Genomic DNA, 144,179 nt, shown 5'->3' on the forward strand with positions numbered 1-144,179 from the left:
ATTATAAAGGATTATTACTTTCAAGAAAGTGTGATCTAATAATGTGCTCATTTCTTTTTCTGGAAGGGCCAATCTTCCAAACCTCCAACCTCAAAAAATTACGTTATTTTTTTTGGAAACTGACAAAATTTAACAAGAGACTATTACTCTATTTCCATGTTTAAGCTATTGTTTTGCTCTTTTATTCTACTGTGAAACTTGCTATGGTCCATCATCTCTATTTCTACAATATTACAAGTCTCTTGACACATAATGCCTCATGCAGGCACCAAACAAAGATTTTTTTTTTTTTTTTTAGCTCTACTTGGAAAACTATTCCATATAAACTATCCAATAAGCTAAAGGCCAGGGGAAAAATCAAGGTTGAATATACAGGAATAATGACTAAGTCTGTTACGTGAAGATCATATTTAATTAGGTGAAACAGTACATGTAATCTGATTTGCATAATATCCTCCGTATGTTGTTGTCGCTGTTTAGTCACACGTCGTGTCTGACCCATTTCCGACCCCTTGGACTGTAGCCCGCCAGACTCCTTTGTCCATGGGGTTATCCAGGCAGGAATACTGGAGTGGGTTGCCATTTCCTTCTCCACGGGATCTTCCAGATCCAGGGACTGAACCTGCGTCTCCTGTATTGGCGGGCGGATTCTTTATCACTGAACCATGATTATTATTCTTAAAGAATCTCTGAGCTGATAAAAATCTCGAGACTTCACCCTGGTATATCTCTGGCTCTTCTATCAAACATTTAAAAAGAAAAGTCTCATTTTCCAAATCCAATAAAGATTATTGGCCACACAACTGTGCAAAACGCAACTCAGTGTGGCTACAAATAAAGTTCAACAAAGCGCAAGTCTTAACCAGTCTGCTCCACTGTCTCCTCGGGTGCAGCACGTGGGAGCAAATACCTGTCCTTCCTCCGCCACCTTCCCGCAGCCAGCGGCACTTTGACACCTGTGCGTCTCTCCCTGGCTCCCGCCATCTTTAGCGCTTTCCCTGTCAGTTCAGTTTAGTCCCTCAGTCATATCCGACTCCCCGCGACCCCATGGACTGCAGCACGGCCAGGCCTCCCTGTCCATCACCAACTCCCGGAGCTTACTCAAACTTAAGTCCATTGAGTCGGTGACGCCATCCAAGAGTACAGCTTTCCCTTTATTTCAGCTGAATTGCAGCCTAGCTAGGTCTGCCCGAGGTCTCGCGAGGGTGACCCCGTTGCCCTGGTAACGAGTGCGGCGCGCGGCGAGGTGAAGGGCGTGGCGGGGGCTGCTCAACTGCAGTAGCGTTTTATCCTCTGTCGGGGCTGTTGGCGCCTGGGGCAGAGCTGCAGCTCCCGGCAACGAAAAGGCGCCTGGCCGGGCCGCGGGACGACTGACCTGGCCGGGAGACTCGGGGCGAGGGGGAGGCGGCCGAGACGGGACAGGGAAGTGCCGAGGGGGACGGTCCCTAAGGGGAAAGAGCGCGCCAGAGAAAATGTGCCCTTCCCGCCACTGCTGGGTCGCGAAGTGAGTGTGGGAGGAACACTTGCCCCTCTCCCCCTTCCCCCCCACCCCGGGAATTGTGGCTTCACTGTCCTTCCCGCCTAGGAAGTTGTTCCTGCCCGCGGACGGCCCCCGCACGACTGGGCGGGGCGGTGCCGGCTGTGTCGCTTCTGAGGTAGAAGACGCGCGCGGAGAGCGCGCCCCTTAGAGCCGCCTGTGTCTGTGACGTCCCTGCCGCTTAGGTTTTACCCCGCAGCAGGTTGGTGCGCCTCATATTTTCACGTAAAAAGACAGAACCAAGGTTTATACCAGTCTGGTTTTCCAAAATTGGAGTTGTGGTCCCCAAACGGAACCTTTAGTTTCTTACCACTGAAGATATCACCCATAAGACAGACTTCTCTGTTGTATTCGTAGTTTTTCGCTATGGAGCTTGGGCTTTATATAGTCCACGCTCTAAAACACTTTGTAGAAAAGAAAGTCTTTATGTAGTCCACGCACTAAAACCCTTTTTGTAGAAAACAGCGTAAATCAGTAGTTTCAAAATTAGTAAATTCCTTTAGTCTCTCAAAAATAGTAGACTCTTGACAAGCGATTTCTATTATTTCATTGTCTTTACCATTTAAGAGGATACTCGCATAGGGAGGATTATGGTCGTTGTCCGCACAGCCTCTGATAACGATTGAAATTCCAGTAAGACTTACGACCGAATATTTAGAACAGACAGTATCTACAGAATATCAATCAAAATACAGAGAATAAAAGCCTAATTTCATTTGAACCGTTGGTCAAATGAAAATTACGCAGAAAAAATATTAACTATATTGTTGAAACTCAATGCCTGAATCAGTAACTGTAAATTTTCTTTGATTCATGATTTTTTTTTAATGCCGCAGGCTCATTCTGAACTTTCTATCGCTGTATGGTATTTAATTGTAGATAGAGGATGTAAATGGTTTGGCTGTGTACCCTGGAAATTCCTTTTTCAATTAAATTATTTACTTGTTTTTTCTTTTGTGATTTTTGTCTCTAATAAAAATAGAAAATGTCTTTAAATCTTTGAAATTAAATGTTTAATTAGCTGTGTCCTAATTTATTTTATAGAGAAACCTTTTGTCACTATTAATTAAATTGAATATATTTGGGGGCAAACATTTGATGTGTGCTTAAAAAGAAAACTACCAAACAAGTTCCTTACAAATTGTTTTACAGCCGACCTACATAATAAAAGAAATTTCGAGCCAAATATTGGAAGAGATGTCAGAAGATTCAGAAAAGGAAGACTATTCAGACAGAACAATCAGTGATGAAGATGAATCAGTATGTTTTTCTCAACTTTATCCTACTTAAAACTTATTATAAAATACAAATTCCCAGTAAAAATGTTATACATTCAATTGACTAACAATCAATTGGATACTTTAATCACTTGTCACTGAAGTTGGGAAATTGATTGAAAGCAAAGCTGTTACTGTGTGCAGTATGCCCTATGTAAAAAGAGAGTCTAATTGGGGTTTTTTTGAGAAAGTATTTTAGATAAAACTTCTCTGAGTTATCTTAATAGTGGGACCTCCTATTTCTAAACCTATTGTGTGTCACCATAATAGATTTCATGTGGCAGTGTTGTAGCAAAAGTACATGGAGGAAGAAATTGGGGAGGGGAGAAACAGTAGTTTCTCTTTCTAAACAAAATAGTTTAGCAGTAGTTAAAATATTCTTCTGGTCCCAGCACATATTTCTAAGAAATTCCCTTCACATTTTAGTAAAGTATAAATTATCTATGCAAGTTAAGGTCCCAAAATAAACTCCCCAAATGAGGTATAACCCATTAAGTTAGCGACTTTCTGGGTTTCTTGTCTTTCTTCCATTTTCCAGTTAATTTTATATTGAATTTAAGTTGTTTTGCCAGGTTTACCAAGAATCTTTAAACTCTTTGTTCTCTACAGTCATTAATATGGCCTTGCCTTGTGGAAGAAGAGAAATAAAAGCTGAAAACTTTGTTTCAGGATATTCAAAGTGTTGGGTGCTTTGAGACCAACAGCTGATAATAATCCTTTAATTTTTTCATTTATTAAAGATTAAAGACACACTCAGTTCTAAGCATTAAGATGTAAAAAATTTCTGGATTGGCAAGCTGTTTTTAAAATAGGAATATTTTAAAATTCTCATTTTAGGATGAGGATACCTTTATGAAGTTTGTAAATGAAGACATCCATCAGTGTGCACTTTTAACAGGTTTGAAATTATTCATATATTCTCCCTCCTCTTTTTGATAAGACCTTAAGTAGATGAAAAATGAGAGAAAGCTACAAAAAAAAGTCAGAGTGAATAACACAGGAATTATTATTCTGTTATTGGTAAGGAGAGATGTATTTTTATGAGTATTTTGGAGTTTGAACATTTTTTTAAATTGCAGTACAGGAGATTTACAATATTCTGTTAGTTTCAGGTACACAGAAAAGTGACTCAGTTATATATATAATATATATAGTTTTTCACATTATTTTCCATTATAGGTTATGAGACGATAATGTAATTGCCTGTGTTATTCAGTAAAGCCTGTTTTTATCTATTTTATGTATAGTACGTTGTTAATCCCATACTCCTAATTTATCCCTCCCCCTTCCTTTCCCCTGTGATAACCATAAATTTGTTTTCTGTGTCTATAAATCTGTTTCTGTTTTGTATATAGATTCATTTGTATTGTTTTTTAGATTCCACATATAAACCATATTGAAGTTTGTCTTCCTCTGTCTAACTTACTTCACAGGTATTTTTTAAAATGACACAAATGAGCTTATTTACAAAACAGAAATAGATTGACAGATTTTTGAAAACAAACATGTTTACCACAGGAGAAATGTTGTGGGAGAAGGATAAATAAGGAACTTGGGCTTACATACATACAGGTATAATGTTCTCAAGGTCCATCCATGTATTTTCAAGGTCCATATTGTTGCAAATGGCCATATCCCATTCATTTTTATGGCTGAGTAATATTTTATTATATATATGTATCTATATACAATACATCTTAAATCAGTCATCTGTTGATGGGGACTTGGGTAGCTTCCAAGTCTAGGCTATTGTAAATAGTGCTGCTATGAACACTGGGATGCATGTCTCTTTTTGAATTAGAGTTTTAGTTATTTCTGGATATAAATCCCAGGAATGGGATTGCTGGATCATATGGTAGTTCTATTTTTAGCTTTTTAAGAAACTTCCATACTGTTTTCCATAGTGGCTGTACCAATTTACATCCCTACCAACAGTGTATAAGTGTTCCCTTTTCTCCACACACTCTCCAGCTTTATTCTTTGCAGATTTTTTGATAGTTATTCTGACCTGTGTTAGGTGATAACCTCATTGTGCTTTTGATTTACATTTCTCTAACATTACCAGTGGTGACCATCTTTTCCTGTGCCTGTTGGTCATCTCTGTGTCTTCTTTGGAAAAATATCTATTTAAGTCTTCTGTTCATTTTTTGCCTGGATTGTTTGGGGTTCTTTTTGTTTGTTTTTAAGTTTTATTGGAATATAGTTGATTTACAGTGTTGTGTTAGTATCAGGTGTGCAACAAAGTGATTCAGTAATACATATACATATATTCATTTCTTTTTCAGATCCTTTTCTCATAAAGTTTATTACAGAATACTGAGTAGAATTCCTTGTGTTGTACAGTAGGTCCTTGCTGGTTACCTATCTTTTTTTTGTGTGTGTGTGCAATAAAGTTTTATTAAAGTATAAAGGAGATAGAGAAAGCTTCTGACATAGACATCAGAAGGGGATAGAAAGAGTACCCCTTGGTTACCTATCTTATATATGGTGCTGTCTGTATGTAACCGCAAGTTTCTTATTTATCCCTCCCCCAGAACATTTCCCCTATGATTACCATGTTTGTTTTCAAAGTCTATCAGTCTATTTCTGTTTCATAAATACATTTGTATCATTTTTTTAAATTAAATTCCACATATTGGTGATACATATGATATTTGTCTGTCTGACTTACTTCACTTAGTATAATAATATCTAGGCCCATCCATGTTGCTACAAATTACATTATTTTGTTCTTTTTTATTGCTGACTGATACTCCATTGTATGTATGTACGACATCTTATCCATTCCTCTGTCTATGGACGTTTAGGTTGCTTCCATGTCTTGGCTATTGTAAATAGTACTGAAATGAACATTGAGGTGCATTATCTTTTCAAATTATGGTCTTCTCTGCATATATGCCCAGGAGTGAGATTGCCAGATCATGATGTTGTTGTTGTTCAGTTACTAAGTCCAACTATTTGTGACCCCATCAACTAAAGCCCACCAGGCTTCCTTGTCCTTCACTACCTCCCAGAGTTTGCTCAAATTCATGTCCATTGAGTTGATGATGCTATCTAACCATGTCATCCTCTGCCACCCACTTCTTTTGCATTCAGTCTTTCCCAGCATCAAAGTCTTTTCCAGTGGGTTGACTCTGCATCAGGTAGCCAAAGTATTGGCACTTCAGCTTCAGCTTCAGTCCTTCCAATGAATATGCAGGGTTGATTTCCTTTAGGATTGACTGGCTTGATCTCCTTGCAGTTGAATGGATTCTCAAAACTCTTCTCTAATACAGTTTAAAAGCATCAGTTCTTTGACGCTCAGCTTTGTTTATGGTCCAACTCTCACATCCATATTGACTACTGCAAAAACCATAGCTTTGACTAGATGGACCTTTGACGGCAAAGTAATGTCTTTGCTTTTTAATATGCTGTCTAGTTTTGTCATAGCTTTCCTTCCAAGGAGCAAGTCTTAATTTCATGGCTATAGTCACTATCTGCAGTGACCTTGGAGCCCAAGAAAATAAAATCTGTCACTGTTTCCATTTTTCCCCTTCAATTTGCCATGAAGTGATAAGACTGGATGCCATGATCTTAGTTTTCTGAATGTTGAGTTTTAAGCCAGCTTTTTCACTCTCTCTTTCACCCTTATCAAGAGGCTCTTTAGTTCCTCTGCCCTTTCTGCTATTAAAGTATCATCTGCATATCTGAGGTTGTTAATATTTCTTCTGTCATTCTTGATTCCAGCTTGTGATTCATCCAGCCTGGCATTTTGCATGATGTACTCTGCATGTGTGCATGCTAAATCATGTGTGCTAAGTCACTTCAGTCATGTCTAACTCTTTGCAACCTTGTGGACTGTAGCCCACCAGGTTCTTCTGTCCATGGGATCCTCCGTGAAAGAATGCTGGAATGGGTTGCCATGCTCTTCTCCAGAATATCTTCTTGACCCAGGGATGAAAGTCACATCTCTTACAGTCTTCTGCATTGGCAGGCAGGTTCTGTACCACTGGCACATATAAGTCAAATAAACAGGGTGATAATATACAGCCTTATCATACTCCTTTCCCAATTTTGAACCAATCAGTCATTCTTTGTAAGGTTCTAGCTGTTGCTTCTTGACCCTCATACAGATTTCTCAGGAGACAGGTAAGGTGATCTGGTATTCCCATCTCTTTAAGAGTTTTCCAGTTTGTTGTTATCTACACAGTCAATGGCTTTAGTGTAGTCAATGAAGTGGAAGTAGATGTTTTTATGGAATTCCCTTGCTTTCTTTATGATCCAGTGAATGTTGGCAGTTTGATCTCTGGTTCCTCTGCCTCTTCGAAACCCAACTTATACATCTGGAAGTTCTCAGTTCGTGTACTGCTGAAGCCTTGAGCATGTGAAATGAGCACTATTGTGCGGTAGTTTGAACATTCTTTGAAACTGCCCTTCTTTGGAATTGGAATGAAAACTGACCCTTTCCAGCCCTTTGGCCACTGGTAAGTTTTCTAAAAATGCTGACACATTGAATGCAGCTCTTTAACAGCATCATCTTTTAGGATTTTAAATAGCTTACCTGGAATTCCATCACCTCCACTAGCTTTGTTCATGGTAATGCTTCCTAAGGCCCACTAGACTTCACATTCCAGGATGTCTGGCTCTAGGTGAGTGAGTGACCACACCATCATGGTTATCTGTGTATTCTTGCCACCTCTTCTTAATACCCTCTGCTTCTGTTAGGTGCTTGCCATTTCTGTCATTTATTGTGCTGTCCTTGCATGAAATGTTCCCTTGATATCTCGTTTTGAAGAGCTCTCTAAGTCTTTCCCATTCTATTGTTTTCCTTTACTTTCTTGCAGTGTTTATTTAAGGCTGCCTTATCTCTCCTTACTATTCTCCATTTCTTCTAAGGGATTCTTGCCCACAGTAGTAGACATAATGGTCACCTGAATTAAGTTCGCTCATTCCCATCCATTTTAGTTTACTGATTCCTAAGATGTTGATGTTCACTCTTGCCATCTCCTTCACCATGTTCAATTTACCTTGATTTGTGGACCTAATATTCCAGATTCCCATGCAATATTGTTCTTTACAGCATAGGACTTTACTTTCACCATCAGACACATCCACAGCTGAGTGTTGTTTCTGCTTTGGCCTGCTGCTTCATTCTTTCTGGAGCTATTAGTAATTGCCCTCTGCTCTTCCCCAGTAGTATATTGGACACCTCTCAACCTGACAGGCTCACCTTCCAGGGCTGTATCTTTTTGCCTTTTCATATTGTCTGTGGGTTTCTCCAGGCAAGAATAGTGGATGGAATGGTTTGTCATTCTGTCCTCTAGTGGACCACATTTTTGTCAGAACTCTCCACTATGACGCATCTGTATTGGGTGACCCTGCACGGCATGGCTTATAGCTTCTTTGAGTTATTCAAGCTCCTCGTCAGGACAAGGCTGTGATCCGTGAAGGGATACTTGATCATATGGTAGTTCTATTTTTAGTTTTTTATCTCGTCAAGAAAATTAGTGATACCAAGCGAACATTTCATGCAAAGATGGTCACAGTAAAGGACAGAAATGGTATGGACCTAACAGAAGCAGAAGATATTAAGAACAGCTGGCAAAAATACACAGAAGAAATATACAAAAAAGATCTTCATGACCCAGATAACCATGATGGTGTGATCACTCACCTAGAGCCAGACATCCTGGAATGTGAAGTCAAGTGGGCCTTAGGAAGCATCACCACAAACAAAGCTAGTGGAGGTGAGGGAATTCCAGTTGAGCTAATTCAAATGCTAAAAGATGATGCTGTAAAAGTGCTCCACTCAATATGCCAGCAAATTTGGAAAACTCAACAGTGGCCAAAGGGCTGGAAAAGGTCAGTTTTCATTCCAATCCCAAAGAATGTTCAAACTACCGCACAATTGCACTCATCTCACACGCTAGCAAAGTAATGCTTAAAATTCTCCAAGTGAGGCTCCAACAGTATGTGAACCATGAACTTCCAGATAGTCAAGCTGGATTTAGAAAAAGCAGAGGAACCAGAGATCAAATTTCCAACATCCACTGGATCATAGAAAAAGCAAGAGAGTTCCAGAAAAACATCTACTTCTGCTTTATTGACTACACCAAAGCCTTTGACTGTGTGGATAACAACAAACTATGGAAAGATTCTTAAAGAGATGGAAATACCAGACCACCTGACCTGCCTCCTGAGGAGCCTGTATGCAGGTCAAGAAGCAACAGTTAGAACTGGACATGGAACAACAGACTGGTTCCCAATTGGGAAAGGAGTACTTCAAGGCTATATATTGTCACCTTGTTTATTTAACTTATATGCAGAGTACATCATGCGAAATGCTGGGCTGGATAAAGCACAAGATGGAGTCAAGATTGCTGGGAGAAATATCAATAACCTCAGATATGCAGATGGCACCACACTTATGGCAGAAAGTGAAGAAGAACTAAAGAGCCTCTTGATGAAAGTGAAAGACGAGAGTGACAAAGTTGGCTTAAAACTCAACATTCAGAAAACTAAGATCATGGCATCTGGTCCCATCACTTCATGGCAAATAGATGGAAACAGTGGCTGACTTTATTTTTTTGGGCTCCAAAATCACTGCAGATAGTAACTGTAGCCATGAAATTAAAAGACGCTTGCTCCTTGGAAGGAAAGTTATGATCAATCTAGACAGCATATTAAAAAGCAGAGATATTACTTTGCCAACAAAGGTCCATCTAGTCAAAGCTATGGTTTTTCCAGTAGTCATGTATGGATGTGAGTGTTGGACTGTAAAGAAAGCTGAGTGCCGAAGAATTGATGCTGTTGAACTGTGGTGTTGGAGAAGACTCTTGAGTCTGTTGGCCTGCAAGGAGATCCAACCAGTCAATCCTAAAGGAAATCGGTCCTGAATATTCATTGGAAGGACTGATGCTGAAGCTGAAACTCCAATACTTTGGCCACCTGATGCAAAGAGCTGACTCACTGGAAAAAGACTGATGCTGGGAAAGATTGAAGGCAGGAGGAGAAGGGGATGACAGAGGATGAGGTGGTTGGATGGCATCACCGACTCAATGGACATGAGTTTGAGCAAGCTCTTTGAGTTGGTAAAGGACAGGGAAACCTGGTGTGCTGTAGTCCATGGGGTCACAAAGAGTCGGACACAACTGATCAGCTGAACTGAGGCTGGAGGCTGAAGCTCTCCATTACCAGAATGCAAGATGCTGAGCAGGCCTTTCTGATAGAAACCTCAGGATACCCCTAGAAATATGGGTATCCCTCCACCTCCTGGGGAAGACTGGCCCAGACTCAAGAGACACTGTCCGCAAAGAGATTGATGTGTTTTAATTTATGGGGACTTGTTTGTGATGTAGAATAAAGGCTCGAAGCTTAAGCCGAAGCCATGTCTGAGTGATTAGGGCACAGGAAAGAGGAAGTAAATGCCTCCATCATGCCCTCTGCAGCCCACCAACCCTGCTCCTTGGATCAGGGTAGGCCCAGTCTCAGAGGCCTGAACATAGTTTCCTATGATCCAAAAACTGACAGAGATTAACAGAAAAGAGACAAGAAATGAAAACAGTCTCATGTTTACTACAGAATAAAGAAGCACCTCATCCCTGCTGTCTTAGACGAGTAAGCAAATAATCAATGAAGGGAGTTTCTGTAATTCTGATACCTCTCTTTAGCATATAATCACATAAATTATGGGCTTCCTTGGTAGCCCAGACCATAAAGAATCTGACTGCATTGCAGGAGACCCAGGTTCAATCCCTGGGTCAGGAAGATCCATTTTGAATTTATTTTTGTGTATGGTGTTAGAGAACTTTCTAATTTCATTCTTTTACATGTAACTGTCTGGTTTTCCCAGCACCATTTATTGAAGAGATTGTCTTTTCTCTATTGTATATTCTTGCCTCCTTTGTCATAGATTAATTGACCATAAGGGTAGGGGCTTATTTCTGGGTTTTCTGTCTTTTTCCATTGATGTACATGTTTACTTTTGTGCCAGTTGTTGTTCAGTCGCTAAGTCATGTCTGAAGCTTTGTGACCTCATAGACTGTAGCATGCCAGGCTCCTCTGTCCTCCACTATCTCCCCAAGTTTGCTCAAATTTCATGTCCATTGAGTCAGTGATGCTATCTAACCATCTCATCCTCTGTTGTCCCCTTCTCGTATTGCCTTCAGTCTTTCCCAGCATCAGCGTTTTGTGCCAGTACCATACTGATTTGTAGTATAGTCTGAAGTCAGGGAGCCTGATTCCTCTACTTCCATTTTTCTTTCTCAGGATTGCTGTGGCTATTTGGGGTTTTTTGCGTTTTCATACAAACTGAAAAAAGTTTTTTTCTAGTTCTGTGAAAAACTCCATTGGTAATTTGATAGGGATTGCACTGAATCTGTAGATTGCCTTGGGCAGTATAGTCATTTTGACAATATTGATCCTTCTGATCCAAAAACATCACATATCTTTCCATCTGCTTGTGTCATCTTCTATTTCTTTCATAAGTGTCTTATATTAATAATTTCAGAGTACAGGTCTTTTGTCTCCTTTGGTAGGTTATTATTTTTGATGTGATGGTAAATGGGATTGTTTTGTTAATTTTTCTTTCTGATCTCTCATTATATAGGAATTTCCACAAGATATTTCTGTGTGTTGATTTTGTATACTGAAACTTTACCAAATTCATTGAGTTCTAGTACTTTTCTGGTAGCATCTTTAGGATTTCCTATGTATAGCATCATGTTATCTGCAAACAGTGATGGTCTTACTACTTCTTTCCCAATTTGGACTCCTTTTTATTTATTTATTTATTTTCTTCTTAGATTGCCATGACTAGGACTCCCAAAACTATGTTGAATAAAAGTGGCAGCACTGAACATCCTTGCCTTGTGCCTAATCTTAGAGGGGATGCCTTTAGCTTTTCACCCTTGAGAATGATATTAGCTGTGGGTTTGTTACAGAGGCCTTTATTATGTTGAGATAAATTCAGTCTATGCCCACTTTCTAGAGAGTTTTTTTTTAATCATAAATGGCTGTTAAATTTTGTCATACACTTTTTCTGCTTCTATTGAGATATGATAATCTTTATTGTTCAATTTGTTGAATAATGTGTGATGTATCACACATTGATGTATCACACACAGTGTGATGTATCACACTGTATTATTGCAGTGTGAAGAATTGCAGATATTGAAGAATTTTTGCATCCCTGGCATAAATCATGGTGTATGATCCTTTTACTATATTGTTGGATTTGGATTGCTAGTATTTTGTTGAAGATTTTTGCACCTGTGTTCATCACTAATATTGGCCTGTAATTTTGTGTGTGAGGGGTGTGTGTGGGTGTGTGTGTGTGTGGTATCTATGTCTGGTCTTGGTATCAGAGTGATGGTGGCCTCATTGGATGAGCTTGGGAGTGTTCCTTCCTCTGGAATTTTTTGGAAGAGTTTCAGAAGGATAGGTGTTAACTTTTCTAAATGTTTGATAGAATTTGCCTAAAGATAATGGAAGTCATCTGCTCCTGGACTTTTGTTTATTGGAAGTTTTTTAATCACTATTTCAATTTCAGTACTTGCTATTGGTCTATTTATATTTTCTGTTTCTTCCCAGTTCAGTCTTGGAAGATTATACCTTTCTAAGAATTTTGTCCCTTTCTTCTAGGTTGTCTGTTGTATTGGCATATAGTTGTTTGTGGTAGTCTCTTATGTACCTTTGTATTTCTGTAGTGTCTGTTGTAACATCTCCTTTTTCATTTCTAATTTTATTGATCTGAACCCTCCTTTTTTTATTGATTAGTCTGGCTAAAGATTTATCAATTTTGTTTATCTTTTCAAAGATCTAGCTTTTAGTTTCATTGACCTTTTCTGTTGTTTTCTGTGTCTCTGATCCATTTATTTCTGCCCTGATCTTTATGATTTCTTCTACTGACATCGGGTTTTGTTTGTTCTTGTTTCTCTAGTTGCTTTAGGTGTGAGGTTAGGTTCTTTGAGATTTTTATTATTTTCTGAAGTAAGACTGTATTGCTGTAAACTTCCCTCTTAGAACAGCTTTTGCTGCACCCCATAGGTTTTAGAATGTCATGTTAAGCTGATAGTCATCCAAGTTTAAAGAAAGAAAGAAGAAAGCAAGTTGCTTCAGTCATGTCCGACTCTGCAATCCTATGGACTATAGCCCGCCAGGCTCCTCTGTTCATGGGATTTTCCAGGCAGGTTGCCATTTACTTCTCCAGGGGATCTTCCTGACCCAGGGATGGAACTTGAGTCTCCCACATTGTAGGCAGACTCTACCATCTGAGCCACCAGGGAATCCCCATACAAGTTTAAACACAGTCTAAAGGAGCTAAATTTTTATACTCTCCTGCCAGCATTTTATGATTTTGATGTTATATTTTATATCCTCATGCTTATCCTTTTAGCATTAATTATAGTTATAATAGATTTTACAGGATTTTTTGGATTGTTTTTAGTTTAGGTACTGGCTTATTTTAGTAATCTTCAGTCCTTTTGTATATTTGCCTTTCCTGTTGTGATTTTCCCTGTCCTATAGATAATTGCTTTTTTCTATCAGAGAAGGCCTTTCAGTATTCCTTTTAGTTTAGACTTAGTGTTGCTGTACTCTTAGTTTTTGCTTGTCTGAGAAATTCTCTCCCTCTCCATCTATTCTAAATGATAATCTTTCGGGGTGGAGTATCCCAGGTTACGGGATTTTCTCTTTCAGGACTTTGGCTGTATCATGCCACTCCCTTCTGACCTGCACAGTTTCTGCAGAGAAATTAAGCTTATGGGGGTTCCCTTGTAACTGACTGTTTTTCCCTTCCCGCCTGTAGAACCTTCTCTTTGTCTTTAACTTTTGCTGCTTTAATGATAATATGTCTTGATATGGATCTGTTTGTGTTCATCTTGTTTGGGACCCTTGGTGCTTCCTGTACTTGAATATCTGTTTCCTCCTTTAGATTTCAGGAAGTCTCAGCCATAATTTCTTCAAATACATTTCTGATCCCCTTTCTTCTCTCTCCTCTTTCTGGAGCCCCTTTTATGCATAAACAGGTTGGCACTGTTTATATTATCCCATTAAGTCTCATATATTGCTTTTTTTTTTTTTTTGTCTTTCTCTCTGCCATTCTAGCCCAGATGGTAAAGAATCTGCCTGCAATGCAGGAGAGCTGCAGTGTGGGGTGGACGGAGCCTGAGCGCAGTCATTGGGAAACAGATTGTGGCATATTCTTGACCATGGCCTGTGTACCCAAGGTTTAGAACTTAGCTGCTTCACACATTGTAGTGGCACTGCCTGGTGTGAACACTAACAGTGGTCTTCACAGCTCTGCCTGCATCACACCCAGGTACCCTGGTCTGATTCTGTGTAGTTAGACGAAATCTTTGCCCTTATCTGATGCCAGGATGTAGTATGGAGTGAGTGGGGACAGGGTGCTCACCCCTTTGGTCTGGAAAGTGCAGCAAGGCAGCTGCTGTCAGTGCAAGGCTCTCTCCACCCTGTCAACCAACTCATGTGCACCCCTCACAGGTAGAGTCTAGGTTCATCCAGCCCTTTTCTCTGTCTCAGTGGATTTCCCAGCAGGCAAGGGGGTTTGTCTCCTTGTGCAGGACCCAGGACTGGGATGCCCTGATTGTGAGTCTGTCTGCTCCCTCCCCAGGGTAAGGTTCTGCCCATGCAACCTTCTCTTCCTTACAGATCACTCTCAGAGGCACAAGTCCTACCTGACTTGGTACCCTTTTTATCTGTCTTACCAGGTTACATGAAGGTCTTTCTTGCTGCTTTAGTTGTATAGGAGACCTTCTGCCAGTTTGCAGTTAGTTTTCTCTGAGAATTGTGCCACGTGGAGGTTTTTTTAAGTGTATTTGTTGGGAGGGGTGAGTACCTCATGGTCCTACTTTGTCATCTTGATCTTCCCCTGAAGTTCAAACTTTTAAGGTTTGTTTGATTTTTATATAAATTAAATGAAAGTGGTCATTATAGAGGACGTTACTTAACATAAGAATTTACCTTGACATTGCTTTTTTTTTTGGCCATGCTTTGTGGTAGCATGCAGGATCTTAGTTCCCTGACCAGGGATCCAAACCATGCCCCCTGCATTAGGAGCATAGTCTTAACCACTGGAATGCCAGGAAAGTCCACCTTGACATTTCTTTAAATAATCAGTTCTTTAAATGCAACTACAGTATGATTCAAATTTTAATTTTCCTAAACATTATGTTTTGGAAATACATCCTTTTGTAAAATGAAATATCCCTGTGTGAAGAGTTTCTATAATAAAGTCATTCATTTGCAAATGTACATGTATATGACTATCTTGATATATACTTGATTTTTAAAATTTTTATACTGTTTTAGAGTACTTTCAAATATACATTAAAATATTTCTTCTAAATATTCACATATCAGAGATATTCTGAAATTGAAGATAAGGTTTTTATCTCTCTTTTTTTTTTTTTATCATTTTCACCACCATCCTAAAACAGATCTTCCTTTTTGAGATAACCATTGTTCTCAGTTTGGTATGTACCCTTCTAGACCTTTTTCTTTTCATTTGTATACATACCTATACCCATACTCATAGAAAGTTTATAGTACTATTTTGCAGACTTCTTCCCCCACATTTTCCTCTTTAAAATTTTGCCTGACTGTTGGAAGAAAGATGGTAACTCACTATTTTAGCTAAGATTTTCTTGATTGCTACAGAAATTGAGAATTGTTTCCTATGCTTGACTATTTATATTCTACCTTATTATGAATTGCCCATTCATAATGATGCTTTGTTAACTTTGTTTATGTTGTTTCTGTAACTTAGAATTATTATGATGTTAAGTTTATTGTTACTTATTTATGGCTCTTTACTTTTATATCTGTTTAAGCTACAAAGACCTTCTCTATCTCTACACCAAGATCATGAATATAATCTAAATTTCCTCTAAGTCCTTTTACCTACTTGTTTGGATTTTTGTATTTAACTTCTATATGAATTTACAAAATAGTAAGAGGTACAAATCTAATTTTATTTTCTAACTCATAAATAGCTACCTTGTCATTTTTGAGTCATACTATAAATTAGACAAAATGTTGTCTATTCACACAATGGAATGCTAGATGATTAATAGCTGTTGGATAAATGGATCCAAGTAAAAGTCCTGAGACGTAGCAAGGGAAGGTAATATTATCCCTTATTTGCATATAGTAAGATTTATGTTCAAAGAGGCTGCATTGACCAACCAAAATCATATAAAAACAGAGTGGTAGAATAGAACTCAGTTTGTGTGACTCCTAGTCCAATTGTTAAATCTGTTGCTGCTGCTGCTAAGTCGCTTCAGTTGTGTCTGACTCTGTGCAACCCCATAGATGGCAGCCCACCAGGCTCCTCTGTCCCTGGGATTCTCCAGGCAAGAATACTGGAGTGGGTTGCCATTGGTATATCTGCTATCGTACAAAAAATAGCCAAGAATTAAATCTAAAAACCCACATTTCAGAGGTGAAAGAGCAAAGGAGTCAGTGAGATAAAATGGAGAACCAAGTATGTGGAAAATAGAAAGAAAACTAGGAAGTATAGCATCATAAAAAAAAAAACAAACAAGGGAACAGAGCTTAAAGAGGGATGGCTATCAACATCAAATTGATGGTCCATAATTATCCCATAAAAAGATGGCCACTGCATTACCTACTTGGAACAACAAAATTGTACTTTATGCAAATATGTTCCTGGGGTTATATCACATAGTGACCCTGGAATGAGAATTGAGAAGTTGTATCTCAGAGTTCACTAGCAAGCTCTGAGAATATAGTTCCAGTAGGTGGTCAGGAATTAAGGTCAGTGTGTGTCTTCTAATGCATTAGACAAATGTTGCAGCCTCAGTTTGATTAAGTTTAAGAAGGCTTAGCCATAGACAGTTTGCTAAAAAAATCATAAGAAACAAGTATCTTTGGAGTAGCAGTGAGAATTTAGCATAAATTAATAGTATATAAGGTCAACAGCTATTTTCTAGCTATTCTGAAAATTATTTTAAAATTTCATTAATCTTTATTTTTTAAATGCCATGAAATACAACATTTTATAACAATATCCACAAGTATTCTTAAATTAATGTTATTAGAAAAAAATAGACTATGTAAAATAATCATAGGAATTGGGGTTTTCCTTCTTATCACTTATAATTGTGTTTGAATCCTTTTTCAGCTGACTCTATTAGTGACCCATTTTTCCCCGGAACTACACAGATACTATTGGAATATCAGCTAGGGAGATGGGTGCCACGTCTTCGTGAACCACGAGATTTATATGGTGTCTCTTCTTCTGGTCCGCTGAGCCCAACACGGTGGCCATACCACTGTGAGGTCATTGATGAAAAAATCGAACATATTGGTATGTTCTTAGCAAGTTTTGGGGATTCAAACATTGGCAGACTTGCTGTGCCAAACTTGACTTCAGTAAAAACACTCTTGGTATTAAATAGAATGTTCCAGCAGAAATATAACACAAACCATGTATATAATTTTTAATTTTTCAATAGTTACATTTAAAAAGATAAAGTGAAATCGACTTCAAAATATATTTTATTTATTCCAAATATATTTAAAATATTTTACATTTTTTGATGTGAAGTCTTTGAAATCTAGTCTATATTTATACTTACTTTTCAATTCAATTCCATTTTTTCTACATCCTTGTCAACACTATCTTTTGGTTTTTGAATAATAGCCATTGTCAACTTAAAAAAGTAGTCACAACCTAGAAGGTGAGAGTTATGTTTTATTTGGTGGGAATTTTTTAGAACTTCAAGCTCGGGAGACAGCATCTCTAGTAACCTTGAGACAGCTGTTCCAAGGAGGCAGAGGGAGGAGTCTAGTTATATAGAAGTTTGCAGCAAGGGGCAGGTAGTCTGAATGTCAAAAGATTATTGTTAATTAAGGAAAACTAGATTATCTCAAGAAATTTAGCACTTTTCTATGTATGGGCTTAATGAAATTATTTTTTTATTGAAATCATTTTCTAACTCTGGGCTTATTGAAATCATTCCTTTCATATGCATCTCAGCTCTCTAGGGCCAGCATCCTGCAATTTGATTACTCACATCCTTAGTTCCTCGCTGTGACATCCTTGTGTATTGATATGTCAGAAAATACTTCATTTCTCCATACATGTATAAGATGATGTCTCACTGTGGCTTTGATTTACAATTCTCTAAAGATTTTTGATGTTGACAATGCAATCTTTATCAAAAATTTTACAATGGTATTTTTTTAATAGAAATAATAAACAACTCTAAATTCAGATGGAACCACAAAAGGCCACAAATAGTCATATCAGTATTGAGGAAGAAGAACAAAGCTGGAGACATCACACATTCTGATTTCAAAATATATTACCAAAAAACTACAGTAACCAAAACAGTATTCACTGGCATAAGGACACAAACATAGGCCTATGGAACAGAATTGTTGTTTAGTCACTAGGTCATGTCCAACTCTTTGTGACCCCATGGACTGTAGCCTGTCAGGCTCATCTGTCCATTGGATTTCCCAGGCAAGATTACTGGAGTGGGTTGCCATTTCCTTCCTCCAGGGGATCTTCCCCACCTAGGGATCAAACTCGCGTCTCCTGCATTGGCAGGCGGATTCAGACTCCAGAAATAAATCCATGCATATGTGCCAACTGATATTTGACAAGAGTGCCAAGAATCCACAATGGGGGAGAGATAGTCTGTTTAAAAATGTTGAGAAAATTGGATGTCAACATGCAAAGGAATGAAATTGGGACTTTATCTTATAAAAAAAATCAACTTAAAGCAGACTAAAGACAAACTTAAGGTCTGAAACTGTATAACTGCTAGAAAAAAACAAGGGGGAAGCTTCATGACATTGTTCCTGGCAGTGATATCATGGGTATGACAGGAAAAACACAGGCAACAAAAGTGAAAAAAGACAAATGGAAATATACTTCAAACTGAAAAGGTTATGCACACAAAGGAAATAATCAAAATAGTGAAAAGGCAGCTTGTGGAATGAAGAAAAGCATTTGCAAAACATATTTGATAAGGGTTAATCCCTTGTGGCTCAACTGGTAAAGAATCTGCCTGCAATGCAGGAGACCTGGGTTCGATCCCTGGGTTGGGAAGGAGGCTACCCACTCCAATATTCTGGCCTGGAGAATTCCATGCAAAGATTCGGACACAACTGAGTGACTTTCACGTCACAAAATCTCTAAAATATAAAAGAATTTCTGTAGCCCAATAAGAAAAAAACTAATAACCAGAATAAAGGATGGGCTAAAAATTTAAATAGACAAACAAATGAACAATAAGTATATTTACTGACTTTTTATGTGAACTGTTTGATAAAAATACTTTGCCCATTTTGTTATTGGTTGTACTTTTCCTTTTCTTCTTGGTCTGTAAATGTTGCTTACATATTCAGGAGGTTGGCTTGCTCCTGCTTATGTTAAGTCACTTCAGTCATGTCCGACCGACTCTGGGCGACCCCATAGAGGGCAGCCCGCCAGGCTCCTACGTCCAGGCAAGAATACTGGAGTGGGTTGGCTTACTATGTCATAGACCTGACATTCTTTTCTTCTTAGTTTGTCACTTTATCATTCAGAAATTTTTAATTTTTATATAATCAGTATGTCTACTGTTTTTCTATGACTTCTGGGTTTTGAAATTCTCGTGTTTCTCTTAACACTTTTTTTGGTTGTTTTTTCACAGAGTGCCAGGCTAGGCTCACTGTGTTATACTGCAACTTCTTACCAACTATCTGGGAAAGATTGAAGGCAGGAGAAGGGGATGACAGAGGATGAGATGGTTGGATGGCATCACTGACTCAATGCACATGAGTTTGAATAAGGTCCAGGAGTTGGTGATGGACAGGGGAGCCTGGCTTGCTGCGATCCATGGGGTCACAAAGAGTCAGACACAACTGAGCAACTGAACTGAACTGAACTGAATGGCTAATATATTTCAAAAGCAATTCAGATTAATAGTCCATAGGATCTGGTTGTTGTGGTTCCTGAGGTAATGGGTTTAAGATGATGATAATGTGATGGGATTTATTAGTACAGGAAGGGTATAAACCAGCATTTTAGGGGTGGGCCTAATGGCTCATTTAGCTGACTTTCCTATAGAATATGGTATTATATGGTAGCAGAAAGAATTTTGAATTCTTAAGGGTAGGTTCAATTCCTATGATTCTAAAGGTAAGAGAATTTAAACCTCTGTTTACTCTATCAAAATGACTTTTATTGGACATATTTCTTATGTTTATGGAGGGATGCTTGGTACTGTAGAAGCCTGATATTATAATGGGTAATGAGACATGTCATATGCTTTGGACTAGCGTTAGATGGCATCACGAACTCAGTGGACATGAATTAAGAGCAAATTCTGGGAGATATTAAAGGACAAGGAAGCCTGTTGTGCTGCAGTTCACGGGTTTGCAAAGAATTGGACACGACTTAGCAACTGAACAACAACAGCAAGCGTTAGTAGTATGAATTTTTTCTTCCAAATTCATAGGAAAAGATTGTTAGTGATAGTGTTTTGATAATGAAGTTGGTTGTGTATAGATCTGGTATATAGGGCTATGGAGTGCTCCTAGCAACAGGATTATTGTGAAAATGTTTATTCTGATAGTGTCTGCTTAAGAAAAATACAACAAATGGACCTGCTGCATATTCTACGTTGAAACCTGATACAAGTTCAGAGTTTTCTGTTAAGTCAAAAAAGGCTAAGTTAGTTTCTGCTAGAGTGGAAATAAATCATATAGCTAGGGTTCATGATGGGAAGATTATTTGTAAATGTTCTTGTGATGAGGGTTTTAAGGATGAAAGATCTATTTATTAAGAGAACCTATAAAAGAATAATTACTAGTGTTACTTCATATGAAATTGTGCTGCTGCTCATCAGGCTCCAATTAGTAAGTATTTTGAGTTGGAATCCCATCCAGCTCATAAGGTGGAATTTACAGCTCAGCTTGATATATAACTATAAATAATACTCCTAGACGTATATTAATGAGTGGGTAGGGTATAGCTAGGGGGATTCACATGATTAGGGTTAGAGTTAGGGCTAGGATTGGTATAGATGATGAATATGGAAATGGAGGGTGCAGCTGGTCATAGTGGTTCCTTAATGAATAAAATGACTATTCAGCAGTGGGTTGTAATAGACCATATGGTCCTGTGATATTTGACCCTTTTCAGTTGCACATAACCTAAAATTTTTCATTCAATTAATGTTAGGAATGCTATGACTGAAAGAAGAGGATAATAACAAGTGTTAAGATATTAATTATAAACATTTTGTTAGGGAGAAGATTTGAATCTCTCTCTATAAAGTTTTAAGTTTTATGCGATTTCTGGGTTTTGCCACCTTAACAAACCCTGGTCTTGGGTAGATGTTTTGTATCTGTTAAGTTGAGACTGTATCATTAACCAGTTTTAACATAGTTTTTAAAATGGAGCTTATTTCTCTTGTTCTTTCATACTGGAAGAAGTATATAATAGATAGAAACCAACCTGGATTACTTCAGTCTGAACTCAGAGATGACAGAGGATGAGATGGTTGGATGGCATCACTGACTCAGTGGACATGAGTTTGAGCAAGCTCTGGGAGTTGGTGATGGACAGGGAAGCCTGGCGTGCTGCACTCCATGGGGTCGCAGAGTCGGACATGACTGAGCGACTGAACTAAACTCAGATCATGTAGGATTTTAGTTGTTGAACAAATGAACCTTTAATGGTGGTTACACCATTGGGGTGTCCTGATCCAACATCAAGGTTGTGAACCCTAGTATAGTTTATACTAGTTATATCAAGCCTGGCTGTAAACATCAAGGTCGATATGAACTCTGGAATAGGATTATGCTGTTATCCCTACACTAACTTGTTCTGATGGTGAGTTTTTTGCATCAGTAAGTGATAATGTGTTTTGACTGGTAAGTCTAGACTTTAAACCCTGAGAGGCTATTTTGTTCTCCAGGGTCACCCCAACGAAAATTGTCCACCCATATAAATTTTTGTTATCTCTTGGTGGTTTAGTTATTTTTGTTGTTGTTGATAAAGCTCCATAAGACCTTCTCATCTTGTTTTGTTATTCCTGTTTCTTCACAGGAAGGTGAGTTTCACTGATTGAAACTAAGAGACAGTAAAACCCTCTTGTGGCCATTCATACAAGTCCTTATTTAGAGAACAAATGATTATGCTACCTTGGCCTGGTCAGGATGTTAATGGTTGTCACTGGGCAGGCAGTGCCTCTAATACTGGTTATGCTAGAGGTGATGTTTGGTCAACAGGCAGGGTTTGTGTTTGCCAAGTTCCTTTTACTTTTTTAAAATCTTACCTTGGGTGCCTGCCTGTATTGGATTAACAGTGTGTGTTTGATAAGTAGTTTAATGTTGAGGTGTATTAATATTTATTTACTGTTAATTATCAGTATATTTTTAGTTACTGATGAAAACTTGTGCAAGGAAAAATACTTCCTGTTACTCATATTAACATTGTTGCCTCTATTAGTTCATAGATTAGTCCAATATAAATCTAGGAGTTGATTCACTTGTTACTGATATTAATGTAAAATTATTTTTGAGCTTTAATACTTTCTTAATTGCTGGCTGTTTTTGAACCAGCTATGGTGTTGCTTATTTTTACTGTCTAGCTAAGATTGTACTCATTTCTAAAAATCTATACCTTTTTTAGACTAACATTTAAAAATACATTAAAACTTATAAAAAATTTTTAGTAATTTTTAAAGTTGAACTAAAATTCTTTTCCTGGACAACCAGCTATCACCAGGCTCGTTAGCATCTTCTCACCACTTTGCTACATAGATGAGTTTGTTCTAATAAACTGTTCATAAGTAGCTCATCTGGTTTTGGGATATTTAATTTAAGTTCTCTTTTTTAAATGTTTGTTAAATCATTATGTGAAAGGTACAAGGGGTAAACTTTGTTTTTTGTTACTTTTTAGGCTTCTTTCATCACTCCCTAACAATATTTTCTCTATAGTGCCAGAAATTAAGTTTCTATCTCCTATACTTTGAATGTTGAATGAATATTTTAGTTTGCTTATACTAGTAGAATAGAGAAGGGTATTGGGCTAGATTTATTCAAAGTATTCATAAATTATGAAATGGCCTAGGTGTAAACTGGTGCATTATTTAAGCTATGCTTTGATTTATCCAAGCACACTTTCCAATAAGCTTTCTTTGTTACAACTTGTCTCCTCTCATATGATCAGTATTTGCTGTTAGATTATAGGGAATTATTACAGTGCTTGAGGAGGGTGATCGTTGGTGTGTGCATGCTTCGTGGCCTTATTCACTCTAAGCACTCTATTCTTAATTTACTAATTAAATCCTCCTTTGGTTTTTTGCTTTCATAAAAAAATGTTCATTTGGTGAACATAAATTCTTGAAGTAGAAAATGTAGCCCATTTCTTCCAATTCCGTAAGTTACACATTGGCCTGATGTTTTTTATGTATAACAATTATGGTTACTTTTCCTCCTTTTTAGGGTTTGCTGAAGATAGGGGTATGTAGTCTGCATTAGCAAGGGTTGGTGAGGTTTATCGGGCTTTATCGATTATAGAACAGGCTCTTCTAGAAGAGTGAGAAGCGCCACCTAGTCATTTGAGTTTTGAGTTGCTGCTAGTAGTACTCTAGCATATAATTTTGTTCCTGTAATTATTTGGGTTTAGGACTAAGCATAGTGGGGTATCTAATCCCAATTTGGGTCTTAGCTGTTGTGTAATCAGGAAATAATAAAGTCACATTTGTAGTCTCTTTTTATTTTAGTTACAACTTTTTATGGCTTAATTAAAACTGTATTTTATGTTACTCTTTAATATGCTTTACACCATATTTCTGTTAATTTGGGTTAATGATTATGACCACAGTGGTTGGCATGAGATTTACCAACCCTGTTAGTATAACTTAGTTGAACTTTTGTTTCTAGCTTAATTTTTATCACTGCTGCTTCCTGTAGGGGTGTGGTTAAGCAAGCTGTTATGAGCTACTAATGTTAGTGTGCTTGATGTCTGCATTGTGTAATTTTATTAAAATTAATAGAAAGACTGGGACCAAACCTATATGTTTATGAGTTAGTGAACTCATCTAGGCAATTTCAGCGCCTCGCTTTCAGGCTTTAAGCTACATTAACATGTTGTAATATACTGAAATAACATGTATGTTGTTGTTTTGTGTGATTTATGTTAGATTTAGTGTTAAAATTTTGACTAAAATGGTTGTCAAGGGATCTAGGAGATGTCTGTCTATATAAATGGTTAATATCTAAGTAGTTTATTGATATATGATTGGGGTTTATTTTCTTGGTCTGTCTAATCTCAGTGGACATGAGTTTGAGCAAATTCCAGGAGATAGTGAAGGACAGGGAAACCTGGTATGCTACAGTCCACGGGGTTGCAAAGAGTTGGACACGACTAAGTGAACAACAGCAACAATCTTGGGTATTAAGTTGTCTTTGTTATTGGGTAGATGGCCAAGTTCTATGTATTTATATACTTTTGCCTTGTTTGGGGGGTTTGGCAGGTCATTATGGGCATAGAGCATGGGATTTAGTAGGGTGTAAGGCGGGTTTGTTAAACATATTCATTACCTATTCACATCTTCATATGTATGTATGTGCATATACATGTATGTTTGTCTGCAATTATCTTTATGTCCTGTAACCATTGACTGAATAAACCTAATACCTTATGGTTGATGATGGTGGTAAATAATATTCAATTAAAGTCCAGCTACAGTTTTTTTTTGACTGTGTCAAGGCCTCAGAAAGCCATAGCTGAGTCATACTGTCCCTTAAAAGTTAAAAAATACCAAATACATGAAATAACAGATATGTGTGAAACATGGGCTGATTAGTCCTTCGTCCACTGAGATATCTTATTTAAGAGGAAAGAGTGGGTGATTTTAGGTGAGATGGTCCTGAAATAAGACCCAGGTGCCTAATAAAGTTAATAGAAACCCATAAGTTATGGGCCTGGAGCAAGAAGAGGGACATCTCATTCCATTTATTTCAGAGTAAGTTGTAGCCATTCTTACATTTCACCTCTAAAGTTCAGTCTTTGTGATTCTTTTTTTATTTTGAGCTAAATTCTACATTCAATGAAATGTACAAATCTAAGTATATCTGTCTGTGAATTTCAACAAATGCATACACCTGTGTAATCCAAATCCCTACCACAGTATACAACAATGTCATTGCAATCACTTGGAAATTTTAAATACTTAGGTGTGAATTTAACAAAACACCTTTAAGACTTGTATACTTAAAACTACACAATGCTAATGAAAGGCATCAAAGAAGATGTCAATAAATCTCCATGAACATTGATTGGAAAACCCAATCTAGTAAAGGTGTCAGTTCTTCCCAAATTAATATACAGTTTCCAGGAAGTTCCTGTCAAGACTTTTTGAAGATAAAGACATATTTATATGGAAAGGTAAAATAACTAGAATAGTTAAAATAATTTGAAAGGAAGCATAAAGTGGGAGCAATCAGCTTAACCGATTTCAGGACCTTTTATGTAGCTACAGCGGTCACAGCCTTGTGGTATTAGTGAACGGGTATATATATAGATAGATTAGTGAAACAGAACAGAGACTGGATGCTTTTCCCTATAAGATCAAAGACAAGACAAGGATATCTGCTTTTGCCATTCATATACACACATTTGCAGTGTGAATAAGTTTGATCCTTACCTCACACCATATAAAAAAAATTAATTCCAAATGGATGAAGACCTAAATGTAAGAGCCAAAACTATAAAGCTTTTAGAAAAAAAATATAGAGCTAAATCTTTATGATCTTGGATTTGGCAATGGATTCTTAGTTAGAAGACCAAAAGTATAAGCAACAGAAACAAGAAAAATGAATAAACTGGATTTTATCAAAACTTAAAACTTTCATTCTACAAAGGAAACTATCAAAAACAAGAAAATACAACCTAAAGAATGAAAGAGAATATTTGCAAACAGTTATATCTTATAAAGGACTTGTAAAGAACATACAGAACTCTTATAACACAGTAAAAGACAACCCAGTTTAAAAGTGGCAAGGGATCTGAATAGACATTTCTCTAAAGAAGAACATATGGCCAGTAAACGCATGAAAAGATGTTCATCATCTTTAGTCACTAGGGCAGTGCAAATTAATATTACAATGAGATACCATTTTATACTCACTAGGCTGACTAGAATAAAAAATCAGATGACAAAGTTGATGGGAAATCAGAACCCTCAAATCTTACAGCTACTTTGGGAAAGTTGGGCACTTCTCTCCAAAGTGTATCAGGGTTCCCATTTGACCCAACAGTTCCATTCCTGTTACATACCTAAGAGAAATGAAAACATGTCCAAAAAAAAGTACATGAGTGTTAATATGCCAACATGACTCGTAATAGCCCAAGGTGGAAACAACCCAGATGTCCATCAGTGGATGAAAGGCTAAACTAAGTGTGGTATACCCACATGGACTATTAATTGTACATAAAAAGGAATGAAGTGCTCATACATGCTGCAACAGGGATTCACCTTGAAAACATTAAGAAGCCAGACACAAAAGGACAAACATTGTATGATTCCATTTAACTGAAATGTCCAGAATAGGCAAATATATAAAAAAATAGATTAATGGTTGCTTAGAGGTTTGAAGACTAGGAGATTGGAGAGTGATAGCTGAAGTGTACAGTGTTTTTTGGAAAGTGATCAAATGGACACCTGATTTATAATAAAAGTGAAACCTCAGAAGAATAATTGAAAGGTAGTCTTTTCATTGAATAGTGCTAGAATAACTGGATTTCAGTATTTAAAAAATGAAAACCCACTTCACTCCTACAGGTTGGTTGTAGATGTAAATGTACATCTACATTTAAAAACAACAAAACTTCCAGAAAACAATACAGGATAATATCTTCATGATACTGAAATTGGGAAACAACAAAATGGAACACATTTTATTAATGGAACATATTAATAAAAAGGAATAAAACATGGTAACCATAAGGGAAAGTTTTGAAAATTTTGACTATAGCAAAGTCAAGAACTTCAGTACATTATTAAAAAAAATCAAGGCAAGTTATAGATTGGGATTATATATTTGCAGTCTGCAATTATATACCTGTCAAAGAGGTCACATCTAGAATATACAAAAGCCCTTCTACAAATAATAAGGAAAAGACAGCCCAGTTGGAAAACAGGCAAGAAATTTGAACAGGCACATTATTAAAAAGGATATCCAAATGACCAGTAAACATATTTCTGAACCTTACTATGAAGTGGTGTCTCATTGTGGTTTTAATGTGCATTTCCAATGACTGAGTATACTGTTTCTTAAAAATCATAAGAGACCAGGTTTTAACTTGTACTAGATATTGGTGAGAATGTGGAGCAGCTACAGCCTTCATAACCTGCTAGTGGGTATGTAAGGTGGTATAACTACTTTGGATTACAGCTTTGTATGATCTACTAAAATTGAAGCTACACATGCCTTACGATCTAGAATCCTTACAAATACCCAAGAGAAATGTGGGCATATATGCTCGCTGTTTGTAGCACTGTTGTTCGTAATACCCCCAAACCAACAGAGCCGCAATGTCCATTACAAGTAGAAGCTGATAAATAAATTATAACATTTTTATAGTTACATATTATATAGCAATTAAAATGAACAAATTACAGTCACATACCATGACTGATTTCACAAATATATGTTTAAAAGCACAGAATATATACTAAGTAGTTCAGTTTATGTAAAGTTCAAAAGTAGGCAAAATAAAACTATAGTTTCATGTGTATATTTGTGTAAATATAAACTATATATTATATATAGGTATATATGCGAATACTTAAGTTGAAAATTATAAAGGAAAATAGGAAGTGATTATACTGGAAGGCTAATGGTTACCTTTAAAGGTAGTGATTAGAAGGGGACATGAGTGGGGCACCTGTGATACCTGCAATATAGTATTTCTTGACCTGAGTGGTATCTGCTTTGTGATAAATCACTGAGCTATATTTCTTTGTTTCTGTACTTTTCATAAGTATAATTCCTAATAAACAATTTGTTTAAACATTTGGTTTGTTTCTGGTCATGTGAGCTTAGATAGTAGTATGTTTTGGTAGATTTGAAAAGTGAGCACAAATAATTGGCAAAAAAAGAAGTACATCAGTGCAACAGAATAGAATCCAGAAAGAGACCGAGTGATTGTTGACAGAGAACCAAAACCATCCAGTGGGAATAAAGAAAAATTCTTTTCAATAATTTGTGCTGGAATGACTTGGGATCCATGTAGAAAACAATAAACCTTGACCTCTATCTCACTTAATACACTAAAATTTATTTCAAAATAGATTGTAGACCTAAACATGAAAGTTAACATTTTAAAGTCCTAAAAGAAAACCAGACAGTATCTTCATAACCAGAGAATAAGGCAACAATACTGTAGGGAGACTCCAGAAAGAAAAAGGAAACAATGAAAATATTAATAAACTTGACTTCATTGATAATAAAAATTCTCATCAAAAGACACAGTGAATAAAATTAAAAGGCAGGCCACAGTCTGTAAGAAAACATTCCCAATGTATATCTGACAAAGGACTTGTATGCAGAATATATGAAGAATTATTACAAATAAATATTAAAAAGAAAAAAACTTAATTAAAAATGGGGAGAAGACTTGAGCAAACTTTTCTTAAAGCACGACATATAATGGCTAAGGAACATATGGGAAAATGTTCAACATAGGAAATGAAAATTAAAATCACAGTGAGATAACAACTTTACGTCTGGAATGGCAACAGTTTGTTTTTTTTTTTTTAATAAGGCTGACAACTCCAAATAATAGAATGTAGAACTGGAATTCTAATACAAAAGGTTTGGTGGTAGGTTTTTTTTAACAAAAACAACAAAAAATATATATGTATCTACTCTGTGACCAACAGTTCTACTCCTAGGTATTTAGAGAAATTAAAATATATGTCTTCAAAAATAGTTGCATATAATTTTAATTTTCATATTTATTCACAAAAGTAAAAAATGGAGCCAGTTCAGAAGTAGAAGAATGGATATCCAAACTATGGTATAGCCATACAATGGCATACATATCAACAATAAAAAGGAAAATAAAACCTGGTAAACATAACATAGATGAATTCCAAAAACATACTGAGTTAAAGAGGCCAGAAACAGATGACTATATATGATTCCAATTATATGAAGTTGTAGAATAGGCAGACTGGTTTACACTCACAGAAACCAGTGGTAGGGGTTGACTTGAAAGGGCAAGAGGAAACTTTCTAAGATGATAAAAAAAGAAATGTTCTATATTTTGATAGGTATGTTGTTTACATGATTATATACTTTTAAAACTCATTAAACTGTACTGTTTTATGAGTATATCATATTATATATAATATGTAAGTTTTTCTCAATTTAAAAGGTAGCCATAATTCTCCATGTGGATCCAAGTATCCTCACCCTTTGAAATACCACTTTGCGTCTCCTTTTATGAAGAGGTATACTCTTGCCCTATCCCTTGAATCTGAGATGGCCTTGTGACTTGCTTTAGCCAGAATGAGTGTGGCAGAAAAGAAAGCATGCCAGTGTTGACCTAGGCTTCAAGAGCCTGTACACTTTTGGTTTCTCTTAAACCCTGTTCAGCCACCATGGAACGATTCCTTGCTAGCTTTCTGGATAATGAGAGTGAAGCAGAGATGAGTTGAGGTTATCCTAGATCAGCCAGCCTCCAGCTAAACCTGCAGCTGATCAAGATACATGACTGGACCTAACCCATACCAAAAGAATCACCAAGCTGAGATAACTAAGATTTGGGGAGATTTCTTATGTAGGAAAAGCTAAGGCTTAGAGTCCAGGCTCTGTAGTAATAAACTATAGCCCATGGGACAGATATAGCCCATCACTTATTCTGAACCTTTTATTCAGCATTGGAAAGTGGAACATAAATTAATCTTGGGAGAGGAACATCTTTTATAATCAACAGCCAAAGAATTTCTGTTAATAAAATACCACAGTTATAGGAATACAGCCTGTCAATAGGTTTTCTAAAGTAGTCTCGAAGTTTACAGGGATGGCAAGTCATATTCCATTTGTACACAGACATCAGGTTAATTCCTCTGAACCTTTTAAGAAGAGGTAGAAGGAAATGAAACAACTTTGTAACCTAAGTGAGAAAAGGTATCCTCAAATTGCATGAAGATATAAAATGAGATTACTGTACTATTTAAAGGCCAGACTGTACAGCTTTTTGTATCAAGATGGTGAAAAAAAAAAAAAAAGCAAAGAGCTAAAATTCCCCAGAATTTCAAAACAGGTGCTGTATTATCAGTTCATTGTTAATTTTGGTTTGAGTTGATTGTTTTCAACTAATGAGAGTCTTATATATATGTCTGAATATATGATTTCTGTAATCTGTAATATATGATTGCTTACTATATAGGAAGCAATCCCTGTGAATTCCTCTATTTTGCCAACTCTTTAAATAAACTACATGTTCCCTGGAAGTTATCTTTAATATATACTCTAAGATATACAAATGTGATGGTGAAACTGTACAGGAGTCCCATACTTCCTGACATTAGGGTTTCAGGAGCAGCAGTTTAGAATACAGGTTGAGACTTCTATGTTTGATTATTACTACACCTGACCATAAAGCAGAGATTTTTACATTACTGGAACTCTCAAAGTGCCGATTATTAATCCTGAGTGTTAAGAACACTTTCCTGAGATATAATCTTGGATAGTATTTGTGATGTGGGATGTTTTTTTGGCAGTCCCAAGCCATGCATCAAACTGGCATGAAATGAAAATGAACCATTTGAAAGACTACATGAATGTGACCTATAGACATACAGGTGCAGAGCACTCTGCTGGATATATCTTTGAAAACTGGTGTAAAGTTTAATTAAATTTTAATTTGTTTTATTGTTTGTTATCAGTTGTGTTGTGTGTTGTTGTTAACCCTACAACGTACACTGTTGAATATTTGCATTGATATTCTGCTCTGTGCTTTTTCTGTAGCTAGACTTGACCCTTATGCATCATGTCAAATACACTTCTGCTGCGAAAGCAGTTGTACATATAACACCAAAAACGTATTTGTCCAGCAGCACTTGTTTCTCATCACCAAGTTCTTTTTGTTTCAGCAAATGTATTTGGGATCATAGAGGCTGGCTCCCTCTACTGGAGCATTTCTATTCCAAGAGCGAAGCACAGTCTGACACACAGCAGCCAATAATAAGTAGTATAAGTAGAATGAGTCATCACCAAATTCTTGTCCACTAAAAAGTGGGAACAACAGGAGTGGTTGGACCGTGAAGTCATTTTTTCCCAACCAGGTAGATCATGGTCAAAAATCTGGCCCTAGAAATAATGAAGAGCAGGAAAACTGGTATAGGTAAAGGAAAAGATGTGGCTCCAAGGACTGCCTTCCAATGGGGAGACAAAAGAAACTTGAACCATGCGTGCAAGCTTAGGAGGCAACCATGAGGAAGCAAGAGACTGAAGATGCAGGGGAAGGGAGAATAAAAAGGTGAGTAAGTTTCCCAAAGATAGGTTAGAGAGGCATCAAGCACCCAGGAGTAATAGAATCTTTAGCGTTAAATCTGTGGTGACACAAAATAATCGTGAACTATATAATGACTTAGAACCAAGGTGCAAATTGGAGTAGGAAATGGCCACCCACTCCAGTATTCTTGCCTGGAAAACCCCATGGACAGAGGAGACTGGTCCATGGGTTTCACAAAAAGTCAGACATGACTGAGTGACTGAGCACAAGGTGTGAATAAGATGTTATGGGTTTTGTTAAAGTGTGACCATGCTCATTATTACTTTCAATGAGAAATCCAGCTTTGCTGGATTTGAGCCTAGATCTACCAATGAATAATTTGAAAATATACAATAAAATCTTACTGCTTTATTTTGAAGTCATATTCAAATAATGGTTTTTCTCCAGATTGGACCCCTTCGAATCCTGAGCCAATGTACATCCCCACAGGCCTGGAGATGGAACCCCTTTATGCAAACTCCAAGGAAGAAACTGTGGTTTATCTAGCCGAAGATGGTGGGTACATAATGAGACATGTTGCGATAAAATATAATAATTTGGTGTCTGGGCTAATCTATTAGCTGTATTTGTTCTGCTGTGTATAGTGGAAATTGTCAATTACCAGGAAATCCCTGACTCCATAACCACGTTTGGTTAATATTGACCCAGATGTTGATTCAGTGCTAATTGTATTCTTGAAGGTGCATACTGCAGTTTATGTACAGTTATTTTAAAATGAAGCATCATGTTGACCATGAGAATGAAGAGTTTTATTGAGATGGAATTAAACTTTACACCAGTTTTCAAAGATATATCCAGCAGAGTGCTCTGCACCTGTATGTCTATAGGTCACATTCATGTAGTCTTTCAAATGGTTCATTTTCATTTCATGCCAGTTTGATGCATGGCTTGGGACTGCCAAAAAAACATCCCACATCACAAATACTATCCAAGATTATATCTCAGGAAAGTGTTCTTAACACTCAGGATTAATAATCGGCACTTTGAGAGTTCCAGTAATGTAAAAATCTCTGCTTTATGGTCAGGTGTAGTAATAATCAAACATAGAAGTCTCAACCTGTATTCTAAACTGCTGCTCCTGAAACCCTAATGTCAGGAAGTATGGGACTCCTGTACAGTTTCACCATCACATTTGTATATCTTAGAGTATATATTAAAGATAACTTCCAGGGAACATGTAGTTTATTTAAAGAGTTGGCAAAATAGAGGAATTCACAGGGATTGCTTCCTATATAGTAAGCAATCATATATTACAGATTACAGAAATCATATATTCATGCATTTTTAAACTGAGGTGAGAAAAGCACCTCTGATTTTTTTCAATTTGATTTCAAATATTTACCCAGCTAACCCACCTTATAACTTCCACACATAACTTAAATGAGATATAATATAAAATTAAAGTAGCTGAGGTGAGTCAGTCAAGGTCTTGTCAGAAATTGGATGGCAAACATAATTTAAGAAATTTTAATGAAAAGATATCCTATAAAAGGGTGGACAGAATCAAGGGAGACTAATAAGGGATGGTGAGACAAAACTGAGTTGTCAGCAGAACAGAATCACTGTTTCTCCTCGACACGAAAGGGTGAGAGCAGACTGGTGTTGAGACCTATAGCTGTAGGACAAGGAAGTCCCCAAACAACTGGACATAAAGAATTTGGATAAGGAAGCTGTGGTACATATACACCATGGAATATTACTCAGCCATTAAAAAGAATTCATTTGAATCAGTTCTAATGAGATGGATGAAACTGGAGCCCATTATGCAGAGTGAAGTAAGCCAGAAAGATAAAGAACATTACAGTATACTAACACATATATATGGAATTTAGAAAGATGGTAACGATGGCCCCATATGCAGGGCAGAAGAAGAGAAGCAGAAGTACAGAACAGACTTTTGAACTCTGTGGGAGAAGGTGAGGGTGGGATGTTTCAAAAGAACAGCATGTATATTATCTGTGGTGAAACAGACCACCAGCCCAGGTGGGATGCACGAGTCAAGTGCTCGGGCCTGGTGGGCTGGGAAGACCCAGAGGAATCGGGTGGAGAGGGAGGTGGGATGGGGGACCGGGATGGGGAATACGTGTAACTCTATGGCTGATTCATATCAATGTATGACAAAACCCCCTGAAAAATTAAAAAAAAAAAAAAAAAAGAATTTGGGGTTCACATTTTTTCTTTTAAATATTTCTATTTCTTTAAAGATAATGTTCCATTATCTCATGACATCTGTTCTCTTTAAGAAAAAGACATAATTTATATCATTGTTCCACATTATATATGCTGTGTCTTCTGTCTGTGATCTGCCTAGATTTGGTTATCGTTGCATTTATCATGCTTGGAGTTTGCTGAACATCTTGGATCCATAGTTTATTAGTTCTGTCTATCCAAATTTGAGAAATTTTCAACCATTATTTCTTCACATAATTTCTCCATGATATTTTCTTTTCTGTCCTTTGGAATTTCAAGTATAAATGTGGTAGATTTCTAGTTATGTCCCACATTCACTGGATCTTTGTTCTTTTTTTTATCTCTGGTCTTGAGTTTGGATAATTGTATTCATTTGTTTGTAAGTTCACTGAGTCTTTTTTTCTTTTTTTTTTTTTTTTTTTTGCAATATTCAATTTCTCTAAAACCCGCCTGGTAAATCTTTCATTTCTGTTATTATACTTTTTATTTTTAGAATTTTCATTTCATTCTTTTTATAGTTTCCTTTTTTAATCAGTTGATCTGTTTATTCATTATCTTTTCCTTTTAACATAAATTCAGAGTCTTTCTCTGTTAATTGTACCATCTGAGTTATCTTGGGGTCTGTTAAATATATAAATATTTATTGGATCACATTTCCTCATTCTCTATATGCTTCGTAATTTTTTTTAATCACATGTGGGAAATTGTGAAAGACATGTTTTGGAGTTTTCTTTTTTTAAATTGCATTGAATTTTTTTTCTGGTAGGCAGCTAAATTGCTGACAAATCATTTTGCTTCTCTTAGAATTGGTTTACTTTCTTTATAAAAACAGGTCTGTTTTTATTTTGTCCTTCATTCTAGGTCATGACCCTTCTCCTAAATGTGGTTTTTATGCCTAATGTTCAACATTTCTAGAGTCACAGTTAAATGCCTGCAGTGCTCAGGGAAGCCTTTCTATTCTGGATAAGTTGGAATTTCAGTATATGCCAGGATGTTTATCCTCTGCTATCTCAGGAGCACTCTGTCCTGTCTCCTCAACCTACCCTCTGCTTGTAGCTCCAAGTCTGCAGCCAGGCAGCCACCATGTGGACTACCAAAGCCCTCCCTCTGTGTAGCTGCTTCTAGTACTAGGGTGCTGACTTCAGCAGCCCTAGGCAACAGTTGTGCCTCCTCAGCTCAACAAGACTGTTATGCTATCCATAAGTGTCATCTTTCTAAGAGGTAAAAAGTACTCCCAAGAAATCTAATGTAGTTCTAATGTTTGTGTTGTCTGAATGCGTGGAAATAGTTCATATTTTTTTTTGGTCCAGTTTTATAGTCATTTACAGTGAAAAGACAGTTTCAGGAACAATTACTTCATTATAACCAGAAGTAGAATTCATGTATTTCTACTGTGAGAAATACATGAACTTATTTTAGGCATTGCTTCTCTAATCTAAATACTCAGACTTTCTTATTTCAACATAAACCTATATGTTAGTAAAATGTATAACCCTTAGTGACACTTCAGTTATACTGTAGCTTCAAACTCTATGCAGAATAGCCTGTAGACTTTAGATATGGCTTGAACATCTTTATGGTCTCTCATCAGCCTACAAAGAGCCGTGTTTTGTATATTCCCGAGTTGGGGGCAACCGGACACCCTTGAAGCAGCCTGTGGATAACTGTGACGATACTTTGATGTTTGAAGCAAGGTTTGAGAGTGGTAATCTACAGAAGGTAGTCAAAGTGTAGGTTTTAATTATTTTTATTTGAGGAATTAGACTATCAACTATTTCCTGTATTAGGTACAATAGTTTTAGTATCCATTGCTGAGCTATAATTCCTTGAAGTGTAGATGCTAATTAGAGATTATCGTAAGAGGGTAGGTATGGAAGGTTCTGTATTCAAACAATTTTGAGAGCTATGAATTAAAGTTCAGCAGGTTTCTGTAGTGTACATTTTTAGTATGCCAGTATGAACTGTTAAACACACATGAACACTGCTTCTCCAACTTTTTAATGGAATAGGTCTTCAGATGAGTGTTCTATAAAACATGCTTGGGAATATGCATACAATTCAGGGATATTCTTTTTTTTTTTTAATTTATGAAAAATTTTAAACATAAAGTACAGAGCATAAAAAAAAGTACAGAGCATAATACAGTTCTACATATACTCATCACCTAGATTCAATAGCTCTTCAGGTTTTGCAACATTCATTTCACCAATTAACACACATATACACACATAATAAGTGTGTAATGCTCATAGAATAGGAAGTTACTTGGTAAAGAAAAAAGTCACAACTAACCAGGTAAAACTGTTGTATATATAAGTAATGTACTAATGAAGTTATATTTGCTTTTATTTAAGTATCTTCAATGATTAAGTATGGGGAATGCAAATAGTTATCAAATATAGTTCCTGTCCTCTCAAAGAGTTTAAAATTTTATAATTCATATGCTCATAGTAATTTATATATGTTTTTAACCTTTGTTAGTGATATGTTTCAGATCTCTAGAGTTAGAATCTAATATAAAACAAATGTGTCTGAAGTAAAAAGACACTGGACTTTAATTCTTAAAAACTTAAGAACTCTTTAATCACTTCTTTTATAGGAAGCATAACTGGGTTGAAATACATAAATTTTTGTCAAATGCCCATTTTTTTAGTGTGCTCTCTTGAATTACAGAGGGATAAAAAGGCTTCAGAATTAGCATAGAATCAGTTTCACATCCAGTTAAAAGAGAAAATTTCAAAACATTGATCTTTTGCAATAACTTGGTATTAGATACTACTTAATAAACACTGTTTCCCAAATAAAAAGCTTTGCATGAATAGGTAGGTTATTATTTGTATATTTATTATTACTTTTATTATTTAAAGTTGAATGTCATTTTTACATTTTTATGTCTTCCCCCCCCTTCCTTTTTCTGTGTATTAGGGCAGAATATGAATACCAGCTGACTGTGCGACCTGACCTGTTCACAAATAAACACACCCAGTGGTACTATTTCCAAGTCACTAATACTCAAGCAGGAATAGTCTACAGATTCACTATTATCAATTTCACCAAGCCTGCTAGTCTTTATAATCGGGGTATGCGCCCACTGTTTTATTCTGAGAAAGAGGCCAGCGCTCATAATATTGGCTGGCAGAGAATAGGAGACCAGATCAAGTATTATAGAAACAACCAGGGGCAAGACAGGCACCATCATTTCTCACTTACATGGACGTTTCAATTTCCACACAGTAAAGATACCTGCTATTTTGCTCACTGCTATCCGTACACTTACACAAACCTGCAAGAATACCTGTCTGGCATCAATAATGACCCAGTACGGTCAAAGTTTTGTAAAATACGTGTCTTGTGCCACACAATTGCTAGGAACATGGTGTATATTTTAACTATTACTACCCCCTTGAAAAACAGTGAGTCAAGAAAGCGGAAGGCCGTGATTCTGACTGCAAGGGTACATCCAGGAGAAACCAACAGCTCTTGGATCATCAAAGGCTTCCTAGATTATATTTTAGGAAACTCAAGTGATGCAAAGTTGCTTCGGGACACGTTCGTCTTCAAGGTGGTACCCATGCTGAATCCAGATGGTGTGATTGTAGGAAATTATCGTTGTTCCTTAGCTGGACGGGATTTAAACCGTAACTATACATCTCTCCTGAAGGAATCATTTCCTTCTGTCTGGTATACCCGGAACATGATCCGGAGGTAAAATAAGCCTCAAATTACCCTCTGCTTATTTAGTAAACTTGATAGTAAGAATTTTGCTCCCACAATCCCACTTACTTTACTCTTTAACTTTCCTTAAGACAGTTTAACTTTAGCTAGTTAATTTTTTCCCTCATTCTTCCCAACTCTGCTTCTATACCTTTCTGGCATTATGCCACTACATTCACTAGCTTTCTCTAAATAACAGCTTTTTAATAGCTTAGTGAAACTTAAATTTGCCTGTCCTAAATTTCGTTTCTTCCTAAAGCTAATGATGTATCTTTTGGAATCCTTGAGAATCCCTCATTAATTACATCTAGAAAATTAATTACATCTAGAGTCTTTGAGTACTGCATTGACCACACATTGCTCTGTGATGAGTCTCTTAGGATGATAATAAGTTGCATACTTATTTAAGCTTTCATGAATAGTCTTTTTTGCCCCTAGAAAAAAATGAACAGCTTTAAATTGTCTAAAGAATCAGAACAGTAAAATGCATGTAATATTTAAAGACTTGTTGGATTACTGGGTGAATTCTTTAATAGATTCAAGTAATAAAAATCAGAAACAGACGTTGCTAGAGTAGAAAGATTTATTGGAATGAAACAATACCCATTCCAAGTCCAAAGCCTCTTAACTTTGTTGGTTAAGAATGTGGAGACTGAAATGAAAACACATCAAATGGGAATCCCTCCTCTGTCATTTGGTAACTGTGTGATCTTGAGCAGTTTAAAAACAAACCCAAACCTCCATTTCCTCATCTGTTTGTAAAGTGGGAATAGTAATACTTACCTCACAAACAGGAGGATTAAATGAGATTATTACTAAAGTGCTCAGAATAAAGTGTCCAGTATTACTGGAATATTGTTAAGTTCTAAATGTATTCATTGTTTCCTCAAATGTAAAAAGAAAAGGAGTTAATGAATTAGATATAGATGTAAAAACTCTTTGTGAACTTTTTAGGGTTGTCCAAATGTTACACTGATAAGTACTGTTACAGTGTTTGTATCCTCACCCAGCTCTGTCCCCAGGGCTACTAGTGCAAGTGTCAGAGCCCTGTTTCCAGAAGGACCATCTCAGTCCTTTGAGTCCCTTAGAGGAGCTGACAGACTTCCGAAGCTCCCAGCATGGCTCTAGTTGTCTGAGTTCAGCTTCAACTTTCAGTTAATCCTTTCATCTTAGACACATGGAGAGTGAAATGCAGATTCCCACAAAAAGGAGTGAAAACCCTGGTTTTATACCCCTCACAGATGTGGACTTCAGGATTCTCTGAAGTTACTTGGGAAATATTTAAGTGATAAAGAATAACCGATGATTGACTTAGTTTCCTGGGGATGACAGATAAAAGAGCTGAGTAAATGCAATGTGGTAGCTTATATTGGATCCTGGGACAGAAAAAGGACATTATTGGGGAAATTCATGAAATCCAAATGTTGGTTCCCTAGTTTTTGACAGTATTTCATGGTTATGTGGTTATGTTAACTTTGGGGGAAAATGGACCAAGGGGTAGCCATATGGACACTCGCAACTATTTTTGGCAATTTTATGTAAATCTGAATTTATTCCAGAATTTAAAGTTTATTTTTAATAGAAAGGGAACTTTTGGAGCCCATTTGAGTATTTATAATGTCTCCTTAATGCTCTTTGACATTAAGGGTGCCTGGCCCAACACAAGATGGATTACAGCCAAAGCCCCTTGGCTTGTCTCTGTGAAAGATGTTTATCTTAGTTCTTCTTAAATTGTCTCATAAGAAGCTTAAGGCAGGAATCCATTCAGTAAATTTTGGAAAGACTTGCAAGAAAAAGAACTACCTTAATGCAATTAATCATAGGCAGTAAATGGAATAGACAGTCACATATGTGTGGATAGGTGAGCAGCTGAAAGTATGCCTAAGATTAGATATATTTAAAGTATTTGAAAATAATAGATTTTAGTATAGGATACTTAGTGTAAGATACTTAGTATATCTTAACTGTGGTAAGAAAAAAATCCGAACTGTTTCTAAAGGGATTCAGTGTAAGATGAGAGACCCTGTTACCTTGTTTCACTTCAAAAGTAGTAATTAATATTTCTTTGGGATTTAATTACTTAGAGTTTCTTTTGACTCACTTAAAAGAAACCAGATGTTCATTAAAACTAGGGAAATGATTTTAAAATGTATAGTTTTATAATCTAGTACTAAAAACTTGCAATGATCATTTGAAGGCTTTATGTCAATCTTATGTTATCAGTTAGAATTTATTGGTCATCAAATAAAAAAGGGCAATGAACTAATATATATAACAGATTTCAGCATGGAATTTCGCTGTAGTTTAAAAAAGTACTGTTTTGAATAAAAGCTACACTTTGACTATTTTGATTTTAAGATTTAATATTATAAAAGTAGTACATTTCATATTAGTACAAATTGTTAACATTTATATTTATCCTTCCAGATATAACAAACTGTATGTAATTTCAGTTATTTAAGTAGCTTTATGAAGTTTGGAAATATGAAAATCAAGGCAAAAATGCCCATAATCCTACCACTTTAATACCACCACTTTTTCACCTTTTGAAAGCCTACTAGTTATTTTCATCAACCAGTTTTGAGGGGCTTATTTTTTATTACTTTAATATTCACTGAATGCCTAAATTATACAGGCTAAAAGAACTGTGCTCTTGAGAAGTGATTTCTCTAAGTTATTTATTAGAAATACAATCAAAAAAAAAAAAGAAATACAATCAATTCAAACTTTGGTACCATTTTTCTCAAAATGGTATTTATTCACCACATTACTCAAAGGGTAAATGTTAACTGGCTTCAGCATTGAGTCATCAGGCACAAATTTTAATACATATTTGGGTACTGTTTTATGCATTGCACTGTTTTAGAAATTTTGAAGCATTCCCTTTCTATAACGAGATTAACTATGGAAAATCTAAAAATCTATTTAGGTAAGTGTCAAGTAAATGGTACCAATATTAAATACTACAGGAGTTCAAAGAAAGAAAAATTTGGTGGGCAGCCTCACTAGTTAGAGAGGAAGTGTGACCTGAGGTCAGTGTTGATGGATAAGGGGTAGTATTTGCATTTACAAAGATGAAGAAGGAAGGTATTTCAGTCTGAAAGAATCTAAGAGCTAATGGGCAAAGATAGGAGTGAGTTGTTTTCCAGTGTACAACAAAAAAACAACCAAAAAGCAGAGAAATCCTGTTAGAGAAATTCTTGGAAATAAGGTAAATTTTGTCTTTATAGTAGAAGGCTAAAGCATTCACATTTTTTATACAATTAATAGGAGCTTATTGTAGGTGTTTAAAAAATTATATATTAATATGCAGAAGAAAAGAAATTGAAAACTAGGATATAAGAAATGCTGTTTATTTGGATGTTAAACTTGTTAATTCATAATTACAACCACAGAAGAAAAATGTAGAGATAAAATGCAATAACTTGTTCTTTTTCTTCTTGGTAGATTGATGGAGAAACGAGAGGTTATTTTGTATTGTGACCTTCATGGCCATAGCAAGAAAGAGAACATATTCATGTATGGCTGTGATGGTAGTGATAGATGTAAAGCATTATACTTACAGCAACGAATCTTTCCACTTATGCTGAGCAAAAATTGTCCAGATAAAGTAAGTACCTTTAAGATTTTGACTTTTCCTTTACTACATATTGTCCATGCAGGACAGCTGAATGGATAGACTTATTCAGTAAACTGCTTTTTTATTTAGTTTTTTTGACTGGTTTATACAGTTGACCATAGAAAGCAATGATGTGAAATGTTTAATAACCACTAATTTGAAATATGAAGGGAAAAACGCTCACTAGCCTACCACCACACTTGATGATAAAAAACTTGATTGTTTTTCTCTTAAGATCAGGAACAAGGCAAGGATATCCACTCTTACCCCTTCAATTCATCCTTATACTGGAGGTGCTAACAAGTGCAGTAAGGGAAGAAAAAGAAATAAAAGGCAGACTAAGAAAGGAAAGGCAGATGTGATTGTCTTCACAGAAAATCCATGCAATCCACAAAAACTATAACTGAGTGAGTTTAGCAATGTCATAGGATACAGGGTCCATCCACAGAAGCCAGTTGCAGTTCTCTATACTCACAGTGAACAACTGGAAACCAAAATTTAAAACAAAACCATTTACCATAGCTCCAAAATAAGCAGAAGACTTGTGACTGCAAATGGATGGCACAAGGGAGTTTTTAAGAGGTGATGGAATTGTTCTATATTCTGATTTGTGGTAGTGTTTTTATCAACTGAAAAAAAATGCACAACGTGAAAGTTGCAAGTAAGTTTTATTTGGGGCAATATGAGGACTGTAGCCTGGGAGACAGCACATCAGATAGCTCTAAGAAATTGTTCCAAAGAGGTAGGGGGAAAGGATACATATATATGTGATTTTGGTAAACAGGAAGTGCATGCAGTCAAGCACATATTTGTACAGAGTTTCTGCTGGTCTTGTGAAGCTTCTGCTAGTCTCGAGAAACAGTCGTCACCATGAAGGATCTTAGTGCTTTTCTAGATATGAGGAGATGTAAGAACTGGGCTCATAAAATCAGCTCCTGACAGTTTTCTAACTATCTAAAGACCTGTCCTGCCAGTTTCCCATAGTACAGAGTGTCTCATTCTTGCTTTCCACCCTGAACTCCTTCAGGGGGAGTATTGGAGGTCAGAAGCTGCTGTAGCACATGACTTAATCCTTACAGAGGTAGATGGCAGGCACCCATGGCAAGTGCCAATTTGTTGACAGTTTTCACAAACCTTTACATGTATTAGGGCTTTCTTAGTGGCTCAGTGGTAAAGAACCCACCTGCCAATGCAGGAGATGCAAGTTTGATCCCTGGGTTGGGAAGATTCCCTGGAGAAAGAAATGGCAACCCACTGGTAAATCCCATGGACAGAGGAACCCGGTGGGCTACAATCTGTGGGGTCACAAAAGAGTCAGACCTAATGACTAAACAACAACATACATGTGTTAACAGTCACATGATGGAACACAAAGTAAGTTTTTTCAATCGTATGGTAATTACAAAAACTCATTGTAGATACTGATGTTATAACAATCTTCCAGGGTAATTTTCAAATTATCTTTCATGTGATAATAAAGCGTCTTTACTCTAAAAATCTACAACACTGATCAGTCCTAAATATGTTTAGACTCCTTCCTGTAACCTTTTAAAGTCAACACTATCAAGAATTAGTCAATGGGGTTTTGAATGCATATGTTTTAGAATTCAAGCCTATAATTCTCAGAAATGTAAATATGTCATCCTTAAAATGAGCTATTTCCACTGATCAGGAAATAAAAGCAGCTCCAGAAGCTTTTACTTCAGCTTTAGAGAGAACTGTGCTTTTGCAAACCTACTTTTTCATTTCTAACCCTACTTCCTATGGCAGGCATTGTGATTAGAAGAGCAGTGGTCTCATTTTTATTTGCTTCTTTTCAGTTTTCATTCTCATCCTGCAAGTTTAACATTCAAAAGAGCAAAGAGGGAACAGGAAGGGTGGTGATGTGGAAAATGGGAATCAGGAACAGCTTCACCATGGAGGCCACTTTCTGTGGATCTACTCTGGGTAAGATTGAGGGCCCTCATTCATGACTGTCAGAGATTTAAGCCAAAGGAACACATTCAATGTAAGATTCATAGTGTTTGACAACTGGATAGTGAGCACTTTCTTCCTACTTAGATATATACCAGTAATCTAATCAATTCTATAAATAGGATGAATAAACAAATGCCTACTGTATGTATCTCTATCGCATCACTTTCCTTTGTTGAGAAAAGGAAGTTTTAGCACATATATAGTATACCTAAGTGGTTGTTTCATGATCTGATCTTTAATTGCTTGTTTGGGGTTTTTCCTTTAGAAGAGTTGCTATGACTGTAATGATTTCAAGAAAAAGCAATGCTTATAATTAAAATATCAGAATAGAAATATCTTTACTAGATTTGCTATTTTTAAGACAGAGTTGACTGGGCTTTGTTTTTGTTTTTTTTTTTTAATTGGTTCCTTGAAGTAAAATAAATGTGTGCTCTAGTTCCATTTAAGGAAGCTTTTAGTCACATTTAACATATCCTTAGGATGCCTCATATTAGGGTAACTCACATTATTAGAAAATGTATCAACTCGAAAGTGCCAGAAATCCAGACATATTACTTCTGGCTAATTTTTAAGCACCTTGAAATTGATATAACACTGTTAATGATGATGAAACCATTAAATATTTCTGCAGGTTTTTCTCTAAGTAATGATTAGGGTGCTTATAACTAGTAACCAAGTAGTCCATAACTTTCTGACTGAATTTTCTTCTGCTTTGCAACACAGATTAATCTGTGTTCATTTAAATGTCACCTTTGGTCCAAGTAGTGGAGAGGGAACAAGGGAAAATAGTTGTTTAATGACCTGCCTCAGTGTAGAAGATCCAAAGGACAGAATATGGAATCATATCAGGTGTTTTGTTTATACTCTGTTTTGCAACTTAGGCCTTCTTGCTAAGAAAAAAATGTTTAACTCACCATCAAGGGTGGATAAACTTATTGATGTTTTAGGTGATAAAAGAGGTACTCATTTCAACACAAAAGACTTGGAGTCAATGGGATATCACTTTTGTGATTCTCTCTTGGACTACTGTGATCCAGACCGAACCAAGGTAAGTAAAGTCCATTTGCTCATACATTAGACTCCAGATGCCCAGATAACATCACCTGCCTTTGGACCTGCAGCAGTTTGTTCCTTCTAACATCCTGACTGTTCATTCAGTGTTTTGTTGTACTTGATGTTCCAGGTGTCTATAAATATTCAGTTACTTTAATTAGGAAATAGCTATTTATAATTAACTTACCTATCATTTCCCCCTAGTATTATCAGTGCCTGAAAGAATTAGAAGAAATGGAGAAGCATATAAACTTGGAAAAAGTCATTGACGATTCAGATACTTCTCTGAAAGAACTTACATTGGACCTAGAGACTAGGTAGGTCAGGACAGTGAGAGTAATGTACTTTGCGGTGTTATTCTACCATGCTCTCTAGTGGCTAGGGTTCGACTCACTCACCACCACGACCAGGGTTCTATTCCTGGTTAAGAAGGGCCTGTTAACAACAATTCAAGGATGTAATTGTCAGTCTGTACTGAAAATCCTGGCTAGAGATGGAGGAAAATTTTCCCCATGCACATTCTTTCAGCCAGACCTCATCAAGACTTCATTTATTCAAATGATATTGAGTATCCACTATGTACTATATGTGAAAGACATACTCAAATTGTTTTTAATGCTGTCATTACCCACAGAGAATTGACACATTTATAGACACCATATAAATACTCTAAGTTAGTGAATAATAAGTGCAAAACTTAATGCCAAGGGAATGTTACTGGAAGAAGGAACATACTAATTTTAGTGCAGTTCCTATAGGAAAAGTAGAACAAATGTTTGATTCTTAACCTTTATAAGTTTTCAGACTTAGAGTTAGTGCCCCTGTAACCTCCAATGGTGAGTCACAAGTTTGTTTGCAGATAGAGTATCATTTTGAACTCATGGATTTGTTTATATTTGACATGATCCAATCAATTTCAGTCATCATTCCTCTAATACTCTTTTCTAAAGCCTAGAACTATCAAACATCTACACCACCTTTGTAAACATCCTTTTTATAACTAGAACTATTTCTGCCATTCCAATAACATAATAAAGTAAAAGTAACAGTTGAAGTTTTAAAACACTACCAAAACATTATGTAATTTATTATTTTTTGTAGTAGCCATGCCTCTGACAGTTCAGAATCCAATGACTCTCAGACTGATCTTCTCAAGTTAAATTCTCAGGTACGATTGAAAATTTATGCCTATGATACGGATATGCCAAATAGGTACTCTTCTTACTATGACTAACAACCAGGCCAAAAAAAAAGTCTGCAGTTGTATAATTAATTGTATAGCATAATTGTTATTTTTTATTATGGATTCCATATCCTTAAATCATAGAATTTTCTAATCTAGAGTTTTTTAATACCCTTGCTTTATTGATGAGAACAATTAAGATCCAGAGAGATTAAATTACTTTTCAAAAGCCATACTACTTGTTAATAAGAGTTGGTAGCATAACATACATTGCCTGACTGTTAGTCCTATATTCATTTATTTACTTAACAACTATGTACTGGGCTCTGACTTCATGCTTGGGAGTAGATCAGTGAACAAAATAAGAAAAAAAAAAATCCTTCCGATCATGGCTTATATTCTGGTTGGTAAGTAAAATGTGAAAGTCACTCAGTCCTGTCTCACTCTTTGCGACCCCATGGACTATACAGTCCATGGTGTTCTCCAGGCCAGAATACTGGAGTGGGTAGCTTTTTCCCTTCTCCAGCGAATCCTCCCAAGCCAGGAATCAAACCGGGGTCTCCTGCATTGCAGGTGGATTCTTTACCAACTGAGCAAGTAAAACGTATGGTGTGTCAGATGATGAGAAGTGCCTAAGGAGGAAATTAGAGCAGGAGGAGGAGTAGGGAGTCTAGGTGGTACTGTGAACTGAATGTTTGTGCCCCACCACTGAATACACATGTTGAAACCCTAACCCCCAATGTGATGGTATTAAGAGGACTAAGACAAGCTTGAACTGACGGGGATGGAGACATAGAATAAAAGGAAGGCTATCAGAACTTCTTGAATTTTATAGTATGGCTTCAATACTACAAAGCTCTGCAGCTGAGAAATGTGTAATGTTCTTCGATACAAGTTTGACGGGTTTTTTGTTTTTTACTGTAGTATAGTTGATGTACAAAGTTACAGGTATACAGTATAGTGATCCACGATTTTTAAAGGTTACACTCTATTTACAGTTATTATAAAATATTGGTTATATCCCCCATGTTGCACAATTATCCTTGTAGCTTATTTTATGCATAATAGTTTGTACCTCTTAATGCCCTATCCCTGTATTCTCCCTCTTCCCTTCTCTCTCCCCATTGGTAACCACTTGTTTGTTCTGTATATTTGTGAGTCTGTTTCTTTTTTGTTATATTCACTAGAATATATTCACTATTTTCACATTTTTTAGATTCACATACAAGTAATGTCATTCAGTATTTGTTTTTCTCTGACTAATTGCACTCAGCATAATACCCTCCAAGTTCATCCATGTTGCTGCAAATGACAAAATTTCATTCCTTTTATGGCTGAGTAGTATTCCATGCATACACACACACACACACACACACATACACATTTTCTTTACCCATTCATCTGTTAATAGGCACTTGATTGCCTCTATATCTTACCAGCTGTAAATAATGTTCCTGTGAACATTGGAAAGAATGTGTCTTTTCAAAACCAGTGGTCTTTTTTTCTTTCTCTCAGATATATACCCAGGGGTGAAATTGCTGAGAAAAACCTCCATACTGTTTTCTGTAGTGGATGCACAGATTTACATTCCTACCAGTAGTGTATGAGAGTTCCCTTTTCTCCACAGTCTCGCCATCATTTGTTATTTGTGCTTTTGATGATAGCCATTCTGACAGCTGTGAGGTTGATAATTTCATTGTGGTTTCCCTGATGATTAGCTATGTTGAGCATTTTTTCATGTGCTTGTTGGCCATCTGCATTTTCTCTTTGGAAAAATGTTTATTCAGTTTTGCACATTTTTTTAATTGGATTTTTTTTTTATTTTGAGTTATATGGCAGTTTATATATGTTGAATATTAACCGTTATCAATTACATCATTTGTAAAATATTTTCTCCCACTCAGTAGGTGGTTCTCTTTTCCTTTGCTGTGCAAATGATTTTAATTAGATCCCATTTATTTTTATTTCCTTTGCTTTAGGAGATAGATCTAAAAACTATTGGTGCAGTTTATGTCAGACTGTCCTACCTGTGCCTTCCTCTAGTAGTTTTATGGTTTCTGGTCTTACATTTAGGTCTGTAATCCATTTTGAGTTTATTTTTGAATGTGGTGTTAGTGAATGTTCTGATTTCATTCTTTTACGCGTGGCTGTCCAGTTTTCCCACCCCTGCTTTCGGAAGAGACTGTTTTCCATTGAATATTCTTGCCTCCTTTGTTGTAGATTAATTGACCATACGTGTGTGGGTTTATTTCTGGGCTCTCTATTCTGTTCCATTGGTCTTTGTTATTTATTTATGTGCTAGTACTATATTTTGATTACTGAAGCTTTGTAGTATAGTCTGAGGTCAGGGAGCATGATTCCTTCAGCTCTGTTCCTCTTTCTCAAGATTGTTTTGGCTATTCAGGGTCTTCCATGTTTGCATACAAATTTTTTAATTATTCTAGTTTTATGAAAAGTGCCATTGGTATTTTGACAGTGATTGCATTGAATCTATAGGTTGCCATGGATAGTTATGGTCATTTTAACAATATTAATTCTTCTAATCCAAGAACATGGTGTATCTTTCCATCTGTTTGTGTCAGCAAGATAAGTTTTTAAAAGCCCCAAAGGGACTAAGAGATCATCAGGGACGCTAACGCCTAGGTTTTAACAGGGCAGATGACTTCCATTGAAGGCCATGGAGGTAGGCTGTCTGGAGCTGTGCACTGTGGTGTGGGCAGAGTACTGACAGAGAGCCAGGTATGAGTGGCAGCCTGCCAAGCTGTTGGATGATACTGCCACCCCAGTGGGTCCAGAAGGCAGATCACGGAGGTACGAGGATTATTCATGACCATGAAGATCTCATTGAATCTGCTTTACTAGGTTTTGCGCTTGCTTGAGACCCATCACCTCATCCTTCTTTGCTTTTTCCCCCTTTTACAATGGGAATGTCTATCCTATGCCTGACCCTCGGTGGTACTTTGGAAGTACATGACTTGGTCATGGTTTCACAACTGGACAAGAAATTTACCTTAGGATGAATCATATTTTGAGTTTCATCCATATGTGATTTAGATGATATTTAGCTAGGACTTTGGAGTTTAGAGTTGATACTGGAATGAGTTAAGACATTAGGAGTTGTTGGGATGGAATGAATGAACTTTGCTTTTGAGAAGGATGTCAATGTGGGAGGTTTAGGGGTGAAATGGTCTGGATACTTCTGTCTCCCAGAAGTCATATGTTGACATTATAATGCCAAGTATTATGGTACTAGAAGGTGGGGCTTTTGGGGGGTGATTATGTCATGAGGGCCGAGCCATGTGAATGGGATTAGTACCTTGTAAAAGAGGGCCCAGAGAGATCCCTAGCCCCTTCTGCCTTGTGAGGATGCAACAAGCAGTTCACAAACCAAAAGGAAGCTCTCACCTGACCATACCACATCCTCATCTCAACTTTCCAGCCTTAGAAATATGAGAAATGAGTTTCCTTTTTTATTAGACACCCAGTCTATGGTAACTGTTTTGTTAGAGCAGGTGAATGGACCAAGACAGATATTGTATTCATTTCCTCTTGCTGCGTAACTAATTACCCTAAACCTCTGCAACTTAAAATGACAAGAATTTATTATCACACAGTCTCTGTGGATCAGAATCCAGGAGTGACTTATCTGGGTTCCTAAGTTCTCTGAAAAGACTGCAATGAAGGTATTGGTGAGGCTGTAGAATCATGAAGGCTTGACTGAGGAAGGATCCATTTTTGGAGTTCACTTACATGGTTGGTGATAGATTCAGTTCCTCAGGCTGCTGAGCTGAGGGACTCAGTTCCTTGTTGGCTGAGGGCAGAAGTCTCCCTTAGTTCCTTACTATGGTGCTTCTTTTATGACAGCTCACAACACATATCTGGCTTTCATCAGAATGAGCAAGTAAGACAGCAGAAGAGAGCACACAGGCTGGAGGAGGTACAGTCTCCCTGTAGCCTCATCTCAGAAGCGGAATCCCATCACTTTTGCCGTATACCATTCATTAGAAGTGAGTCACTAGGTTGAGCCCAATGACCTAGGACCACAGAGAGTATGAATGCTAACAGACAGGGATCATCAGAGGTCATCTTAGAGATTTTCTACCACAGATGTAAAAGCCATTAATATTGATTTGACCTTTGCCTCAAGGCTATATTGAAGCCAACCTACAAATTCTAGAGTTTGGGGCTGTTTTCCCTCTCAATTCCATTTTTTTATCCAAGTATTTCTGAGCTGATTTCTTTCTTGTAGGACCTTATCAAATGAAGCTAACAACCACCAACTCATACTCTATAAATTTTCTGCCTCAAAGTCTCTTTACCCAGTGACTCAGGTTTGTTAGGCACATCTTCTCTCACAGAAGACAGTTTCACTAAATGTGTCACCTCTATATAACTTGTGTTTTCTGCCTTCCTATAACCACATGTTATTTAGTCACCAAGCCAATGATTGCCACATAGTTTAGGTTTTATTAGGACAGCATCCTACTTTTAGGTATCAGTTCTAAACTATTCATATTTTATTCATTAAAATAATTCTCAGAATGTCAATAGCTTATATTAGCAAATATCTTTTTTCCTGTTTGGGGGTCATCTGTGGCTATATTGGACTTCACAGGTGGCTCAGACAGTAAAAGCATCTGCCTACAATGCGGGAGACCTGGGTTTGATCCCCGGGTCGGGAAGATCCCCTGGAGAAGGAAATGGCAACCCACTCCAGTATTCTTGCCTGGAAAATCCCATGCCGGACACGACTGAGTGACTTCACTTTCACTTTCACGGCTATATTGGACTGACCAGGAATCCACTGAACTCATGTCCAGACTGTGGACTGATTCAGATCTGGTCTACATTTCTTCCTTCTCCATAGACACCAGCAGCCAGCTGGGGCATGTTCTCTCATGGTAAATCACCAAGAGTTCAGGAGGCACACCAAACCATGAAAGTATGTTTAAAGTTCCCATGTATCATTGCACTGGCTAAATAATTCCTATGTCCAAATCTAACATCAATGGAGTAGGGAGAGTAAACGTATTCATTCCTAGAGTAGGAGTACTAGAAGTGCAAAGGCCATGAGGAAGAACATGTCTGTTATCTTGTAGGAAGACCAAGGAAACTAATCTGGGTAGAGAAGATTGAACAAAGAGAACAGGAGTAAGAGAAAGAATGTGAAATAGCTATTGGACATTGGGGAGCGGGTGGAATAGCTCATGTAAAACCTGGCTTAGGACTTAGTTTTTACTCTTGAGTTTGGAGAGTTTGGGTTAGAGGAGTAACATGATGGGCTTTGTGTCAGCAAGGTTGCTTTGGCTGCTGTGTTGAGAGCAGAATGATGAACCATGAGGGGAAACCACTTAAGGGGCTATTGCAGTTACCCAGGCAAGAAGCAGTGGTAGCTGGACCAAGGTGGTAGCTGTAGAGACAATGAAATGTGACCAGATGTTAGATATATCTGACAGAGTCTAGAGAATTTGCTGATGGCTTGGATACAAGTTTGAAAAATACAAAGGAGAGAAAGAGGTCTCCAGAATTCCAGACCTGAGCAAGAAGATGGAGCTTCCACTTAGTGACATGGGGATTGTTTTCTTCTATACCTACTATATCATATTCTGAGGGTGTGTATCAGAAGTCCATCCATTGCAAAGAACAAAAAACTGTTCCAAAAGATGGCTTAGCTAAAAGGAGAATTGGTCGATTTAGTAAGGGAAATAGTCTAGAGACAAGGGTGGCTTTAGCCATGGCTTAAATAAGGGGCTCAAAGAATATCACCAGGATGCAAAGTTTTTTTCTCCATTTTAATGTCATTTCTGCCTCTTCTGGGTTGGTTCTATTCTCAGACTCTCCTCTCTTGCAGGCAAAATGGAATTCTAGCCTCCCATTCTTACAATTCTAAGTCTGGTATATACCCTCTTTTCCAGTAGCCCATCAAAAATATAGAGATTGATTCTTTTTTTTTATTGTAGTAAAATTACACATAACATTGACCATCTTAACCATTTTTAAGTGTATAATTCATTGGTACAAGTACATTCACACTGTTGTACAACCATCACCACCATCCCATAACTCTTATCATCTTGAAAAGCAAACTCTATAGCCTTAATAACCCCCCATTCTCTACTCCCATGTCTCTTGAAAACCACTGTATACTCTTCTTTCTTCATATTTTGCCTGTACTAAGTACCTCATATAAGTGGAATTGCACAGTGTTTGTCTTTTTGTGATTGGCTTATTTCTTCGAGCATGATGTCCTCAAGGTTCATCTATATTGTAGCATATTTCAGAATTTCTTTCCTTTATAAGTCTAAATAATATTCTATTGTATGTTTACACTGAATTTTGCTAATTCATCTCTCAGTGGATACTAAGGTTGCTTCCACATTCTAGCTGTTGTGAATATGATCACACATCTCCTCAAGATGCTGCTGCTCTTCATTCTTTTGGGTGTATACCCCAAAAGGAAACTGCTGGATCATATGGTGATTCTACTTTTAATTTTTTGAGGAACCTCCACACTGTTTTTCACAGCAGTTATACCATTTTATATTCCCACCAACAGTGCATGCAGGCTCTAATGTACCTACATGCTTGCAAGCACTTGTTATTTTCTGGTTTGTTTGTTAATAATGGCCATTCTGACAGATGTGAGATACCATCTCACTGTGGCTTTGACTTGCATTTCCTTAATGATTAGTGCTGTTGAGCATGTTCGTAAGGGATACTGGTCTATATAGCTTCCTTTTCTTGTTTGTAGTGTCTTTGTTTAGCTTTGGTATCAGGGTAACTCTGGCCTCATAAATTACAAAATGTTCCTTCCTCTTTAATTTTTTGGAATTGTTTGAGAAAGATCAGCATTAGTTGTTCTTTAAATATTTGGTAGAATTCACCAAACAAACCATCAGGGCTTTATTGTTAGTTGGGAGAATTTTGATTACTGATTTCAATCTCCTTAACTAGTTACTTGTCTATTCATATTTTCTATTTCTTCATGAGATAGTCTTGGTAAGTTCTGTGTTTCTAGGAATTTGTCCATTTCATCTAGGTTATCCAGTTTGTTGGCATATACTTTTTCATAAGACTTTGTTATTATAATCCTTTATATTTGTGTAGAATTGATACTAAAATCCTCACTTTCGTTTTTTATTTTAGTAATTTGTCTTTTTTTCCTTAGTCCATTTAGCTAAAGATTTGTCAATCTTGTTGACCTTTTGATTCATTTTCTTTAGTTTTTCTATTTCATTTATCTCTGCTCTAATCTTTATTACTTCCTTCCTTCTGCCATCTGTGAATTTGTTTTTTAATGTGATTGCAGATATAAATTTCCTCCTCAGTGCTACTTATGCTGTGTCTCATAAATTTTGCTCTGTTGTGTTTTCATTTTTATTCAACTCTGTATTTTCTAATTTCCCTTGTGACTTCTTTGATCCATTTTTTTAAAAAGTGTGTGCATAATTTCCACAAGTTTTTTAATATTTTAGATTTTCTTCTGTTATTTATTTCTAACTTCATCCCATTGTGGTCAGAGGGAGATACTTTGTATGCTCTCTATCTATTAAAATGTATTAAAACTTAACTGGTGGCCTAACATATGTTTTATCCTGGAAAATGTCCTGTATGCAACTGAGGAGAAATGTATACTCTGTTGTTGTTGGGTACAGTGTTCTGTGTATGTCTGTTAAGTTTAGATGACTTACTGTGCTAAATCCTTTTTCCTTACAATCTTCTGATTGGTTCCATATTATTGTAAGTAGGGTATTGAAGTCTCCTACTATTATTGTAGAACTGTCTGTTTCTCCCTTCGGTTCTATTTTGCTTCATATATTTTGATGATCATTAGGTATGTAAATATTTATAATTGTTATATATTCTTGCTGTATTGAATTTTTTATTAACCTATAATGTCCTTTTAAAAGTAGTTTCCAGTAACGTTTTAAAATTTAGTCTGTGTTTGTCTAATAGAGCCACCTCTGCCTCTTGGGGTTACTGTTTGCATAGGATATCTCTTTCCTTTCACTTTCAACCAGTTTGTGTGTTTGGATCTTTGTGAGTCTCTTAAGACTGCATATAGTTGGATCATGTGTTTTTTTTTTTTTTTTTTTTTTTTTTTTTTTTTAATATTATTTTATTAGTTGGAGGCCAATCACTTTACAACATTTCAGTGGGTTTTGTCATACATTGACATGAATCAGCCATATAGTTACATGTATTCCCCATCCCGATCCCCCCTCCCACCTCCCTCCCCACCCGACTCCTCAGGGTCCTCCCAGTGCACCAGGCCCGAGCACCTGACTCATGTATCCCACCTGGGCTGGTGGTCCGTTTCACCATAGATAATATACATGCTGTTCTTTCAAAACATCCCACCCTCACGTTCTCCCCCAGAGTTCAAAAGTCTGTTCTGTATTTCTGTGTCTCTTTTTCTGTTTTGCATATAGGGTTATCGCCACCATCTATCTAAATTCCGTATATATGTGTTAGTATACTGTAATGTTCTTTATCTTTCTGACTTACTTCACTCTGTATAATGGGCTCCAGTTTCATCCATCTCATTAGAACTGATTCAAATGAATTCTTTTTAACGGCTGAGTAATATTCCATGGTGTATATGTACCACAGCTTCCTTATCCATTCATCTGCTGATGGGCATCTAGGTTGCTTCCATGTCCTGGCTATTATAAACAGTGCTGCGATGAACATTGGGGTGCACGTGACTGGAAATAGAACTGCCATATGACCCAGCAATACCACTTCTGGGCATACACACTGAGGAATCCAGATCTGAAAAAGGATCATGTGTTTTTATCCATTCTCCCAATCGCTCTCTTTTGATTGGAGAGTTTAATCCATTTACAATGGAAATAACTACTGATAAAGAGAGACTGACCTGTCCTTGTGCTGTTTTCTATATGCCTTATAGTGTTTTTGTCCCTTCTTTTCCTGCACTACTGTCTTCTTTTGTGCTTAGCTGATTTTTTGTGGTGAAATGTTTCAGTTCCTTTCTTATTTCCTTTTGTGTATGTTTTGTAAGTCATTTCTTTGTTTTCACCATGGGAATTACATTTACTATCCTAAAGTTATAACAGTCTAATTTGAATTTATATCAACTTAACTTCAAAACATAAAAAAACTGTTCTTTATAGCTGTTACCCCCACGCTTTCAGTTGTATATGTCACAGAATTACATAGTTATACATTGTGTGCCCAAAAACATAAACTAATGTTTCTTTAAGTGTATTAGTCTCCTAAATTATGTAACAAACAAGGTTTGGTGTTATAGGGCTTGTCTGGTGGCTCAGACAATAAAGAATCTGCCCACAATGTGGGAAACCCAGGTTCAATCCCTGAGTCGGGAAGATCCCCTGGAGAAGGACATGGCAACCCACTGCAGTATTCTTGCCTGGAAAATTCCATGGACAAAGGAGCCTGGTAGACTATAGTACATGGAGTCACAAAGATCAGACACAACTGAGCGACTTAACACTTTATAGGCCAAAGAAATAGTAGTACTAGCTTTCAGACTAATAAATGCTTTTTTTTTCTTTAACTTTTTTTCCTCTTTAATCATGTAGACTTAATCATGTAGGGCTTCCCAGCTAGCTCAAATGGTAAAAAATCTGCCTGCAATGCAGGAGACCTGGGTTTAGTCCTTGGATTGGGATGATTCCCTGGAGGAGGGCATGGCAACCCACTCCAGTTTTCTTGCCTGGAGAAGCCCATGGACAGAGCCTGGTGGGCTGCCATCCATGGAGTCGCAGAGTTGGACACAACTGAGCAACTAACACTTTTTTTCATGTAGATGACAGAAAATTCAGTTTGGAATTATTATTACGATAATACTGACGTTCATAATTCCCCGTGTATTTATTACCTTCATTTAGACCTTTGTTTTCCTCTACAGCTTAAGTTACGGCCTAGTGCCCTTTCATTTACTCTTGCAGAGATCGCTTGAGCATTTCTCTCAGGGCATATCAAGTGGTCACAGACTCCCTCAGCTTTTGTTTATCTGAAAATGTCTTAATTTCTCCCTAAATTTTGAAGGACAGTTCTGCTGGGGGGGGGGGGGTTGTTTTGTTTTGTTTTTTTCCTTTATATTCTGCATTGTCTTCTGGCTTCCAAAGTTTCTGAGAAATTGGCAATGATCTTATTGAGGATCCCTTGCAGGTAACAGTTTGCATCAGTCTTAACTGCTTTCAAAGTTTATGTGACTTACTGTGGGCATTTTATTTTACTTGAAGTTGACTGAGATTCTTTGATAGTTACCTTCATGTCTTTGATCAAATTTGGAATGTGTTCAGGCATTTTATCTTCACTCATTGGCACTTCTGGGTTTCTGGCTTCTCCAGCTCTAAGGCTGGGGTAGATGAGGCAAAAAGAAAACACACAGAACTACTCACCATCAGGCAGCTCTTCTGTTCCTGAAGTCCCTCATCATCTGCCTCCTTTTCCCCTTTCAGAGCCTCTTGTGTTTACTTTGTATGTAACGGCCAGGGATTTTAGTTGTACTTAGTGGAAAGAAGAGAACTTCATCTTCCTAGAAGTCTCAAAATAGTGTTATATCTGCATATGTACTGTCTTTGATACATTGATTAAATATGAATCTCTTACCTAGATAAAAACCAAGAAAATACAACTAAAAACAAAGAAGGAAAGAAACTCTACCATAGCAAGACATCAAAACATCAGAGAAGAGCAAGAGGTAAATATTCATTGATATGTTTGCTAACGGTTGTTTGAAAAAAACAAGAGAACGGCAAGTTACACGCTTAATGATTTTTCCCCAGGAAAACTTAATGATTAAAATTTTGCTTATATTACTTACTATTTCTAAAAATACAAAAGAATCTTGACAGGTGAGAGGTGGGTCTTAAGGTTCTGTATTTAAATTTCACTTAGAATTACCTTACTCAGAAAACTATTTAAGGTCTCTTACAAAGAGGCATTCAAGATAGCAAGAAGAGATAAAACTTAGAAAACTTAATGGGAATACAAGAGTATAAAACAGGTGGTGCTGAGATTGCCTTTCATCATGACAGCAGGAGCTCTGCAAACCCTTTCACCAGCAAAAATTAGTGAAAAAAAAATTTTTTTTAATTAAAAGTTTCTGCAAATGGTCCTGGGGCATACAGCAAATGAAAAAAAATCTACTCAGGAAAATCTAAAATATGATAAAAACAAAAAATAACAACAACAACAAAACCCCAGAACCTCTGATATTTGAATCAAGACTCTGCCCACCCCCAGCCCCAGCTCACTGACACTCTGCAGTGGAGGACACAGGGTCCCCTCTCCCCCCAGATACCAGACAAAGGGCTATCATATACCAGGAGGAGCAGGGCACTAGAATTTCTTACTCTGTCTCCAGCTACCTATTGCTAAAGCTAAGTTCCAGGTAAGTGCAGCCAAGAGGTGGAGGCTCCCTTCTTTCTATCCAGACCCCGTTCTTGAAAATAAGGCTCTAGTTTGAATGCTACATTACTGAAAATATTTTGGTCCTAACTGCCCCTATCTTGGCTAATAAAGTGTTAGTTCCACACTGGAAGAAGCACGTAGAGAAGACCTGAGACTACTGCCCTACTTCCACCTACATCTTAGCTCTGAAAGTGCAGTACCACTGAAAGAAAAGTGCCACTGTCCAGCCCTCTCAGCATGACACCCCCATTAGAAATTTTGCATAAGTGCAGCAAGATGGCAGAGTAGAAGGATGTGGAGCTCACCTCTCTTCACAAACACATCAAAAATACAACCACCTGTGGAACAGTTCTCACAGAAAACCGATGGGAAACGGGCAGAAGACCTCTTATGTTGTACAACCGAGGCTGCATGCACAGTAGAGCAGAAGCTGTTAGCACCTGCGTGTGGGGCGCGGGGACAGTGGCGACAGACCTTGCTGGCATGCACACCAAGTGGCCTCCCAGAACCGCACGTCTCTAGCAGGCATCCCTAGGAGGAATACAGAGCGGCTCCTTTCCCTGTGAGAGTGATCTGGTCCTTCCCACCTCACACCCCAGCTTGGAGCTGGATGGGGGCTGGAGAGGCCCTGGAGGGCACTCCCGCAGAGGCAGCCAGGGCCCCGGCGGCAGCACAGGGACCTCCATTCCTGCAGCTACAGCACCCCAACCTCTCAGCCCCGGCCTAAAACTAGTCTGGGACAAACGCAGCGGACAAGGGACACAACCTCGGGCTGCCTCTGGGCAGAACTGCAGGCGACTTCACTGGCGACGCACAGGTACGCTGTGACCACGTGGGCCCCACTTGCTTCAGCACTCACCTCCTCTGGGACAGAGCACATAGTTAAGGGCAGCAGAGCCTTACTGAACCCAAGTGATCTGGAAGACAGAATAATGGAAATCACCCAATCAGAACAGAAGACAAAGCCAAATTGAGAAAAAAAAAAAAAAATGAAAGCCATATACAAAAGCTATTGGATATTATAGAGTGCCTTCTCAGTTGTGTCTAACTCTTTGTGATCACATGGACTGTAGCCAACCAGGCTCCTCTGTCTATGGAATTCTCCAGGCAAGAATACTGGAGTGGGTAGCCATTCCCTTCTCCAGGGGATCTTTCCGACCCAGGGATCAAACCTACATCTCCTTAATTGCAGGCAGATTCTTTACAGTCTTAGCCACCAGAGAAGCCCCATGAAGAATGCCAGCCTATGCATAATTTTGGTACCAGAAGGATAATAGAGAAGAGGATCAAAACTGTTTTTAAAGATATTATGGCTGAAAATTCCCTAGAATCTAAAGAAGGAAACAGATAATCCAGGTACAGGAAGCATAGAAGGTCCCAAAGACAATAAACACAAGCAGACCCAAACCAAGACATACTTAAAATGGCAAAAGTTAAAGAGGCTTCTCGAGGCAAGAGAAAAAGTCAGTTACATGGAAACCCCTATAAGGTTGGTTGATTTCTCTGCAAAAGTTGTGCAGGTCACAAGGGAGTGTCATGATATAGTCAAAGTCCTGAAAGAGAAAACCCTGCAACCTGGGACACTCCAGCCAGCAAGATTATCGTTTAGAGTAGATGGAGAGAGAAAGAATTTTTCAGACAAGCAAAAAGTAAAAGAATACAGCAACACTAAGCCTAACCTAAAAGAGATATTGAGAGATCTTCTCTAGATAGAAAAGAAGCAAGTATCTATAGGAAAGGGGAAACAGGAAAGGCAAATATATAAAAAGATTGAACATCACTTAAGTTAGCACATAGATTAAAAACAATCCAAAAAAATTGTAAAAGCAACTATAACTACATTTAGTGGTAAAAGGATAAGCATCAAAATATAAAATAGACCAAAATCACAAAATGTAGAGGAGGGGAATATAAAAATGTAGATCTTTTAGAATGTGTTTGAACTTGTATGACTATTCATTTAGAACACATAAGATATAGTTATGGGTTAACACTTGAAAACCAAGGTAACCACACATCAAAAAGGTACAATAGATTCACAAAGACCAAAAAGAAAGGAACTCGAGCATAATACAGAAGAAAGTGATCAAACCACAAAAGGGAAAACCAAAAGAAGAAATAAATAACTATAAAAACTGGAAAACATTTTAAAATGGCAGTAGGTACATACTTTATTAATGATTTCTTTAAATGTCAGTGGACTAAATTCTATAATCGAAAGACTGAGTGGCAGATTGAATGAAAAGTACCACCTACAAGAGACTCACTTTAGGAGAAAAGATACAGATTGAAAGTGAGGGGATGGGAAAAGGCATTTCATGCAAATGGAAACAAGAAAGCGGGGCTAGCAATACTCATCGGATAAAACAGACTTTGAAACAAGGCCATAAGGAAAAACAAAGGACATTATATAATGATAAAAGGAATACTATAAGTAGAAGATACACTTGTTAACATAAATATACTTAATACAGGATCACCTAAATATATAAAACAAGTATCAGCAGACATAAAGGGAAAGACCTACAAGAATACAATAATAATAGTAGGAGACTTACTGGCATCAATGGACAGATCTTCTAGACAGAAAATCAGTAAGGCAACAGAGATGTTAGATGACACAACAGACCAGATAAAACATAGCTCCTAATGTCTTCCCAAAGTAAAAGACTTAATTTGCAACAGATCCTGGAGAAATTCAAGCTTAACATCATTCTCAAAAATTGAAATATAGAGAAAGGCGATTTGAAGAAGATTGGTAGATTCTTTGGAGATATGGGCCAAACGTGTAGGCTGGCTAGTTCACAGAGAGAATTGGGGGCAGGGGAACAGGTAGGAGGAGTCTAAGGCAGGGTCAGTATAAATCTGAAACCCTGACCTGGCAAATTATCCCTTCAAAGGAACCCAGATTTGATTGAATTAGCCTGTAGAGCAATTTATATCCCCAAGGCATTGCTAAAGCAATAGAGCTACCAGCCAGAAACTAGCGGAATTTAACTGCTGGGTATAGTCAGGGAAGGAGTCAGAGAGACTTCTGCCAAAACCACTGCACTCCCAGAGAGTGTGGTCAGGGATGGAAGGGGCAGGGGGAAAGATTAGTACCCTATCCAGAGATCAGAAGAACTGTCTAGTTAGGAAATAAGCCTGACAAACACAGATGAAGGACAACATCCCAAGTTGATGAGATTAAAAAAAAAAATCCTCCTTGGATCCCATCGGTCAATCCATAAAGCATCTGTTACCTGCAGAGAGCCCAGAAGTCAACCTGAGTACCAGCCTCAGGTTAGAAGATTTCTACTCAAATATTTCTGGTGTTAATAATAGTAATCCAGTGGGAAATCTAAGGTTAGCCATGACAAGTTCATCCAGCAAATGCACTGCCATCTGCCAGATGTATATTAACAGAATATACTTTTCTGAGAACTTTTGAATTTTTCTTCTCACTTTCTAATAATCTTTGGTAAAAAGAGTGAACAGTATCATCTTAACTGAGGTTAGTGCCTGAGGTCAAATTAAGCTCATGCTCTTCAACTGTTTCTTAAATGATTGCTTGTAAGATATCAATATATCCCAAAAAAAGTATTAAACTATTTTAATAAGCTTTATTCCCTACCAGAATACTTTCAGTAATTAATCTTGCAGACTTTAAGCAAAAACAAATAATTGTAGATTACTGTGATTAGAATTTATAGATCAATATGTCAGAAACCAACACAATGTTGTAAAGCAATTATCCTCCAATTAAAAATAAATATTTAAAAACAACAAAAAGAATTTATAGATCACATTCATAAAGGACACTAGGAGTTGATTGTAGCTCAGTTGGTAAAGAATCTGCCTGCAATGCAGGAGACCCACGTTTGACTCCTGGGTTGGGAAGATCCCCTGGAGGAGGAAATGGCAACCCACTCCAGTATTCTTGCCTAGAGAATCCCATGGACAGAGGAGCCTGGCAGGCTACAGTCCATGGGTTCAAAATAGTTGGACATGACTGAGCAGCTAAACCAGCCAACCAACCATAAGGACACTGGCCTGGTAATTTTCTATAAGATGAAGATAATAGTTTTATTATTCTTCACAGCCATATTTCAATCAAAGGAGGAGAGCTAAAAATGACAGTGAATTCATCAAATCAAGTCTTACTGCAAGTGAATTTTCTTCAGCCTAGTTTTACCCCTTGTCTCTCTAAATTCTTTATGATTATGTAATATTGCTACTTTTAACTTTGCTTAATTTTTTCTAGAATACTTCCTTATCTCTTTCCCTTCAATAATCAAGTTTTGATTTTTACAATTTCCTCCCACCTCCCATTTTCATGCTAATTATCTTTTTTTTTTTTTTTTTTGGCTGCCATTCAATTTTATCTAAAAAGCGGCTTTCTTTATAGTTCAACTCTCATATCCATACATGACTACTGGCAAAATCATAGCGTTGACTAGATGGACCTTTGTTGGCAAAGTAATATCTCTGCTTTTTAATATGCTGTCTAGGTTGGTCAGAACTTTCCTTCCAAGGAGAAAGCGTCTTTTAATTTCATGGCTGCAGTCACCATCTGCAGTGATTTTGGAGCCCAAAAAAATAGTCTGCCACTGTTACCCTATCTATTTACCATGAAGTGATAGGACTGGATGCCATGATCTTCATTTTCTGAATATTGAGCTTTAAGCCAACTTTTTCACTCTCTTTCACTTTCATCAAGAGGCTCTTTAGTTCTTCTTCACTTTCTGCCATAAGGGTGGTGTCATCTGCATATCTGAGGTTATTGATATTTCTCCCAGCAATCTTCCAGCTGCATTTCTCATGATGTACTCTGCATTTAAGTTAAATAAGCAGGGTGACAGTATACAGCCTTGACATACTCCTTTTCCTATTTGGAACCACTCTGTTGTTCCATGTCCAGTTCTAACTGTTGCTTCCTGACCTGCATACAGATTTCTCAAGAGGCAGGTCAGGTGGTCTGGTATTCCCATCTTTTTTAGAATTTTCCACAGTTTATTGTGATCCACACAGTCAAAAGCTTTGGCATAGTCAAGAAAGCAGAAATAGATGTTTTTCTGGAACTCTCTTGCTTTTTTGATGATCCAGCGGATGTTGGCAATTTGATTTCTGGTCCCTTTGCCTTTTTAAAAGACAGTTTGGAAGTTCACGGTTCACGTATTGTTGAAGTCTGGCTTGAAGAATTTTGAAACAGTTTGGAAGTATCTAAAATGTTTTCAGCTTGCCTGGTGGCTCAGCTAGTAAAGAATCCACCTGCAATGTGGGAGACCAGGGTTTGATCCCTGGGTCTGGAAGATCCCCTGGAGAAGGGAAAGGCTACCCGCTCCAGTATTTGGGCCTGGAGAATTCCATGGACTGTATAGCCCATGGGGTCGCAAAGAGTTGGACACGACTAAGAGACTTGCAGAATGCTTTCACACTCACATGAGGATTTGTGTACACTACTCAAGATGAGCAGTCACAATTCCACAGTGTTTTGTGTCTCTTTTAGTCCAGCTCGGTCAGACTGGCAAGGTATCTCCTTTCATGACACACAGACAGCAGTGTCATGCATATGGTCTTTCTTACTCTAAACTTTTTTTTACAAGCTATGAGAAATTATTTTTTCAACTTTCCTGTATAAACACAGTTTTGCAATTCCTTATACTTTTTCCATACAATTTTATATATTTTCATTCATTTTGTACTTCTCTTAAAGCATACACTTTTTGTCTCTTTCTCATCATATAAGTTCTACACGAAGTAAAAAAAAATTTATACTCCCTTTAATGCCAAAATACAGTATTTAACATTTTCTTCTGCCATTGGTGGAGAAGAAAAGTAGTATTGTAAAAGATACTAGAAGGTACTGATTTAAAAGATTATTTTTGTCCATTCTAAATCTATGAGGATAAAATGAGAAATGTTGAAAATTACCATAAATTGTAGAAGATATACCTCATTTTCATGTTTATAATATAGTACTGTTTTCCTTTTGGTTCCATGTTCCATTAGGTTTGTGATAAAGGACATTTAGTTCAAAGACACAAAGAATCAGTTTCTGATGTGACAGGTAATGTTCTGCTTTTACCCTCTGATAAATGATTAATTCCTCAAACACTTTTTTGCACTACAACTCGGAGGTTGTCACTGTGCTTTATGCTAGGGATGTTAAGAATATCTTGTACTGTTTCTTACCCCTTAGGAACTCATCATTTAGTAGGGGGACAAACAAGTTAAATGCAGTGTTAACAGGTGCAGTGCCTGCAGTCCGGACAGGGTGCCCAGGGTGCACACTGAGGGTTGGACTGAGTGGCCCACATACTTGAGAGACAGCCCTCATTTGAAAGTTTTTCCCCAAACAGAATATAGGGGTTTACATTTAAAAAACATCATGGTCCTTTTGTTTCATAAATTAATAAAGGATGGGCCAAGAGAGAAATTAAATTTTGGACTACTCATTTGCTTCTGTGAGAATCTGCTAAGTCTGATATAAATATAAATCTCTAAGAAAAAAATACCAGAAATGTTAGAGATTCAGAGATTTATATTCTGGTATTTTTTTTTTCTTAATTTTTATCTCATTATCTTGAGGTCCTTTGAAAAATACTCATTAATTTAAACATTTTAATTTCATCTAAAATAATTCTTTAATTTTATGTGTATATATTTTTTAATATATTTATACCACACTTATTTTCAAAAAGGATCTCAGGTAATGATTAGAAGTATATATAAATGTACATGCTTCCTTGGTGGCTCAGACAGTAAAGAATCCGCCTATAATGCCCAGAGACCAGGGTTCAGTCCCTGGGTTGGAAAGATCCCCTGGAGGAGGGCATGGCAACCCACTCCAGTATTCTTGCCTGGAGAATCCCATGGACAGAGGAGCCTGGCGGGCTACAGTCCATGTGGTTGCAAACAATTGAGCAACTAAGCACAGCCCAGCATGAATGTACATAAATCCGTTTAGTTTATGATGCAGTTGTTGTTATTCAGTCGCTAAGTTGTGTCCAACTCTGCAACCCCATGGACTGCAGCACTCCAGTGCTATCTCTCACTATCTCCCACAATGATGCAGCAGGCTAATTAAAAATAGAAATGGAAATAAAAACCACACCTAAGAGGGAATTTTTTTATAATTAAGATGGTTACTTCATTGAACTTTAAATTCTTTCTTGTAGTGATAAGCCAAGAAAAACTGTCATTTTTGCTATGTAACTTTTATATATTCTTCTGTTAAATTTAATGTCAGAATTTAAAAATAAAGAACATATTTTAGAATACTTATTTTAGGCATTTTTCTATACATGTACAATCCATGTTAATCACACAGACTAATCTTCAGGGTTTTTTTTGCAAGATTTAAATGTTTTCATTTAAAATCACAGTGTATTATTAACTTCTCTCAATGTTAATAAATGGTGGCAAAGTATTCCATTGTATTAGTGAACCTTAATTTATTTAGATACCCTCCATTGTTAAAATTTTATTTTGATCACGTTTTTTTCCATCGTAAACAATGATGACTTTTTAATTCACTATTTGTATATAATTATTTATCTGTAATAGATTCCTAGAAAGGAACTGCTCACCCAAACAGTATGAATATTTTTTAGACCTTACCTATAAATAGACACAACTGAGTGACTGAACTGAACTGATAAATAGCAAAAATGCAACAAAATTCATAATATTTGAGAACTGTTTGTATTAATTTCATTGAGCTAAACTACTGTTTACACATTATTTGCTAGCATACTAGCATTTTCATTTATAAAAAGATAAAAATACAAAATGTAAGTCAATGAGCTGTTTTCTTGCTGCTAATGGACTTTTACCATCTTTTCTAGATACAAGGCCTTCTATATCAGATGACTGTATATTTGATTATTTCGGAAGACAGCTCCCTAACCAAGGTTTGTAAGATGGGAATAGAGACAGTAATGAGTAGTCGCCTATCATCTGAATGTGAGCTATTTAATAATATGTATCTGGTCACGATTTACACATAAGAAACTAGAAGATTATCTTCAAATCAGATTGCCAAAGAACAGTTCACCTTCCCAGAAATTCTGTGTCTCAAATTTTTATTTTTCTAACTCTAGAAATATATAGAAGACAGTAGAACTTCCTTATATGTCAATTTGATTTCCAGTAATTTTACCAAGTCAAAAAAAAAAAGGCCATTCATCTCATTGTCTAATCTTTTCATTCCCATCTCACCGAATCTTAAAGCAGAGAGAAGCCTTGAGAGTTCCCTACTCTCACCTCCTACAGATGACAGGACCCAAGCACATGCAACCTTTGACTGACAACACTTGGTGACAAGCAGTTTACCAAACTGCAGTTGATTCATTCCACTGCTTGAGAGCAATGCTTTTTTTATGTTGAGTTTAAAGCACATGTCCCTGTAAATTTTAACTCACCTCTTTAACAACATAGAGCAAAAAAAAAAAAGAAGAAACTTTAAAGGTAAACATTTCTGACCAACTCATTTTTCCCTAATCCTCCTTGCTTATTAAGAACAAATGTATTGCCTCTTCCACGTTGACAGATCATAAATATTTTTTAAAGCTATTATTTATTTACCTGAAATTTTCCTTTCCTTTCTTTCAGCCATCCATAATATGATTCAAGTCCCTTTACTATCATATTTTACTCTTTTCTGTCACTACTCAAGCTTGAAGGAAACTGAACACAGTATTGCAGATGTCATCTAACCAGGACAGTCATTCCTTGGTATCTGAGGGGGAGCTGGTTCCAGGAATCCCACAGAGACCAAAATCTGAGGATGCTGAAAGTCCCTTATGTAAAATGGCACAGTATTTGCATACAACCCATGCGTATCCTTCAGTAGCTCTAGATTAATATAATACTTAATACAGTGTAAATGCTATGTAAACCGTCGCCAGTGCACAGCAATCAGGTTTTGCTTTTGAGAACTTCTTGAAATTTTTTTCCTACTATTTTGATCCACAGTTGGTTGAATGCAGATGTGGAACCCATGGATATGGATGCCTAACAATACACAATAAATTATCTTTCTCATTTGCTTCTTTCTAGATACCAGATTCACATTAATGCAGTCTAAGATTACATATGTTCTTTTGAAAATTATCCTAAAATACTGACACACTGGACTCACAAACACTCAAACCTATAAAGTTTTATTTTGATACTGCCACTTATCTCTCCTCCATTCTCTTCCTTCAGTTTTGGTCTGGTATTTTGGTCTCGTGTACGGAGTCTTAAATTTATCCTTGTTAAACTAAGTCTTCTTTGATTCAGCCTTTCATGAACTCGTTCTTGATTATGTCACATTGTTGTACCACACACACATGTATATACCTTATACACACACACATAACTATACATATATCTGACCTCTTGTCAAAGCTTCAGCCTCTTATATTTAACCATCTGCTATTTATCTTCACGTAAATGTCCCTCACAGCCAAATTCTAATTCATCTAATCCCACACTGCATGCTGTTCCTTCTGTATTCACTGTATCTTTGGTAACAAGTATATCTATGTAACTACCAAACTAGAAAACTGATAAGTTATCTTTTTTCTTCTTTCACTTCTACCACTCATATTTAGAGAGTCACTGAATCCAATTGATTTTGCCTCATAATCCCTTTTATTTTCATCTTAACTACCATCATTCTTTTCAGACTCACCACATATTTATCAGAAGCACTTTAGTTTCTAAGTGGTCTTCTTGCCATCTGTGTGTGTGTGTGTTAAGTTGCTTCAGTTATGTCTGACTCTATGCAACCCCATGGACTGTAACCAACCATGCTTCTCTGTCCATGGAATTCTCCAGGCAGGAATACTGGAGTGAATTGCCACACCCTCCTCCAGGAGATCTTCCTGACCCAGGGATCAAACCTGGATCTCCTGCATTGTTTCCCCCCTGAGCCACAAAGACCTAAAAGCCAGTACTGTCATCCTAATTCTACCTTTCATACTACCATAAAGTAATCTATCAAAAGCAGAAGTCTGATTAATACCACTGTCTAAAATAAAGCCTGTCAGTAATTCCCAGTTTTCTAACAATGGTTGAAGTTGGCACAGTCCTGAGATTTAAATTTGTTCTAGGCTTTCTCTTTTCAATTTTTTTAACTTTTAATTTTTAAATAATTTCAAAAAGTACAAAGAACTATATCTATCTACCTATCTAGCTATATTTCTCCCAAGTTCATTTTTTTATAAATATCATGCTCCTTTATTGCTAAAGAACTTCAGCATTTATTTTCTAAGACCAACAGTCTCTTAAGGAAATTCAGCTTTGATACAATACTATTTTGTATCAGACTGTACTTAAGTTTCGCCAAATGTACCAATGTCCATTAGAGCAAAACTTCTCCCTGATTCAGTTTCATGGATTGCATTTAATTGCCATATCCATTGATTCTCTTTTAATTTGGAGCATGTACTCAGTTCTTCCCTGCCACTCACAGCACTGGCATGGTGAAGATTATGAGCCAGTTGTCTTACAGAACATGTGGTTTTAAAATTTTAGAATTATCTGGGGAGCTTATGATAATCCCAGCTTTGAATTCTAAGCTGGCATTTGTTGTTGACCCCCAAATCTGCATTTTTAATAAGGCACCATAGATAATTCTGATGTTGGTAATCTGCAGACCACACTTAAACTCACCACACTGGGAGCTATAGTGAGAATCAGAGGGAGGCCAAGCACCAACTGGCCCATCCAACCCTTATTCATCCTGATTGGCTTTCATGTACAATTTTTGTTTCAATAATGGTCTGTTATTTAAAAAAAAGAAATTTCACAACCACTTGCTGCAGCAGAGAAACCAAGTTGCCTGTTATGACATGCAAGACTTCCAGTGAACAGGCCCCTGACTGCCTCTCCAGTTTTACCTCTTGCCATCCTCTGCCTTTCCTTTACTCTTCAGCAATGGTGATCTTTTTTGTAGCCTCAAAAAACATCAGTCTTCTCACCTCGTTGCCATTGCTCACATTGTCTTCTCTGGCTGAAACATAATTCTCCCTCCCTCTCCAACAAGATGAGCTGCTTATTACTTAAGGAAGTGTAACAAGATGCATATACAGTTCATTAAAGTAAAAGTGAAATAGAATGAGTGATATGCATGAATTATGTCCTCAAAGAAGGGGATGTAATCCAGCCTGGAAATCCAGGGAATGTTTTCTTGAAGGAACTGACCCTTAAATAAACATGATTATGATGGATGATGGATGGAATCTTTAGGCATTTAGCAGCAAGAAGAGACTCACTTCCTTGAATTCTTAAAAGGTTAGTGTCAATGGTTTTGTGATCTTATTTATATGGAAATTCTTTTCTTACTTGAGATGTAACATGTCTGGGACTGAAGATGAGTACTAATGTTTATTCTCCCCCTGTCTGATCAGAAGAAACTCTACTTGATAGAAAAGACAGGTGCAGCACAGGAGCTGAGGGAGTCTGCTCTTTGTCTTCCAGGAGTATTTTAAAATAACACCAGCAGAACAAATCTGAACATCAGTTGACATATTTTCATTCTGAATATAGCTAAGTAAAATTTTGCTGATACTATTCTCTGTGTCTTAGTCACTCTCTTTTATAATCATCCTTTGTTACATAATCTCCTTTTCCTCTTTGTTCATGTTTCTTTAAAAATCTGGTGATTATCTGCTTTGCAGAGGTCTCAAGTTATACTAGTCAATGACTGTGCTAGAGACTGGGCTACAGTATATAGTTTGTTCTCAAGAAGCAAAGAGAGTTTGACAAACACATAGAGAGACAATAGAAACATAACAGGATAAGTGCTACTTACTGTGCTATGGTGTTATACAGGAGTTGTCTGGGGATGAAGGAGTATCAGAAAGTTTCTCTGAAAAGGTAATTGTAAGGGTTCCAGGGGCCTAATAAATAAATAGCACTTCTTCTTTACCTTTGTATCTATTAAAAATTAAGACAAAATAGTAGGACCAAATTCTAGCAAACTGAGTCCAGCAACATATAAAAAAGATTATACATAGTGACCAGGTAGGATTTATTCTGGAAAAGCAAGGTTGGCTTAATGTAACAAAAATTATCCACCTTTCTTTACTCTGAGAGTAAAGAAAATAAAAACAAAATAAACAAATGGGACCTTATCAAACTTAAAAGCTTTTGCACAGCAAAGGAAGCCATTAAAAACAAAAACACACAGAATGGGAGAAAATATATGCAAACAAAGAAATCAACAAGGGATTAATCTCCAAAGTATACAAACAACTCATGCAGCTCAATTAAAAAAAAAAAAAAAAAAACACAACAGCCAATCAGAAAATGGGCAGAAGATCTAAATAGACATTCATGACATACAGATGGCCAAGAGGCACATGAAACGAAGCTCAGCATCACTAACTAAGAAATGCAAATCAAAACTACAGTGAGGTACCGCCTCCCACTGGTTAGAATACCCATCACGAAAAAAATCTACAAATGCTGCAGAGGGTGTTGAGAAAAGGGAGCCCTCCTACACTGTTAGCAGGAGTAAATGGTACAGTCACTATGCATAACAGTACAGAGGAAACTTAAAAAACTAAAAACAGAGCTACCATATGATCCAGCAATCTCACTCCTGGGCATATATCCAGAGAAAGACATAATGTGAAAGGATAACATGCACCCTAGTGCTCACTGCAGCACTGTTACAATAGCCAGGACACAGAAGCAACCTAAATGGCCATCAATTGAGAAACAGATGAAGATGTGGTTCAGTTCAGTTCAGTCGCTCAGTCGTGTCCGACTCTTTGTGACCCCATGAATCACAGCACGCCAGGCCTCCGTGTCCATCACCAACTCCCGGAGTTTACTCAAACTCATGTCCATTGAGTTGGTGATGCCATGCAGGCATCTCATCTTCTGTCGTCCCCTTCTCCTCCTGCCCCCAATCCCTCCAAGCATCAGGGTCTTTTCCAATGAGTCAACTCTTCGCATGAGGTGGCCAAAGTATTGGAGTTTCAACTTTAGCATCAGTCCTTCCAATGAACACCCAGAACTAATCTCCTTTAGGATGGACTGGTTGAATCTCCTTGCAGTCCAAGGGACTCTCAAGAGTCTTTTCCAACACCACAGTTCAAAAGCATCAATTCTTTGGTGCTCAGCTTTCTTCACAGTCCAGTTCTCACATCCATACATGACCACTGGAAAAACCATCGCCTTGACTAGACAGACCTTTGTTGGCAAAGTAATGTCTCTGCTTTTTAATATGCTATCTAGGTTGGTCATAACTTTCCTTCCAAGGAGTAACCGCCTTTTAATTTCACGGCTGCAATCACCATCTGCAGTGATTTTGGAGCCCAAAAAAATAAAGTCTGCCACTGTTTCCACTGTTTCCCCATCTATTTCCCATGAAGTAATGGGACCAGATGCCATGATCTTAGTTTTCTGAATATTGAGCTTTAAGCCAACTTTTTCACTCTCCTCTTTCACTTTCATCAAGAGGCTCTTTAGTTCCTCTTCACTTTCTGCCATAAGGGTGGTGTCATCTGCGTATGAGGTTATTGATATTTCTCCCGGCAATCTTGATTCCAGCTTGGGCTTCTTCCAGCCCAGCATTTCTCATGATATACTCTGCATATAAGTTAAATAAACAGGGTGACAATATACAGCCTTGACGTACTCCTTTTCCTATTTGGAAGCAGTCTGTTGTTCCATGTCCAGTTCTTACTGTTGCTTCCTGACCTGCATACAGGTTTCTCAAGAGGTGGATCAGGTGGTCTGGTATTCCCATCACTTTCAGAATTTTCCACAGTTTATTGTGATCCACACAGTCAAAGGCTTTGGCATAGTCAAGAAAGCAGAAATAGATGTTTTTCTGGAACTCTCTTGCTTTTTGATGATCCAGCGGGTGTTGGCAACTTGATCTCTGGTTCCTCTGCCTTTTCTAAAACCAGCTTGAACATCTGGAAGTTCACAGTTCATGTATTGCTGAAGCCTGGCTTGGAGAATTTTGAGCATTACTTTACTAACATGTGAGATGAGTGCAATTGTGTGGTAGTTTGAACATTCTTTGGGATTGCCTTTCTTTGGGATTGGAATGAAAACTGACCTGTTCCAGTCCTGTGGCCACTGCTGAGTTTTCCAAATTTGCTGGCATATTGAGTGCAGCACTTTCACAGCATCAGTTTTCAGGATTTGAAATAGCTCAACTGGAATTCCATCACCTCCACTAGCTTTGTTCGTAGTGATGCTTTCTAAGGCCCACCTGACTTCACATTCCAGGATGTCTGGCTCTAGGTGAATGATCACACCATCATGATTATCTGGGTCATGAAGATCTTTTTTGTATAGTCCTTCTGTGTATTCTTGCCACCTCTGCTTAATATCTTCTGCTTCTGTTAGGTCCATACCATTTCTGTCCTGTATCGAACCCATCCTTGCATGAAATGTTCCCTTGGTATCTCTAATTTTCTTGAAGAGATCTCTAGTCTTTCCCATTCTGTTGTTTTCCTCTATTTCTTTGCATTGATCACTGAGGAAGGCTTTCTTTTTTCTCCTTGCTATTCTTTGGAACATATACACAATAGAATATTGGCCATAAAAAGAACAAAATAATGCCATTGGCAGTGACATAGATGGACCTAAGCCTGTCATACTGAGTGAAGAGGGTCAGACTGAGAAAGGCAGATACGACACCGCTTGTGTTTATGTGTGCACGTGTGTGTGGGAGTGTCTGTGCTTAGTCGCTCAGCTGTGTCTGACTCTTTGCAAGCCCTTGGACTGTAGCCCACCAGGCTCTGTCCATGGGATTTTCCAGGCAAGAATACTCAAGTGGGTTGCCATTTTCTACTCCAGGGGATCTTCCCAACCCAAGGATCAAACATGCATCTCTTGCATTGGCAGGTGGATTGTTTACCAATTGTGCCACCTGGGAATACCCAATATCGCTTATATGTGGAATCTTTGTTTAAAAAAATGGTGCAAGTGAAACTACTTATAAAACAGAAATAAGAGTCAACTTATGCTGACAAGGGGGAAGGGGAAAGGGATAAATTCGGAGATTGTGATTGACATATACACACGACTATATATGAAATAACTAATAAAAAAACCCTGCTGCTTAGCACAGGGAACTCTCTTTAGCACTCTGTAATGACCTATGTGGCAACAGGATCTTTAAAAAGAGTGGATATACGTATAATTGATTCACTTTGCTGTAAAGCAGAAACCAATACAACACTGTAAATCAACTTTTGTTGTTGTTTAGTCACTAAGTTGTGTCCGACTCTTTGCGACCCTGTGGACTGTAGCCCACCAGGCTCCTCTGTTCATGGGATTTCCCAGACATGAATACTGGAGTGGGTTGCCATTTTTTTCTACAGGGGATTTTCCTGACCCAGGAACTGAATCTGTGTCTCCTGCTTGGTGGACGGATTTTTTTTTTTTTTTTTTAATTAGAGGCTAATTACTTTACAATATTGTAGTGGTTTTTGCCATACATTGACATGAATCAGCCATGGGTGTACAAGTGTCCCCCATCCTGAACCCCCCCCACCTCCCTCCCCATCCCATCCCTCAGGGTTGTCCTAGTGCACCGGCTTTGAATGCCCTGTTTTGTGCATTGAACTTGGACTATTTCATATATGGTAACACACATGTTTTAATGCTATTCTGTCAAATCATCCCACCCTCGCCTTCCACAGAGTCCAAAAGTCTGTTCTTTATATCTGTGTCTCTTTTGCTGTCTCGCATATATAGCGTCATCATTACCATCTTTCTAAATTCTATATATATGCCTTAATATACTGTATTGGTGTTTTTCTTTCTGACTTACTTCACTCTAATAGGCTCCAGTTTCATCCACCTCATTAGAACTGATTCAACTGTGTTCTTTTTAATAGCTGAGTAATATTCCATTGTTTATATATGAACCACAGCTTTCTTATCCATTCTAGCAGATGGATTCTTTACCACTGAGCCACCGAATAAAAATTTTTTAAAAATTAAAGAATGTAATATACATATTAATAGGATAGAGAACAAAATGTACACAATCATCTCAGTAAATGCAGAGATAATGTCTGGCAAAATCCAACATATTCCATGATGTTTAAAAAAAAATGATACCAGACCAGAAGTAGATGGGATGTTCCTCAACCTGATAAAAACCATCTATGAAAATCCCACAGCTAATGTTATAGATGATGGTACAAGACTAAATGCTTTCCCCCAAGATCAGGACCAAGACAGGGGTGTCTGCTCTCAATATTTCTAATCAACATAATGGAGGTTTAGGCACGGCAATCTGGGAAGAATACAAGGCATCCAGACTGCAAAGAAGTAAAACTACCTCTGTTTGCAATACACATAATCTTATATACAGAAAATCCTAAGGAATACATGCACACATACGTACAAACACACACGCACACACAAAACCTACTGAAGCTAACGAGTTTGGCAAGGTTGCAAGATAAAAAACATGCAGAATTGTAATGGGTGAGGTATATGGTATGTGAATTAGATTTTAATAAATCTGTTATAAAAAATCAACTGTACTTCTGTATACTAGCAGTGAACACAGTATAAGTGAAATCAAGAAAATTCTATTTAGAAAACATCAAAAAGAATACAACGCTTCAGTCAGTCAGTCAGTTCAGTCGCTCAGTCATGTCCGACCCTTTGCGACCCCATGAATCGCAGCACGCCAGGCCTCCCTGTCCATCACAAACTCCTTAGGAGTAATTTAATAAAAGTGGTATAATGCTTGTACATTGAAAACTAGAAAACTGTTGAAATATATTAAAGATGATTTAAATAAATGGAAAGATTCCCCCATGTTCATACATCAGAATACTTAGTTAAGATGGCAATATTCACCAAATTGATACACAGACTCAGTGCAATCCTATCAAAGTCTCAGCAGAAACAAAAATTAACAAGCTAAACCTAAAATGCAGTGGTAATATAAAAGGCCAGAATAACCAAGACAGTTTTCAAAAAAGAACAAAGTTCATAAACTCATACTTTCCATTTTCAAAACTTACTACGAAGCTGCAGCAATCGTAACAGTGCAGCGCTGGCATAAGGGTAAATACAGAGATCAAAGAAGTAGAATTGAGAATGCAGACGTGAACCCTTACATCTATTGTCAATTGAGTTTCAACAAAGGTGCCAAGACAATTCAATGAAGAAAAAATAGCCTTAAAAATGGTACTGAGTCAACTAGATATGCACATGCAAAAGAATGAAGTGGGTGGTGGGGCTTATTCCTTACACCATACACACAAATTAATTCAAAATGGATGACCCATATGTAAGAGCTAAAATACTCTTCAAAGAAAAGAGACATACGATGTAAACATAGTAAGGGACTTGCTCATTTTAGCTCCAACATGTAAAGGACTGGATTTGGAGAGTAGACCTTTGTTATGGAGAATGTTCTGGATATATTTTACTCATCTTCCATCTGCTCAGTCAGCCCCCTCCCACTGAAAGGTAAGGGGAAGAAAGCCAAGAAATACTTATTAGGGTCACAGCCCAGGGACACAGACCCACTAAAAGACCAAGATTTCAAAAGATTACAGGATGTTTCCATTCCCCCATGCCTTACCACCACGACATGACTCCAGTATAGTAACAATGGTTTACAGCTGAAAGAGCTGCAAGCAAGACATATATTCTATCTGATAAGTAGTTCTTAGGGAACCCCAAAGACAACAGGATAGACAAAAACAAGGCTATTGTAGGAATTCCAAGTCTCTGGCAATAGCTAATATAGCAAACATTAAACATACTCATGGTAAATATGAAAAAAGCATTAAATTTGCCAACATCTGTTGGCAAATTAAAATTCCCAACATTCATTGGCTCATGGAAAAAGCAAGAGAGTTCCAGAAAAACATCTATTTCTGCTTTATTGACTATGCCAAAGCTTTTGACTGTGTGGATCACCACAAAGTGTGGAAAATTCAGAAAGATATTTGAATACCAGACCACCTGACCTGCCTCATGAGAAATCTGTATGCAGGTCAGGAAGCAACAGTTAGAACTGGACACGGAATAACAGACTGGTTCCAAATAGGAAAAGGAGTATGTCAAGGCTGTATATTGTCACCCTACTTATTTAACTTATATGTAGTGTACATGAGAAATGCTGGGCTGGATGAAAGCTGGAATCAAGACTGCCGAGAGAAATATCAATAACCTCAGATATGCAGATGACACCACCCTTACGGCAGAAAGTGAAAAAGAACTAAAGAGCCTCTTGATGAAAATGAAAGAGGAGACTGAAAAAGTTGGCTCAAAGCTCAATATTCAGAAAACCAAGATCATGGCATCCAGTCCCATCACTTCATGGCAAACAGATGGGGAAACATTGGAAATGGTAGCAGACTTTATTTTGGGGGGGCTCCAAAATTACTGTAGATGGTGACTGCAGTAATGAAATTAAAAGACACTTGCTCCTTGGAAGAAAAGTTATAATCAACCTAGGCAGCATATTAAAAAGCAGAGACATTACTTTGCCAACAAAGGTCCGTCTAGTCAAGACTATGGTTTTTCCAGTGGTCATGTATGGATGTGAGAGTTGGACTATAAAGAAAGCTGAGCGCTGAGGAACTGATGCTTTTCGTGTTGGAGAAGACTCTTGAGAGTCCCTTGGACTGCAAGGAGATCCAACCAGTCCATCCTAAAGGAGATCAGTCCTGAGTGTTCATTGGAAGGACTGATGTTGAAGCTGAAACTCCAATACTTTGGCCACTTTATGTGAAGAACTGACTCATTGGAAAAGACCCTGATGCTGGGAAAGATTGAAGGCAGGAGGAGAAGGGGATGACAGAGGATGAGATAGTTGGATGGCATCACCGACTCAATGGACATGAGTCTGGGTGGACTCCGGGAGTTGGTGATGGACAGGGAGGCCTGGCAGTCCACAGGGTCACAAAGAGTCGGACACGACTGAGCAACTGAACTGAACAGTTATCACGTGATACACTGAATCAAAAATACATTTCCTCTGGCTCTTAAGTAGTTGAATTTGAAAAATTGGGTTTCAGAGAATCTTGATTTCTATGATTATTTTTAATGAAACCAAAGGAAAAATCAACCAGATATTGTTAATACATTGTCCAAATACATACTAACTTTGCTCATCTATCTGCATGGTTGACTGACAATGAGAATATAAAATGTATACTTTTGCATATTTCATCAGTCTATCAACAAACAAAATTTTTTTTAAAATTCTGATCTAAATGTCTTGCACACCTTGTACTTTTTTTTTTTTAATTTTTTTTTATTTTATTTTTCAGTGGGTTTTGTCATACACCTTGTACTTTAAAAAGTGATTTGCTGTCCTGTGATAATGAGACTTTCATAATGAACTTTTTGGGTCATGTTTTAGTTTCCTCAAAACATGTAGAAGCACTTAATGAGATTTTTTACTTTATAGAAATGAAAGAGGGTATTTCCTTAGACCTGCTCCTACAAGGTGGCTATCACTATTGATAGCCATAGAAAAGATGTTAAAATGCTGGTCTGCCATTAAGTCACATTTTCAACATGTGGGACAAGAAGAACAGCCTTGTCTGATTTGTAAATAGTTGAAGAAGGGAATAAAGGACAGGATTACAGTAATATAATTTATATGCTGTTTCTCTAAATCTATTTGATCATCTCTGAATAGGTCATAAGGAGCACAGGATGAACTATACCTCAGTTGTTTGATATTATGTATAGGTTATGACAAAACCTCATACAGTGAAAAAAGTGAAATTTATGGGAAATAAGACTGACTCAAAAATTTAAATTATGTCACCAGAAAGAGCAGTCAAGTTGAACAGCACTAAAAACTGCAACTTATTTGAAATTCACATTCAGTTTGAATTACCTCTGTGCTTTGAAAACCTCTTCCCTGAGAAAGAAGTTTAACATGTGATGATATCCAGTGTGCTTCAGAGTATCTATAATAAAAACAATAGATATTGTAGACATGGAGAACCCTACATGATGAATATAAGGATATGCATGCATGCTCAGTCGTTCGACTCTTTGTGACCGCACGGACTGTCACCCACCAGGCTCCTCTGTCCATGGAATTTTCTAGGCAGGAATACTGGAGTGGGTTGCCATTTCCTCCTCCAGGGGATCTTCCCAAACCAGGGATTAAACCAGCGTCTTTTGTGTCTCCTGTATTGGCAAGCAGATTCTTTTATCACTGCGCCACATGGGAAGCCCAAATTTAAGGTTGCTAAGGGTCAAATCCCCAAAAGTCAGTCTACTAAAACAAGCCTGTAGATACAAAGTGAACAGACATTTTTGGGAAGCTGGAAACTAATTCTTACAAGTCTAGAAACCTGCTATTGCTAATTTTGTTTTTGTTGTTCAGCCGCTCAGTTGGGTTCAACTCTTTGCGACCCCATGGACTGTAGTCAAGCTACTGCTAATAAGTCAAGCTATTGCTTGCTTGAGGGGCTTCCCTCATAGCTCAGCAAGCTATAAGGGGTTTCCCTGATAGCTCAGTTGGTAAAGAATCTGCCTGCAATGCAGGAGACCCCGTTTCAATTCCTGGGTCGGGAAGATCCACTGGAGAAGGGATAGACTACCCATTCCAGTATTCTTGGGCTTCCCTTGTGGCTCAGCTGGTAAAGAATCTGCCTGCAATGCAGGAGACCTGGGTTTGATCCCTGGGTTGGGAAGATCCCCTGGAGAAGGGAAACACTACCCACTCCAGGATTCTGGCCTGGAGAATTCTATGGACTATACAGTCCATGGGTTGAAAAGAGTCAGACATAACTGAGCGACTTTCACTTTTACTTTTCAGTTGCTAATAAGTCAAGTCATATTCCATGTTCAGATTCCTTAATTGACAAGATATCTAATTTGATGTCATTGCATTGGCCTGCCACCAGGGGTCAGTGTAATGTGGGCTTCATAAAAGGTGACCTCAGTTGTTCAGTCGCTCAGTTCAGTCATGTCTGACTCTTTGCGACCCCATGGGCCACAGCACGCCAGGCTACCCTGTCCTTCACCATCTCCCAGAGTTTGCTCAAACTCATGTCCATTGAGTCGGTGATAACATCCAACCATCTCACCCTCTGTCATCCCCATCTCCTCCTCCTGTCTTCTATCTTTCCCAGCATCAGGGTCTTTTCCAATGAGTTGGCTCTTCGCATTAGATGGCCAAAGTACTGGAGCTTCAGCTTCCATGTCAGTCCTTCCAATGAATATTCAGGGTTGATTTCCTTTAGGATGGACTGGTTGAATCTCCTTGCAGTCCAAGGGACTCTCAAAAGTCTTCTCCAACAGGACAGTTCAAAAGCATCAGTTCCTCAGCTCTCAGCCTTCTTTACGGTCCAACTCTCATATTCATATGTGACTACTGGAAAAACCATTAGCTTTGACTAGACAGATCTTTACTGAGAAAGTGATGTCTCTGCTTTTTAATATGCTGTCTAGGTTTGTCATAGCTTTTCTTCCAAGGAGCATCTTTTAATTTCATGGCTGCAGTCACTGTCTGCAGTGATTTTGGAGCCCAAGAAAATAGTCTTACACTATTTCCCCATCTATATGCCATGAAGTAATGGTACTAGATGCCATGATCTTAGATTTTGAATGCTGAGTTTTAAGCCAGCTTTTTCACTCTCCTCTTTCACCTTCATCAAGAGGCTCTTTAGTATCTCTTTGCTTTCTGCCATAAGAGTGGTGTCCTCTGTATATCTGAGGTTATGTCTCCCAACAGTCTTGATTCCAGCTTGGTCATCCAGCCCGGCATTTCACATGCTTTACTCTGCCTATAATGGACATACACATATGATGTATGTTATTGATATTTCTGCCAACAATCTTGATTCTAGCTTGTGATTCATCCAGCCCGGCATTTCACATGATGTACTCTACATGTGATGGACATGAGTTTGAGCAAGCTCCGGGAGTTGGTGGGACAGGGAAGCCTGGCATGCTGCAGTCCATGGGGTCACAAAGAGTCAGACACATGACTGAGCGACTGAACTGAATTGAACTCTGAATATAAGTTAAATAAACAGGGTGACAATATACAGCCTTGACGCACTCCTTGACTTTTGAATGTTTTCAGTTTTACCACTACATAAAATAAGAATATCCTGAAGACTGCAGGGAGTGGAGATAAGTATTATTGGAAGAGGACACACAAAGAGCAAAAATATTTTATTATGGGACATAAACATGTCAATTTTTATTAATTATAAGTAATATCTAATTATCCCTAATGTATTACATTCAGCTTTTTAAAAGGTCTTATGTATCTTAAGACATAATAATATTGCCTATAAAATGTAAATATTTTATAAAAATTTAAAATCAGAATCAGAGGAAAACACTATTGATAGTGTTCTGTTATTCTCACCCATACTGTTTAATTGGTTTCACTATTAAATACCACTAACTGCCACTCTTAACTAGTCCTGTTGTTTTTCTTAAATAATGACATTTATGTAACGGAATAACAAATAATATAGAATAATATATAACTTTAAATAAACAGCTAATTTATACTATATGTTAAAAATAATAATCATATATGTGTAAGCATTTATTCATTACATATTATAATGATTCTTTGGTTTGATGTAGCTGTGTCCTGAGTTGGGGCTCTAAAAGTTAGTCACTCTGCTATACATGTAGATGCCCTTCCTAGAGCCTGACATGCAGAACGCAGTTCTGAATTGCTTGATAATTATTGGACAGGTGTTTTTACTGTTTGCTCTTCTCTTGAAACAGTCTCATCTAAAGGCTTCCAGTGGAAATATGCACTAATATATTTCATATGTCTGAATGAGACAGTGGCAGGTTGAAACTCAGTTAAGCTAGCAATTGAGGCAATTGTCAAGAAAGTGAAAAATTAAGTTTTGTTAACTTTAAAATCTAAGTTCAGAAATTTTATGGTATATTCTTTTTTTTAGCAAAACTACCTGGACGAGTCCCTGCTTGGCTTCTAAAAACATATCTGAGGTAGGAGAACTACACTCAATTTCTTCTACCAGATTACCTCATTCCCTTTCCTCCATCTTAAAAGATTTTGATTTTGAAGTAAAGTAACAGGTAAAAGTGACTTTTTGATAACAATTTCCAGTTGTGTCCTTATAGTCTACATAGTATCTGTGACATAGTGTCTGGGACTGCATAGGAGTGCCCATATGATGAATTTTGAAGGGTTCTCAGATTTCAGTATCCCTAAACTATCCCCAATGGATGCCTTAACATCTGCAGTTAGACATTTATTTCTATGCAATCATCATTGCTTTATCTGAGTTTCTCTCTTCTGGCCTAAGATAATACTTAGAATGAATGACTATCAGATGTTTTACTTTCTATAATAGCAATTGAAGCACTGGTCACATAGGGTCGATATTATTAGTACCTAAAAACTAGAAAAGGGATAGGAAGAGAAGTCAGGGATAACATAGACAAACACTGTTTTGTCTAAACCAGTAATTATCATATCACAAGCCCCCTTGGCAAGTTTCCCCATCTTCAGGAACAACGACCTGAACAACCATCTCAACAGTGGGTTTGTAAGTATGAGAACAGACTGAATTTGCAAAACAGAGGAAACATGGTACGCCTGTTCCTCCTTCCTTGGCCTCTTTTCTGAGAACTTGTGTTTCTGCCCAGCAATGGGTCCTGTTGAAATATGCAGGCTTCTCTTGCCTCAAAAACTAGAAGTTTAGGTTAAGAAACCACCTTTGGCCATACCTGTACTTGGATCTAAAGTTGATTAATTTAAACTGAGATTTAACTTTTAAAAAATATATTACTTATCTCAGGGGCTTCCCCTGATAGCTCAGTTGGTAAAGAATCCACCTGCAGTGCAGGAGACCCTGGTTCTATTCCTGGGTCGGGAAGATCCCCTGGAGAAGGGCTAGGCTACCCACTCCAGTGTTCTTGGGCTTCCCTTGTGGCTCAGCTGGTAAAGAATCTGCCTGCAATGCGGGAGACCTGGGTTTGATCCCTGGGTTGGAAAGACCCCCTGGAGAAGAGAAAGGCTACCCACTCTAGTATTCTGGCCTGGAGAATTCCATGGAAATCCACTTTCACATCTTATCTATGGAAAAAAATGAAATAATATAAGAAAATAACATGAGAGAAAGTAATAGACAAAGTACTAGAGTTAGAAGGCGTGTATTCGAGACCTGCCCCCCCTCCTTATTAGTTATGTTATCGTGCGCGAATAGTTTAACCTCTCTGATTCCTTAACATTCCCTTTCTGATATAAGATGGGGATAACATTGGCCATCCTGCCTGTATCAGAACTGCTGAGAGCCCCAAGTAAAGTAATATATGTAACAATACCTTGCATACTGTGACATGTAATATACAGACATAACATAGCATTTCACTACTTTTAATTAGATAGTTCATTGTTAACATTGAAATCAGAGTACCCAATTTCTTCCAGCTCCCAAACTGTGATTCAGAAGCTTAGCAGAGACCAACAGAGATATGTTTTAGGAACTCACAAGAAAAACCAGGAAACAGTTCAGCCCAGGAACAATGATTTGTATGAAAACTGTGTCAAAGTGACATCCTTGAAGTGTCCTCTGAACAAACAGACTCGCATTTGGACTGAGACAACAAGGATACCAACAGAAGGTGTTTTTTTAATGTTTAGGATTTTAATAAATGCCAAGGTGGCTTCTACCATATCATCATTAATAAATTGTATGAAATCTGGATTATGGGAACTGTTTTTATAAGCAGAGAAGATAGCCATTTTACTCCACTCTGAAAAATACTTGCCTTATTTAATTTCTATACAAGTTGAATACAGAAGAAAATTATTTAATATAGCCTTGAAAAAGTCAATTTAATTGTATTGTTTCCATCACCTCTTTATTATTGATGCCCTTTCCATATCATAGAATAAAAATGTAATGAGTTGATACGCACATCATGGATGAATCTCAAAATCACAGTGCTGACAAAAAGCAACCAGATGCAGAAAAGTAAAAACTACAAGAAATCACATGCATGTGAAAAGCAAGCTAATCTCTAGTGACAGAAAGTAGATAACGGCTTCCTCGAGTAAGGGACGGAATAGGGGAGGAAGGAAAGAATGGACTGTAAAGGAGCATCAGGAATCTTTTAGTGATCATCTTTTCTAGATCTTGGTTTATGGTAGTGGTTTCACAGGTATTTACAACTGTGGAAACTCTAGGACGTTGGGCCAGAGCAACTAGCTGGATTGAACTGTCAGCCACCAGATGGCAAAGACCAAGAGTGGAGCATCACTTCAGTTTAGACTTGTTCCTTTTGACACGCCTTTAGACACTGAAGTGGAGGTACTGAACAGGCAGTTGGATATATGAGTCCAGAGTTAAAGGAAGAGATTTGGGCTGAAGATGCATTTAGGAATTTTCAGCATAAAGATAGTATTTTAAGGCATGAAGCTGGATAAGATTTAAGTGAGTGTAGATATAGATGAGGGTTAAGGAGCAAGTCCTTGGGAAGCCCCAACACTGATGGATCAGGAAAAGAGTAAGAACCCAACAAAAGACTGGAAAGCCCCACCTTGGGTAGGAGGGAAAGCAAGAGAATGTGCTGTCCTGGAAGCTTAAGTGAGAAAGTGTATCAAACAGGGCATAATCAGCCAGGTCTAATGCTTCTGATTAAATGAGATGGTTTTACTATTTGATTTTATAACATGTAGGTTTTATTTGGGGATCTTGTTCAGGGAAATTTCAGTAGAATGATAGAGGTACAGGTCTAATTAAAGTGTACCTTAAAACAGGAGAGAAATTGGAGACCATATTTATAGAATTTTGCTGCAAAGGGGAAATTTGATTTTCACTGTTCCCTACTGCTCCCACCCACCCACTGCTCTTAATTTGAAATTATGTTTCTCAACCTTTCCATCTTTCCTGAGCTAAGATTCTCATGGCTTTTTATTATATTATCTTTAAACATGTCCTGATGAATCTTGATGACATATAAATAAAAATTCTACAGTTTTCTTTTTTTACTGGAGTAAGTCATTTCAGAGGGAGTCAGTTTTTGATGCTGCCTCCTCCTTTATAGTATATGCATTTAGGGCTATACATTTTCCTCAAGTATGTCATCACTCAGTTTCTCCCAGAAGTCTGTCCTTTCCCATTACTGAACTATTCAAGTGATGAGCTGGATCTGTCAGAGATTCACGAGCAGCCTAGGCAGACTTCTCCAGTTCTGGGAGAGTTTATATTTGTAATGAGTCATGGATATATGTTCCTTTGATTCAGACTCCCTTTCTGCCTCCCCTGAATTAGCCTCCTAACTTGTCCCTTTGCCTCACTTTTCTTTACCCTGACAACCTCCTGGCTGCCACTCTGATCTTTCAAAAATGCATATCTAGTTATGTCACTTCCATGTATAAAGGCCTCCTAACAATTCATTTTTTAAAACATTAAGCATCTACCTGTCAGACATGATTCCTATCTCAGGAAATCTCCCAGAAGTACTATTATTACAGACAAGGTCTCCAGTTGTGAACCACTTATTCACACCTACCTGATTTCTAGTCATTCTAAACCTTACTTGTGATTTCCTGACTGTGCCGTGCTGGTCCCACTACCTAGACTACTGTTGCTGTTGTTCCGTTGTCCAGTGTCCAACTCTTTGCGGCCCCATGGACTGCAGCACGCCAGGCCTCCCTGTCCCTCACCATCCCCCGGAGTTTGCTCAAGCTCATGTCCATTGACATGAACATGGACATAGACATGAACCTAAATTACTACTCTCTCTTTTTTTTTTTAACTAGCTGACATACCTGTGCATCAAGACTCAGATTAATTAGGAATTAGGAATATTTCTTTTTCCAGCTCTAAGTATGGCTGGAAGTACCTCTTCAGCAATCCTACAGTAAGTACCTTGCCTTATCCTAGAGATATATATTCTAACTGAGGCTTTACTTCTCCCTCTAGTCCCAACTGTTGGCATATTTAAGGCAAGGACTATGTACTTTTCACATCTATTTACCAAACTAAACATAATGCCAGCTACATAATAATGTTTCAGTGAACAGCCTAGGAACAGTTTCTCCAGAGACTGTAGATGAATTCATTTTATTTGCCAGCACTGCCAGATACTGTAATCATACATACCCTCATTAATTGTCTTTCAAGTCTAGTTTAATTCAGTGAGTGCTTTAGTCATCTGTTTCCTTTCTTTTTAGTAATGGACAATTCCCTTTAAAAAAACATTATTGTGGATATTTCAAGCATAAACAAAAGTAGAATAGAATAATGAACCACTGGTGCCTGTCATCCACCTTTTAATAGTTATCAGCATCCTGCTATTCTTGTTTCATTTATATTCCCACTACTACTTTTTTTTTTTTGCTGAAGTAAAGCAAAGTCAGCAAATCATATTGTTTTGCCCATAAATACTTCAGTCTATGTTTCTTAACTAGATAAACCTTTTTTTTAATAAAGCATAATGTATTTCTTGCTTTTATTCTAAGTGTATTCTACTTTTTTCTTATTCTCTCTACATACATAACAATTTAGGCATCATAATTATAAGTAATACTGCTAAATCCTTTAAAATGTCTACCAATTTTCCTTCAAGTTTTACTTAGGGTTCTTTTTTTCCCCTCTCTCTACTTATATATATTGAATTTTAAAAATTCTGTTAAAATACACATGACATAAAATTTACCATCTTAAGTATTTTTAAGTATAAAGTTCAGCAGTGTTGAATACATTCACGTTGTTGTACACAGCCTCCAGAACTCTTTTCATCTTGCAAAACTGAAATGCCATAGCCATTAAATGACAACTGCCCACTGCCCCTCCTCCTAGGCCCTGGCAACTATCCTACTTTGACTATTCTAGGTATCCAATATACATGGAATCAAATATTTGGAAAAACAAATACATTATTTGTCTTTTAGTGACTGACTTATTTCACTTAGCATAATGTCCTTGAAGTTCATCTGTGCTGTAGCAGGTATGAGAATTTCCTTCCTTTTTAAGGCTCAGTAATATCCCATTATATATATACCACATTTTGCTTATCCATTTATCTGTCAACGGGCACTGGAGTTGCTTCCATCTTTTGGTTACTGTGAGTAACACTACTATGAACACTGGTGTACAGATAACTCCCCAAGAAATCATCACTTCTGGGGATATACCCAGAAGTAGAATTGCTGGACCATCAATTACCCTATGGTAATTCTATTTTCAGTTTTTTGAGGAACCGCCATACCGTTCTCCATATCAACTACACCATTTTACATTCCAGCCAGCAATGCACAAGGGTTTTAATCTCTCCATGTCCTTGTCTACACTTTTCATTTTCTGTTTTTTGACAATAGCCATCCTAATGGGTATGGAGTGGGATAAACACTTTTCAAATGAACTTTATTTTTTAAAACAGTTCTCCACACATTTTTAATGTTATTATACTCTTACTACAATTAACAACATAAACAATAATTCCTTCATATCATCTGTTAATAAATAATAAACAAGGAATTTCTAACATACTTTTCCCATAGTTTTCTCTATATCTTGTCCTTCTACTTGCTCAAACAGCACCTTTGGGGCTACCACTGATTTCTCTCTTCTTTTCTCACCCCACATCTAATTCATTGGAAAATCTCAAAATATACTCAGGATTCTTCCCTCCCTTGCTCGCATCTCTCCCTCCGGTGACTGCCACCACCCTGGTCCAAGCTACCGTGCGCTCTCCTGTTAACAGACTCTTTCAGTAGCCTTCCATGAGATCTCCCTGTCTGTTCACCCCTGCACCTCTTCAGTCTGTTCTTGGCTCAGCAACCAGCATGATCTTATTAAAGCAGATCTGAGATGTGACACTCCTCAAAGCCTTCCAGGGCCTCCCTATTTCACACTCAGTAAAAATCAGAGTCCTTACAGTGGCCTGTGAGGCCTTATGTGAACTAAGTCACCCATCTAGCTCATATCTTTCTGCTTATTGATTCCTCTTAGCCACGTGTCTCCTCACGGTGCGCCCTGCACACACGACCATGCTCCTGGCTCGGTGTCTTTGCACTTACTGCTCCCCTTGCTGCAAATGCTCCTCCCTCCAACAGTGGTTTGACTCGCCCCCTAAGTCCTCTGACATGGCAGCATCATAAGGAGGCCTTCTCTGACCACCTTTTTAAAAACAGAAATTAGCCCCTCCCCAAGAATTCTCTATTCCCCTTCCCAGCTTTATTTTCTCCCATAAATTTTATTATCTAACAGATGTTTTATTTTGTTTACTTTCTGCCCCATAATTAAAGTATAAGCTTGAGATGGATAAGAATTCTTAGATAGAATCTTTGGCAGATAATGCTCAGTAAGTAACTGCTTAATCAATTCAGTTTATGTATCTATACATATTTTTATGGTTGCTCCCCAGATCTGCATCACAATTTAAAAAGCACTATGAAAGAATGTCCATCTTTTCAAAGCAAGAAGGCTGATATAAACTGGACAGATGATGAAAAAAGAATCTACAGGGATAAAAAAATAGCTGAAACTCAAGAAATATTGCAGTATTTGCTCCCCATCATACAAAGCACTAAAAATGTGCAAACCACTCAGATAACAGAGGTATTCAACTCAAGAACCAGCTTTCAAATCCAACATCAGTAAGTCAATACAATTTTGTCATTCTTAGCTATTTAATACATGCGCTCTTTTATAAAGAAATATGGTTTATTGATTCCACATCCTATTAAACAAACATAGGCTCTTAATAGAGGCAGCCACACCATATTTGACAAAGGCCTAAAGTCATAAGAAAACACTGGATATGTGAAGGAGTAAGGTTATCAGGCCTTATTTGATTATTTACATGAAACCACTCATTAGTTTGGATTTATAAGACCAAAAGGAAACTAATCAAATAAAAGACAATGACGAGCTGAAAATAAGAACTATAATACTAATATTATCAACAGATTTGATGAAGTACTTTCTATGTGCTGCACAACATCCTTTGTTTACACAAACACATTTTACATTCTACACATAAGGAAACTGAGATGCAAAGTCTGTTACTCAAATTTGTTCAAGGTCACACAGCCAACAGGCAGCAACTGGACTCAACCCTAACTAGACATTTAGAATGCAGAGTCTTTCATCAGTATGCTTGGACATTTCTCTTCATAATATAAGAAACAGAGGGCCAACATACTTAATAGTCAAAGACTGCATACAAATCAATGACAGAATCATGAATATTTTAATAGGAAAATGGGCAAAGGCTATGAGCCAGAAATTCACAAAAGAAAAAAAAAGACCAATAATCACTTTAAAATGTTCAATCTCACTTAAATCCAAGGAATGTAAATTAAAACAATAATGAAATTCTCTCATTTTTGTCTCTCAATGGAAGAATTCACTCACTGACTGTTGGAATAGAAATGGTACAATTTCTGGAAGGCAATCTGATAATATATGAAAATCCTTAATATCTACATTTGTTTTAAGAAATTCCACCTTTAGAAACCAGTCTTAAGGGGAAAAAAGCCTCAGGAAGGGCTAGAAGACTTCTGTAGCGATGTTCATTGCAGTATTACTCAGGAACCAAAGAAAAGAAAATGAATTTAAATGTTCAACAATAGAAGACTGCTTAAATATTGTATAGCCATAAATGGAAAGATTATGTGGCTATTAAATATATCAATGTATATATTAACATAAAATGATGTTCACAATATATAAGTGAATAAAAGCTGCAGACCAACTTGATTTGCTATGGCTGCATTTATGGATTATGTATATACATTTAATGTGTGCAGATTATACATAATCAAACATATAACTAGAACAAATCCTGGAAGCACATATTCCCAACAGTGATTATCTCTGCAGAGTCAAAGTACTGGCAGAGTATGATGTTCCTCTTCCTGTTTTTTTTTCCCTAAATTTTTATTAATGCATATTTCTTCATTGCAAAATCAGTGAAGTTAAAAAAATTAGAAAAATAGGCACTTGATGGCAGTTTCTAGTGGGATGGGGTAGCTGTCAGTGCCTTACAAAAACTGAATCTAGTAGGTCAACTAATATGAGAGAAGCAAATAGTACAGACAAACAAAGCATCAAGTATGATGATATCAGCAAAATAAACAGCAGAAAATTAATTTAAAAGTATAATGGACCTACCTCAGCAAAGGAACTGAGGAGCTGAGAATCAATATAAGCAAGGGGTGTGAGAGATAATAATTAGGACATCACTTAATTTTTAGTCATTATTTTCACAAGTGTTAATGTGTTAGTCGCTCAGTCATGTCCAACTCTTTGAGACCCCATGGACTGTCACCTGCCAGGCTTCTCTGTCAATGGAATTCTCCAGGCAAGAATACTGGAGTGGGTGGCCAGTCATTCCCTTCTCCTGGGGATCTTCCCAACCCAGGGATCGAAACCAGGTCTCCCACATTGCAGGTAGATTCTTTACCATCTGAGCCACCACAGATTCCTTACATTCTTTGAGCCTAGACATGCACTCAATGTGAACTAGCCTGAGCCTAAAAGTGTAAATAAATAATAGTCTTTATTAATTAAGAACTCTTTGGTTACATGTAACAAAATAATTCTATCTAGTTTAATCAAAAAGCATAAGGTAGGGCAGAGGGGAAGAACTGTAAGAAAATGGAAAGCTATTCATGGAAATAAGAGAGAATGAATTCAGGCAGGATTCATGCAAGGCCTGGAATTGGGAACGGAAAACTATCCATCTTCGGTCTCTGCTTTTTTCTCTCTGCAGAAAAGTCTTCACACCCCTGACTCACAAATGTGTCACTTCAGTCGTGTCCAACTCTGTGCAACCCCATAGACGGCAGCCCACCAGGCTCCCCCGTCCCTGGGATTCTCCAGGCAAGAACACTGGAGTGGGTTGCCATTTCCTTCTCCAGTGCATGAAAATGAAAAGTGAAAGTGAAGTTGCTCAGTCGTGTCCGACTCTTAGTGACCCCATGGACTGCAGCCTACCAGGCCCCTCCGTCCATGGGATTTTCTAGGCAAGAGGACTGGAGTGGGGTGTCACTGCCTTCTCCAGTATCCTACAGCAGTTTCACTTAAAAGACTGACCCACTATCTCTCATTACCGATTCTAAATTATAGGAAAGATAATTGAACTAGCAGCATTCCCAGTGGGTAGAGGTCAAATAGTTACAAATGTGGCTGACTGAAGCCCTACCTCCAGAGGCAGTCCCCCAGAGAAGAGAAAATTTTGCCTGGGCTGGACCATTCCCAGAAGTATTTGGTATAGATATACAAGGAAATAAGAAAAATTAGGAAAGCAGAAAGCAACAGATGGCCTTACTACATATTTAACACCATCCATTTTCATAAGATTATAATGAGGCATCTTGACCCCTCTGCTAGGCAGTGTCAAAGAAGGCGAGTACCAGGTCAGGACTTCCATCCCCAGTGGCTTGGAAAGATCCCCACCCCAGAGTGTCACTGGGAGCCACGTGGGAGACTAGACTTCCACACCCACAGGACAAAAATAAGGTGCCTTTCCCCCTCCTCACTATGGGGGTGTCAGAGTAGGTCTAGAAGAGAGTCAGAACTTTTACTATTGCCCAGCAGTAATGAGACCGCTTCTATCATAGTGTAGGTGGAGGCTACACAGGGAGATGAAACTCCCACGGCTGTCCAGCAGGAATGAGAAGCTGCTCCCCTCTGGTGTCAAGCAGTCTAAGTGCAGAACCTGGACTTCTGCTTACATCTGTTAGTAATGAAGACTCACCCATGCTACAGCAGAGTCACACAGTCAGTTAAAACAGAAGGTTTAAGATCCAGCCTCATAACACTATATGAGAATGTCCATGTTTTAGTCAGAAATAAATCATCATACCAAGTATGAGGAAGATTAAACTTGATAATCAGCAAGTGCAAACACTGAGAATGATGGTTACAACAGAATTTTCTGAAAAAGATTTTTAAAGCAGTCATGATAAAAAATAAAATATGTTTCAACAAACACAAACACTTGAAACAAATCAAAAGAAAATATAAAGCCTCAGTGTGGGGGGAAAAGGTGAAGTCAGGCAGACAGAGAAGGAGAAAAAGAAACAGAAGATAATAAGAACCAAAGGGAAATTTTTGGACAGAAAAACACAATAACTGAAATAAAAGGTTCAGTGGTTAAACTCAACAACACAACTGAGGAGAGACTGGGAAGAATCTATGGACTGGAAGAGACAGAACAGAAATAACCCAACCTGAACACCAGAGAGAAAACAGACTGGAAATAAAATGAACAGCCTCAGGGACCTATGGAACCATAAAACAAAATCTAACATTCATGTTTTCAGAGTTCCTGGAAGAGAGGAGAAAGCAGCAAGGCTGAGAAGGTACTTCAGAGGTACTCCAAATCTGGCAAGAGACATAAACCTACAGATCAAACAACTGAGCAAACCATTAACAGGATAAACTCAAAGAAATCATGCCAAGATATTCCAAAATTTAACTTCCAAAAACTAAAGAGAAAGAATAATTCCTGAAAGCAGACAGAGAAAAATGACACCTTATTTATAAGGGAAACAAGTTTAATTACAGCCAATTTCTCAGCAAAAACTATAGAGGCTAGAAGAAGTGGCACAATGTTTTCAATTATTGAAAGAAAGGAATTGTCAACCCCCAATCTGACACACAGCAAAAATAAAGGAGCACTCAGCAAGTGTTAAGATGAAGGAAAACTAAGAGAATTTTTCACTAGAAGACCTACACTAAAAAAGTGACTAAATTTTATTAAACAGAAAAAATAGAGGAGGAACATCAGGAAATAGATAATGCTGAGCAAATGTACAGGTAAATATAATAGGATTTCCTTCTCGAGTTCTCTAAATATGTTGATGGTTGAAGCAAAAGTTATTACACTGATATGGTTCTAAATGTATCTAAAGGAAAATATTTAAGACAGTTACAAATATGAGAAGGTAAGGGGGACATAAAGCAAGGTTAGATATCTATATTCCACTCAAGCTGGGAAAATTACACCATTAGATGTGATAAGTTATTCATGGGTAATGTAAAAGATACTTTAAAAGATACACTCAAAAACACTACAGATAAATAAAAATGGAATTTTTATGCAATCTAAAAACTCCACCAAACCACAAAAGAAAAAAGGGAAAAAAAAAGGAACAAAGAAGAAATACAAAATCAACTGGAAAACAAGGTTTAAAATGACAACAATTCATATATATCAATAATTATCTTAAGTGTCAATAGACTAAAAGACATAGAGTGGCAGTTGAATAGCAAAACATAGCCTATAATATTCTGCCTGCAGAAATCCTCAGCAAAATATTAGCAAACCAAATCCAACAACATATAAAAAAGATTATACACCACAATCAAGCTGGATTCATCCCAGGGTCAAAAGATGGTTCAACATATGCAAATCAATTAATGTGATATGACTACATCAACAAAAGAAAAGACAAAAAGCACATAATCATCAGATGACTAATGATCCTCTTATCATCAATAGCAGCAAAAAAATCATTTGAAAATTTATTCAGGGTAGAAACTCTCACCAAAGTGGGTACAAAGGGAACATACCTCAGCACAACAAAAGCTATGTATGATAAACGCACAGCCAACATAATACTTGATGGAAAGTTGAAAACCTCACTAAAAGCTGAAACAAGACAAGCATGCCCACTCTCACCACTTCTGTTCAACATAGCATTGGAATTCCTAGCCACACTAATCAGACAAGAAGAAAAAACTATCCAACTTGGAAAGGAAGAGGTAAAACTGTCACGATGTGCAGATGACATGATACAATATACATAGAAAATTCTAGAGACTCCACCCAAGAACTACTAAAACTGATAAACGAGTTCAACAGGGTAGCAGGATGCAAGATTAACATACAGAAATACGTTGCATTTCTATATACTAATAATGAAGTATCAGAAAAGGAAAGTAAAAAAAAAAAATCCTGTTTAGAATCAAATAAAAAAAAAAGAACAAAGGAGGCAACCAAGTAGGTAAAAGACCCATATGCTGAGAACTATAAAACATAGATAAAGGAAACAGAAGATGATTCAAAGAAATGGAAGGATATTCCATGCTCTTGGATTGGAAGAATTAGCACTGTTAAAATGGCCACACTACCCAGAGCAATTTACAATTTAATGTGACCTCTATCAAATTACCTATGACATTGTTAACAAAACTAGAACAATCCTAAAATTTATATGGAAGCATAAAAGACCCAGAATTGCCAAAGCAATTTGGTGGGAAAAGAACAAAGCTGGAGGTATAACTGTCCCCGACTTCAGAAAATGCCAAAAAGCCACAGTAATCAAAACAGTATGGTACTGGCACAAAAACAGACATATGAATCAAGAGAAAAAATGGAGAGCCCAGAAATAAACCTATACACTTAGGATCAGTCTTCAACAAGAGTCAAGAATATACAATGCAGAACAGTCTCTTTAGCAAGTAGTGTTGGGAAAGCGACAGTCACATGTAAATCAAGTTAGAACACTCCCTCACACCCTACACAAAATAAACTCAAAGTGGCTTAAAGACTTAAATATAAGACATGACACCATTAAACTCCTAGAAGAGAACATAGGCAAAGTATTCTCTGACATAAATTGTAGCCATGTTTCTTAGGTCAATCTCCCAAGGCAATAGAAATAAAAGCAAAAATAAACAAATGAGCCTCAAACTTGTAAGTTTTTGTACAGCAAAGGAACCATAAACAAAATGAACAGACAAGATATAGACTGGGAAAAACACTTGCAAATGATGCAACCAATACGGGCTTAATTTTCCAAAATATACAAACATCTCATACAGTTTAATATTTTTTTTAAAAAACCAACCCTAACAAAAAATGTGCAGAACATCTAAATAGACATTTCTCTAAAGAAGACATACAGATGGTCAATAGGCACATGAAAAAGTGGTCAGCTATGCTAATTATTAGAGAAATGCAAATCAAAAGCATAGTCAGGTATTACCTTGCACTGGTCGGAATGGCCATCATTAAAAACATCTATAAAGAATAAAACAGACATGAACAATAAATAACTGAAATGAAAAATACACTAGAAGGAATCAATAGCAGAATAACTGAGGAAGAAGAACAGATAAGTGACTGAGAAGACAGAATGGTGGAAATCTCTGCCATGGAACACAATAAAAAATGAAATGAGGACAGTCTCAGACACCTCTGGGACAACATTAAATGCACCAATATTTGAATTATAGGGGTCCCAGAAGAAAAAGAGAAAGGGCCTGAGAAAACATTGGATGAGATTATAGTCGAAAACTTTCCTAACATAGAAAAGGAAAGAGTCACCCAAGTCCAGAAAGTGCAGGGGGTCCCATGCAGGATAAACCCAAGGAGGAACACACTGAGATACACATTAATCGAAAAAGTCTACAAATAATAAATGCTGGAGAGGGTGTGGAGAAAAAAGGAACTCTCCTATGTTGTTGGTAGGAATGTAAACTGGGGCAACCACAACTGAAAACAGTATGAAGTTTCCTTAAAAAAAATAAGAATAGAGTTGCCATATGATCCAGCAATCCCACTCCTGGGCATATATCCAGAGAAAACTCTAATTCAAAAAGATGGATGCACCTCAATGTTCAGAATAACTCTATTTACAATAGCCAAGACATAGAAGCAACCAAATGGCCATCAATAGATAAATGGATAATAAGAAATGTGGTATATATAATGGAATATTACTTAGCCATTAAAAAATATGAAATAACGCCATTTGTAGCAAGATGGACCAACCTAGAGATTATCATACTAACTGAAAGAAGAGAAAGACAAATGATATGGTATCACTTAGATGTGGAATCTAAAATATGATACAAATGAGTTCATTTACAAAACAGAAATAGATTCACAGACACAGAAAACAAACTCATGGTTGCCACAGCGGGGAAAGGAAGGGAAAGAGATAATTTGGGAGTTTGGGATTCTCAGATACAAACCACATATATAAAATAAATAAACAATAAAGTCCTACTGCATAGCCCAGGGAACTATATTCAATATTCTGTAATAAACCATAATGGAAAATAATAGGAAAAAGAATATATACATATATATGTATAGTACAACTGAATAACTTTCTGTACACCCAAAACTAATGCAACATTGCAAATCAATTCTACTTCAATTTAAAAAATAAAATAATAATACAAATAAAACAATAGGAGTAGGAAAAAATCAACAGTAAGAAAACAAATAGATCACTTAGAAAATGAGCAAAAGACATGAACTGTCACTTCACCAAACAATATACAGATGGCACACAAATACATGAAAACATGTTACACATCATTAGCCACTAGGGAAATGCAAAATAAAACCACAGTGAGTTATCACTACATACCTATCAGAATGGCTACAATAAAAAATAATGATAACACCAAATGTTGATGAAGATGCAAAGAAATTGGGTCACTCATATATTGCTGGTAGGAATATATATGTTTTCACTCTGGAAAACAGCTTGGTACTTTCTTCACAAGACAAATATAAACTAACATATGACCCAGCAATTGCTCTCCTGAGCTTTAATCCCAGAGAAAGGAAGACTTACATTCACACAAAAATGTATTCACAAAGCTTTATAGCAGCTTTATTTCTAATACCTATAAACCGGAAACAACTCACATGTCCTTCAACGGATGAATCATTAAACAAACTGGCACATCCATTCCATGACCTCAGCAATAAATAAAGAATGAACTACTGATACACAAAGCAACCTGGATGAATCTCCAGAGTTTGCTGGGTGAAAAAAAGGTCAATCCCAAAAGGTTCAATATAAGTTCACTTGTACAACACTCTTGAAATAACAAAATTATGTAATCTGGACAACAAATTGGTTGCCTGGAGTTGAGGGCATGAGGAAGGAGGAAAGTAGGTATGACAGTAAAAGGGAAACATGAAGGAACTATTCTGTATCTTGACTGTGTCAGTGGCAGTATCCTCACTGTGTTATTGCTTGTAGCTTTTCAAGATATTTCATTTAGGGGAAACTGGGTGAAGGGTACATCTCTATATTATTTCTTCCAGCTGCAGGTGGGTCTACAATTATCTCAAAATTAAGAGTTTAATTAAAAACATGGTTGAGATTTTGTGGTTAAAAAAATGGAATTCTAAAAAAAAAAACAATGGAATTCTCAAGAAAAACTGAGAGACTTTAGGTAGCGACAGTTAGTAATTTTGAAAACCTCACTCTCCCGAGGAAAACCTCTCTCTTGGACTTATATTGATCTCTTTACTGAATATAGGGGGTGAGCAGGGCGGCGGGGACAGTGCATGTGCACTGAATTAATTCTAATAGAATACACAAAGTAGATTTTTAGAGCAAGGTGGAATTTTAGAGAGCGCTGACTTCAGCTGAATGCATTAATGTAAGAAAGGGCTGAGGACCAGAGTGGCCATTATACCAGGAAGCCTAGGGTCAGGGCAGGTATCCAAATAAACATATCCTCAGGGCATTTAAAAATACAAAGTTGGAATAGTGTTTAAAAATCATGACCAGAAATGAAGTTAGATCATTCTCATAGAAATAAAGGTAAGAGTCTTAAAGGAGAATGAACTCAGCAAAGAAAAAAAAAATACAATTTATACTATCACAGTACCTAAGGGCTACAAATACTTAGGGTACATATTGCGCAGAAGCTCACGTATTTCATTTCTTTCCTAGACAAAAGCCATCTTCTAACATAAACATAAGGAAATGCAGCACATCTTGGACACCACCCAGAAATCTCCCTTTGATGAGCCAGAGGACTCTTACAATAAGCACTTCAAAATGGTTCCAGTCTCTGTCCCGGAAGTCATCTGAAAGTTCGCTGCCTCTCAGAGGGCCCAAGAAGAGGAAAAAATATTCTCAAGTCAAGGCCACAAAGACTAAAGACATGAAAGCTGCCAGCAGCAAATGGGAGATGACTCCCTCAAGTTCTGAGAAGGATGCAGACAAGAGTCTGCAAGCTGAAGGATCCAGCCAGCAAGGCTCTATGCAGACAGCCCCCCATCCAACTAAAACTAAGGGAGGGCAGCCAAAAAAGAAGCATGGACAGCCCACCTTTCACCTGAAGTTGCAGAGGGACATATAATCTAGCTTTTTGCTGCTCTGAAAACTGTGGATGAGAGATAACATATGCTAACACAGTAAAAAGAAAAAGAAAAGAAAGACAAAGGAAAGCCCTCCTGGCCCTTCAATCCCTACCCCCTCCCACCTGTTCATGTGCATGTACTAAACTACAAATTTCAGATATCCTATCTTCTTTAGTGGGGACATCTTTCAGAGTTAAAAAGAAATCCAGAAAAAATATAGAAAATGAAAAATCACTTAGATATTTATATTTAATTTTTGTCAAGATAAAAAAAAGTCTGAACTTTTTATTTCTTCTGAAATGATTTATTCACACACCACCAAAAGACCAAGACCTCAAGGCAAGGATGACATGTACTGCTCTTAATGTTCCTATTAGGCACTTTAATGAATCAGTCAACAAACATTGTTTCTTTAACTTCTATCTTGCAGTGTGCTAGAAACCATTAGTGACATACTGCAGAGGAACAGGTATATCGGGCAAATAAATCAAGATGGATGGGGTAAGTGAGAAGAGAGTCAATCTGCCTGAGGTTGCAGGTCAACAATGGTGGCCACTACAGGATAAAGCCATTGAGAATCAGGAGAGCTAGTTCAAGTTACAGGCCACAAGCTTCATTAGGGTCCCAGGAGCAAGACGCAACTAAAGATCTGAGGTTGGGGAATGTACTCTCAACAATATTTCCAATGGCCAAAGAGGGTTCAAGGAGAGCTCACTGGGGTACTAAAAGAGTAATTGTTATGTTCGGGTCTTGGTTTTAATAGACTTTATTTTTTAAGGAAGTTTTAGGTTCACAGCAATACTAATCAGAAGGTAGACTCCTATTATCACCATCCCACCAGAATGATTCATTTGTTACAACTGATGAACCTACACTGATACCTCATTATCATCCAAAGTCCATAGTTCACATCAGGGTTTGCTCTTGGTGTTGTACATTATATGGGTTTGGATAAATGTATAATGAAATGTATCTACCATTATAGTATCATACAAATTAGTTTCACTGCCCTAAAAATTCTCTATGCTCTACCTATTCATCCCTCTCCCACTCAAACCCTGGCAACCACTGATCTTTTTACTGTCTCCCTAGTTTTGCCTTTTCCAGAATATCACATAATTGAAATCATAAAGTATGTAGCCTTTTCAGATTGGCATCTTTCACTTAGTAATATTCATGTAAGTTCTATCATGTCTTTTCACGGCTTGATAGCTCATTTCTTTACAGCACTGAATTCCATTGAAAATAAAATTTACAAACTTCTCGCAAAACGTTAACTAAGAAAAAAGACACAAATTACTAACATCAGAAACAAAAGAGGGGCCACTAACATTGATCCCATAGAAATTAAAAAGATAATTAAGGGATATTATGAACAACTCTTGACCCACAAATGTGATAACCTAGATGGAATGGGCTAATTCCTTGAAAGACACAATTTGTCAAAATTCACGCAAAAAGAAATAGACGATTTAAAGAGGCCTATAGGAATTAAAGAAATTAAATCAATAAATAGTAACCTGCCAAAAGAGAAATCACCAGGCCCAGACAAGTTCACTGAAAAATTCCACCAAAAATTTAAAGAAGAAATTACACCAGTTCTCTACAATCTCTTCCAGAAGATACAAGCAAAAAGACTACTTAATAACATAATCTATGGGGCCAGCATTACCCTAATGCTAAAACCAGACAAATGTATTACAGGAAAAGAAAATTACAAACCAGTATCTTCTGTGAACACAGATGCAAAAATCCTCAACAAAGCACTAGAAAATAGAAGCCAATGATGTATAAAAAGAATTATATACCACGGTCAAGTAGACTTTATTCTAGGTATGCAAGCCTGATTCAATATTCAATTATCGACATAATCCATCACAACAACAGAATAAGGAAGAAAAATTATATAACATCAATATATACAGAAAAAGAATTGAACAAAATCCCACACCCATTCATGAATAGAAACGCTCAGCAAAGTTTTCCTTAATTTGATTAAAAAATATCTACCAAAAAATCTATAGCTCACATTGTATTTAATGATGAAACTAGATACGTCCCTGTTAAGAAATAAGGCAAAGGTGTCTGCTCTCCCAGTCAACATCATACTGGAAGCACTAGGTAATTCAATAAGATAATAAAAGATAAGGAAGAAAAAAAATAAAATAAAATATAAGGGAGAAATAAAACTGTATTTGTTGACAGAATATATGGTTATCTATGTAGAAAATTCCAAAGAATCAACAAAAAACAACCTGCTGGAAGTAATAAGCAATTATAGCAAGATTGCAAGATACAAAGTTAATATACAAAAGTCACCATCTTATACACCAACAATGAATACTAGAGTTTGAAATTAAAAACACAATACCATTTACATCAGTGCCAAAAATTCAAATACTTGGGTATAAATCAAAACTGTTCAAGATTTACATAAGGAATACTGTAAAATTCTGATGAAAGAAGTCAAAGATTAAGTAAATGGAGAAATATTCCATGTGCACATAGACAGGAAGACTCACCACCATTAAGAGGTCAGTTCTTTCCAACTTGAAGTACAGATTCATTGAAATCCCAATCAAAATTCTAGCAAATTATCAACCAACTTGATTCTAAAGTTTATATAGAAAGATTAAAGATTCAGAATGTCCAACACAATGCCCAAATGGCAGAAGAAGTGACAGGACTGATGTTATTTGACTCCAAGACTTAAAAGACTTACAATCTATAAAAGAGCATTAATCAAGACTGTGGTGTTCGCTTTAGCAGCACATTTACTAAAATTGGAATGGTACAGAGAAGATGAGCATGGCCTCTGCGCAAGGATGACATCCAAATTCATGCAGTGCTCCATAAAGACAAGTGTGGTATTGGCAAACCTGAACTTCATGTCCAACAAAAAAGAAGAAAAAACTTTTCAAATGAAGGCCTCTGTGACAGGTGGACTGAGTATGAGCTGTGACCCCATCCTCTCCACAGACATGATCCAGATTCTGCACCATCTTTGGTTCCCCACACAAGGCAACAGCGATGCCTGATAGAGCCTGGGTTTCTGACTTGGCACTGATGCTACTGACCTCGGCAGAAGGGCTTTATAACAGGAAACAAAGACATACACTAACTCTAGGGCTTTCATCCTGATGCCATTAAATTGTTCTTTTATAATTAGGCTTTAAGATAAGAATGATCTGCCCATTATCACCAGAAGTTGTATTTCACCTTTATCCCAGAAAGGTGGGCACCCTTTCTGCACATAAAAGGGGTTTACTTGTCATTGTTTTTTCATAGGAACATCTCCTTCTATACTACCAGAGTCAAATTCTCTACTTTCAGAAACATGAACTCCTAGTCGGCAACTTGTCTTTCAAAGAAATAAACTATAAAGAAAGAAACAACTATCACTTCATCAAGCATTTGGCCATCTTCACCCCTCGCCTCCAAGTCTGGTAAGAGCCTCTGTTCTCCACATTCCTAGATGGACCATTGACCCAAATCCTGGAGGCCCCTCCAGGATTCCCAGATCAGTCTCTGCAGATTGTTCTATCCTTTCTTCTTTGGGAAAAGTCTGTGAGGAGAGAACCATTCATGGCAGAGTCCTCCGTGATGGACAAGAGAGGCTCTGGGCCTGAGTCTGCTAGAGAGATACCAGGAGAGTGAGGTTCTGTTTAAAGAAATAAAGATGGCACAGTTTGCTGATAGAATGACGCACTCCCTCAGCAGAGGTAACAACAGTTCTGAAGACGCTCTGTGCCGATGGTGGCAGGGCCACCTGAGGGCAGGCACCTGGGGCAGAGTCATCCATCTGAGAACACCTGGACTGAACTACGACAAGGCTTCACTGAGATGACACGAAAGGTGAAGACATCGACGGTTCCTCTGATTTCTCTAAGTTCTAACTTAACTCCAGATCAGTGAGGAAATACCTTGGGGGAGACCCTTCATTTCTCTGACCCGGCTTGTCTGCACTGCCCGAGACAGGCTCAAAAGGGCCTACAGAGAAGAGAAACCCCTGCAGCCTCTGTAGGCGGGATCAGGCTTCCAGGCTAAAGAAGGAAATTCCAGATCTGGAGAGCCTCACCCAGGAACGTGGCCCATGCGTCCTCTGCTCCGGCTCGTCTCGGCACCATGCCCTGACGCGCTTGTGTTCAGAGAGCAGGTTACAGCACGATGCCACTCTGTTCTCTGGCTTTATGCAACATCAGGTGGGGCCCAGAGGAGCCGCAGCTTGTGGGTTCTTTTCTGACTGCTGTCAGCCTTGTACATTTTCCTGACGCACAGGACAAGTATCACTTTCTATGTGTGCAACAGTGAACGGAACAAAGCGTGTAACGTTTTATTCAACTAGGCCACTCTTGCCCTGCCCCACCGATGGTCTAGCCTGCGTGCGAGGCACTTGTTTGTTTTAGACGTACTCACTCCACAGGGGCAGAAGCAGGCAGTGTGGCTCATGGCATCCTATCAGCCAGAGGCCTGGCGTCCGTGCCTTCGGAGCCTCGGAGGGCCTTCAGACGGCCACAGAACTAGCTGTCCAGCTGCTCCTGGAGCAGCGCTCTGACGGTGTTCTCTGACTACTTGAAGCAAAGCCCCTTGGGTTTTCCTTCAGTAGGTGCTTCTGTGATTTATTTTTTAGTAAGAAGCCAACATAGTTTAAGGAAGAATAAAGGACTAGTCAAAAGTTTTTCTGCCCCGGATAAAGAATATTGTTATGTCAGTGTAAAGATTAGCTTACACAAACCTATAAAAGGCCTCAAACTGCCTTTCGCAGAGGCCAGTCCTCCACGGGTACAAAGTCTTCGTTAGGCAGCACTTAAATGTGGAAGGGTCCACTCTTCACTTGAGGACACAGCAGATCAAAATGAATCAAAAAGCGATGTTCCTTAACTCTCACGTCATGGAGTGCTAATGACTCACCCTCAAGAACACATGCAACCAGTCAGAAAGGGGTGGGAATCCTTCTAGTCCCGACTCACTAAAGCCTAAAGCATCTCAGAAAAAATGTGTATAACAACTTCAAAGGGAAATAATGGATGGTCTGGATGAAAACACTCATCTTTCAGGAAAACCTAAACCTGCCTTCCCAAGAAGACGAGGGACAGAGGAGCGTGGGAACTGAAGGGCCAGAAAAAGAGAAGTGCTTGCAAACTGTTACACGTAAGACAGGCAGTAAGTGATAAAAGGGGCCCCTTACAGTGTCTTACTCAAACTGTGCTGCCGGTGGTAAGTTTACCTGCTCTCTTTAGAGAAGATCGTACAGAGGATGACAACGTCTCCCGTCCAAGGAAGGATGAGGGTCACACCATGGAGTAACCACAAGGGATGCAGGGTCCCATGCAGGTTCATTTCAGATTTCAGAGCAGCCCTCTCCAGAACATCCACATGCACTGCATGACATCTGATGGGTTGCTTTCTCTCTCTTTAAAAGTGATTTAGATTAACCTCGATTTAGTTTAACTGCTGTTACTTGATTTTTTGTCTTTTTCTTATTGTTTGATAGAACTATTCATTCCTAAGAGTATTTTTAAATACATATGGTTTTGATTGTGATATGTTATTTACATTTCATTAAGCCCCCTAGAATTAGAAGATATAAGTACTGTATTTTTACTATTAATTAAACCATCATCAGTGTTTTACACAACTAGATGGAGATATGTGAAACATAGGAGGACAAAAGACTATTACAATATATGTATCTATTAGAAGTCTATATAAGTAGCTTAATATTTACCTTAGTAAATTGTTATTGGTTTATCAGCTTCAAGAAAACAAAACCCTAAACAACCACAAAGGCATTCCCAGCTAAACCTATCAGTACTTTTATTAATTTACAACCATTGTTTCTTATTTTGTAATTTTCTGTAATTTATCATTTCAGATTTGTTCATGATATTCTTTGCTATCTAAATGTCTTTAGATTTTATGCAGTTAAAATTTTTTCCCTTTAAAAAATAATAAAGGGGCACAAATCCAGTTCTAGAACTACAACCTGAGAAAACCCTCCATCCACTCCCCAGTGAGAATACCAAAACTGGTTTAAAAAAAAAAACAAATTAAGTCTTTAGAAATGGTCGTAAGGGACTTCCCTTCCCTTCCCAAGTGGTCCAATGGCTAAGACTCCACAGTCCCAATGCAGGGGGCCAGGGTTCAATCCCACGTCAAGGAACTAGATCCCACACACCACAACTAAAGATCTCGCATGCCGCTAAGACCCGGCGAAGCCAAATAAATATTTTTCTATAAAGAAACTGTCCCAACAACACTTAACAAGCGAAGAAACATTTATTTTAAAAAGTCTGCTGAATCTCAGTAAGGGCATTGAGAGTTCATGGCACTTAAACCACAACCCACTTCGCTCTTCACCCCAGTGGAGAGTGAGGGAAACGCCACTCTGTGCAGTGTGTGACCAAGGCTGAGCGCTCTGGAGTGCCCCCTACTTATACTGATTTGTTTGAAACGGAATGTGGAGAAGTTCTATCAAAAACAATGGAGATGTGGGTGGTTAGCAGTTAAGGGGAGCCTAGGAGCTTGATGGGGCTACCTGCAGTGCTGGAGACCTGGGTTCTATTCTTGGATTGAGAAGATCCCGGGAAAAGGGATAGGCTACCCACTCCAGTATTCATGGGGATTCCCTGGTGGCTCAGACGGTAAAGAATCCCTGGGTCGGTAAGAGCCCCTGGAGGAGGGCATGGCTACCCACTCCAGTGTTCCTGCCTGGAGAATCCCATGGACAGAGGAGCCTGGCGGGTCACAGTCCACGGGGTCGCAGAGTCGGACACAACTGAGTGACGAAGCAAAGCCCACACAGGAGTTTGATAAAGCAGCAAACTCGGAAGGCCGCTGTGCTGCCAGAGCAACCAGTGAAGGAGAGCCAGAGCACCCTCCTAGGGTTTAAAAAAAATTAGACTTTCAGTAAAAACTAGCAAACTGGACACATATTTAATTTTGCTCCTTCTCAAAAACCTACTAAAATAACAATCAGTGTTGTAAGACAAAGCTACAAGGATGAGACTAGGACAGGAGGCCATTTTGGAAGCCAGAAGGCAGGATGGCTTTAACCTTCTCAATTTTAGTGAAAGCTAGATAGAATGGAACAAGACTTTCAAAAGTATAAAGGCAAATTATTTTTAACCTAAAATTCTATATTCTTCCATATTTGATCAAATTTAAGAGTAGATAAAGAATAGATTGAAAAAAGCCTTTGATGCAGGAAATAAGTGATCCATCACTGGAGAGAGGCAGTAAGAACCCCAGGATGGTGGTGGTGAAATGAAATGCCAGGACGACAGCTGGGTATCAGTCCTGACTGGAGCAGGCTGGATGGCACTAGGGGCGATTATCCTGGGAGAATATCAGACACCATGCATAAAAATTCCTTGAAAAATATCAGGCAGACTTAAGGGCTGGGTTAGTGTAAAATACACAGAAAACCAAGGAAACAAACAGAAACTTAAGCTGAGTATCACCTGTGGAATAAGGTAAACATTTATGCAGGAAAAGAAAGGAAATCATCATTTTCTACCTGATTCAGCTGCTATACATGGTACGTCAGTTCAGTTCAGTTGTTCAGTCACGTCTGACTCTTTGCGATCCCATGGACTGCAGCACTCCAGGCCTCCCTGTCCATCACCAACTCCCGGAGTTTACCCAAACTCATGTCCATTGAGTCGGTGATGCCATCCAACCATCTCATCCTCTGCCATCCCCTTCTGCTCCCGCCTTCAATCTTTCCCAGCACTGCGGTCTTTTCCAAAGAGTCAGTTCCTCGCATCAGGTGGCCAAAGTATTGGAGTTTCAGCTTCAGCATCAGCCCTTCCAATGAATACTCAGGACTGATTTCCTTTAGGATGGACTGGTTGGATCTCCTTGTGGTCCAAGGGACTCTCAAGAGTCTTCACCAACACCACAGTTCAAAAGCATCAATTCTACACTCAGCTTTCTTCACAGTCCAACTCTCACATCCATACATGACCACTGGAAAAACCATAGCCTTGACTAGACGGACCTTTGTTGACAAAGTAATGCCTCTGCTTTTTAATATGCTGTCTAGGTTGGTCATAACTTTTCTTCCAAGGAGCAAGCATCTTTTAATTTCATGGCTGCAGTCACTGTTTGCAGTGATTTTGGCGCCCCCCAAAATAAAGTCTGCCACTGTTTCCCCATCTATTTTCCATGAAGTGATGGGACCAGATGCCATGATCTTAGTTTTCTGAATGTTGAGTTTTAAGCCAACTTTTTCACTCTCCTCTTTCCACTTTCATCAAGAGGCGCTTTAGTTCTTCACTTTCTGCCATAAGGGTAGTATCATCTGCATATCTGAGATTATTGATATATGGTATTTACATATTTACAATATTGTAGACACTGAGGATCAGTTTAAACAATGACCAATTTGAAAGAGGGAATGAGGACTTGTACTTGTGGAACAGGAGTGAGGAGGAAAAAAGCTACGTATAAAAATTATGCTTGAAACTGAAGAACCAAGTTGTACCATTACAAGCATGTTACATACAGAACTGAACGTAAATGTAAACATAAATACCTAGAGAACCAGGTAAAACAGGTGAAGTGCTTACCCTGGAGAAGAAGGGGATAATGTGGGACTGCTGTTTTCCATAATAAGCTTGACAAACTTTTGACCCTAAAAACTATGTGCATTCTAACTTCAAATAAAAATTTTAAATGTATACTTCCATCTCTCCTATACTATGTCACTTCATTCACCAGTGTTCAATTTTCATGACTAGTTTATAGTACAAAAGAATTAATTTTGTCTCTGCCTTGAAGGCATTACTATGAAGGCTACAAAGACATTCAGAAATCCTGCTTTTAATAATAACAGTTATCATTACTGTGTGCCCAGTACTGTACTAAGAACCTTGATGCATAATCTCCAATTTCCACAACAGCCATGCAAAGTAGGTATTTCCATTCTATAGATGAGAAACTGATGCTCAGAGATGGTAAATAATCTGCTAACCTCCAGCACAGCTCCCTGATCCCAAGGTTTCTGTTCTTTTCATTAGATCACATCACCTCTTTCTAGGGTTTGAGTTTAAAGAAAATAAAAAGGGAAAAAATGCAACAGTTCTATTAAGTCCTTTGCAGGAAGGACAGGGAGGGGAAGAGGAACCCTGAAGGATTCAGAAATATTACTAGGTAGCTGTCTACTGACTTAACCGAGCTTAACCCCAAATCGGAATTTCCAGCTAGTCATGTGAGCACAGAAAGCAATTTTTAAACTCTGGCTAGGAGCGCCTATGATTACAAAAATAAGAGCTCCATTCTGCTCTTATTTTGAAAGGAGATGTTCCAGCTGCTCTAGCATGGGCCTAAACACCCTGGTGAGGACGCTAAAAAGATACGGTTTTGTGTCCAGGGACCCCCAGTCATCCTGCAAAGCTGATTTCTGAAACGGCAAGGACAGAGGCATAGGTGCTTCCACGCAGTCACCGGGGTCTGGAATCTTGGACTAGTCCATCTTGAGGGTCCCTTCTGAGTAAGATTCTAGGTTGTGTTTATCTCGGTTTAAAACATGAGGAGTTTTGAAAGTGTCTTGGCCAGTCTCCTTTCTGGAATCGTTGTGTGTTATCATCCAGACACTTACCTGGCTATTTAGGTCTGCTGGCTGGTTGGCTCAGGTGTGGGTAAAGTGCCCAGTTTGGAGAAGAGCAATGTTGTTTACATTGTTTCTTTCTGAAAAGTCACAAGCCACCGGCAAGAAATGAAAGTGAAATCAGGGGACAGTGTCATCAGTCAGCAGAAATGTGCCAAAGTTCAGAGAGCTGTTTACTTAGGCACGACATGCCTGCCAGCCAGTCATAAGCCCGGGGCTGCATTGATCTGCCGGCCCCTCTCCACCGGCCTGGATTCTGGAGCCTAGACACTAGGAAGTCAGCGCGAGAGAAGAACCCACCGAACCTGATTTCCTGCTCTTCCTCTTGAAAAGCGCTTTGTGCGTTCTGCATCTTCTTTTCGGTAAGTACCTGCCTTGTGTGCCCAACAGCTTGCCCAGATGCCTGCTGCTCTGAAGACAAGTGGGCTTTCCTCTCAGACCCTGCATTCTAGCCACGGAACCAGGGAAACAACCCGTAGTCAGGGTCTGGGGACCACCGCCCACCCCCATGGATGACCCATCTCCAAGAGCTCAGCTCTCCCCTCCTCCTTCCCCCTACTCCCTTCAGCATCAGCCTGTGGGCCTCTGGCCTCTAAGGCGGTGCAGGTAATGCCAATATGACTGGTTAGAAATGCAGAGGAGAGCAATGGGCAGTGGGATTTTGCACCGAGTCTACACAAATAATAGTCTATGGCGCATGAAGTGGAAAAGGTGGCCAAACAAAAGCAGATCACAGGCTTGCAGTAGCTAAACAGGAATACCATGAGTCCTCCTGAAAATACGCACTGTGGACTAAGACTGTCAGAAAGACCTCTCTGCTCTCAACTCAGAAAGAAGACAGTAGGACCTAAGAGATTTTTAGACCTGGTGTTATTAGATTACATTGCTTTTCACAACTTGATGGAAATTCACAGTGGGATTTTAGTTCTGTTGGTGCAGATGTTTCCCCTAAAATTTCCAGTTAGCTTCTTCACCTGTAAAATCAAACGCTCCTTGGGAAAAGATAAACACGCATGTATTTGGGATTGTCTTTCCTTCCTCCCTTGTGACAACTGAAGTGCATTTTTCAATATCTTCTTCCTAAACCTCACCTCTCCCAAACTCCCAAATCCATGCCTATGACAGTCTCCTTTTGATTTTGCATATTTCCCTTTCTCAACACTCTTTCCGGCCAACCTACCTGCTTTATCTAATCGCTAACACTGTTTTCTAAATTTCACTTTTATATAAATAGAACGCATGACTCTGGAAATATTTTTAATGCGAAAAGAAAAGAACTCTTGCCCATAGTGCCTAGAGATACCAGAACTAACACCAACATTTTAGAACATTTCCTTAGTATCTTTCTTGCGGTCACACTGTATACTGTGATTTTAGACCTGGTTTTTCTAAAGGCTACATAAAGTTTTATTATCTTGATGTCATAATTTGATTCTAATGTTGTTTCTCATTTTTGGCTAAAGTAATACTATGATAAACATTCCTGTATATAAATCACTGACGGCATTTCTGATTGCTGCCTGACTCATAAGGGGAATTAACTGCCCTAAGGGGTATGATGATTTTTAGTGTTTTTAGTGCTTTTTGGTCTACTGCCTCCCAGAAAGTTTGTAAGAATTTTCACATCCAACATTATTCTATGAAGATGCCAGTTTTATTGCACTCTTGGTATCAAGTGTTTTTATCTGCAGTTTTGATAGGGAAACTCAGACTATTTGGCATATCTTTGATTATTTACTTGAGGTGTAGACTTTTTTTCATGTTAGTTAATGTGACAGAGTGATTTACAATAAGAAACAGATATTCCGTCTCTGTCCCCATAAAACCCTTGGCATTTCCTAAGTGATAACAGAGGTAAATATGTTTTGTTTTGTTTTTTAATTCATTACAAACCCTTTTCAACCACCTTTGAGTTTATGTTAATGACTCGACTTTTGGAAAGTCCCTAAGGAGAGGGGCTGGCTGCCAGGGAAACCACCACATACTTAAAGGGTTGGAACCTGCAGCCCCAACCTCCAGGGAGGTGAGAGGGATGGAGATAGAGTATGTCACCAATGGGCCAACGGTTTCATTGATCACACCTGAGTAAAGAAACCTTCATAAAAAATCCCTAAAGGACAGGGTTCAAGGGTTTCTGGGCTGACGGATGCATGGAGGCGCCGGGAGGGTGACAGGCCCAGACAGGGCACGGCAGCCCCGCGACCCGTCCGCGCATCCTCTGCCCCGAGCTTCTTTAGGGTGGCTGCTCCTGGGCTGTGGACCAGTACTCTGATAACATAGACTGCTGGCCGGAGTTCTGCGAGCCGCTCTAGTAATTAATCAGACCCAAGGAGGGGGATACGGGGACCTCCAAGCTGTCGCTGGTTGGTCAGAAGCACAGGTGACGACACGGGCTTGTGACCGGGGGGCTGCGCCCTCAGCCCGTGGGGGGTGCCGCCTCCAGGCAGACGGAGTCAGAGCGGAACTACAGGACACCCAGGCGTCGCGGAGAATTCCCTGGTGGGGGAAAAACCCTCGCACGGACCTCCACCCTGGTGGAGGGTGCAAACAAGCAAAAAAGAGGTTTTTACAGTTAACTACTTTGCATTCCTTCTCAGGTGAAATACCTCTTCATGTGCCTCGTCCATTTTCATGGGTATTAAATGTTTTTTAACTTTTTGGCATAAACGTTTTTTTATATTAGGTATAGTAACCATTCCATATTGGTTGCAAATATTTTTCCATGCTCACTGACTTTTAATTTTATGTTTCCATTGTATAGAAGTGTATATTTTCCTGGTTAAATCCGTACCATTTTTCCTCTGTAGTTTCAATTTGCTTTTAAGCTCAGAGCATTCTTTTTTCATTCATAAATCAAATATTTACTTTTTTCTAGATCTTTTTTGTCTGCTTGTTCCTTATATCTCACTACTGGGTCCATGTGAAATTTATTTTGATATGTGGAGTGAGATGAGGCCCTACAATAGTTTTAACTAATTGCTTCAGCATTAGTTAAAGGAAAGCCCTTCCTTCCACTGAATTCTAATGCCACTCTTAATGGTGTATTAAGAGTGTATTCATAGGCGTGGCTTTTCTGAGATGGTCTGCTCTCTGAGCCGTCCATCCAGTGCCTCCCCATCCTCCTCTGTTGGCTCCACTTTCCCCTCAGTCACCTCTACCTGGGAGCCAGGCACTGCAGTGACCCCAGTGATCAGTCTACCTTTGGAATCTTCCAGTGAATTGCATCTTCAAGCAAAGTAATATATAACAAGTATCTTTGGAGGTTTAATCCTCAAAGGCACACATAGTAGGTTCTATAGAAACAAAGACACTTTATTCTGCATCCCTGGACTCACACCTTAGTTTTCTCAGCCCTGTCAAAAGGACAAACCTGAAACAATTTAGTAGCTACCTGACTCACTCCTTCACTCACGGGAAAACAAGCCACAGATCAAGGGAGCATAGCACCTCACGAGCAGGGCAGCACCCTTCCTAGGGATCTGGGGCAAGAGCAAGTCCCACAGAGCACTGGAAGAAGTCATATGACTTGTAAGGACACCCTGACCTCGAAGCCAGCAGGCCCTGCTTCCTAGGGAAGGTGAACCGGCTGAGGCTGCTAGAGGGCTGTGAGTGGTGTATGTTAGGCTTCCTAGACAGGTGTTTCTCACGCAGGCTGACTTGGGTTTAGATTTGTGACCTGGGCCAGGTCACTGGAGCCACATTTTATGAGCCTCAATACACAAATGAACTTCATCAGCGAAAACCTGTGGGCTTTGGGAGGAGATCCCCAGATCTTCTGTGAGGACACAGGCCTACTGCCCACTCGGCAGCAGGAGGGAGGTGGAGGCCTGACAGCAGAGACCTTGGCAGAGCAGAGAACACACAGGGGCCACGTCAGCCCCTTCCCGAGCAGCCCGCCCGCAGCATCCCACCCACCAGCAAGCACCAGGCCTCAGTGAGTGGCCCTCCACGAGTGACCAGGGAAGATCTGCTCTCTGAGGGGAGGAGGGGGAGGCCCCAGCGCATGGACAGCTCAGTTTGTCTGTGACTGGCTGTGAGTTATCTTGCTTGAGTTATGAAGCCATTTTACGTGCGCTACAAGCTCCAGATGAGAGACGCATCCTCCTATGTGGGGATGGAGGGCAAGTCCTAGAAGACTTAGCTCCCTCCGGCTAACTCAAAAAATACCTTTTGCAAAACTGAAGGACTAAGACTTAGTGACAGTCTATCAATCTTCACCTCCTCCTCCTCCTCTTTCCTTCTGACTTCTGGGGGCAAACTGTGATCACTAGCTTTAGAGCAGGGCTCCTGGGCAGGACTGCCAGAGCCAAGGCCCAGCACTGCCCCCACCCCAACTCAGGAGCTCTCCACACTCCCGGCCCTGCCGCCTGGGGCACGTGCCTCAGGTTTGGGGAGCAGGGCCTTGAGGTGAAGAAGCAGCTCCTGGTGAGGACACAATCCACACCTCTCACCCTGGCCTCCGAGGCCTCAGGGACCTGGGTACGCTCACCCATCCAGCCTTGTCTTGTCCCCGTGGTCAGCGGGCTGCCACCCCGTCCCCAGTCTGTTCCTCTCCCAATGAGGTATCTCTAACCACTGCCCCCTCCTTCTGGAAGACTCTTCCCCTGGATCTTTCACATCCCTGAGGCCTCAGATCAAATGCCCACTTTGCACACAGGCCCTCCCCTGACCCTCTACTGGAGGCTCATCACTTCCTGCTGCCAGGTTCTCTCTTTCACGTCATCCTGTTTATCTGCTTCCCAAATCGTTTCAAAACTTATAATTATCTCTGTGAAAACACGTGCTTGGTGTTTGGTGCCCCAGCCAGAGTGCAAGCTCAAGGAATGCAGGCCCCTGCTCCACCCTGCGTGCCGCTGACTGCCCAGGGCCTGTGACTCAGGGGACCGTCCCGCATGTGTGACCCGGGGGTCACAGGATGAAACCCTGGCCTGGTCAGTACGAGGGGGACAGTGACTCCGGGCGAGTGCAGGAGACAGAGAGGACAGGAGCAGCGCAATCAAGAGGGACAGCTGAAGGGACTTCCCTGGTGCCCCAGTGGTTAAGACTCCGGCTTCCAATGCAGGCAGCATGGATTTGATCCCTGGTCAGGAAACTAAGGAGTCCCACAGGCCACGGGGTATGGCCAAAAAGTTTTAAAAAAAGAGTGACAGGCAAAGGTGGTCACTGGTTTCTAGTACTGTTACCTGTCTTCAAACTCTGCTTTAGATCCTGTGAATCTTTTTTTAAGATTTTTTTTTTCCTGATGTGACCATTTTTAGTCTTTATTGAATTTGTTACAATATTGTTTCTGTTTTATGTTTTGGTCCCCGTGGGATCTTAGGGCCCCAACCAGGGATCGAACCTGCACCCCCTGCATTGGAAGGCGAAGTCTTATAACTGGACCACCAAGAAGTTCCTGGGTCCTGTGAATCTTAGCACCCCCCCGCCCCCCCCCCCCCGGCCCCCGGAAACTAACTGCCTGTTAAGTCGTCCCAATAAAAACCAAACGAGAATGGGTCCCAAGGTGCAGGTACTTCCTCATTTTTAAGGATTTCCCCCCCCCCACTGAAATTTTTTTTTTTGACCTTTGTTCCCAGCTGGACAGTCTGCTTGCCAGCAGGGCTAATGAGCAACAAAACAACTGGACCAACAGCGAGTTAATATTAATGGAGCCGCTGAGACAGTCTATCCTGGTGGCTCGCTGGAAGCGGAGGGGCAGCGGGCGCTCCACTCTGCAGTCTCATGGTGCAGTCATGTTTCTGCTGGCCGAGCTGCTTTATTTACATGGAAAAATTAAGTGCATCCAGACGTCACGGCGTTCCATAAAAAGCCACTGTTGGCCCGGCTGTCCACGCAGCTTCTGAAACCCGGGTGCTGCTGCCGTCTTAACACACTCGGGCAACACTTCTGTGGCCTCGTTTTCAGAAATAAGAACCTGGGCTCACATTCCTGCTGCAGGAAATATGACATGGTTCCCTTTCTTCTTCCCTTTTTGTTTGCTTCTGTCGGGAGCCACACCCAGGCTATGAACACACTGGTCCCCAGTTGTGCAGCCAGACATTCCCTTCCGGGCCGGGGGCCTCCTCTGGCAAGCCGGCTCTCTCCTCCACCAGGCTCTTTCTCTGGCTTTCTTCTGCTGGCGTTTTCTTCCCTGGGCTTTGCTCCCTCTGCTCCTGCTGCAGCCCCACCCTCCGCCTCTCCTGGCTCTTCTCTTGTCTCCCCTTCCTCCCCGAACACCGCCTCGTGGGCAGCACCACGGCAGGCACCAGTCCACTTGTACGGATCAAATTAGCTCCCTTCAGTCTCAAACAACCCCCAGGAACAGGCCAGCGGGTGCTCTGAGGGCAGCGCAGGCAAGCCTGTGACATGCTCAAGGTCATATGCTGTGAGTGACAGGACAGGGCCTGAACCCGGCTAGTCTGGCACTAAGGTCCACGCGCTTGATTGCCGCGCCCCTAACCCCATCCCAGAGCCAGCAGCACCGGACACCAGTGAGGCTGGGTCCCCCTCCAGGGACACTGGTCGTGAACGCCAGCTCTAGTGTCTCCCCCAGAACTCACTTCTCTGAGCCTCAACTTCCTCTCCACGATGATAATAATTTAAGTAATACTTACTAGGTCATGTTCCCCAGGCTGCACGTAAATCACCTCATTTAATTCCCACAACATCGACAAAACACTTTCTATTATTATACCCATTTTCCAGATGAGAAACCTAGGCAGAGAGACGTTCACATATCTAGTCAATGGCAGAGCGGGGATCGGAACCCTGGACACACAGTTTTAATGCTGATGCTCAGCAGCACTGCTCCACAGCGTCCCCACCGTGCTAGATGAAAATGCCAGGGTGTCTGCCCATTACAGATGTGAGCGCGGGAGGGGAGGACATGTGCGGGGGCCCGGCCTGGGGAGGACGTGTGAGGGGACCCGGCCTGGGGAGGACGCATGCGGGGAGGACGCATGCAGGGCCCGGCCTGGGGAGGATGCGTGCGGGGGCCCGGCCTGGGGAGGATGCGTGCGGGGGCCCGGCCTGGGGAGGCAGAGCTCAGGCTCTTAGAGTGATTTCAGTCCTGCCCGACAGGCTGCACCAGCCTCGCCTGGGGAAGCTACTGAGCCTCACGAAGCCTCCGTTTTCCCCTCTGGGACATGGATGTGATAACAGTAAATGTGTTCCCACAGTGAACTTAACACTGGCCTGACACAGGGTAAACACTCAAAAAGATTCTGAGTTTAGTATTAGTACTTAATCATTAAGTCCTCAGTCAAGCTAGATTCCTTCTCAGACACCTTCCAGTGATCACAAAGACTTCTCGAAGCGAGTTCTGCCCTCTATTGTCCCCTACAGCTTTGTTAAGTCATTAATGAGAAGAAAAAGCCCGGGAGATGAATTTGTAGCCCATAATAACCTAAAGACCCACTCATTTGTCTTTCGAGCTTCTGTTCCACAAAACTTGGAAGCTCTACAGCGTCCGATGGCTGCCAAATGATAACACCCAGGTTTCACCAGGCAGTTCTCAGGGCCGTGGCAGCGACTGGTCCGCAGCCTCAGCCGTCAATCACACGGGAGTCCATCCTTGCAGGTGGCCTCACTGTCCAATCCCTGAAACTACGAGCTCACACACATGTCTGAGAAAGAGGGGATAAGCTTGAGGAAACTGACGTTTAGGAAATGGGATAAAGAAAAAAATAAACAGAGAAGGACCTGAAGGAAGAGAGCCAGGACAGAGAAGTAGGTCAAAAAAATTAGAGGGAGGCATTTACGAAGCTCTGTGGGTCACGGCTGAAGTTCACACTGCATTCAGAGGTTGCCTGGTGGATATTCACAGACGTGCCAGGGAGTGTTGGGGGTATAGCAGTTAAAGACATATTTTGATAGAGACAGACGGCCAGAGACTTTTGTCTAATTTGCACAACATAAAATTCCTTACCCTCATGAGGTTTACATTCTATTGAGGGCTGTAGGTTGAAGACAAAACAAAGTATTTAGGATGTTAGATGGTGGGAAATGCTACCGAGGGAGAGCAGGAAAGGGGCACAGAGAGCTGGGTGCTGTGGAGGAGCGTCACAGTTTCAAGGTGCCAACCAGGGACGGCATCACTGAGAAAAGGATCTCTAAGCAGAGACCCAAGGGAGGCAGCAGACACGTGATAACAGAAGAACAGTCCAGGCAGGGGGATGCCAGCACAGAGGCCCGAGCTCGTCTGAAGGTTTCGGAGGATGCCCACGGAAGCCAGCGTGGCAGGAGCTGAGGGAGGGGGTGGAGAGCAGGAATAAGGGCAGAAGGCGCCCAGGGGCGACAGGGGCACTTACAGCCCTGGGAGCCCTGCTCCCGAGGAAGCAGGAGGGAGGCCACATTACTGCAAACATCGTCCCGGCAAAGTGGACGCCCGCGGCATCCAGAGTCTCCCCGGGTAACGAGCTCCGCACGACACACCTGCCAGGCACAGCACACGGTGTTCTTCCCCGGCCCAGGAATTCAGGCGTTCCAGTCTCGTCCCCACCCTCTGGGAGGGAGCGGGGACTGAAGGGCACACTTGTAGACTTGCCTGCCTCTCCCATGGGCACCTAGAAGGGCTTATTAAACACTTCATGGATGAAGGAGAATTTCCCGCCGGTGGCCTCTGATGTGAGGGGCAGTGCAGGGGCCCCTAGGACGCATCTCTAGGGACAGACATACAGGTGGTGAACCTGGGCAAACGGCGAGAAACTAAATAAGGCCCAACTGTACATATAAAGTCTTGTCACTGACTATCATTAGACCTTCAGGCAGGAAGAATGAACTGAAAAAAACAGAATGACATGAGTGACTACAGGGGTGGGAGGGTATTTTTGCTAAGTCAGCGTAGAGAGGGAGCTGTGTGGGCATCTCACATGTTGGGACAGATGGAAACGGAATATGTGAAACCACGATTAGAGCAGTGACAAATTGTTTTTAGTGCCTAAGTCACTCTTTGCCACCCCACGGACTGTAGCCCGCCAGGCTACTCGGTCCATGGAATTTTCCAGGCAAGAATACTGAAGTGGGTTGCCATTTCCTCCTCCGGGGGATCTTCCCGAGCCAGGGATCAAATCCCCGTCTCCTGCATTGGCAGGCGGGTTCTTTACCACTGAGCCACCAGGGAAGCCCCAGTGACAAATCAGAAGTTATAAATAAGTGCATGATCAGTATTTGTATACAAGGCACATAATGATTAAGCTGGCAGATATTCCAGCATATAAGAAAGAAGTGTCTGGGAGCTGGAGATTATAGCTACAGACCTCCTCTGTAACAGAAGGTCGACGGGAAGTTTGGAAAAGTCCATTCTGATTCTGCAGCTAGAGAGAGCACGCGCTGGGCCTCCGGCCATCTGAAGTAAACAAACCAGTGTCGGTGGCAAGAGCCGGCCCCCTGTGCAGTCAGCCCTTCTCAAGTGTTCCTTACAGTCAGGGGAGAGGCCAGGGGTGCACCCGCGCTGGGAAAGCTTCCCGGGCACCGTTTTCTGCTGCCAGAAGCCCTGTACTCAGGGCGTGGGCAGCCAGAGGGCCTGGCAGGGCAACAGCCTGCCGGGGCTCTAATCCTCCCTGACACAGCCTCAGGGAGGCCTCACTCTTTCACCATGAAAGTGGCAGGAACATAATTTAAAGACTGGGACCCTATGTCTGTGCCTCTTCCAACCATCATTCTATTGATGTGAAAACTTCAGAGGTGCTTAAACTGAAAAAAAAAAAAACAAACCACGAAGTGCCTCAGATGGATAGTCTGAGAGTATTTTCCTTCTGGTGACAAACGTGAAGCCACACACTTACGAAGTCCAGATTTGTGTCTTGGTTCGGGGGCCCCACTGCCACAAAAGGGTTATGCTTTATGACGACCGTTACAGCAGCAAAACGCTAGCAGCCTTTATTTATAAAGAGCTCATGTACACTGACAAAAACCAAAACTAAAAACGATGGGGGAAAAAAAGGAACTGACAGCATTCCACCCCCTCTGATTTAAAAAAAAAAAAAAAAAAAGAGTCAACAAACACTAGAGAAACGTTAAACCTTAGTCAACAACAGCAATGCTGTGTCATTTTTCATCATCAAAGATGAAAAGATGAGAAAATTCAGTAAGATGTATGAGACAAGCACTCTCAAGCTTCTGGGGGAGGAATACACTGATTCACACACACAGCCACCACGGCGTTATTTACAGTAAAACAGGACATATAAACCGTGCACCAAAACAATGTCATAAAACAGAATATATAAACCATACATGATGGTACAGCTAACCCAGCCCTTAAAAACATGGTTTAGGAAACATTTCTAGTGACAAAGGGAAATATTCTTGCGACAGGGATGTTTACAAAGCAGGATACACACACACATATTTGTGCAACTCCAGTTAGAGAAAACATTATAGAAGGAAATGTGTTGCTGGGTGGTTATTTCTACAACCTTGACGTTATGATTTTTAGTCTTGCCTCCATACTTTCACATTTTTCTGATTTTCTACAACCAACATGCATTACTTTATTAAAAACAGGAAAGACTTCACTTAAAAATAGCAACAGTGACTCAGCAGTCTCCCTTCTGCCCGCTGAGGGAAGCACAGGCTTATCATTAAAGGGAATTAAAGAGCTCACTGGGCTGAGAACAGGATTACAAGGATTGTTAAAGGCCAAAACCAAACAAAAAACCGGGGTAGGCTCTTAGGAAGGCAGAGAAGGGTGCCCTAGGGTTTTCCAACCAAATAACCATATCCTTTCACTGGGACATGTTTAGAAAAAAGAGGCTAGGCCGAGCCCCCAAGCTCTCTGTCCACACCCCGGGAAGCGCGGAGCAGACACCCAGCGCCGCCCCTCATCTCACGAAGCTCTGCGTCTTGTCAGAGGTCCGACAGATCAGTACGTGTGGTACTAAAGGACGCTATGTGCCATTTTCGCTCATTCAAAACAACAAAAGTTCCTACTGTGTATCAGGCACCATTCTGGGGATAAAACAGACAGACTGTTCCCCAGAAAGATTACAGCAGGGAGGAACACATAACCTGGCCTTCAGCTACATCAGAGTGTGGGCTGAAGTAGCCTGAGAAAGTTGGTGAAAAATCAGCAGAACCCAGAGAGGCAGGAAACAGGGAGTTGGTGATGGACAGGGAGGCCTGGCGTGCTGCAGTCCATGGGGTCACAAAGAGTCGGACACGATTGAGCGACTGGACTGAACTGAACTGAGGAGGGGCAGCAGCTGAGGGGGTGGGCGGTCGGGAACGGGGACGGTGGGCAGGGGCAAAGCGAGGGAGGCAAGACCGAAGGCAGCAGGGCCGGCCTGGAGAACCCAGGTTCAAGTTCTCAGCTGCCCCAGGCGGTGGAGCCGGGACTGAGCTCTATCTGCACGAAGGGCTGAGAGGAAGGAAACCAGGAATGCCACCCGCAGGTCTGCTCACAGGCCTCTCAGCTCCAGTTTTATTTTGTTTCATTCTCTATTGAAAACCTCCAAAAGGTCAGTCCAGAGAGGACAGGAAGTCAAAAACAAAGGCTCTGGGTGCCTGGGGAGCTGCTGTGTGAGGTGGCTGTACAATCTCCTCTGAGAAGCCCCAGGAATCTTTTTGCATTAAGCTTGATAATAACCTTTTTTTCAAAAAGCCCAAGTGGAACAGGCTTGAAACAGAAGTAAGACGGAGCATTTATACACAGGCAACCCAACTCCCAGCCTACTGGTTCCTGGACCACTGAGGCAAGTGGAATCTTATTTCCCACTACACAGTAGTATAAATCTGGATTCCAGTCCTGGAAGTCCATCCGACACCCCGAAATTCCTACATCCATCAAAAACTTAGATACGGGCTTTTACAAACATCTGTTAACATGCAAAATCATGCAAACTATGTTGCTGTTGGCAATTTTCCCCATGCCATGGGCTGGACTGGCTAAAAACTTCTCACCCTGCCATTCTAATAACATGGACTAAACACATCATTTTAATATTTGATACATCTTTCTGTCTCGGCCAAAGGAGTTGCTGATAAATCCTTATTCTCATCAGCCGCCTACTGCAGACTGAACGTCTGTGTCCCTCCAAATTTGTGCACTGAAGCCTAACCCCCAGCATTTGGAAGTGGGGCCCTCGGAGGTGATTAGGGCTAGAGCAGGGATTCACACTATCCCCTCTTGAATAGGATCAGTGCCTGAAAAAAAGAGGCCCCTGAGAGCTCCCTTGGCCCTTCCACCCCACGAGGACACAGCAAAAGGTGGACCATCTGGGGACCAGGAATCGGGCCCCTACTACACCCTGAATCAGCCAGTGCCTTGATTTGGGGCTTGCCGCCCTCCAAAACCAGGAAAATAAATCTCTGCAGCCCACGAGCCACCCCGTCCACAGTAACCTGTGGCAGCAGCCTGTGCGGGCGGACGCTACCCTCCCCTACAGCCTGTCCACATCCTGTCCCCTCTCACGGCTTTCCTCTGTCTTTCCACTTGCAGGACGAGTGTGGGGTGGTCAGGCAGACCCTCCAGCCAGCATGGGGAGAGGGGAGGGGCTATGCCTCCCAAGGGGGCTTCCAGAAGCTGATCGCCAGGGTGGTCCCCAGGGGCCAGCGCTGGCCACCACTCCCTGCACTGCCCACCACGATGGGCAGCCGTGGCCGGGCTGGGTTTGGTTTTGTCTTGAAGGAAGTAGGCCACAAGTTTCTGTGGAATTCCAGAACAGGAGCTTGAGAAGAAACTGGGAGGGAAGCAGTGCGAGCTGGACATTCACGGTGTGACCTCCCCTACAGGGACCCAGGAGGCGCCCTGCGAAGGGCATGAAGATGATTGTCCTGAAGTCAAAGCGGCGGAGCCAGCTGCTGTTCCTCGGCACAATGGCCCTCACGATCACGGTCATCTGCCTGCTCTTCTTTGCTCTCCTCTGGAAGGCCGGCAACCTTGTGGACCTGCCCAACCTCAGGGTCGGCTTCTACAACTTCTGTCTCTGGCACGAGGGCGCCGGGGCCCTGCAGTGCTACCAGTTCCCGGAGCTGGAGGCCCTGGGCGTGCCTCGGGTGGGCCTGGCCCTGGCCAGGCTCGGTGTGTACGGCGCCCTGGTCCTCACCCTTTTCGTCCCCCTGCCTCTCCTCCTGGCCTGGTGCAACAACAACGAGGGGGAGTGGCAGCTGGCCGTGGGCTTCCTGGCCACGTCCTCCGCGCTGCTGGCCAACGGCCTGGGCCTCTTCCTCACCTACACCTGGAAGTGGCTCCAGCTCTCCCTTCTGGGGCCCGGGTCTCTAGCTCTGGGCGCTGCCCAGGCCTTGCTCATCCTCTTGCTTGTGGCCACAGCTGTGTTCCCTCAGAGGGCAGAGGACAGGAGCTGGGGAGCTGCTAGCTCCGTCTAAAGGCTTACGTGATCGCAAGGGTTCGCTTTGACCTGTGCTCAGAGAAGGCTGCCAGAGAATGCACGGGCCGGTGTGTCGTCCCGGCCACCCTGTTTCACAGCCAGTCCTGAGCTCCAGCTGGAGCAGGCTGGACCCACCACGGAGGGGCTGGGTGCCCAATGCCAAGGAGGACAAGATGCAGTGAGGGCAGCCAGCGCCCCTTTGGCTTCCTAGGTTGGGGTGGTCTGTCCTTTGGGACTTCTAAGAACACCCGAGAACCACGTAGCTACTGTCGCAAGAATTCCTGCTTTAGTTAAGTGACCTGAGCAAGCCATTCTGACTTGATCCTCAGAACAATGGGGAGATAAGGCTTCCTGTCACTGGGGCCAGATTTCCAGGACAAGCTGCCAAATGCCAGACGGGAAGCCGGTGATGGCTTATGAAGGAACGCCTCGGTGTTCCCAGGAATCCAGCCTAGCAAGCTCCCCATCTCCATTTGAGACAATGCTCCCAAAGGCCGAGGAGTGATCTGAGGAATTCACAGAACAAAAATGCACAGAGAACAGTCTGGCGGTTTTGAACATTCCCCTGAAAAGGCTCCTGGGCCTGAAGACAGAACAAGGGTCTAACCACTACGTATGAACAGACCTCTCCCAGCACGCGACCTGGGCGTTCAGGAGCCCAATAGGCCAGATCCCTGGTCAGGAGAGGAAGCTGAGTGGGACTGAACCAGCCCATGTCCATGTAAACGCCGCATGCCCTCCCCTCTCACCTGGCACCGGAAAGGACACGAGCACCGCTCACACACGGGGGCGCTTTGAGTATCCTTCAGCATCTGTTACACTGACAATCTGTACATCACGTGACCGGCTCACCCCTGTGCAGAGCCACACTCAATAGAGGCAGAAACACGGACTCCAGTGTGATGTCTTGCCGTTACTGTCTCTTTGGGGCTCCTATCCCACTCTTACTTTCTAACTGCCCAGGGACCAAGACCGAGGCCGAGAAGGGTGGCAGCCCAGGGGAGGAGGGCTGGCTGGTGGGTGGGGAGGCCTCCCAATCTGTACATGGGACCGCAGGCAGGCTCTCAGCGGGCAGCCCAGCCCTGGGGGAAGGTGTCTAGTTCAGGGTTGGACCAACAAGGGCTCAGTGACTGACTGACACGTGACGGAAGAGATTTTAAAAATAGGCTTCCTCCTTGGGTGGCCAAACCATAGGAATTTCAGTGTACTTAGCAGCCATACTTGTTTTTCCTTGAAAATTATTAAGTTGACTCTCCAGTTCCAGTAAGTTTGACCCCCATGATCTCATTTCCCTGGAACCAGGTACCTGAGTAAGACAATGTCGAGCTCCCAGGCCCCTGAGCAGGAGAGCAGAGAGCAGGAATTCTGGAAGGAGCTCATTTTGATTGCTCACCTCCCGCCGTGAACCCACCCAGCCCAGGGAGGCTCAACGCTGGGGGTAGAAGCTGTCACAGTCTGACAGGCAGTGCCCAGGCTGAGAGGGGAAACCCAGCTTCCTTCAGCCACTCTGAGCAGAAAGTCCTGGAACTTTGTCCCTTAGCTGAAAAAGATCTCCCTGACGTATTTTAGCTCGTCCTGGTCTTCCTCGAGGCTTCTGCTGCAGGCCGCGTCAGAAGCCGCGGGCCCTGGGGCAGGCCCGTCAGTCCCACAGTCCTCCTCCTCACTGTCCTTGCTTCGGCTCCAGGGGGGACTTGGGGATGGTGGCGCTGGGCTGGCCGGGGAGCGCTCTGGCTTATCAGCGCCTGCCAGAGGTGGCGGCTCCAACGGCTTTTCCTGTTTTCGGTCCTCCTGAGCAGAAGAAATGGCAGGCAAAACAGATGGGTTTTACTTCCCTAACGTGCATGGACACAGAACGTACCCAGTAGCATCTGTAAAGCCAGCGCTGGGGGGCCGGGCCCCCCACCCCTCTCCCGACTCCGCCCCTCCCCGCCCTCCTTCTCAGGCGCTGCAGAAATCGGGACCAGCAGGGCGAGCCGGGCAGGGGCCTGAGGAACAGCAGCGCAGGGAAGACAGGTGGACCCAACGGACGTGGACGGGCAGGCTGGCAGAACGAAAGGAGCACAGGATGCGAACCCTGAGTGTGGGCCTCACTCACTGGGACTAGCAAGAGTATCGACCGGCAGCTTATTGCAAGCATTAAATGGGACAGGAATATACAAAAGGCCCCGAGCAACTCTCAGGGACTACACCACTCGAAGGGGGGACAGCCGTTAGCCGCTTCTGGAAGCCAGGGCTTTAGGGGCGAGGTGCTAAGGGCGGCGCTCAGAAGTCACCTCGCCCGATGGAGGCCCTCAGAGAACAAGCAGTCCACGACTCCTGTCCCCTCCACCCACCACCAGCAGAGAGTCACCCGGACAGCGAGGGCCACCCTCCCTCACACGGCCACGGCCTCCCAGGTCTCCAGCCCCAAGGGCCCGGCGGGAGCACCCCTCCCCTGGAGCGGGCTGCAGATGAGCGGGCTCCCAGCTGCCAACAGGCAGGGCGCCTCTTTTATCAGCACGAACCAGGGCCTGGTCTAGTTTCTGCCCGCCAGGAGTCTCTGGTCATCAGAGAAGACACAGCTGGGCTTCCCTAGTGGGTGAGTGGTGAGAAGTCCGCCGGCCAATGCAGGAGACATGGGTTCAATCCCTGTCTGGGAAGACCCCACAAGCCTCGGGGCAACTCAGCCCATGTGTCACGACTACTGAAGCCTGTGTGACCCAGGGCCCACACGCTACAGTCCCTGGGCCCAGGACCCACAACTACTGAACCTGTGCTCTGCCAACTACAGAAGCCCATGCGCCCTAGAGCCCGTGCTCCACAACAAGAGACACCACCGCAATGAGAAGCTTTCTCACTGTAACCAGAGAGGAGCCCCCGATCCCATGACTAGAGAAAAAGACGGAGCAGCAGCGGGGACCGAGCACGGCCCCCCAAAATACAAATGTAAACAAAATTAAAAAAATAGAAGACACAGTTGACTCTACCTCAATGAGGATCCCCAGGGCAACGTCGACGATTTCGGCTTCATTCATGCAGTACACGGTCCTCACGGCAGGAAATCTGAGAGAAAAGCATGAAGTTAGAGACAGGCACGAATCACCAGGAGGAAAGAATGAGACCCAGAGTGGCATCTCGGGGCCTGTCTGCCAGGGCTGAGAGCAGTGGCCTCTCCAGGGCACTGCCGTGGCTTCTGCATCCTTGGAACCAGTGACTGGCACAGGGGCTTCTTGGGGCAACCGTGGGGGCTTCCCACCGTCCACCAACTCTGCTAAGAAATAGGGTGAGACGGCCGGCTCCTGAGAGAGACACAAACGTGCGCGCACAAGAAGGTCAAACAGACCAAGACATGTCTGGATGCCACCCCTCACCCCCATGCGTGCATACAATAAAGGAGGGCTTTTCCTGGTGGCTCAGTGGTAAAGAAACCCCTCCCAGTGCAGGAGACCTGGGTTCAATCCCTGGGTCAGGAAGATTCCCCTGGAGGAAGGCATGGTAACCCACTCCAGTATTCTCGCCTGGAGAATCCCTATGGACAGAGGGGCCTGGCAGGCTACAGTCCACGGGTTCGCAATGAGTCAGACACAACAGAGCGACTAATACACCACAGCAAAGATCAGAAAGCAAGGCTGGTCACTGAAGAAAACTTAGAAGGGCAAGAGTCAGAGAGGGACAGTGAGCGCCTGAGACTACGGCCCGGAGAGGACAGGGGTACCCCCTCCCTGGCAGCTTGGAGACCCCCATCAATATCACCATTTAACCAACCTCCCCCCCGCCCCCCACAGCCTCTGATTTCCGGCCGACCCAGCAACCTGCGGCTCGTCTGCCTGTCCCTGAAAATGTATCTGCAGGAAAATGGGATCACCTGGTCCACCTACCCCCTCATTGGATGGTCACAATTTCTTCAACAAATGAAGATACTGGCAGTTTGGACAACTGGTGTCTGACAGCTTGGCTGATGTGTGTTTAACTCAAGAGCTGGAGCTGCTATCTGGGAGCTGACCCATACGGGCCTGAAGGTGGAGATTCACCAACAGAGGCAGAAGCCAGTGCCAGCCTGCCAGGACACAGCCACCTGCAGCCTGCGCACCCCCTGAGAGTGGATGAGATGTCTATGGACTGAAACACCCCCCCAACGCTGGACGACTGGGGCCCAGCAACGGTGAGGGCTTCAATCCCGCCCCGTCCTAATCCCCCGGGAGGACAGAAGCTGCCCCACCTGGCTGCAGCCGCTGTGACCGTGGCTAGTCTCTTGGGGGTCTTCACCTGCGCCGCCCTCTTTTCAGACACCTGGGCTGTCATCCATGTGGGCAGCACCCTCTTTTTATTCTCAGACTTTAAGGCTTCCATCTCTTTAGTCTCTCATGAAGAAGAACCAGGGTCCAAGCTTAGTGACTTCAGGACAGCAAATCCCACTCTCTCATCACACACCAGGAACTGTAGGTCCGTTTGTCGTCAACAGGAGTCCAGCTTTAATTCCTACAAAGAACAAAGTCCAGTGAATTCTAATATATAAGAACATTCCCAGGCATCAGTCACAGTGACTGGTTAGGGCAGGCCAGAGGTGAGCAGGGCCAAGGAGACTCAGATGGGTCATTCACAGGGCATGAAGAGGCAGGTGTGGGGTGGGCAGGCAATGGGGGTCAGGGCGAAGCAGCCCTCCACTCAGGGCCCAGGGCCCCCACCAGCAGTGGGGCCCCAGGCTCCCAGGAGCCTCTGCACTGAGCCCCTCAACACAGGAGGAAGGAAGGTGCCCCTCCCCCTCTCCACAGGAGATGCTCACTGTCCCCAGGGTGTCCAGACTACCCTACCCTTAAAACATCTCTCAATGCTCTCTCCCTGCCCTCCTCCCATCACAGATTTCTTCTTCCCTCTATCTGGGAGTGGTTGTAAGAAACCCCAAGGCCATTTTGATTCACAGTGAGGTTTCACTGGCCAACACCCACTCCCTTAAATCCAAAGATACTTCTGACCAGTCAGATTTCAGCCAGCAGTGGGGGTCGGGGGTGGGGGTCAGAGATCACTGTGCCTGGATGTGCAGAATCCAGAAGCCAGGGCTTTGGGGGTCAGGGGCCGGTTCTCATCTAACCCACCCCCACTGGATTCCCGCCCTGCCCCTCCTCCTCAAACTCAACCCCGACTCTCTGACTCAAACGGTGCAGATCTCTACCCTCCACTGAGCAGTTAACCCTGAAAACAGCTCAGCGCGCGCGTTCTGTGAAAATTCAAGAGGTGGTAATAGTCATTCCCACATCTAAGGCTGTTGTTTAGTCGCTCATTGTGGTCCGACTCTTCGAGACCCCATGGACTACAGCAGCCAGGCTCCCTGTCCATTACCACCTCCCGGAGTTTGCTCAAACCCATGTCATTGAGTTACTCATGCCATCCAACCATCTCATCCTCTGTGGCCCCTTCTCCCGCCCTCAATCTTTGCCGCATCTAACGAGCACCGCTAACCGCCCCGCACAAGCAGAGCTGCGGTGCTCCGTGTATATCCTGATTTGACCATGAGATGGATATTCTGAAGCCCATTTTACAGACGAAGAACTGACATTTAGCAATTCGCACAAAGTCACAAAAAAGTTTGAAACGGCCGGTCAGGACTCGCACCTGGGCCCTCCAGGCCCTGGCCCTGGGCCCCGCCGGCCGGGGGGCGGGTGAGGGCCTGGGGCGGTCCCGCGGGCGCAGCGACCCGCCGGGCGCCTCCAGTTCTCGGCCTTCCCGCTCTCGGGGACCCCGCGCCGCTCCGGACGCGACGAGAGCGGGGCCAGCCCGCTAGAGGAGGGCGAGGGGGGACGCGCGACCCAGCCGCCCGCGTTCCCGGTACTCCTCAGGCCGGGCTTCCTACCTCTGGGCCCGCGCCCCCTCCCTGGCTTCCTGGGAGGGCCCGGGAGGCGGATCCGGACGGCGGTCTGGAGCGGGGAGCCCCGCCGGCCGGGCCACGTCCCCACGCGCACCGCGGCCCGCCCCGCGCTCCCCTACGTTCCCGCGCTTCCGGCTCCCGGCCGCCCGCCGGCGTGGAGGACCCGGCGCGCCCCCTGCCGGCGGGCCGCGTGGTCTGCGCCCTCCGCGGCGGGGCAGGACTCGCCCGCTGAGGCCGAGGGGGGACACTCAGGCCTCGGCTGACCCGGGTCCTGACCAACGCTCTCCTTGGCCAAATTCAGGTGGGATCTGAACTCTTCTCAACGAGGCCCTGCCTTTTGGACTTACGCGTGCGTCTCCACATTGTCCGTTTTTACTGAGAATACTGCTAATACTGGATTAGCCGGAGCCCGCCCACCCTCCACACCTGATTCTCACCCGCCGCCATGCCACCCCCCCAGGTCATGTCTGATTACCCGGCCCCTCCCAGCAATAATCTCATTAGGCCGACGTAGCCAGAAGCCCACTTCACCCTGCTGTTTCCTCTTAGTAATTATCCATCCCTGACCCCCACCCAGCCACTTCCTTTGTACTGGGAGTTGAGTTCAACCTCTCCCCTATAGCAAAACCCTACCTAATACACCCTCTAATAGTTTCCTTACTGTTCTTTAACCAGGGTCGTGAATAATTTTAACAGTATTTTTTTTCACGGTTCCCAAACGTGGCTCCATTTGAGGCTTGCTGGCTAAGTTCAGTAGCTCAGTTGTGTCCGACTCTTTATGACCCATGGGCTGCAGCACACCAGGCCTCCTTGTCCATCACCAACTCCCGGAGTCTACTCAAACTCATGTCCATTGAGTCGGTGATGCCATCCAACCATCTCATCCTCTGTCGACCCCTTCTCCTCCTGCCTTCAATCTTTCCCAGCATCAGGGTCTTTTCCAATGAGTCAGCTCTTCACATCAGATGGCCAAAGAATTGGAGTTTCAGCTTCAGCATCAGTCCTTTCAATGAACACCCAGGACTGATTTCCTTTAGGATTGACTGGTTGGATCTCCTTGCTGTCCAAGGGACTCTCAAGAGTCTTCTCCAGCACCACAGTTCAAAAGCATCAATTCAGCACTCAGCTTTCTTTATAGTCCAACTCTCACATCCATACATGACTACTGAAAAGCCATAGCTTGGACTAGGCTGACCTTTGTTGGCAAAGTCATGTCTCTTCTTTTTAATATGCTGTCTAGGTTTGCCATAGCTTTTCTTCCAAGGAGAAAATGTTTTTTAATTTCATGGCTGCAGTAACAATCTGCAGTGATTTTGGAGCCCTCAAAAAATAAAGTCTGTCATGGTTTCCATTGTTTCCCCATCTATTTGCCATGAAGTGATGGGACCAGATGCCATGATCTTACTTTTCTGAATGTTGAGTTTTAAGTCAACCTTTTCACTCTCCTCTTTCACTTTCATCAGGAGGCTCTTTAGTTTTTAGCTTTCTGTCATAAGGGTGGTGTCATCTGTGTATCTGAGGTTATTGATATTTCTCCTGGCAATCTTGATTCCAGCTTGTGCTTCATCCAGCCCAGCATTCCATATGATATACTCTGCAGTTAAGTTAAATAAACAGGGTGACAGTATACAGCCTTGACGTACTCATTCCCCAATTTGGAACCAGTCTGTTGTTCCACATCTAGTTCTAACTATTGCTTTTTGACCTGCATATATATTTCCCAGGAGGCAGGTCAGGTGGTCTGGTATTCCCATCTCTTTTAAGAATTTTCCACAGTTTGTTGTGATCTACACAAAGGGTTTGGCATAATCAATAAAGCAGATGTTTTTCTGGAACTGCCTTGCTTTCTCAATGGTCCAGCAGATGTTGGCAATTTGATCTCTGGTTCCTCTGCCTTTTCTAAATCCAGCTTGAACATCTGGAAGTTCTCGGTTCATGTACTGTTGAAGCCTGGCTTGGGGAATTTTGAGCATTACTTTGCTAGCGTGTTAGATGAGTGCAGTTGTGTGGTAGTTTGAACATTCTTTGGCATTGCCTTTCTTTGGGATTAGAGTGAAAACTGATCTTTTTCAGTCCTGTGGCTTGCTGGTTGGACTTTGTTAAAGTGGCAATTCCCAGGCCCCTTCTTCCAACCAGAAATTAAGGAGAGGGGGAAGGGGGAGCTTCATTTTGGAAAGCTCTGATGGGGAAGGGCAGAAGGGGAAGAGGAGAAGTCCCAGAGAAACCAAGTTCAAGGCTCCCTGCTGGAGGCATGCACCCCTAGGTAGGGGGAGTGGTGGCAAGGTGAGTCCCTTGGGTGCAGGAAGAGAAATTAAAAACATCGTTTACATGTGTTATCTAGAAAGTAGGAGTTACTAATAATTAATACTCAAATTGGCGACTGAGGTATTCCCTCTGAGAACAGGGCTGCTCTACAAAGTTGCCCAGTTGTCCTCACTCTGCTTTCAACTTGATGCCGAGTGCTGCAATTCACACGTGGAGTTAGCATCTCATTTTACATAAAATCATACAGCTTGAAATAGCTTCAAAAAGGCAGGCAAAAAAAAGACCCCAAGTGGCAGACATGACTAAAATCACAGACATTTGTGTTTTTGAGGCAAAAGGATGATAAGAACCATCGACCCCCCAAATGTGAAATTATTAAGACAGCCATTTGAAATGTGACTTACAACAAAGCAGATAATAAAAAAATAATTACTTTCCATATACTAGAGGCACAGGATAGGGGAATGTGATCCAGAGCTTGGAAAATCAGAGCCAGATCTCGCTTCTAACTGCGTGGTGACTTTGCTTTCTCCAAAGCACTTTCACCTCATAACTAATCCTCAGTCCTAGGGAGGTAGGCTTGTCCAGGAAAGTTTAAGTCAGTCAAGGATTAAGGAGATAAATCAAGGATTTCAAATCACAAAACCAACCTGCTGGGCACTGGAGTTGTTTAGCTGTGGGTTGAACCTGGGCTCTGCCTCCAGCCTCTTCAGGAGGCAGGACCTGCCTCTCCTCTGGTTCCCAAAGGTTCCAACCTCACTGACCTCTGTTCCCACGAGTTGTGAGCCAAGACAAACCCAAGTCTAATCAGTGGAGACGCATCATTTTGTGAGTAAAGGAATGGGGACACTTACTACTGTGAGAACCACTTCCTCTACCTTTTTTTCCTTAAAAACCTCTTCCCATAGCCAGCTGAAAAATGTAGGACGCCCATCTGCATAAAAACCTTTCTGTGTGAAGGCCCGACTAGGGACAAGAAACCCAAGCGGAGGGATTTGAATGGGTGGGAGTCAGCTCCTGAAGCCATTTGAATGCTGAGCGCAGGGGGCCTGAGGTCTTGGAGCAGGAGCAGGCAAGTGCAGACAGGTCCCGAGGGTAACGAGGGAAACGCACCTCACTGTTCTCACGCAGCCCAGCCGAGAGCCAGGGCCACCGCTGCGCCGGGCGTGCGGGGCCGGGCACTGGGGCTGGACTGGCTTGATGGTTTTCATCTGGTTGGCCTTGCCCGTGCCAGGGGAGGGACCTTGCTGCGGTTCCCGGGTAGGTGCCAAGCTGGCATCGTGAAGGAGAGGTAAATTTAAGTTTTGACATGCTTTATTGGAAGATGAGAAGTCACCTTGGAGGGGGGCGGGAAGGGACAGGGAGGAACCCCAGGAAGAAGGCACGCTGACAGGCACTCAGGATGGGGTGGGGGTCGGAGAGAGACAGGCCAGGAGGGGCAGGGTGGCCCGCAACACGTATTGTACCTGCTGATTTCAAAAGGTCAGAGGCTATTGTTTTGGTTTTGTGTTTTTAGGCAGCTTCAAAGTGATGTGGAAATCCCCTGCCCATCCCTCTTGGTGGAGCCTCGGTCACATCAGCAGTGAACAGAGCTCAAAACAAGAGGGAGATGGAGCATAAATGAAATGAGAAAAGAGACAGCTTTTCAAGTGCTGTTTTTCTACAAACCTTAAAGACATTTTGGCGAGCTGCAGAGACCATATGTATGGAGAAGATGTCCATATGCCCTCAATGGGCATTAAGACAGAAACTTCGAGATGGAGAGAGGGAAAGTTAAATTGTGAATTCTCTCATCCAAATGAAACACATGACCACTTTTTAAATGGCCCACAGAATCCCTGGGGGAGAGAAAAAAGGTTGTTGCTTCAGTGCAGAAGCTGGGGACAATTATAGGTGGAAAAGTCTTGGGATTATTCATTTGAAGGACTACCTGGTGGAAATGGGTAAAAATGTTTAAGTAACTACTTATCACTAAGTCTCTCATATTTTCTCATAATTGAGCCTCCCTGCTTTCCTACCAACTCCCAGTAGATCACAGCCAAAGTTTTAATATCCATATTTTCATGATTTTCCAAAAGGAGGCAACTTGGAGCACCCCCTCACCAGGCCTGCACCCCAGATCTGGGTTTGAGCCCAGAGAGCCTCTGCAACAACTATTCTGAGCAGAGCCTGGTGACAAGGCTGTCCTGTCAAGGGTCCAGGCCCGAGGTCCAGGCCTGAAACCCCAGCGCCTCAGATGGAAATGCAAGCAGGAGAAGGCAGTCATCCTTTCGTGCTTGTCCACCCTGTGAGGGCATCTGCCTTTTCAAGGTCCCACCCAGCCAGGAAGCAGAGGGCCAGGCTGTAGACACACCCGGATGGCAAGACCCTAGGTTCCAGGCCAGCACTTGGCCGACTTGCTCCTGTCCTCTGGCCACTCACCAGCAGAGGGCGCTGGTGGCTGGCTCTGCTCATGAACTCAAGGATGCAAATTCACAGAACAGGAGACCCCTGACAGGTCCCAGGAAACCACGGTCACATAGATGGAAGGGACAGACACCTCAGACCCTGCCCTTGTGCCGAGAAGCTTCTGGAACAAAAGCTGCCAACTCTCAGGGAAAAGAAGAGACACTATAGCCTCCTTGAAAGTGAAAGTCACTGAGTCATGTCCAACTCTTTGGGACCCCATGGTCTACACAATCCATGGAATTCTCCAGGCCAGAATACTGGAGTGGGGAGCCTTTCCCTTCCCCAGGGGATCTTCCCAACCCAGGGATCGGACCCAGGTCTCCTGCATTGCAAGCGGATTCTTTACCAGCTGAGCCACAAGGGAAGCCCAAAGCCTCCTTGACACCAGCCCAGAAACCAAGGAACGGCACAGACCTTGGTTGGCCAATGGAACGGTAGAGAAAAGATGTTCTACTTCTATGGCGAAGCAAGAGCAACTCTCTGATAAAGGTCAGCCCCATGGTTGGTGAGGTCAGAGCTGGGGCGCGGGGCCCGGGCTCGCCATGACCGTCGCCAGGGAAAAGGGTGAAGACAGACACACTGCTGCACACACACATTCCAGAAAGAGAGGCCTGATGACCACAAGAGTATTCTTTTTTAAAAAAAGAAAACTGAGCAAATATATACAAAATACTTCCAATCTCTTCTGGGCCAACAGAGCAGCCACCACAGCGCTTCTTCTTCCTGAGCTTTCCCCGGCCATCTGGAGCCCGCTCCTGGCAGACCCAGCGAGCCCATGTCTGGGGAGCACATGCCGCCACTGCACGTGGTTCCCGTTCCAGCTGGGTATCTGGACAGTGCCCAAGCGCTCCGGGCAACCTCTCCCTGAAGACTGCCCACCCGGCAGGGGGCCGTGGGGGTAGTTTCCTGTTCTCCTGTGTCTTCTCCGCCCACATCCTAGGATAATACTGCTTCTGTGGGTGACCCTCGGGGCGGGTGCCGTCAGACTTTATGGGCCAGGAGGGTGGTCAGCTTGATCTTGCCGTCCATGGAGGCAGTGAGGCAGGTCCCGCAGTCCATGGCTGTGCTCCAGTCCACGGTGACCACAGGGGCGCGGTGGCCGCCCAGGCTCACACAGCTCTCCAGAACCTTGTCGTCCCCACTCAGCTGCAAGGGGACAGGAGGCAACATCATCAGGCACTGCTCACAAACACATGCAGGTTATTCACTTCCGGGGCCAAACTGCCTTGAGCCCAGGGGCTGCCACCCCAAGCCCAGGACATGCCCGGGCACACATATCCCTCCAGCCAGAAAGTCCCAGGTTCGCCACTTGGACCAGCGATACCTTCAATATCCTGACTACAGTTACTCCTTCAGCCAAAGTGGAAAATAAGTCCCTAACATGCTCTAAGAGGCAGAATTCTCTCTGCCACCTTTAACCTGTTGTGGGCGTCTGAAAAGACCCTGATGCTTGGAAATATTGAAGGCAGGAGGAGAAGGGGACGACAGAGGATGAGATGATTGGATGACATCACCGATTCGATGGACATGAGTTTGAGCAAGCTCCAGGAGTTGATGATGGACAGGGAAGCCTGGCATGCTGCAGTCCATGGGGTCACAAAGAGTCAGACACGACTGAGCAACTGAACTGACATTTTTAAAGGATATGGGGGGTGGGGGGAGCTTTCAACTCTTAAATTGGTTAAAGAGCAAGTCTGACTACAAACTGATCTGAACTGATCAGGACAAGTGACAAAGCCCACAGGATCAAAAATAAAATAATATACACACATACAGAGAGCAAAAGGAGAGCCCACCTGGAAATCAACCAAGTCTTTAAATAATGAAATAAAATTAGGCTTTAAACAGAAAGCTCTTTACAGTATCTCCCAATAACAATTACAAGAAATTATGGAACTCTATATGATGGCATCACACTGTACACCTTAAACATATAGTTTATTAAGTTATTTATCAACTGTAGCTCAGTAAAGTTTAAAAAATATTTTTATTAAAATATCCACTGAAACAATAAGTAAACACAAATTGGAATTAACTTCTAAGGGGAGGGCAAGAGCCACCCGAGTCATCATCATCTATAGGGAAGAGGAGCCTTGGTGAGAGTAAACCCAGGCTCCCTGGCACCACTCTTAAGGTCCAGAAGGCTCCTGACTTCCTACTTCCGCAGTCCCTTCCCCCTCACCCCTTGCTCCCTGCTGCCCCCAGGGCCCCAAGGCCCACCTTCCTCCTCTCCAAAGGCCGTGACTCCACAGACGAGCATCCCTTTCCCAGTCCTCCCCAAGGACTGGGTCCCCACCTGGCTTCCTCCCCTCTGAGCCCTCAGCTCTGTACTGCCCCCACTGCTGATGCCTGCGTCTCATCCTCACTTGAGTGTTAGCACCAGGAGAGGGGCCACACTGTCTCCGGTGTACACTGCCCGGGGCCAAGGCCACACCCACCCACGGCTGCCCCCCAGGGCACGGCTGCCCGTGGACGGTGAGCCCTCGGGAGAGAGCATCCCACTCTGTGACTCCTTCTGCCCACAGACAAAGCACCACCGCATTCATGTAGAACTGGAACTATGCGCTCAGGCCACAACACAAAGCCTCATCTCCCCCGTCTGCTTGGTAAGACGAGCCCAGATGGAGACGTTTAGAATTTCACTCGATTATATACACAAACAAGGTACATGAACCAGAGAGGCTGCAACAAGAGGATTAAGACAAGCAGATCGACTGAGGGACAGAACAGAGTGGACAACTTACTTGCCATGTGACACATCACACCCCTGAATTTCTGTCCCAGCCGTGGCTGGTAATGTCCTTGACCCACAGGACATCTCATAAAACAATAAATCTACGCCAGATTAGAGTAACTGAAACAGACCACCTGGGCACTCACCCAAACCAACACACAGCCCTTCTCCCTAGTTCTCGATGTTCTATAATTGTTATTATTCCCAAGGAAGCAGGCAGAAAAGGGGCAGAGTCTCATGAAGGGACAGGGACAGGTGAGCAGAGAGGAGGACAGGCAGGTCACCCTCAGGGTTTCCGTCCCCCCGTTTCCCCCGAGCCAGCCTGCAGCCGGGAGGCCCAGACGGTGTCCGTCCCCGGCCAGAGGCGTCTCCGTGGCCACCAGGCAGGGACGGGGGCTCGAGCTCAACCAGGCCCAGACCTCTGGGGAGGCACCTCCCTGCCACCCAGCAGGCCCCCAGGTACCTTGTAGATGACACCCCCCGTGGCAGAACACGTCAGCATATAATTGCCCTCCGAGTCAAAAGCGAACAGTCGGCCGCGGGGCGCCTGGACCTGCTTGTAGCCGCTGTAACCGGACAGCACGAAGGGGCCCGTGGCGTCGGCGGGCAGGCCGTACTCGGACACCTTCAGGCCACTCTTGTGGATGTTCCACTGGATGAACTGCAGCCAAAAAGCACAAGCACAGCGCTCTCAGCGGAGTGGCCAGGGCCCGGGGGACGGGGTGCGGGGAGCAGTGAGGCGGCCCCCAGGAAGTAGGGGGGTCCGTGGGCCCCAAAAAGGGTAGGGAGATGACCATCCAGTCCCAATGCCTCCTGACACAATAAGCTTTTTTTTTATTTTGAAGGAAAGAAAATCTAGAAAGAGTGAGACACATCACGTCCAGGTCAGAACTTTCTGTCTGGCCTGACTCCAGGAGCAGCAGAGTGTAGGCACCGGCCTGGACTCCCGTCGCTCAAGCTGGGGCAATGCTCCAGCGATCGTTATTACTACTGTTGTTGTAACTATATTATTTGTGAGGTTAGAACCCAGCTAGGTTTTTCTTAAATTCCAAATACACTTCCGGTTCCTCAGCAGCGCAGCCGATGGAACACGGGCGGTGGCGCACAAGCTGAGCTCGGGGACTGTACTGCAAACACCCCTCGGCCTGCTTCAGGGCCAGGCTGCCTGCTGTGACCTCCTCCCGACTGAGAGCTCTACTCAGATGAACAGCAAGTCAAGCTCTGATTTAAAAATCCCTTCTCAAGCGTTTTCAAGTGAAGAATTCACTTTGTAACGGCTATCTTCACGGATAAGAGAGGCGGACAGGATTCAATCCCGAAGGCCCAGGAGGGGACACACGAAAAGTGAGCCCTTATCCCGGCTCTGCCTGCCCCAGCTCCCTTCCCAGGGGTCCTAACGAATTCTTCCAGGGAGACTAACAGGGGGCGCTTATTTTTACCTTCTTCCCCAGCTCGCTTTTTATGTTTCTTGACTCTGGGCGCAGCTGTCTCCAGCCCCCCGGCCTAGAAAGTTCTACCCACCCATGCTGTGATCACCCGGTGACCAAACCCACTCAAGTACACCCTGGCCACCCTGGGACCCACGAGCAGGGTGGGTCGGGGAGATGCGTCCTTTCTGCTGCAACCAGGAGAAAGGATGTGGGTCTTCCCCTTTCATAACAGTTGACTCCCACTGAACTCATATTCAGTGGAACCTCACAAAGGCCCTATATGAGACCGGTTATTATTTTCATCTCTGTTTTACAGAAGACAAAGCTGAGCAGAGACAGGCCCAGGTCGCAGAGCTGGTGAAAGGTGCAGTCAGGACTGAACACGGTCCACTGTTCTATTGCGGGGCCCTCTAGAATCTCAGATGCCTACTAAGCCAGGGGAAGGGAGCTTCCTGACCAAAGCCCACTCCCACTTACCTTCCCGTCCTCACCGATGCTGTACACCGTGTTCTCATCGTAGCTGAACTCCACGGAGTAGACCTCCCCGCAGTGGGCCTTCCAGCTCATCGCACACTCGTGCTGCTGCATGTCTGAGGCAACGAGACGCCGCTAGGGTTCCCACCCCGGCCCTGGGGGGCACCTGCCCGCAGGCACCTGCCCTCACCCTCCCTGAACCTGGTGGGCAGGAGCCGTTCTGGAGACAGAGGGCCCCCTGGACCCAACAGGAGTCACAGAGCTGACCGCAGTGAAGAGCCTGCATGGGGTGTTTCAGATCACTAGTTCTCTCCTCCACTGTGCCTAGTCTTCTGTTAACCTGTCTTAAATGAAAGCTTCTCTCACTGGTCAAAGGTGAGGTTCAGGAATCCCTAGGAGGACACAGAAGTCCTTCCCAGGAAGGGACTGTAACTTCCCACCAGGGCGCCCTGGAGATCAGTTAAAGACGCAGTCCCCAGTGGCGCCTTTGCGCTGGCTCCGGTCTCCTGGGACTGGTGCCTCTGTGCTGGCTCCGGTCTCCTGGGACTGGCCTGCATGAGGACCTTTAAAGAGCATGCTGCTGACTCTGAAGCCCACCCTCCTGCTGCTCTCACAGGGCCTATGAAATGGCCCCACCAAGAGGACAGGACAGCATCACTCCTGGATCTCACTTGGGCTGTGAGGACTCAGAGCCAAGAGCTCAGGACTGAAGGACTGCTAAGCCCCATCCCTCCCATGTCCACTGGCTCAGATCAGGAACAAGGTAATTAGGGGGGCCCTGAAGCAGACGCTGACCAAAGTTAAGTTCTCTTAGGAGAATCTTGAACCGAGGTTTCGCAGTAGCCTCTAGTCCTGCTTGCAAAAACCCAACTCTCTCCCCTGGGCCGATGGAGGAGGGGACCAGGACTGCCGTGAGCACACTCTTACCAAACAGCCGGATGACGCCGTCAGCCGCCCCCGTGACCAGCAGGTTCCCATTGTGGTTGAAGGCCGTGCAGTTGACGGCAATGGGCTCCGGATCCAGGCAGAACTGGAGCTGTAAAAAGGATAAACTGCGTTTAAAATGTAAGACAATTAGAAACCAATCCCAAGACAGGTCCTGTCTGAAAGAGGGAAGCAGCCCGAGATTGAGGAGTGACACATCAGAGCACAGAAGGATCAGCAGTGTCCCACTTTTAAACCGTGACAGTAGACAGGTGCTCGTTTTACAGTCTTCTCTTTACTCCAAACACCTGTGATTCCAGTATTCTCTTCTATGGATTCAATACTCAATGAAAAAATTGGAAGATAACAAGTAAACATAAAATTAAAAATCCCGAGAAAGGCCCTCAGCAGAAAATGTGCCTAGTCATTCAGTTGTGTCTGACTCTTTGTGACCCGATGGGACTGTAGCCCTCCAGGCTCCTCTGTCCTTTGGGATTCTCCGGGCAAGAATACTGGAGTGGGTTGCCATGCCCTCCTCCAGGGGATCGTCCCGACCCAGGAATCAAACCAGGGTCTCCTGCATTGCAGGCAGAAATAACAAGACTAAAAAGGACCTGATCAGACTGGGTGGGATAAAGTAGAACACCTACAAGATGCCAGAGGACAGATGTACAGATGTCTGCTGGATGGAATGGGGCAGGAGGGTACATGTCATTACCCATCTGTCCAGGCCCACAGAACACACAACACCAAGAGTGAACCTTGATGTCAACCGTGGACCTGTGGTGATTACAATGTGTAGGTGCATCGATTGTAACGAGTGTGCTGCTCCAGAGAGGGAAGTTGGTAGCAGGGGAGGTTGGGCACGTGTGGGGACAGTGTGCATGGGGAAATCTTTGAAACTTCCTCTCCATTTTACTGTGAGCCTAAAACTACTCATACCACCCTTTCTATGGCCATACCACCTTGAATGCACCCGATCTCGTCTGATCTCAGAAGCTAAGCAGGGTCACGGCTGGTTAGTACTTGGATGGGAGACCACCTGGAAATACTGGGTGCTATAGGCTTTTGGGCTTCCCTTGTGGTTCAGCTGGTAAACAATCCACCTGCAATGTGAAAGACCTGGGTTCGATCCCTGGGTTGGGAAGATCCCCTGGAGAAGGGAAAGGCTACCTACTCCAGTATTCTGGCCTAGAGAATTCCATGGACTGTCCATAGGGTCCCAAAGAGTTGGACATGACTGAGCGACTTTCACTTTCAAAGCTACTCAAAAAAAAAAAAAAAAAAAAGTTTTAAATATTAAAAAAATGTTTAAATTTTTCAATAAGCCAAAAGGGCCCACTAGAAGGCGGTGTGTGAATTCTAAGTTTGTCGCACCTTCCGAACGACTTCAGTTGCCAGCAATCTGCCCCACTGGAGTATTACTACTTTTCAACACACTCTGAAATCTCACAAATCAAAATGTGAGGAGCCCAAAGCAAAGAGGGAAGAGACCAAAGAAACAGCGGGCGGTGTGACCCGAGTGCTCCCCGCCCGGGAGGCCGCCCAGCCGCGGGCACCATGGGAAGCTCCCACCTGCTGCTTCATGGTCTTTGTGTCCCAGAGCAGCAGCCTGCCCGGCACCTGGTTGGTGCCCCTGCCGCCGATGTCTGGTGCCAACACGTCCACATGGGCAGCGAGGCTCGAAGCTGCAGCCGAGCAGACGAAAGACGCCCCGCTGGGGCTGCACGCGAGAGACAGGATCCTGCAACACACAGGGGGTGTCGGTAGGGGGCGCAGCTCACTCTGCCCGCCCGCAAAGGAAGGGGGAGCTGGGCTCGGAGGCTCGGCCAAGGCCAAGGCCGGCCCACCAGGCACAGTGACAGCGGGAGTGGCGTCTGGCTCACCTGGGCATATCATCATTGATGTTGATTTCACAGAGGTTCTTCTTGGCTTCCGTGTCGTAGAGGCGCACGGTCCCCACACCGCTGCCCAGCAAGAGCTGGAAGCAGAGGGACAGCTCAGGGTCAGGCCTGCTCTGAGGGCGAGGCCCACCCCTCTGACGGGGAGGGCAGGCTGCGGGGTGACCCACCCCCACTCCCGCAGGGAGGACAGGGGAAACCGGCTAAAACGGACCTCTTTTAAAAATTAAAGACACCAGAGCTGACCTTGAAGGAATCTGTGGAATGGGAGGGAGGTATCACCACAGGCAGAGCTGGAAAGGAGACCCTCTGCCCTCCAACCCCCGTCTTCCAGTTTCAATGCCAGCTGCCCTGGTCCTGTCCTCTGGCTCCTGGCCCACCACCACCTCCATGGGCAGAGGCCTCAGCTGGTCATGGGTCTGGGTGATAGCCCCATTTGCATGACCTGGACACAGCTCTGGCTCTGGGCCTATAAAGGCCTCCGGGAAAAATAGAGGAGGCCATCCTTGCCTTCAGGACAGTCCTGGAGGTGCGGTGCTTGAGTGTGCAGTGAGAAGAGAGGGGAGGGGCTTGGCCTGGGGTCCCAACCAAGCCTGTGGGGCCGGAGCAGCAGGGGAGAACCCTGGGAGGTCCTCCCTTTAGACCACAGGTCCAGCCATGGGCAAGACCACTCACCAGCCTGTCCCGCTTGGTGGCCCACTCTAAAGAGAGCAGCGGTGACTTGGAGATAGAGGATGCCTTGGTCTGCATGATGGGGTTGAAGGACCACACTTTGATGACCCCGTCCACGTCCAAGCTGGCGACCCTTCTCCCCGAACAGTCCACCCTGAGATGAGACAGAGAGGCATACCATTAGCATCCCCGCCTGAGTCCGCCATCCTCCTCAGCCCAGGCCCAGAGGACTGCCTTTTCTGACTCTCCTGCTGAGAGATGCCCACGCTCCAAGGACGGGTGTGGACTACTTCTAGAAATATTCATTCATTCATCTATCTGAGAACTACTCACAAAGCATCCATTATGTGCTGGGCCCAGTGGGCATCACCTACCCTCTGGACATTACTCTCCAGGATCAGAAGGAGTGGAGGAGCTGACTTGACCAACAACAGCCCCAGTGGCAGCTGTCCAGCCTTCCTCTGACAGTTCACGGCCCCTCGGGGCCATCCCACCACCTGCATCTCTGTTATCCCTCATCGTCCTGCTTGCCAGGCCTTTAAACGCACAGCCCGAGACCGCAGGCTTCCCAGGGAGCCCACCCCTTTTCCCCCCAAGGCCCCATCCCGGCGGCCAGCACCCACCTGCAGTGCATGATGGAAGAGTGGTGCTCCCCATACTCCTCCTGGCCCAGCACGATGAACGGCTGCTCGGGGCGGACCCCCCCACCCTCAGAGCCTGCCGTGGGCACCCGCGTCAGCGTCTCCAGTGCCTCCACGTGGAGCTCTGGGCAGGGCTCTGCCTCTGGGCCACCAGCTTCGGGCTTCTTCTCTGCACCCTGCGCCAAGCAAAGCAGGCACAAGTCAGCGGTGAGGGGTTGGCACTGGGCCCGGCTGCTCCCTATGTCTGGGGACAGGCTGGGGGTGTCTAGGACACCAGGCCACAGCCCTTGGGGGAGGATCTTGGTGGTCATGGGGTCTTAAAGAAAGAACTCTGAACTCCAAGAGCTTACTTCACCGGCAGCCCCATCCTAGAGACCATGAGGAAGGACGTGTGGGCCACGGACTCCCGGTCCCAGCTGACGAGACCCAGGACACGCACGACCCTGACAGACCAGGCCAATGGTAACAAGAATCAGTGAGGGAGGGACGCCCACTGCATGCCAGGCACTGTGAACATGATGGACTGTCTCATGTGATGCTCCCTCAACCAGCTGTGATCCTGTTACTAACCCCATTTTACAGCTGTGGAAACTAAGACGGAAAGCTGAAGTTAAGTAACCTTGCCTAGGATCAAGAGCTGGCCCCGGAGGTGGGACGCCGATGTGAAGCCAGGTCCGTCCGAGGTAAGCCTGGCCGCCCACCAGCACCTCCTCCTGGGAGACTGGGGTGATGGGCTAGGTCCGAGGACAGCAGCTAAGCCAGCGCAAGGCAGGGCACCAGATGGCACCCACCCACACGGCCACCCAGGGGGCCGCTGCCCGTCTCTGCCTCTCGGGGGCCCTGGGCGCTGGCCACCACGACTACCACCTGCTCACCCAGACATAACCCAGGCCCCGGAGCCTCAGCCAGGGTGCTCTCTACCACCCCCTGGTTCTGGAGACTCCTGGAAGCACTCCTCAGAGACCCAGAAAGAGCAGTTTTACAGAGAAAATAAAATGTAACAAAATAAAGGAACAGAGATGTTGGAGCTCAGAGGTGCTTTCAGGAATGGCTGAGCTCTAGAGGTATAGGATTATACCTCTAATTCTGTAGCCCAGAAGGATCTGAGATGTGAGCTGTAAGGCTCTATGCCATCGGACCAGAACATGTTCGGGGCTGCTAACCCCCAAAATGCCTTTAAAACAGGCAAGTAGCCTGGATTAGGAGATAAACGGTCAACAAGGTGACTTCAGGCAGTAAATCCCCTGGGGCTTTGCCTTCAATCCCGAGTATTTCACTGAAGCAGCAGCAGCTTATACCACCGGGAAGGGAAAACCCCAACCCACATTCACTGGTGAGAAGCATCTCTGAACCAGCCTGGCAAGGGCCAGGGCCACCACATGGCCGCTGTGTGGGCACGTGGCCCTCTGGGCAGAGACTCCAGCAGGGAGTGCAGGAGAAAAGGCCCGTGACTGAGCAAGTCTGCGCGATGCCGGGTTACACCAAGGGGACCCTCTCCCCCGACTCCGAGCACCCGTGACATGAGCACACTAAGGCACCGTTAAACTCGGGGGAGGAGAGAGCACGCAGGGGTCCCAAACCAACTGTTCACAGAGCTCATCTTCTGGGAACATCTTCAGAGGCCAGCATTTTATGGCCCCTGTTTAGGGCAACGCTACCGGGAAAAGGGATCCCTGAAAAGCCAGATTATTCTGGAATGAAACAACCAAAGTGCAAGCAGTTAAAGCCAGTTAGGCAAAACCACACAAGGCATAGTGAAAGAAATCAAGAGAGCTAAGAGCAGGCCCTGCATGACCCCTATCCCCCACCGTATCCCACGCTGTCCACCATGGAGGAGGGCCTGTGGGGTGTCCCCGCGGGTGTTCGCGAGACACCGAGGCCAAGCCGCACCTGCAGAGTCATGGAGAGGAGCTCCTTCCGTTCCTTGCCGTGGTCCTGCAGGCGCCGCTGCCGGTGCTGCGACCAGCTGGACTCCCCCGGGGCCAGCCCGCCGAAGAGGCTTTTCCCGTCCTTGGGCGCGCCGGCCGGCTCCCTGCCCTTGGTGGTCTGGAGGAGGAGACACCAGGCTGTGAAACGTGTTGCCCCACACAGGCCCGGGCAAGGAGGGAGCAGGAGCCAAGGAAGGGACTCTACCTTTAGTGCTGAGTAAGGCTCCTCCCTGTCCAGGCTGAGAGCTACCACCTCGGGCCTCCCTGCTGTTACAGAGGTAAAGAATCGCCTGCCAATGCAGGAGACACGGGTGCGATCCCTGGTCCGGAAAGATCCCACATGCTGGGGAGCATCTAAGTCCGTGTGCCACAGCTACTGAGCCTGTGCTCTAGAGCCCGGGAGCTGCAAGGACTGAGGCCCGCACGCTCTGGAGCCCGTGCTCCGCAACAAGGGGAGCCACCGCGAGAAGCCAGTCCCCTGCAACTGGACAGTCACTCCTGCTCTCTGCAACTAGAGACAAGCCCACACAGCAACAAAGACCCAGCACAGCCAAATCTAAATAAAAAAAAAAATTTTTTTTAAACATATTATTATCTCAGCCCATGAGCAAGGTCAAGGGCAAAACACCAGCAGTCTGCACCTCCTCCTTCCTGTTCTCCACTCCCCCATCCTGAGAGGACAACTCCCCAGCACTTCTCTGCCTGCCACATCTACTGCCTGGAGGTAGATACACACACATCCTCCTGATCTAATAGGCAACAGTTAACTTTATTTAGTTTAGTTAGCACTTAGCGAAGCAACAATTATGAGATAGATCAGGCCCTACTCTGGTGTTATATTTAAAAGCAACAATGTGTTTGGGCAATAGAGAGGGAAAAAAAATTATGCAAAATATAATTACCCCTCTACAAGGGAAAAAGACACACAATACCCTCTCTTGTTTTGGGCCAAGTGCATGACTAAGCCAGTCAAAGTTAACAAATATTGAGGTATTTGGAAATGATTATTGGGCAACCAGAAAGTCTTTTAACAGAAATAGTTGGAAACTCAAGGACTTTGGGGCAGGATAAACTAGACAAGAGAGAAACTGGCATCTTCTGGCTCCTTTTCATAGCAACAAGAGATAAAGTCAACCAATGTTACAGCAAATGAACTCAGTAATTCCTACCCCAGGCTTTCCTGGTGACTCAGACAGTAAAGAATCTGCCTGCAACGCAGGAGACTCAGGTTCAATCTTTGGGTCAGGAAGATCCCCTGGAGAAGGAAATGGCTACCCACTCCAGTATTCTTGCCTGGAGAATTCTAGTCCATGGGATCGCAAAGAGTCAGACACAACTGAGCAACTAACCAGGGCTTCTCAAGTAGCAATCATGGTAAAGAAACTGCCTGCCAATACAAGAGACACAAGAGATATGGGTTCAATCCCTGGGTCAGGAAGATGACCTGGAGGAGGGAATGGCAACCCACTCTAGTATTCTTGCCTGGAGAATCCCATGGACAGAGGAGTCTGGCGAGCTGCAGTCATGGGGCCACAAAGAGTTGGACATGACTGAGTACATAACCCCCACCCCACTCCCATAGAGACTGAAGATTCCTAATCTAGAGCTTTTTAAAAAGGAGCTGCCACCTCATCACCTTTCCAGATGATCTGGCTGGGTTCTCTTTTTCTAATCTTATTCCCACAAATTGTGATGGTCACACTCCTACCCCCTCTCCTTTTTTTTTTTTTTTACACTCTTAGCAAAGGGATATAGATACCAACAGCCACTCAGTTTGAGACCAACCTACTCACAAATCATTTGTACACAAGTCCTAAGTAAAGAGAATAAATTCAACCAAAGTCTACGTGTGGCCTTTTAGTTCTTCTACTTGTTATATTTTATGTTAACACTAAACAACTTTAAATGATTGACATAGATTCCCTGGGACCCTGAGGTCTTTAAATGATTGACATAGATTCCCCGGGACCCTGAGGTCTTTAAATGATTGACATAGATTCCCTGGGACCCTGAGGTCATATGAACAGTTAAGAAAGGAAATTTTAAAGCCTATTAGTTTATCTGGAGCCTAACTGTGGCTGACAGGATTGGTTATTTTTGTTTTTCTGACTGAAGCGACCTCCAGTGGTACCTGGAGGTATTTGTCACAGATAGTTTCTCTAGAATGGTTGATCTCTGAATTCTGACTTGTTTGAGGAACAGTAAATTTCTTAGTCAAGATTCTTAAAAAAAAAATAAACTAAGAATAAAATCAACAACAATAATGTCAATATATATTACTTACTGAGCACTTACCATATGTAAGGTACCATGCTAAGAATCTTACAAACATACTCTTAAAGATGAGGCATTATATTAAGATGGGGAGCAGTTGTATAGGGAGGTTAAATTACTCGTCTACACAGGGAGAACTTGACAGAACTGTAACTCACGCCCAGATCTGACAGTGGCCCCATGATCTGAAAAACCTGAAGAAAGCAAAACCATGATGGAAGCACATGAAAGAAAGTGACACTGAAGAGAAAAGAGAAGGAGGAATGTCACAATCCTGGAACCTAAATAACAACCAAGAGAGGCCCCTCTCTCGGTGCTTCTGGCCGTTCTGGAGAAGCATCCCATGGTCCAAGGAGCACTGAATAGGTCCCATCGTTTTAGAAAGGGGAAGATGACTTCTCTTACCTTCCCAAAAGTAACAAGTGGTCCTGAGTTAACCATGCGCCCTCACATGGCCCCAGGGTGGGTAGTGGAGTGGAGGGCGGTTCACTCCCTAGTAGGTGATCCAAGGGTGCCAACCTTCATTACACAAATCTATTTATTCCTCCTGACTGATCCAGAAGGCAAATTGCTCAGACTAAGGAATTTCACAGGGGAGGCTATATCATGCCCAGTTGCCCAGCCATGTCCAACTCTTTACAACCATATAGACTGTAGTCTGGCAGACCCCTCTGTCCATGGAATTTTCCAGGCAAGAATTGCAGTGGGTTGCCATTTCCTCCTTCTGGAGATCTTCCCAAGCCAGGGATCGAACCCCTATCTCCTGCCTCTTTTGCATTGGCAGGCAGATTCTTTATCACTGTGCCACCTGGAAAACCCCCATAGGCTATACTATATCAGACAAGAGACTTTAGGCCAAAGACTGAAATAAGAGATAAAGAAGGCCATTTTATAATGATAAAAGGGTTATTTCAACAAGAGGACATAATATTTGCAAATATTTATGCACCTGACATCAGAGCACCTCATATATAAAGCAACTATTAACTGACTTGAAGGGAGAAATAGACAGCAATACAATAATAGTAGAGGACTTCAATATCCTACTTTTCACCAATGAAGAGATCATCCAGACAGAAAATCACTAGGGACAAACTGGCCTTAAACTGCACATTAGACCCAGTGAACTTAATAGACATTTACAGAACATACCACCCTCAAGCACACATGTAACATTCTCCGGAATAGATCACATGTTAATAAACGTAAGCCTTAATAAATGTAAGGAGATTAAAGTCATAGCAAGTATCACAATGGATGAAACTAGAAGTCAATTTTAAGAATAAAACTAAAAAGTTCATAAATACATGGAGACTGAACAACCAATGAGTCACAGAAGAAACCAAAAGATAAATCAAAAAGTATCTTGAGACAAGTAAAAATGGAAACACGATATACCAAAACCTATGCAAAACTGATTCTAAAAGGGAAGTTTCTAATAATAAACACCTGCATTAAGAAGAAAGAAAGATTTCAAGTAAACAACTTAACTGTACACCTCAAGAAACTAAAAAAGAATACACAAAGCCCACAGTTAATAGAAGGAAGGAAATAACAATGATCAGAAAGGAAAACAATGAAATAGATTAACAAGTCAATAGAGGGCTTCCCTGGTGGTCTAGTGGTTAAGACTCTTCCTGCCAATACAGGGGACATGGGATCGATCCTGGGTCCAGGAAAATCCCACATGCCGCGGAGCAACTAATCCTGTGCATCACAACTGCTGGGCCTGCGCTGTAGAGCCCATGAGCTCCAATGACTGAAGCCCACAAGCCTAGAGCCCATGCCCCGAAAGAACAGAAGCCTCCACTCTCTGCAACTAGAGAAAGCCCATGTGCAGCAATGAAGCCCAGCACAACCAAAAATAAACATAAATAAATCTTTAAAAAAAAAAAAAGAAATGATCATTGAAACTAGGAGCTGGTTTTTTGAAAGTCAAACAAAATAGACAAACCTTTAGCTTGATTTACCAAGAAAAAAACCAGGACTCAAATAAATAAAATTAGAAATGAATTCTAAAACACATCTCCAAAAACTCTACCATTCTGATAGAAAAGATAAAATAGCTAGCAGTAAAGGCCATGTTTTCTGGACCACAAAGGTGGCGATGGGAACCCCACAGCTAGCTACAAAAACAGTGCTGAGAGGAAAAAGATCACTTTCCTGGGCTGACAGC

The 144,179-nt window shown here is 41.6% G+C and overlaps 4 protein-coding genes, 1 non-coding gene and 1 pseudogene across 8 annotated transcripts in view; 4 read left to right on the top strand and 2 right to left on the bottom strand.

Moving 5' to 3' along the window:
- Positions 1-1,312: 1,312 nt before the first annotated feature.
- On the top strand, positions 1,313-95,753 carry AGBL3 (AGBL carboxypeptidase 3). Its single transcript, XM_065939018.1, has 19 exons — positions 1,313-1,504; positions 1,586-1,739; positions 2,690-2,797; positions 3,652-3,712; positions 16,958-17,143; positions 31,760-31,867; positions 35,154-35,292; positions 36,488-37,267; positions 40,724-40,886; positions 42,716-42,842; positions 43,820-43,920; positions 44,130-44,242; positions 45,027-45,093; positions 55,715-55,801; positions 62,506-62,563; positions 64,344-64,413; positions 68,166-68,167; positions 85,840-86,071; positions 95,138-95,753. Exons 3-19 carry the CDS (start codon positions 2,735-2,737, stop codon positions 95,547-95,549), a joined length of 2,769 nt encoding a protein of 922 aa, XP_065795090.1. The 5' UTR covers positions 1,313-1,504; positions 1,586-1,739; positions 2,690-2,734; the 3' UTR covers positions 95,550-95,753.
- Positions 95,754-98,303: 2,550 nt separating this feature from the next.
- Positions 98,304-98,410, top strand: LOC136171258 (U6 spliceosomal RNA). Its single transcript, XR_010663805.1, has one exon. It is a non-coding gene; the product is annotated as a U6 spliceosomal RNA (small nuclear RNA).
- Positions 98,411-104,851: 6,441 nt separating this feature from the next.
- Positions 104,852-119,012, top strand: TMEM140 (transmembrane protein 140). Its single transcript, XM_065939015.1, has 2 exons — positions 104,852-105,525; positions 117,875-119,012. The coding sequence occupies exon 2, from the start codon at positions 117,902-117,904 to the stop codon at positions 118,466-118,468; it is 567 nt and encodes a 188-aa protein (XP_065795087.1). The 5' UTR covers positions 104,852-105,525; positions 117,875-117,901; the 3' UTR covers positions 118,469-119,012.
- Positions 119,013-119,427: 415 nt separating this feature from the next.
- CYREN (cell cycle regulator of NHEJ) lies at positions 119,428-125,122 on the bottom strand. 2 transcript variants are annotated; one of them, XM_065939016.1, is made up of 4 exons: positions 124,298-125,122; positions 122,669-122,928; positions 121,437-121,512; positions 119,428-120,258 (listed from the first exon to the last, which is right to left on the bottom strand). In XM_065939016.1, the coding sequence occupies exons 2-4, from the start codon at positions 122,797-122,799 to the stop codon at positions 120,007-120,009; spliced, it is 459 nt and encodes a 152-aa protein (XP_065795088.1). In that variant the 5' UTR covers positions 122,800-122,928; positions 124,298-125,122; the 3' UTR covers positions 119,428-120,006. The 2 variants fall into 2 exon arrangements, with proteins under 2 accessions (XP_065795088.1, XP_065795089.1); XM_065939017.1 differs by lacking the exon at positions 124,298-125,122 and adding an exon at positions 124,060-124,288.
- Positions 125,123-127,853: 2,731 nt separating this feature from the next.
- WDR91 (WD repeat domain 91) overlaps positions 127,854-144,179 on the bottom strand; it is a 26,910-nt gene continuing 10,584 nt past the window's right edge. For 2 of the 3 annotated variants that reach the window (XM_065939281.1, XM_065939282.1), the window contains 9 exons: positions 139,692-139,847; positions 137,784-137,977; positions 137,164-137,314; positions 136,474-136,568; positions 136,163-136,331; positions 134,591-134,699; positions 133,667-133,779; positions 132,223-132,420; positions 127,854-130,171 (listed from right to left, as the gene is read on the bottom strand). In XM_065939281.1, coding sequence (XP_065795353.1) covers positions 130,007-130,171; positions 132,223-132,420; positions 133,667-133,779; positions 134,591-134,699; positions 136,163-136,331; positions 136,474-136,568; positions 137,164-137,314; positions 137,784-137,977; positions 139,692-139,847 — 1,350 coding nt within the window. In that variant the 3' untranslated portion in view covers positions 127,854-130,006. The remainder of the gene's footprint in view (positions 130,172-132,222; positions 132,421-133,666; positions 133,780-134,590; positions 134,700-136,162; positions 136,332-136,473; positions 136,569-137,163; positions 137,315-137,783; positions 137,978-139,691; positions 139,848-144,179) is intronic. The other variant, XM_065939280.1, reaches the window with a different exon arrangement.
- LOC136171228 (5S ribosomal RNA) lies at positions 135,536-135,654 on the top strand (annotated as a pseudogene).

Source organism: Muntiacus reevesi, chromosome 6 (assembly GCF_963930625.1).
Source record: "Muntiacus reevesi chromosome 6, mMunRee1.1, whole genome shotgun sequence".
In the NCBI taxonomy this organism is placed as follows: Eukaryota; Metazoa; Chordata; class Mammalia; order Artiodactyla; family Cervidae; genus Muntiacus; species Muntiacus reevesi.

Excerpts from the sequence above, each read along its gene's own strand:
- CYREN (XM_065939016.1), bottom strand. The coding sequence starts at position 122,799 with ATGGAAGCCTTAAAGTCTGAGAATAAAAAGAGGGTGCTGCCCACATGG. Across the intron at positions 121,513-122,668 it reads GTCACAGCGGCTGCAGCCAG|ATTTCCTGCCGTGAGGACCG; the intron begins GTGGGGCAGCTT and ends CTTTTCTCTCAG. Across the intron at positions 120,259-121,436 it reads CCCTGGGGATCCTCATTGAG|GAGGACCGAAAACAGGAAAA; the intron begins GTAGAGTCAACT and ends TCTTCTGCTCAG.
- TMEM140 (XM_065939015.1), top strand. The coding sequence starts at position 117,902 with ATGAAGATGATTGTCCTGAAGTCAAAGCGGCGGAGCCAGCTGCTGTTC.
- AGBL3 (XM_065939018.1), top strand. The coding sequence starts at position 2,735 with ATGTCAGAAGATTCAGAAAAGGAAGACTATTCAGACAGAACAATCAGT. Across the intron at positions 31,868-35,153 it reads GGTTTATCTAGCCGAAGATG|CCTACAAAGAGCCGTGTTTT; the intron begins GTGGGTACATAA and ends GTCTCTCATCAG. Across the intron at positions 37,268-40,723 it reads ACCCGGAACATGATCCGGAG|ATTGATGGAGAAACGAGAGG; the intron begins GTAAAATAAGCC and ends TCTTCTTGGTAG.